Source organism: Euphorbia lathyris, chromosome 6, assembly GCF_963576675.1.
Source record: "Euphorbia lathyris chromosome 6, ddEupLath1.1, whole genome shotgun sequence".
NCBI classification, from domain to species: Eukaryota; Viridiplantae; Streptophyta; class Magnoliopsida; order Malpighiales; family Euphorbiaceae; genus Euphorbia; species Euphorbia lathyris.
In genome coordinates, this window is record NC_088915.1 from 44,189,358 (window position 1) to 44,333,536 (window position 144,179).

At 37.4% G+C, this 144,179-nt stretch overlaps 1 protein-coding gene and 1 long non-coding RNA gene across 2 annotated transcripts; one reads left to right on the plus strand and one right to left on the minus strand.

Annotated features, from left to right (window-relative positions):
* Nucleotides 1-37,850: 37,850 nt before the first annotated feature.
* On the plus strand, nt 37,851-63,777 carry LOC136233923 (uncharacterized). Its single transcript, XR_010690987.1, has 3 exons — nt 37,851-38,061; nt 39,672-40,135; nt 63,362-63,777. It is a non-coding gene; the product is annotated as an uncharacterized lncRNA (long non-coding RNA).
* Nucleotides 63,778-71,894: 8,117 nt separating this feature from the next.
* Nucleotides 71,895-81,901, minus strand: LOC136232840 (polyribonucleotide nucleotidyltransferase 2, mitochondrial). The gene is made up of 16 exons (XM_066022279.1): nt 81,487-81,901; nt 80,508-80,663; nt 80,231-80,401; nt 79,200-79,325; nt 78,954-79,115; nt 78,631-78,750; nt 78,024-78,161; nt 77,747-77,909; nt 77,099-77,224; nt 76,679-76,809; nt 76,159-76,378; nt 75,966-76,049; nt 75,081-75,160; nt 74,076-74,219; nt 73,309-73,917; nt 71,895-73,025 (listed from the first exon to the last, which is right to left on the minus strand). The coding sequence occupies exons 1-16, from the start codon at nt 81,853-81,855 to the stop codon at nt 72,918-72,920; spliced, it is 2,907 nt and encodes a 968-aa protein (XP_065878351.1). The 5' UTR covers nt 81,856-81,901; the 3' UTR covers nt 71,895-72,917.
* Nucleotides 81,902-144,179: the final 62,278 nt, after the last annotated feature.

Genomic DNA, 144,179 nt, shown 5'->3' on the forward strand with positions numbered 1-144,179 from the left:
GTTCCTAACCCCCCCTTGGAACTAATCACACGGGACCAACAAGTGGTATCAGAGCCTAAGCTCACTACTCAAAGATATAACTATCTTGAGCTGATCACAATAAATGGCTGAGAACAACACTCATTTCCTTCCCGGGAACCAAACAACACAGATACTCCCTGAGGGATTATCAATTAGTCGGCCTCCCCTATTCTTTGGATCCAAATATACATTCTTGAAGAATAGGATGAAGAAATTTATTCAAGCCACAAACATGAGTGCATGGCTTGTAATAGTTCAAGGCCCATACGTGCCATACAAAACTGTTAACAATGAGAAAGTTGTTAAGAGTGAAACTGAGTGGTCAGAAGATGACCTTAGAAAACTTCAAAACGATGCTTCGGCTATCAATATGCTTCACTGTGCTTTAGATGCTGCAGAATACAATGAGATTTCAGGTTGTGAGTCAGCACAGGAAATTTGGAAAAAGCTTGAAGTGACCTACGAAGGTACAAGCAAGGTCAAGGAATCAAAAGTAAATCAGCATATGAGATTATACAAGCTGTTCGAGATGAATGATAATGAGGACATCTCGGGAATGAATGCTAGATTTACCAACATTATAAATGAGCTGAAAAGACTTGGAAAGAACTTCATTGAAGAAGAACAGGTGAAGAAGATCTTAAGAAGTCTTCCCAAAAGCTGGCAGGCCAAAAAGACTGCAGTGGAGGAAGCTCAGGACCTGACTACGTATAAGTACGATGAGCTGATCGGATCGTTGCTGCTCATGAGATATCAATGAAAAACTTTGAAGAAAAAGAGAAGTCAGAAGACAAGAAACAAAAATCACTTGTTATGAAAGCTGACTCCACCGAAGCTGACTCATCAGATGATGAGGAAATGGCAATGTTCACCAGGAAAATGAAGAAGCTGTTCAGGAAGAATGATAGGACCAGCAAAAGGTCATTCAGAAGAAATGACAAATACAAAGCTGAGCCCAGTGACAACAAGTATAAGAAGGACAGCTCAAAGCCTGTCACCTGCTTCGAGTGCCACCAAACTGGGCACATCAAGTCAAGCTGTCCCATGCTGAAGAACGACAAGAAGGTCAGCAAAAAGGCTATGGTAGCCACATGGAGTGATAGTGATGAGTCAACCTCATCAGAAGCTGATGCAAATAAAATAGCAAATATATGCTTCATGGCCGATGATGCTGACCACACTTTTTCTGAGCAAGCTGACCTCTCAGCAATGAGGTAACATCCTTACTTTTGCTTAGAAATGAGATGATAAACGCCTTGAGTGATTTATATGCGCTAACTAAAAAGTGCAATAAGAAAGTAAAGGCACTCAGCAGGCGATGTGATGAGATTGAAGAGGTCAAGCTGAGTGACCTCCGATAACTTCTCCAAGACAACTCAACTTTGCATAGCAACATGGAAATTATGCACAAGTTTGTCTCGGAGGTCCAATCAGATTCAAAGAAACTGAAAAAGGATGTCACTACCCTACAGAGCCAAATAAGAGGCTCAAATAAAAATAAATCCCATGCTGAGTACTCAAGTATTAGTCAGCATAAACAGTTAACACAGTGTGACTGTTGCGGGAAAAAGGGGCACTCGAGAGAAGTATGCTGGTACAATAAGCGAACTGTCCAATGTGACTTCTGCGGAAAGAAAGGACATACCACTAAGGTATGTTGGCATGCTCAGCACAATAATGCTGACCGCACTCAACATCACCCTGAAAGGGTAATTCATTGTGACTTCTGTGGTAAAAGTGGCCACACTATCAAAGTATGCCATCACAAATTAAAATATGACTTTGCACCTGTTTATGCTAACAAACGAGGACCCAAAAAGAATTGGGTACCTAAAGATGAATAGTCTAAAATGCAGGTGAGCCTGAGATGCGTGGAGAAATCAAAACTGTTGTATATAGACAGCGCATGCTCAAGGCACATAACTGGTGATGAAACTCAGTTCATCACACTACAGCTTAAACGAGGTGGAAGTGTAAGCTTTGGAGACAATAAGAAGGGTAAGATAGTCGGCTCAGGTACTATCAGAGGTAACCCAACTATTGAGTCAGTCTCCTTAGTTAAAGGTCTCAAATACAATCTGCTAAGTGTAGCTCAGCTTTGCAAGAGCGGCAGAAAGGTTGTATTTGATGATACTCAGTGTCAAATAATCGAGGGAAAAACAAACGAATTGATTTTAACTGCCCCTCATATAGACAATGTATACATGCTGAGTTTAGAAAAACAGTTTTCTAAAAATATATGCTTAGTGTCTAAAGAGGATAACTCCTGGCTGTGGCATAGAAGACTTGGTCATGTAAGCATGGACCTTCTTGCCAAATTAGCTAGAAAGCAACTAGTTGAGGGTTTGCCCAAACTTAAATTTGAAAAAGATCAATTATGTAATGCTTGTCAGCAAGGTAAACAAACTAAGAAGTCATTTCAGAGTAAAAATATTGTCTCAACCAAGAGACCATTGGAATTACTACACTTGAATCTTTTCGGACCTGTCCAGCCACTCAGCTTGGGAGGTAAGAAATTTTCCTTAGTCATTGTAGACGATTTCTCTCGGTACACTTGGATAATTTTGCTGAGTAGAAAGGATGAAACATTTGAGATGTTAACAACATTGATTAAGAAACTTGAAAATGACAAAGACCTAAGAGTAGCTCATATCAGAAGTGACAATGGTGGAGAATTCAAAAACCAACAGTTTGATGAATTCTGTGAAACCAGTGGTATTGACCACAATTTCTTTGCTCCTAGAACACCTCAACAGAATGGAGTTGTTGAAAGGAAGAACATAACAATTGTCGAAATAGCTAGGACAATGCTGAGTGAAAATAGGCTTCCAAAGTATTTCTGGGGTGAAGCTGTCCACACAACATGCTACATTCTCAATAGGGCTTTAGTTAGACCTATTCTTAAGAAAACCCCATATGAACTTTGGAAAGGACGAAAGCCCAACATTGGCTACTTTCGTGCCTTTGGATGTAAATGCTTTACACTCAACACAAAAGACAATCTTGCAAAATTTGATGCCAAAGCTGACGAAGCGATCTTTTTAGGGTACTCAACTAACAGCAAAGCATATATGGTGTATAATAAACGAACTCAGGTTGTAGAAGACTCTGTCCATATTGAGTTCGATGAAGCTGACCCTGCAGGAAAGTCAACTCAGCTCAATGAAGATGAACCAAGCTCAGCTTCCACTGATCAAAATGGAGCCTCTGAGTCATCAATACAAGGGCTGGCCAAAGGTAAGCAAGAAATTGAAATAACCTTTGCTGACCAATCTATTCCTGAAGAGATTGCAGAAACACCTGTTCCAAACAACTCAACATTGCCCAAAGAAATAAAAATTCCAAGAGGACACTCGGAGAAGTCCATTCTTGATGTTGCTGACAACAAGCTAATGACAAGAGATCAGCTTAGGAAGTATCTCAGCAATGTTGCCTTCGTCTCAGTGCATGAGCCAAAGAATTTTGCTGATGCTGAGCACAATGAATATTGGATCAACGCTATGCAAGAAGAGCCTGATCAATTCACAAGAAATGAGGTATGGGATTTAGTACCTAAACCTAGGAATCAAAAGACCATAGAAACTAAGTGGGTCTTTAGAAATAAATTAGATGAGCAAGGCAACGTAGTCAGAAATAAAGCCCAACTTGTAGCCCAAGGCTATAGTCAGCAAGAGGGCATTGACTACGGTGAAACCTTTGCACCCGTCGCTAGGTTAGAAGCTATACGTATACTGTGTGCCTATGCAAGTTTTATGAACTTTAAATTATATCAAATGGATGTTAAGAGTGCATTTCTTAATGGCTTTATAAATGAAGAGGTATATGTTAGTCAGCCTCCTGGGTTTGAAGATCCAAAATTTCCAAACCACGTTTATAAACTCAAAAAGGCCCTATACGGTCTAAAGCAAGCTCCAAGAGCTTGGTATGAGAGGTTGACCAACTTCCTGCTGACCAGGAATTATGTCAGAGGCAAAGCTGACACAACCTTATTTATTAAGAAAAAGGGTAAAAATATCCTACTTGCACAAATTTACGTAGATGACATAATTTTTGGTGCTACTGACGATTCTATGTGCAAAGAGTTTAGCAAACAGATGCAAACTGAGTTCGAAATGTCTATGATGGGCGAACTCAACTTCTTCCTTGGACTTCAAATCAAGCAAGGTAAGAATGGCATCTTCATAAGTCAGTCTAAGTACGCCAAAGAAATGCTAAAGAAGTTTGATATGGAGGAATGTAAACCCATATCAACCCCAATGGGTACTGACACTGTCCTATGTGTTGACGAAAAAGGTAAGTCTATAGACAGCAGGTTATATCGAGGTATGATAGGCTCTCTACTTTATCTTACTGCCAGTAGACCTGACATTCAGTACTCAGTATGTTATTGCGCAAGATATCAAGCTGACCCCAGGGAATCTCACTTAATAGCTGTAAAAAGAATTTTCAGATATTTGCAGAGCTCAGTTAATGCAGGTTTATGGTATCCAAATACAAGTGACTTCACACTGATTGGATATACTGATGCTGACTATGGACGGGATAAGCTAGAACGAAAAAGCACTTCAGGAGGTTGTCAATTCCTAGGAAGCTATCTGGTTTCGTGGTTTAGTAAAAAGCAGTCATCAATGGGCTTATCTACAACTGAAGCTGAGTACATTGCTGCTGGAAGCTGTGTGGCCCAAGTCCTATGGATTAAGCAACAGCTTGAGGATTATGGTGTTAAAACAGAAACAATAGAGGTCAAATGTGACAACAAGAGTGCCATTGACTTATCTAAGAATCCAATCCAACACAGCAGGATGAAGCATGTCAGCATAAGGCATCACTTCATCAGAGATCATGTACTCAAGGGTGAGATCAAGCTGACCTACGTATCAACAAATGAATAGCTTGCGGATATCTTTACGAAGCCCTTGGCTCGTGAGCAATTTAACATACTAATGGAAGCTATCGGTATGTCTAATCCTCTTCAATAAATTCTATGTGCTAAATTGAATGTTGAGTGATTACCATGCTGAGTGATTTGTGATAATTTAGTAACTGTTGCATGCTGAGTTAAGAATGACATGAAATCACCCTATGCTGAGTAGACATACATGCTGAGTGATCTTTCTAAGCTGAGTTACCAAGTCCACAAACAACTATCCTACGTAAAACTGACTACTCAGAATCACAAACGTTTGATATTCTTAATGCTGAGTAAAACCCACTTAAAACATTAAATGCTAGCACACGCTTTAATAGCCACCTAGGATAACGTAAGCAATAATGAGAAAACCCATGCGCCGAACGTGTCATAAATGCCAGGATCTCTGTCGGTTGATAATCTCGAGGTTAAACGACTAGTTCAACGAATAGGATCAATTAGCACCTCTATAAATAGTGGAAGTATCCCCACTTATCTCTTTTTACACTCGAAATCCTTGGCATTCAAATCTTTCTCTATGAATCCCAAAATCCTCTCAAAGAATTCATAATCATGACGAAATCCCAAAATCCTTTCGGTGGTGGTAATAACGACGACCACACCGACGCAAACCCTAAGTCTCCTCCTCAGCAAGGTCAGCATGACCAAACTCCAAATAAGAACCCTAAAACTGACCTTGCAACCTCTTCAAAGAAGAAGAAGAAGGACAAGCAGCCGAATGAGAAATTCTTCGTTAAGGTGTACCCAAGTGTCAAGAATCATGAGGTTCTCAGATGTAGATGGTTCTTTCCAAGCTTCATAACGCATGAGCAACCATTTTGTGAATGGATTGCGAAAAACGAATGGGCTGGATTCTTTTCGCTTGCTGGAAGAACCTATCCTAGGTTAGTACGTGAATTTTACTCCAATCTCTGCGTTGATGGAAGTGATGCTGACCATCTAGTAACTCACGTTAAAGGTAAGAAGCTCACCATTACCCCTTCCTATCTCGCAACCTTGCTAAACCTTCCAAACACTAGAACGGAATTCAAGACCACTAAGGAAAAGCTTGACCACACTGTATCATTCTGTAAACCAGAAAGTCACAAAGGGGAAATATCCAGTACATGTATGGGTCAAAACCAAAAGATGGCTCACTATCTCCTCACTAACTTCATATTTCCAAAAATCAATGCAGCATCATCCGCCTCAAATTTCGAGCAGTGCTTCATTTGGAACATGCTGACCTACAACCCTCTCAACATGCCCGTATTTCTAGTAGGAGCACTCCAACGGAGTACTATCAAGCTCATATCGGGTTCTCTTATTACCAGAATCCTTGAAGATCATCAAATCGACTTGATAAATGAAACAGAAACCGTGGGAACTGAAATTACGGCTGCGTTGTTGTTTGGGTTAGTATACAACCAACCTATCAAGCCCAAGAAGGGAAAAGGGGTCATCGAGGAGGCTCAAGGGGAAGCTCAGGGGGAAGCTCAGGAGGAAGATGATGCTGAGCTACCTCAGGAAGAAAATATCGCTGTAGTCGAAGCTACTGTCCAAACCAAGCGAGAAAAGAAACGCAAGGCAATCCAAACCAGCTCAAAGGATGTTGATGCTGTCCCCCAAGAAAATTTGGGTTGTGTCAAAAGGAAAGAAAGTTGATGATGACCAGGGTAAGTCAGCAGAGAAAAGAAAAAGGCAAGATGAGCCTGATAAACTGGAAAGTGAGGAAACCCCTCTGAAGAAGAAGAAGAGAACTTCTGAGCTGAGTCCAGTTGAAGCTGTTCCTCTGGGCGTTGCTGTTCCTGATGATTCTCACTTCATCAGAAGCCAAGAGATTGACCTTGAGCAAATTCCTGCTGATCAAGAAGCAGAAGAACAAAGCGACAATGAAGGTCAGCAAGATCATGATGCGGATGTTGACCAACATCAAGAAACTTATGCTGAGCAAGAACAAACAGAGAATGTTGAGGAAGTTGGAAGTCCAGCTGAACAGAATGAGATAGTTAATGCTGAGCTCCCAGAACAAGAAATGGTGAATGAAGGACTCAACACTGATCACGGCGTAGAATCATCTCTTGATTCCATTCCTGCTGACTCGTCTCCCCTAAAGACCAAAAAGTTGATAAGGCTTAAGAAGAAGGCCTACAGATCTCCAGTTATTGACCTCCTGGATGATTCACCTCTGAGGGATGAAATCACAGACCTTACGGATACTCAATTCAAGTTCTTCACATCGCATCCTGAGCCCTCTACACAGGAAAAACAAGCCTCTGTTACTCATACCGAGCAACATGCCAAGACTCCAGAAATCCAAACCAAGCCGAGCAAGAGCTCGAAGTCCTAGCTTCTCAAGGAGACAAACAAGCTAAGGAAAATTCTGCTCAACCTGAGGTGCCTCTCCTTGCACCAACTCAAGTCCATGTTGAGCAAGTAACTATCTCTGCAGATCCACCTCCTTCCCATCTTATTTTGCAGAACATTGAGCAGCCAACTCCTGCTGCTCACCAACATCAAAGTCCAGCTGCTGACCATACTGGCACTTCTACTCAAGGACAGCACCAAACACCTCCTCACTAAGGTGCTACTAGAATTCCGGCCACTGAGTTAAATCCTGAGGCACAATTTGCCTATTTTCATGCAACTGAGTCCGGACGTCGCATCATTGACTCGGCTCAACATCTTCTCCAGGATATAAACACTTCTCATGCCGATGCTGCTGGGTCTGCAAATGCTGAATCACAAGAGTTTTCGTCTGTCACTCAGCTTCTCAATGAGATCAAGAATCTCAAAGATTTAGTAAGTGTCATGACCTCAGTCCAAACCCAGCAACCCAAGCAAGAATCCTTTGTCAAGCTGACTGGGCTAATATTGATGATGGTGAATCACATGAATTCACTTTAAGGACAGATCAATGCTTTACCAACAGTCAACACGGGCTACGCTACCTCTTCTGAGTTAGATCATTGTTTTACCAAGCTGTCTTCTGAGCTGACTGGTACTCGTGACCTTCTCTCTTCATCTTCCCAATGTACGATGGATGAAATTAGTGAAGCTGTAACTCTCAAACCAAAACTATTCATGTATCAAACTGAGTAAACATTGAACTCTTCTGAAAATTGACCTAGGTTCATCTGAAGTGGATCTTAGAAAGTCTAGGATTGAACTAAGTCAGTATAAACATGTCTTCTCTAATTACTCAGAAGGTTTAGAGTTGAGTTAAGAATATATGCAACCCTTACGGAGGAGTAATTTCAGAAGAATAAAATGTAATTCAATCATGGGGAATTTCAATACTGAGTTCCATAAATTAAATATTTTGCCAATATCAAAATGTGGGAGTTTGTTGAAACACCTTTCCACAAGATTTTGATTTGACAAAATCATTTAAGTTTAATCCATGATTAAGAGACAATTAAATTTAAGTGCTTTGATTTAATTGTACTAATCCGTTTGTTCAATATTGAGTATAAATATAAATGCAAAAAGAAATAAAGATTAAGACAGGACAAAGTCAGCATGAGATCACAACACAAGCTGAGTGAAGAGCAACTCAGCATAAAAGGAGATAAGTCATCTTCAGAACAACAGCTTCAGAATGAAGCTGATCAAAGAAGCTGAGTGAAACGAAGCTCAGCACAAAAGAAGTCTGCATCAAGAAATAGATCCTACAGAATGAAGCTGACCATGGAAGCTGAGTGGAAAAAGAACTCAGTATGAGAAATGGTGACAATCAAAGACAATGAGTATTGAAGTGAAGCTAAGTGATCTTCAGGACAGCATCAATGATCCGTTAGCTAAAAGACAAATTCGACAACTGTCTGCACCAATAATAGAAGCCTTGAATTACGCAAAAGCCAAATTCCAAGATGCATGTGTCAACTGTTCGATGATATAAGACAAACTGCCACAAGAAGACAAAGTCTGTAGGAAGAAGACAGGCCTGACATCTGAAGAAATCAGAAAACATGATTGGCCTGCACATCTGAAGCTGACCAGAAGCTTGTCCCCTAAAAGAGCCGTTTTGGATTCAACGGACAAATCAAATTCAAATGATTTGATCCTCAGATTACAACTATAAAAGGGACAAAGATATCACTTGGACATTTGCCGATTTACAGAATATACAAGAGAGAAAAATACAAGTTCAAAGTACTCAAAAACAAGAAAGAAATCTTACACCCACTTTCTATTCCTGTGTAAATGCTAGATTGATTGTTTTGTAATCATCTAAGGTGTTCTTTATTTGAAAAAGAGCAAGTTGTATCAATTGTAAATTGAGAGTGTTGTGCTGAAGTATTTGGTTGTAAATACTCAGTGGCAGAGAAATCTAGGTGCTGGGTTGTAGCACTTAGTAGGAGTTGAGTAGACGAATAGAGGAAGGTACTCTTGCATATTCAACTGCCTTGTAACCGGTTTGTGCTCTACCCTTAAAGAGCTCAGTATTGGATTCTAAAAGCTCGGAGGAGTCTGGGGACTAGACGTAGGCAGAGAGGCCGAACCAGGATAAGTGATACTGAGTAACTTCTAACTCTCTCAATATATATGTGCATGTGTTGTTTGACATATTTACTCAGCATATAAACTGTTTAAAGCTGATACTGAGTAAATTAATGTGCTGAGTTGGAAGCTGACCACAAAAGTGTCAATGCCCAACTCACTAGTGAAACAGTCTTGGTCAACATCCGACCAAAGCCGTCTTACACTAAGATCGGCCAAGCTGACCTAAAGCTGAGTCAATAAACTCGTTAAAATCATCAAGTCAGCAAGATTAATTAAGCAACAAGTTACATTAGTTCCTAACCCCCCCCTTGGAACTAATCACACGGGACCAACAGCTTTCTCCCATGCGGCTTTTGTTTGCATTATCTGGCTCTTTCTTTAACAAAGGAGTGGGATAACATTCTAATGGGGAACTGCTATGAATTACAGTAGTCCACTTTCTTTGTTGAGGTTGAATAAGCACCAACAGATGTACATTTTCTTCTAAAACAATTTGGAATTGTTTCAAGCATAAGCTAATGCCATCAACATCATCCAAATGTTTAAAGCAATCTGACATTTTCCTTATAAACTGCTCCTCCTCATATTTCCTTTGTGTCAAACTCATAACATTGTGCGCTATGGCCATGACTGGAGAGATTTTTCCTATGTTAACAAGTGCCTTTTCTGCATCTTGAGACACAACAAAACTTGCTTTCTTCATTAAATTGATGATTGAGTGTTGGCATTGTTATAGGTCCCACCGAGCGTGCCAATTAAATGTTTCGCCTTTTTTGAAATTGTGTGAGCGTGCCAGAAAGTTCGTAGAAAACTTAAAAAAATAGGAAATCTGACTTATAAATCAAAGATTGTGAAAAGCTTAAAGGACGAAAAAGCTTAAAGGTTCGCAGTTACATCTACGGGATTAAGATTAATTGAAGGAAACGATACCGAATTGAAATTGAAGGAAATGCTTGAATAATCAAAATTGAGACTGAAATTGAAAGGTTACAAATACAGGAATTGAAATTTTTTAACTTGGAATTGAAAAGGGAAATCTAGAACTAAGAATTGAAAGCGAAATGTAGAATAAAGGATTAAAAATTGAAAGAAATTGACAATTTGAGGTTGATTATTGTTGAGTTTTTGTTATGAGATTGTCGATAGACTTTTTCTGTTGCCAAAACCTGTATTTATGCTGTAAAAAATAAGTAGGTAACTGCCCAGCAAGTAAGTTCCATGTTTCAGCAAAGAAGTTCCAATAAGTTGTTGAAACACCTTTCCACAAGATTTTGATTTGACAAAATCATTTAAGTTTAAACCATGATTAAGAGACAATTAAATTTAAGTGTTTTGATTTAATTGTACTAATCCGTTTGTTCAATATTGAGTATAAATGCAAAAGGAAATAAAGATTAAGATAGGACAAAGTCAGCATAAGAACACAACACAAGCTGAGTAAAGAGTAACTCAGCACAAGAGAAGATAAGTCATCTTCAAAACAATAGCTCAAGAATGAAGCTGACCAAAGAAGCTGAGTGGAATGGAACTCAGCATAAAAGAAGTCTGCTTCAGAACTAAATCCTACAGAACGAAGCTGACCATGGAAGCTGAGTGAAAAAGAACTCCGTATGAGATCTGGTGACAGTCAAAGACAATGACTATCGAAGTGAAGCTGAGTGATCTTCAGGACAACATGAATGATCCGTTAGCTAAAAGACAAATCCGACAACTGTCTGCACCAATAATAGAAGCCTTGGAATTACGCAAAAGCCATATTCCGAGGTGTATGGGTCAACTATTTTTTTCTATAAGACAAACTGCCGCAAGAAGACAAAGCCTGTAGGAAGAAGACAAGCCTGTCATCTGAAGAAATCAGAAAACATGATTGGCCTGCACATCTGAAGCTGACCAGAAGCTTGTCCCCCAAAAGAGCCATTTTGGATTCAACGGACAAATCAAATTCAAATCATTTGATCTTCAAAGTTCAACTATAAAAGGACAAGCAATCCTCTTGGATCATTGCCGAATTACAAAAAATACAAGAGAGAAAAATACAAGTTCAAAGCACTAAAAAACAAGAAAGAAATCTTACACCAACTTTCTATCCCTGTGTAAATGCTAGATTGATTGTTTTGTAATCATCTAAGGTGTTCTTTATCTGAAAAAGAGCAAGTTGTATCAATCGTAAGTTGAGAGTGTTATGTTGAGTGTTTGGTTGTAAATACTCAGTGGTAGAGAAATCTAGGTGCTGGGTTGTAGCACTTAGTAGGAGTTAAGTAGACGAATAGAGGAAGGTACTCTTGCATATTCAATTGCCTTGAAACACCTTTCCACATGATTTTGATTTGACAAAATTATTTAAGTAATGATAAAAATATTCTAACACATTAAAATTTATAATGCTTTGATTTATTTACACTAATGTGTTTGTTCAATGTTGAGTTTAATTGTGTATAAGACATTAAGATTAAAAAGCCCAAAGGCCCATAAAGTGGAAGTCAAGCCCAAGTCAACACATCAACACCATTCGGCTTAGAAGTTCAAAACGAAGCCGTATCAACCAAAACGACGACTCAGCAAGAGAAGGATCTGGAAGCCTTCATGGAAAAAGCTTCAAGGAGAAGCTGCTGAGTTGGACGACAAAGCAGTCTGGACAGCGGTAGAGAATGTTCAACTTCTAGACAAAGTATTTCTACTTTGGGAAAGGTTCAGAAGGCGCAGAAAGCTGTCTTGTGGACTTTTCCATAAATGGCGAAACATTCTGCCGAAGACTGACGAAGACAGAAGATGCAAGAATTCTATTGGCCAACGACACTGAGCACGCCCAAAGTGACAACGACAGGAAGCCGTTTCCCTCCAATGGTTATTTCGAAATTCGAAATGACCAGGTGCCTCAAGTGTCACTATATAAAGCCATCCATATGCTTCAATCTACACAGAACTTCAAGTTGTCAAAACGCTGACCAATTTCATACTCGAAGATTCTGTGAGAAAAGCAAAGCAAATACCTTACACCAATTTCAATACTTTGTGTAAAAGTCTAGAGTGATTTCCAATCATCTAAAGTGTCTTAGCAATCGTTGTTTGGGACAATCTTATTATCATTTCTAGAAGTATAGAAAGGAGAGGCTGAGTATTCGGTTATAGTACTCAGTGGTAGAATAGGAGTGAGTAGAGGTATAGAGGAAGGTACTCTTGTTATACTCAGCTTCTAGTTGTAAAAGGTTTGGTGCTCTACCTTTAAAGAGCTCAGTAGAGAATTCGAAAGCTCGGAACGTGTTCCGGGGACAGGACGTAGGCATAGAGGCCGAACCTGGATAAATCTGCTGAGTAATATCTTTCTAACCTTTAAACTCCTTTGATATATTTTGCTTGCTCGAAAACTGACTAAGTAAAGAGGTCACGCTGAGTTGTGTGCATTGAGTATCTGAGTTCAGGAATAGACTCAAGTGCTATCTCCTGACTCAAGGAAAGAAGCTGACTTAGTCACAAGTTGACTAAGCTAGTGTCTTAAATTCACTCAGCGCGCTGTGTAATCCTTTTCATTATAAAAGAAGTCAACCTTAACGTACCAAAATTTTAAATAGTTCCTATCCCCCCCCTTGGAACTAACTTGTTACGTTATAAGGGACCAACAAGTGGTATCAGAGCTTAAAAGCTCATTGTACAAGGTTTAACTACCTTGAGCTGATCCCCACTATGGCTTAAAACAGCACTCGGTTTCTCCCAGGAAATCTGACAACTCAGATTTTACCTGAGGGTCTGTCCATTACTCGGCCTCCCCTATTCTTTGGGTCTAACTATACCTTCTGGAAGAATAGGATGAAAAATTTCATTCAGGCAACAAACATGAGCGCATGGCTATCTATAGTCCAAGGCCCATTTGTTCCTGTTGAAACTATTGATGGCCAAACGGTTGTCAAAGCTGAGACTAGATGGACAGAGGATGATCTCAAGAAGCTACAAAACCATGCTTCGGCTATAAACATGCTTCACTGTGCGCTAGATGCTGCAGAATACAACAAGATTTCAGGTTGTGAGTCAACGCAGGAGATTTGGAAGAAGCTGGAGGTCACCTATGAAGGAACCAACAAGGTGAAAGAATCCAAGGTGAACCAGCATATGAGATTGTACGAGCTGTTCGAAATGAACGATGATGAAGGAATCTCAGACATGAATGCAAGATTCACAAACATCATCAACGAGCTCAAGAGACTTGGAAAAATCTTCACTGAGGAAGAGCAAGTCAAGAAGATTCTTAGGAGTCTTCCTAAAAGCTGGCAAGCAAAGAAAACTGCTGTTGAGGAAGCTCAAGAGTTAACCACCTACAAGTATGATGAACTCATTGGCTCACTGCTGACCCATGAGATCTCAATGAAGAATTTCGAGGTGAAGGAAAAGTCTGAAGACAAGAAGCAAAAGTCTCTTGTCATGAAAGCTGACTCTAATGATGGGAGCTCAACAGACGATGAAGAAATGGCTATGTTCACTAGAAAGATGAAGAGGCTGTTCAAAAAGAATGACAAATATTCTAAGAAGCCTTACAAGAAGTTTGATAAGTACAAAGCTGACTCCAGCGACAGCAAGTACAAGAAGGACAACTCAAAGCCCATTACATGCTTTGAATGTCATCAAACTAGCCATATCAAGTCAAGTTGTCCCTCGCTGAGGAAAGAAAGGAAGAACGGCAAGAAGGCAATGGTGGCAACTTGGAGCGATATTGATGATTCATCATCATCTGAAGCTGATGCCACTGAGTCAGCAAAGATTTGTTTCATGGCTGACGAACTTGCTGAGCCATGTGTTTCTGAGCATGCTGACCCCTCCATTGCATCTGACGATGAGGAACACTCAACTGAGGTAACATCCTTACTTTTGCTTAGAAATGAGATGATAAACGTCCTGAGTGATTTATATGCGCTAAGTAAAAAGTGCAATAAGAAAGTAAAGGCACTCAGCAGGCGGTGTGATGAGATTGAAGAGGTCAAGCTGAGTGACCTCCGATATCTTCTCCAAGACAACTCAACTTTGCATAGTAACATAGAACTTATGCATAAGTTTGTCTCGGAGGTCCAATCAGATTCAAAGAATCTGAAAAAGGATGTCTCTACCCTACAGAGCCAAATAAGAGGCTCAAATAAAAATAAATCACATGCTGAGTACTCAAGTACTAGTCAGCATAAACAGTTTACACAGTGTAACTGTTGCAGGAAAAAGGGGCACACAAGAGAAGTGTGTTGGTATAATAAGCGGATTGTCCAATGTGACTTCTGCGGAAAGAAAGGACATACCACTAAGGTATGTTGGCATGCTCAGCACAATAATGCTGACCGCACTCAACATCACCCTCAAAGGGAAATTCACTGTGACTTCTGTGGCAAAAGTGACCACACTATAAAAGTATGTCGTCACAAATTAAAGTATGACTTTGCACCTGTTTATGCTAACAAACGAGGACCCAAAAAGAATTGGGTACCTAAAGATGAATAGTCTAAAATGCAGGTGAGCCTGAGATGCGTGGAGAAATCAAAATTGTGGTATATAGACAGCGCATGCTTGAGGCACATGACTGGTGATGAAACTCAGTTCATCACACTAGAGCTTAAACGAGGTGGAAGTGTAAGCTTTGGAGACAATAAGAAGGGTAAGATAGTCGGCTCAGGTACTATTGGAGGTAACCCAACTATTGAGTCAGTCTCCTTAGTTAAAGGTCTCAAATACAATCTGCTAAGTGTAGCTCATCTTTGCAAGAGCGGCAGAAAGGTTGTATTTGATGATACTCAGTGTCAAATAATCGAGGGAAAAACAAACGAATTGATTTTAACTGCCCCTCGTATAGACAATGTATACATGCTGAGTTTAGAAAAACAGTTTTCTAAAAATATATGCTTAGTGTCTAAAGAGGATAACTCCTGGCTATGGCATAGAAGACTTGGTCATGTAAGCATGGACCTTCTCGCCAAATTAGCTAGAAAGCAACTAGTTGAGGGATTGCCCAAACTTAAATTTGAAAAAGATCAATTGTGTAATGCTTGTCAGCAAGGCAAACAAACTAAGAAGTCATTTCAAAGTAAAAATATTGTCTCAACCAAGAGACCATTGGAATTACTACACTTGGATCTTTTCGGACCTGTCCAGCCACTCAGCTTGGGAGGTAAGAAATTTTCCTTAGTCATTGTAGATGATTTCTCTCGGTACACTTGGATCATCTTGCTGAGTAGGAAGGATGAAACATTTGAGATGTTCACAACATTGATTAAGAAACTTGAAAATGACAAAAACCTAAGAGTAGCTCATATTAAAAGTGACAATGGTGGAGAATTCAAAAACCAACAGTTTGATGAATTCTGTGAAACCAATGGTATTGACCACAATTTCTCTACTCCTAGAACACCTCAACAGAATGGGGTTGTTGAAAGGAAGAACAGAACAATTGTCGAAATAGCTAGGACAATGCTGAGTGAAAATAGGCTTCCAAAGTATTTCTGGGGTGAAGCTGTCCACACAGCATGCTACATTCTCTATAGGGCTTTAGTTAGTCCTATTCTTAAGAAAACCCATATGAACTTTGGAAAGGACGAAAGCCCAACATTGGCTACTTTCGTGCCTTTGGGTGTAAATGTTTTATACTCAACACAAAAGATAATCTTGCAAAATTTGATGCCAAAGCTGACGAAGCTATCTTTTTAGGGTACTCAGCTAACAGCAAAGCATATAGGTTATATAATAAACGAACTCAGGTTGTAGAAGAGTCTATCCATATTGAGTTCGATGAAGCTGACCCTGCAGGAAAGTCAACTCAGCTCAATAAAGATGAACCAAGCTCAGCTTTCGCTGATCAAAATGAAGCCTCTGAGTCATCAATACAAGGGCTGATCAAAGGTAAGCAAGAAATTGAAATAATCTTTGCTGACCAATCTATTCCTGCAGAGATTGTAGAAACACCTGTCCCAAACAACCCAACATTGCCCAAAGAAATAAAAATTCCAAGAGGACATTCGAAGAAGTCCATTCTTGATGCTGCCGACAACAAGCTGATGATAAGAGATCAGCTTAGGAAATATCTCAGCAATGTTGCCTTCGTCTCAATGCATGAGCCAAAGAATTTTGCTGATGCTGAGCACGATGAATATTGGATCAACGCTATGCAAGAAGAGCTTGATCAATTCACAAGAAATGAGGTATGAGATTTAGTACCTAAACCTAGGAATCAAAAGACCATAGGAACTAAGTGGGTCTTTAGAAATAAATTAGATGAGCAAGGCAACGTAGTCAGAAATAAAGCCCGACTTGTAGCCCAAGGCTATAGTCAGCAAGAGGGCATTCACTATGGTGAAACCTTTGCACCCGTTGCTAGGTTAGAAGCTATACGTATACTGTGTGCCTATGCAAGTTTTATGAACTTTAAATTGTATCAAATGGATGTTAAGAGTACATTTCTTAATGGCTTTATAAACGAAGAGGTATATGTTAGTCAACCTCCAGGGTTTGAAGATCCAAAATTTCCAAACCACGTTTATAAACTCAAAAAGGCCCTATACGGCCTAAAGCAAGCTCCAAGAGCTTGGTATGAGAGGTTGACCAACTTCCTGCTGACCAGGAATTATGTCAGAGGCAAAGCCGACACAACCTTGTTCATTAAGAAAAAGGGTAAAAATACCCTACTTGCACAAATTTACGTAGATGACATAATTTTTGGTGCTACTGACGATTCTATGTGCAAAGAGTTTAGCAAACAGATGCAAACTGAGTTCGAAATGTCTATGATGGGCGAACTCAACTTCTTCCTTGGACTTCAAATCAAGCAAGGTAAGAATGGCATCTTCATAAGTCAGTCTAAGTACGCCAAAGAAATGCTAAAGAAGTTTGATATGGAGGAATGTAAACCCATATCAACCCCAATTGGTACTGACACTGTCCTCTGTGCTAACGAAAAAGGTAAGTCTGTAGACAGCAGGTTATATCGAGGTATGATAGGCTCTCTACTTTATCTTACTGCCAGTAGACCTGACATTCAGTACTCAGTATGTTATTGCGCAAGATATCAAGCTGACCCCAGGGAATCTCACTTAATAGCTGTAAAAAGAATTTTCAGATATTTGTAAAGCTCAGTTAATGCAGGTTTATGGTATCCAAATATAAGTGACTTCACACTAATTGGATATACTGATGCTGACTATGGACGAGATAAGTGTTGAGCGATTTCCGCAAGTGCACGGTTTCGCTTGTAGTAATAAAAATATCGATCCCACAGAGAACGCTTTTTAAAGAAAATTTATATTAATTTAGTTTAAATACGACTTAAGGTTTATTAAATAGATAAACGTTATTTGAAATTGGATTTGGTTTTGAAATTGCTAGAAATAGAATTAGATTAGAGTATTTAGATGTTAGAAATTATTTATGATTTAAAAGTTAATTTGCAAGACAGGAACGTTTAGAACTTTTAGAAAAACAAATAAATGTATTCGTTTGCATTAAGCAAAGAAAACAACTTTAAACTTTGTATTAATTATAATGATGAAATAAATGACGGAACCTCTAATTAAGTGGCTTTGAACGCGACAAAACCCTTTCGGGATAGTTGCCCTTACTCAAATTAAAACTCTTTCGAGATGATAATTTGCCTAAGTGTTCAACAAAGTTTCCTTGTAATGATTTTGAATTCAACTGCGTATTAATGAAAACACCAGCCTCACTTATATTGGATTGGTTACCATAAGTGCTGCATAACGATTTGTCGAATAGAACGGACTTTATTAGATGAAATATAAATTGATACAAGTTTACAGAGTGAAATCGCATGGACCCTTCGAGGGCGTGCAAGTGAACGGATTGATCAGTCCCTTCCTTGGGTTTCCTTAGGAGGTTGTCAGGCTCGGGGGCGGATCCTTTTACTAATTCTTCTCGTCGAATCTTTGGAATGAAGAATAATCTCATCTCCCACCAAAATGTAAACTAAACTGGAACAATGTCTAAACGCTTCTAAACTTGTTATTATTGAGTAAACAATGTGTGTACAGCATATTGTTTTGAACAGAAATAAAATCTAAACTCTGACTCTTTTCTGAGTCAGAGTTTCTACATAAACTCTGCACTAATCTAACTCTCTCAATATTACATTACATTACATAACATAACATGTTACATAACATAAAAACAACCACAACAACAACAACAACCTTTCTCACCATATCAACTCTTTATTTATAGATGTTGAAGGGTTGTGACTGAAATGATGTATCCGTTGGTTAAGAGTCGTGTCCGTTGTGAAAGGACGTCTTTATCCACTTGAACGAACGTGTTTCTTGGATTTCAGCATGTGTTAAATGCTCTTTGTAAATTTTCTGCACTTACCAAGGATAGTAATCCGCGGCCGTGAATGACGTAGCACTGAGCTGAGCGACGGACGAAGGGGAGAATTGGTTGTACCGCGCGTGTCGCGGCCGCGGGTCTGGGATCCACTGTCGCGGCCCGGCAAGTTTTCTTACTTCTTGCTTTCGTTCGTGTCCTCGACTTGGCGCTTTCGATTTACGTCGTCTTTGACTCTTTTTGAAGGGTTTTTCTTCTGTTTTAGATCCTTTTTCGTTCCTATTTGGATTTTACCAAATATTTAGGTACCTTGCAATAAAGAAAGATATTTGGAAGTAAAAGTACTCTAAATAGATATAAATAACACGAATTTGTAATAAAAATGATATAAATGTTAATGATATTTTAGGTATATTTTGGGCTTAACAAATCTCCACACTTAATCTTTTGCTAGTCCCGAGCAAAATTTCGCTGAATTTATTCCTTAACTAATCTCTTTATAAAAAATAAAACATATATCTTTGTGTTTACCTTTTAAATTAGTTAAGCCGAAAATACTAACTTCGCATGGCAAATTTATACGCAAAATATCAAACTAACTTAGTATAAATACGATATATCATTCGTCTTGTATTTCAATGTTTAAATTGAAGTATTCGGGACGATGTAAGCACGCATGTTATTGAGTCTTTCATCTCAAGGCATTTCAAAGCACCAAATTTCCTTTCCCAAACTTGAATTATTATATATGAGTATAAAGTTTAATTTATTTGCTTAGTTACGCCCGTGATAAGGGTGGTCTCGATCGTAACTTTATATGCATTTGTTTTGTGTTTGCTTAAGAGGTACCGACCATGCCATGGGTGGATGCAATCGTTACTTTAAACTTTAAACACGCTTAATTTTTCTTATTTAAACGTTCCTTTCATACCTCGATTGTGATAAGGGTGGTCGCAACCGTGGCCAAAAGTACGCTTTACTTAATTTTTCTTCCCTTTCATACCTCGACTGTGATAAGGTTGGTCTCAATCGTGGCCAAAAGTTAAGAATACGATTTATTGATTAATTAATATGAATTGGGAAAAAGAAAAATAGCACATTCATCCTATATTGACTTAAAATTCAACATGTATTATGGCTATAGTTTCCTTAAAAACTTCAATTGGTGTTAATGTAAGACAAAATCAAAACCGAGCTAAAAATTGTTAGTTCAATTTAATGCCTATAAACCTAATTGAAAATTTAAAATAAGATTTATTGTATCATGAATTTCATGATATGAAATAGAGATTGAAAATAAAGAATTTTTTACTTAAATACATTTACTCGAGATAATTTTTTACTTAGAATCGTGTCGAAGATTTGTGAAAAATTTAAAAAATATTACCCGTATAGAAATATATTATTTCTATCGATAATGATAACCTAAAAATAATCATAAAAGAAATTTTAACTTATGATTAATTTGATAAATGTAAAAATGATATTTCATAAAAATTGTTGCAATATAGTTAAAAAGTGTTGCTATATGTGTTGCATTTGTATTGTTGAAAAACAAGTGTTTGTTGCATAAATTCATATTTGCATACTTTCATTCATTCATACGTTTGCATAAAATGATATATGTATATATCTCCTCCCACACTTAAATTGGACCATGTCCTCATTGGTGCAAAAATTGATAAAACACGAAAAATGGTACGAAAAGAAATCATACGAATGAAGAAAGAAAAAGTATGAAATTAAAGTATCCAAATTAAGATATTAAAATTGAAAATTTTACCAAACTGAAAAAGTAAAGCAATATAAGAGATAAATTAATTGAGAAAAGAAAAGAAAAAACCTGATCACGTGAAGGTGAATCCGGTGGAGAAGGTGTGGTCATTTATTTGGTTGAAAATTGATGGCTTATTAACGTGATCATGAACATTATGCTCATTACCAACACGCTCTCATGCTTGTGGTTGGGTATCAACATGCCATTGTGCATCCGCTTCATCGTCATACGTCGTATCGTCATCCTTACCAAAAATGGGTATGCTCATTATCATCCTCTTTAATACCATTACCATGTGAACTTGTAGTACCAAAATTGAACTTCTAAACTAACCAACATTGGCGTAACCACTAAATGAATGTGTAAAAAATATGAGGCATAATCCAACATTGGAAAATAATTAGGAGTAAGTGATTGAAAACAATTCCACGATACCCGTAGCATCCAAAACAATAAATTTGGTAAAAGTAAAGGTGAAATGGTGTGGAATTAATTTGTACTGGGAAGAGTTTGGATTGTGTAATTTGGGTAAAATTAGAATTAAGGTGATGTTAGGTTTGTGTAAGGGATAGGTATATATAGGGTGGAATAGGAAGTTTAATAGGTAAAGTAGGAATAGGAAGAGTAATTAGTATAGTTGGAATAGGAAAAGGTGTAAGTAGAGGTTGAATAGGAAAAAGGTTGAAAAATAGACCAAAAATCCGGACTTGGAGTTGCCTCTAACACGCGTGTCGCGGTCGTGGATGTGTATCCGCGGCCGCGGATCGCGTTTTACAACCAATTTTGTCTCTGAAATTTATCGAAAAAAATATCTGAAGTTACCGAGAATCAATAATTCGCGGCCGCGAATCGCGGTGTGTAGCGAATTTTGTGCTTGAAATTTTGAAGAATTTTTCTGAAGTTACCGAGGAAACGCATCTGCGGTCGCGGATCACCTCGTGGCTACCCAAATTCAGCATATTAACTACATTTTGTGTAATTTCTTGATAAATTCTATTATGAACTCCTTGAAAATTGAATCTGCACTTAAAAACATAAATGTAAATCATTAAATGATAAGGAAAACCAAAGGTTTATCCTTATTAATTGAAAAATAAATGAAAATGCTTTAATTAATGAATGTTAAAATTAGAAATATGAAAGGTTTTGAACTAAAATTAATTGAAGCATTAATGTGCATTTAATTATGTAAAAATGAATCTAAATTTAGTCATTTACATTTAATTTAGTCATGTACTTATTAATGTCTTATTTAATAGATTCATAAGATGTTAAATATAAACTGAGAATTATCGTCATCGATTAATTATCTCTGATAAAATTCAAACAGACATAAAACCGGTACTCAGACGAAATAATAAAAAGAATGGATTTATTATAATTGCATGAACAAATAAAATAAAATATCAAATATGAATTCAATTATAAACAAACAAACCTATTTACATACTGTGTGAAAACAAAAATACTAAACAACACAAAGGCAAATTAAAACGTCATCCCGTTGAATTGTGGCCCAATCTTGAAAACTTTTTTAACCAGGCCCGATAACGATCAATCTTCGTCTGCACGAAGATCTGTCTTTCTTCTGCAGAAAGAAATTATGGGCCAATCCTAAAAACATTTTTAACCAGACCCTCTTTTTCCATGTATTCATAATCCAGAAATGGAAAGGGTTCTGGATCGGTCCACGGAACATCGACTAATCCTTTCGCTCCGAGTATAATGCCACAGATTATATTCCCATATCCCATTGACTCTCTCCCTTTCAACCTAGAAGCGGCAACCAGACCGTCCATCAAAATCTTCGATGAATTCACGGTATTGCCTCGGAAGATGTCTCCTAAGACATACAGGTCTGTGTCTTGGACCATACTACTAGAAGTGCGTCCAAACAAACTGTGACACAATAATTTATGTAAATAAACCATAGAATTGGATTTGATACTCTTATTGTAGGCGAGGCTGGGATTGAAACGCCAAAAACCAGTTAGCATTCGCCAGATTTCTCTAGACGTCATATTTTTGCCATGACGATGTGTGGATGTATTCCGTAGGGGAAAACCAAACCAGGCATGTAACTCTGGGTAGCCAAATGTGTAAGTTTTTCCGTCGTGGCGAAAACTAAGACGCATCCGACGTTTGTTAACAAAACGTACAGAACAGAGAAATTCCAGAATCCAATCTCTAATTATTGGAAATTTCATATGAGCAAACTTAGTCCACCCCAATTTCTCTAAGTAGTGATTCATATCGTCGCTTATTCCGATTTCATCATTCAAGAACTCGTCCATATATAACATCCCGACGGGCATTGTATATCGAAATTGATAATAACGGCGTCCCTCATCATGATTATACACCGGAAAGAAACAACCATAGCGTGCTGAGAAGTCAGGACGTTTATTGTCTGAAACAGAAGTCATGGTGTTTGAAAATAGGTAAGGAAGCAAAGTTCTCTGAACTTAGTTTCTGGTTAATAAAGATATAAGAAAATCAGAGATTTATGACAGAGATGAAAAGAATGTAACAGAACTTTGATCCTCTATAATTTATTTATAAAATCATAGGATGAAAGTAGGTGTTGTTTTGATGTGAAAAGGTATTAATCAAACCTCCTAAAGATGAAGAGACTCAATTTTTCGTTTCTGAAAAGTTGTGTCTGTAGGAAAAGAAGAATACAGGTCTGATTCTGCAGGAATTCACAGTGTCGCAACCGAGGATACTGAGCCGCGGTCGCGGCACGCTAATTTTAATAAAAAAAAAAGAAAAAAAATTCGCTGAAGTTACAGAGAATTCTGATTCTCGGCCGAGGATTTCAATCCTCGGTAAGTTCAGAAATTTTTATTTTCTCTTCATTTCCCTTGAAATTTTGAAATTCTGAATTCTCAATTGAGAATTCAGATTCTCTGTAAGTTCAGAAACATTTAAGGCTTTGAAAATAAAATTCTCAACTGAGAATTCACATTCTCAGTAAGTTCAGAAATATATATTTTTCTTCCTTTTGCTTGGACAAACTTAGAACATGACTTAAATAAATTTTATTGATTTAAAACTTGACATACGCATATTTAAAAACTAAAAATTATAAATTATAAACAAATGTAAATTAAATTTAAAACAAGTAAAGGTGAAAATAAAACAACAAATAAGACTAAAGATAAACAACAAAAGGTTTGAAAACTTACCTGGAAATAGAGTTTTTATATTTTTTTATCTTTTTTTTTAGCATTTTTTTTAAGCGCTTTCTTTTTAGCGTTTTCTCATTTTAAGGATCTAGTGATTTCGGTTGAATGTCCGAACTTCTGGTTCTGGCCTTGAACAAAAACTACGCACATGAACCAAAACTTTCAAAACTATTTTAAAAGTATACAATTCCTTCCTGGAGGATAAGGTAATTTCTTCCTACTTCTGATATATCTGTCTGAGAAGAGTTGATCGGCTGTTTCTTAGAGAGATAAATGTAGGTGTTGAAGGAAATGATAAAAAGGAAATTATTTGGGTTATGTGTAGGAATTGAATAAATTTCTTAACAAAGAGATATGATATTTTGGTGAAGGGTTAAGTGTATAGAAAAGAGATAAAGGTGTTTGGGAAAAGGTAAATTTTCTGGAAAAGTCATATGTCACGTCTGACATCCTGTTTCAAAAATTTGCTTTCCTCTCTGATGTATCTGTATACTGAATTTCTTTTCTGTAGACTCCTTTTGTGTATTTATATTGATAATCAAATCTCCCATCTATTGTTGAAAAAACTTGAATTTTTATATCTGCAAACATCTAATTGCAAACGTTAAATAACAACGAGGATTCAGTCCTAGTGACCATCCTCAAAAACTAAATAAAAACTATAAAAATAAATAAATAGATATGTAAACCAAAGTTCGAAATAAAACACGAATAATATAAATTTTTGTTAAAAATTTGGCGTTCCCCGGCAACGGCGCCAAAAACTTGTTGAGCGATTTCCGCAAGTGCACGGTTTCGCTTGTAGTAATAAAAATATCGATCCCATAGAGAACGCTTTTTAACGAAAATTTATATTAATTTAGTTTAAATACGACTTAAGGTTTATTAAATAGATAAACGTTATTTGAAATTGGATTTGGTTTTGAAATTGCTAGAAATAGAATTAGATTAGAGTATTTAGATGTTAGAAATTATTTATGATTTAAAAGTTAATTTGCAAGACAAGAACATTTAGAACTTTTAGAAAAACAAATAAATGTATTCGTTTGCATTAAGCAAAGAAAACAACTTTAAACTTTGTATTAATTATAATGATGAAATAAATGACGGAACCTCTAATTAAGTGGCTTTGAACGCGACAAACCCCTTTCGGGATAGTTGCCCTTACTCAAATTAAAACTCTTTCGAGATGATAATTTGCCTAAGTGTTCAACAAAGTTTCCTTGTAATGATTTTGAATTCAACTGCGTATTAATGAAAACACCAGCCTCACTTATATTGGATTGGTTACCATAAGTGCTGCATAACGATTTGTCGAATAGAACGGACTTTATTAGATGAAATATAAATTGATACAAGTTTACAGAGTGAAATCGCATGGACCCTTCGAGGGCGTGCAAGTGAACGGATTGATCAGTCCCTTCCTTGGGTTTCCTTAGGAGGTTGTCAGGCTCGGGGGCGGATCCTTTTACTAATTCTTCTCGTCGAATCTTTGGAATGAAGAATAATCTCATCTCCCACCAAAATGTAAACTAAACTGGAACAATGTCTAAACGCTTCTAAACTTGTTATTATTGAGTAAACAATGTGTGTACAGCATATTGTTTTGAACAGAAATAAAATCTAAACTCTGACTCTTTTCTGAGTCAGAGTTTCTACATAAACTCTGCACTAATCTAACTCTCTCAATATTACATTACATTACATAACATAACATGTTACATAACATAAAAACAACCACAACAACAACAACAACCTTTCTCACCATATCAACTCTTTATTTATAGATGTTGAAGGGTTGTGACTGAAATGATGTATCCGTTGGTTAAGAGTCGTGTCCGTTGTGAAAGGACGTCTTTATCCACTTGAACGAACGTGTTTCTTGGATTTCAGCATGTGTTAAATGCTCTTTGTAAATTTTCTGCACTTACCAAGGATAGTAATCCGCGGCCGTGAATGACGTAGCACTGAGCTGAGCGACGGACGAAGGGGAGAATTGGTTGTACCGCGCGTGTCGCGGCCGCGGGTCTGGGATCCACTGTCGCGGCCCGGCAAGTTTTCTTACTTCTTGCTTTCGTTCGTGTCCTCGACTTGGCGCTTTCGATTTACGTCGTCTTTGACTCTTTTTGAAGGGTTTTTCTTCTGTTTTAGATCCTTTTTCGTTCCTATTTGGATTTTACCAAATATTTAGGTACCTTGCAATAAAGAAAGATATTTGGAAGTAAAAGTACTCTAAATAGATATAAATAACACGAATTTGTAATAAAAATGATATAAATGTTAATGATATTTTAGGTATATTTTGGGCTTAACAATAAGCTAGAAGGAAAAAGCACTTCAGGAGGATGTCAATTCCTAGGAAGCTGTCTGGTTTCGTGGTTTAGTAAAAAGCAATCATCAGTGGCCTTATCTACAACTGAAGCTGAGTACGTTGCTGCTGGACTCTGTGTGGCCCAAGTCCTATGGATTAAGCAATAGCTTGAGGATTATGGTGTTAAAACAGAAACAATAGAGGTCAAATGTGACAACAAGAGTGCCATTGACTTATCTAAGAATCCAATCCAACACAACAGGATGAAGCATGTCAGCATAAGGCATCACTTCATCAGAGATCATGTACTCAAGGGTGAGATCAAGCTGACCTACGTATCAACAAATGAACAGATTGCGGATATCTTTACGAAGCCCTTGGCTCGTGAGCAATTTAACATACTAAGGGAAGCTATCAGTATGTCTAATCCTCTTCAATAAATTCTATGTGCTAAATTGAATGTTGAGTGATTACCATGCTGAGTGATTTGTGATAATTTAGTAACTGTTGCATGCTGAGTTAAGAATGACATGAAATCACCCTAAGCTGAGTAGACATACATGCTGAGTGATCTTTCTAAGCTGAGTTACCAAGTCCACAAACAACTATCCTACGTAAAACTGACTACTCAGAATCACAAACGTTTGATATTCTTAATGCTGAGTAAAACCCACTTAAAACATTAAATGCTAGCACACGCATTAATAGCCACCTAGGATAACGTAAGCAATAATGAGAAAACCCATGTGCCGAACGTGTCATAAATGCCAGAATCTCTATCGGTTGATAATCTCGAGGTTAAACGGCTAGTTCAACGAATAGGATCAATTAGCACCTCTCTAAATAGTGGAAGTATCCCCACTTATCACTCTTTACACTCGAAATCCTTGGCATTCAAATCTTTCTCTCTGAATCCCAAAATCCTCTCAAAGAATTCATAATCATGACGAAATCCCAAAATCCTTCCGATGGTGGTAACAACGACGACCACACCGACGCAAACCCTAAGTCTCCTCCTCAACAAGGTCAGCATGACCAAACTCCAAACAAGAACCCTAAAACTGACCTCGCAACCTCTTCAAAGAAGAAGAAGAAGGACAAGCAGCCGAATGAGAAATTCTTCGTTAAGGTGTACCCAAGTGTCAAGAATCATGAGGTTCTCAGATGTCGATGGTTCTCTCCAAGCTTCATAACACATGAGCAACCATTCTGTGAATGGATTGCGAAAAACGAATGGGCTGGACTCTTTTCGCTTGCTGGAAGAACCTATCCTAGGTTAGTACGTGAATTTTACTCCAACCTCTATGTTGATGGAAGTGATGTTGACCATCTAGTAACTCACGTTAAAGGTAAGAAGCTCACCATTACCCCTTCCTATCTCGCAACCTTACTAAACCTTCCAAACACTCGAACAGAATTCAGGACCACTAAGGAAAAGTTTGACCACACTGTATCATTCTGTAAACCGGAAAGTCACAAAGGAGAAATACCCAGTACATGTATGGGTCAAAACCAAAAGATGGCTCACTATCTCCTCACTAACTTCATCTTTCCAAAAATCAACTCAGCATCATTCGCTTCAAATTTCGAGCAGTGCTTCATTTGGCACATACTGACCTACATCCCTCTCAACATTCCCGTATTTCTGGTAGGAGCACTCCAACGGAGTACTATCAAGCTCAGACTGGGTTCTCTTATTACCAGAATCCTTGAAGATCACCAAATCGACTTGATAAATGAAACAGAAACCGTGGGAACTGAAATTACGGCTGCGTTGTTGTTTGGGTTAGTATATGACCAACCTATCAAGCCCAAGAAGGGAAAAGGGTCATCGAGGAAGCTCAGGGGGAAGTTTAGGAGGAAGCTGATAATGAGCAACCTCAGGAAGAGAATATCGCTGTAGCCGAAGCTGCTGTCCAAACCAAGCGGGAAAAGAAACGCAAAGCAATCCAAACCAGCTCAAAGGATGTTGATGCTGTCCCCAAGAAAATTCGGGTTGTGTCAAAGGGGAAGAAAGTTGATATTGATCAGGGTAAGTCAGCAGAGAAAAGAAAGAGGCAAGATGAGCCTGATGAACTGGAAAATGAGGAAACCCCTCTGAAGAAGAAGAAGAGAACTTCTGAGCTGAGTCCAGTTGAAGCTGTCCCTCTTGGCTTTGCTGTTCCTGATGATTCTCACTTCATCAAAAGCCAAGAGATTGACCTTGAGCAAATTCCTGCTGATCAAGAAGCAGAAGAACAAAGCGACCATGAAGGTCAGCATGATCATGATGAGGATGTTGAGCAACATCAAGAAGCTTATGCTGAGCAAGAACAAATAGAGAATGTTGAGGAAGTTGAAAGTCCAGTTGTATAGAATGAGACAGTTGATGCTGAGCTCCCAGAATAAGAAATGATCAATGAAGGACTCAACACTGATCTCGGCGTAGAATCATCTTTTGATTCCATTCGTGCTGACCCGTCTCCCCCAAAGACCAAAAAGTTGAAAAGGCTTAAGAAGAAGGCTTAAAGATCTCCAGTTATTGAACTCCTAGATGATTCGCCTCTGAGGGATGAAATCACAGACCTTACGGATACTCAATTTAAGTTCGTCTCATCGCATCCTGAGCCCTCTACACAGGAAAAACAAGCCTCTGTTACTAATACCGAGCAACATGCCAAGACTCCAGAAAATCCAAACCAAGCCGAGCAAGAGCTCGAAGTCCTAGCTGCTCAAGGAGACAAGCAAGCTAAGGAAAATCCTGCTCAACCTGAGGTGCCTCTCCCTGCACCAACTCAAGTCCATGTTGAGCAGGTAACTATCTCTGCAGATCCACCTCCTTCCTATCCTATTTCGCAGAACATTAAGCAGTCAGCTCCTGCTGCTCATCATCAAAGTCCAGCTGCTGACCATACTGGCACTTCTACTCAAGGACAGCACCAAACACCTCCTCAATCAGGTGCTACTAGAATTCCGGCCACTGAGTTAAATCCTGAGGCACAATTTGCCTATCTTCATGCAACTGAGTCTGGATGTCGCATCATTGACTCGACTCAACATCTTCTCCAGGATTTAAACACTTCTCATGCCGATGCTGCTGGGTCCACAAATGCTGAATCACAAGAGTTTTCGTCTGTCAGTCAGCTTCTCAATGAGATCAAGAATCTCAAAGATTTAGTAAGTGTCATGACCTCGGTCCAAACCCAGCAACCCAAGCAAGAATCCTTTGTCAAGCTGACTGAGCTGATATTGATGATGGTGAATCACATGAATTCACTTCAAGGACATATCAATGCTTTACCTACAGTCAACACGGGCTACGCTACCTCTGCCGAGTTAGATCATTGTTTTACCAAGTTGTCTTCTGAGCTGACTGGTACTCGTGACCTTCTCTCTTCATCTTCCCAATGTACGATGGATGAAATTAGTGAAGCTGTCCGTCTTCTGAATCTGAGTAAAGAGGAGATGGAAACTAATGTGGTCAAAACCAATACTATCCTCCAAACCACTCAAAGCCTATTTCGACATGTGCATCACACAAACGCTCAGCGTGACATTTACGACAAGGCTGTACTTAGAATGTACCATCAATCTTATGCCCAGCTAGCGGAAGCAATATCTTGGCTAGCTAAGTCATAGGAATACATGCTCAGCATGATTAGCGCATCTATTCGCGTCCCTGGTACAGTTATGGATGATGGAGTCCTAGTACTTGATGGGTTATTTGAAAGCACAAAGCGTCTCAAGGCATATTCGGTCAAGCTAACTCGTGCTGCTCTCAATGATACATTCATCCCTCCTCCGCCTGATGGTGGCAAAATGGGGGAGAAAGCACAAGTTGATGGAACTCAGCAAGACACAGGTGAAGCTTCGGGTAGTAAGCAGCGGAAAGAAAAAAGCAAAGGAAAATTGTATCAGGCTGCTCATCAAGCACAAGTTAATAGGAAGCAATAGCTTAGTAAATCTTAGGACTTAGCTTGTTCTGTATTTATGCTTGATGACTCGAATATATATGTTAAGTATCCTTTCATTCAAATTGACTTAACTATATGCGATGCTTATTAATATATGTTATATGCTGATCTATCTAAAATTGAACAAACAAATAAATTCAAAATATACTCAGTACACATTAACTCTGATACATCCACACATAAACCCTAATGTATCAAACTGAGTAAACATTGAACTCTTCTGAAAGTTGACCTAGGTTCATCTGAATTAGATCTTAGAAAGTCTAGGATTGAACTAAGTCAGTATAAACATGTCTTCCCTAATTACTCAATTAAATCTTAGAAGGTTTAGAGTTAAGCTAAGACAATATATGCAACCCTTATGGGGGAGTAATTTCAGAAGAATAAAATGTAATTCAATCATGGGAATTTCAATACTAAGTTCCATAAATTAAATATTTTGCCAACATCAAAATGGGGGAGTTTGTTGAAACACCTTTCCACAAGATTTTGATATGACAAAATCATTTAAGTTTAAACCATGATTAAGAGACAATTAAATTTAAGTGATTTGATTTAATTGTACTAATCCGTTTGTTCAATATTGAGTATAAATGCAAAAGGAAATAAAGATTAAGACAGGACAAAGTCAGCATAAGAACACAACACAAGCTGAGTAAAGAGTAACTCAGTACAAGAGAAGATAAGTCATCTTCAAAACAACAGCTCAAGAATGAAGCTGACCAAAGAAGCTGAGTTGAACGGAACTCAGCATAAAAGAAGTCTGCTTTAGAACTAGATCCTACAGAATGAGGCTGACCATGGAAGCTGAGTGAAAAAGAACTCAGTATGAGATCTGGTGACAATCAAAGACAATGATTGTCGAAGTGAAGCTGAGTGATCTTTAGGACAGCATGAATGATCCGTTAGCTAAAAGACAAATCCGACAACTGTCTGCACCAATAATAGAAGCCTTGGAATTACGCAAAAGCCATATTCCGAGGTGTATGGGTCAACTGTTCTTTACTATAAGACAAACTGCCGCAAGAAGACAAAGCCTGTAGGAAGAAGACAAGCCTGACACCTGAAGAAATCAGAAAACATGATTGGCCTGCACATCTGAAGCTGACCAGAAGCTTGTCCCCCAAAAGATCCATTTTGGATTCAACGGACAAATCAAATTCAAATCATTTGATCTTCAAAGTTCAACTATAAAAGGACAAGCAATCCTCTTGGATCTTTGCCGAATTACAGAAAATACAAGAGAGAAAAATACAAGTTCAAAGCACTCAAAAACAAGAAAGAAATCTTACACCAACTTTCTATCCCTGTGTAAATGCTAGATTGATTGTTTTGTAATCATCTAAGGTGTTCTTTATCTGAAAAAGAGCAAGTTGTATAAATCGTAAGTTGAGAGTGTTATGCTGAGTGTTTGGTTGTAAATACTCAGTGGTAGAGAAATCTAGGTGCTGGGTTGTAGCACTTAGTAGGAGTTGAGTAGACGAATAGAGGAAGGTACTCTTGCATATTCAACTGCCTTGTAACTGGTTTGTGCTCTACCTTTAAAGAGCTCAGTATTGTATTCTAAAATCCCGGACGAGTCTGGGGACTGGACGTAGGCAGAGAGGCCGAACCAGGATAAGTGATACTGAGTAATTTCTAACTCTCTTAAATATATATATATATATATATATATATATATATGTGCATGTGTTGCTTGTTATATTTACTCAGCATATAAACTGTTTAAACCTGACACTGAGTAAATTGGAGTGCTGAGTTGGAAGCTGACCACAAAAGTGTCAATTCCCAACTCTCAAGTGAAACAGTCTTAGTCAGCATCTGACTAAAGCTGTCTTACATTAAGATCGGCCAAACTGACCAAAGCTGAGTTAATTAACTCACCAAAATTATTAAGTCAGCAAGATTAATTAGGGAAAAAGTTACATTAGTTCCTAACCCCCCCTTGGAACTAATCACACGGGACCAACATAAGTTCCATAACTGCTCTCCTCCACAAACTATTGTTTGCTGTTGAATTATATTTTTCTGCTATAGAAAATATGTAGGAAACTTCCGAGCAAGAAAGTTCCACGTTTCAACAAGAAAGATCCATGTTTCAGCAAGGAAGTTCCGTAGCTGCAAACCAAAGTTTCTCCTAACTACTCTCCCCCACTAACCTATGTTCCAACTCCACTAAATCTGCCCCAACTTCCACGCCAAATGTTGCTGATGTTTTTTTTTGATTTAGTTAGTCAATTATACGTTCCAGCTAGAACTTTGGGTAAATTACCACATCAGACCAAAACTTCAAATGTTACACAATTTTTGACGGAAAGAGTAATTAATAAAATAATTACAAATTCAAGTCAGAATAATTAATAAAATTATTCGGCTTGAATCTCATCAATTATATAATTTAGGCCGAATTGAGCAATTAATTATGAAATTGGCACAAATTAAAATATGGGTGAAACAATTGCCCCCCCATGTGTTTAATTAATGAAATTAATAAACACATGATGATCAACTGAAAAATAAAAAACTCAAGGGACCGATTAGCATTTTTCACAAATAGCCTCCTTTTTCGTTTGTGATGCTTAGGCAGTATCATCCTTGACACTAGCAATAATGTAAAGTTTTCACCCTTTGCTATCCAAACATCTACCAATAAATAATTCCAGGCTCTTCCTAGAAATTTCTTTTGTTTACAAGTACAACTATTTCTTCTAAATGGAAATAAATCCATAAAGCATTCAACCTATTAACTCTCATCAAATTCATCTTCATCTTCGTTTCAATTTCTAGCAAGTTCATCCTAATTTTTCTCTCTTCTTTTTAACTCTTTTTTTACAGAAATAAAAATATAAAACTAACATACTAATAGAGGGCTACAATTAACCCTTTATTTTTCTCTTCCCCAACAAAGTTCTAAGTAATTTCCTCAAACAATAATATATCCATTGGTCTTTGCCTAGTCCAAACAGATATAGAATCATAAATATAGTACATTAGAACCAAAGAAATGCATCTCTGTTTAAATGGTTCAAGAATGCCCCAGTCAAATGAATCCTTAGGCTTCTTCCTAGTGGGATCTTTCTGTTTTTTCTTGGGATTTTTTTGTGGGAAATGTTTGTTCATGTTTTTGCACTTGAACCAACCTTCCAAGCATGCTTTCTCCCACACGGCTTATATTTGTATTGTCTGGCTCTTTATTTGACAAAGGAGCGGGATAGCGTTCCAATGAGGAACTACTATGAATCTCAATAGCCCATTCCTTTGTTAAGGTTGATTAAGCACCAACAGAAGTGCATTTTCTTCTAAAATAATTTGGAATTGTTCCAAGCATAAGCTAATACCATGAACATCATCCAAATGTTTAAAGCAATCTGACATTCTGCTTATAAACTGTTCCTCCTCATATTTCCTTTGTGCCAAATTCATAGCTTTGTCTGCCACGACCTTTACTGGAGAGATTTGCCATGTGTAGCAGACACTTTTTCTGCATCCTAAGACACATCAGAATTCAGATTCATCATTGAATCTGTGTTTTTCTGATGGCATTGTTTCTAGTCCCACCGAGTGTGCCATTTTATGTTTCGCCTTTTTTGAATCAGATTGTGAGTGGGGAAGTAATTTTGTGGAAAAATTACAAAAGTGTGAAATATGAAATTTGACTTCTAATCAAAGATTGTGAAAAGATTAAAGGTTCGCAATTAAATCTACGGGATTGAGATTAATTGAAGGAAATGATGCAGAATTGAGAATAAAAATGCTTGAAATGGAATGATTACAAATATAGGAATTGAAAATGTGAAACTAGGAATTGAAAAAGAAAGATTGAAGAACTAAGGGTAGAAAATTGAAAGAAATCGACAAAATTGAGTCTGATTGTTGTAGAATTTTTTTCTGAAATTGTTGAGTCCTTTTTTCTACTGCCCAAACATGTATTTATGCTGTAAAAAATCAATAGGTAACTGCCCAGCAAGTAAGTTCCACATTTCAGCAAGGAAGTTCCAATAAGTTCTGTAAATGCTCTCCTCAAACTTTTTTTTTGTTGCTGAATTATATTTTTCTGCTGTAGAAAATGTTCAGGAAACTTCCTAGCAAGAAAGTTCCACGTTTCAGCAAAGAAGTTCCATAACTGCAAACCAAAGTTGCTCTTAACTACTCTCCCCCACTAACCCATCTTCCAGCTTTACTAAATCTGCACCAACTTCCACACCAAATGCTACTGATGTTTTAATTGGTCAATTGCACATTCCATCCATAACTTTTGGTAAATTGCCAAATCAGCCCAAAACTTTAAATGTTACACAATAGTTGACAGAAAAAGTAATTAATAAAATAATTACAATTTCAAGCTAGAAAATTAGTAAAATTATTCGGCTCGAATCTCATCAATTATATAATTTAGGCCGAATTGAGTATTTAATTACAAAAGTAACCTGAATTAAAATATGGGTGAAACACCCATCATCTACTTTAATAAGGGATGAAGGCAATGTTTCGTATTCCTAAACCCTCATAGGGGCACATTTCCTGTTTCAACTAATGAGCTAGACCTCGAAGAGAGTAAAAGAGAATGTAGCCTTGAAAAGGAAAACATGCACTCTAGCCTTAAAAGACTATAGACTCGGCTTATCGGGGGTGGGGGGCTTCTGATAACATAATTGAGTATTTGATCTATCCTAGAGCAGAATCAAACCTTTCTTCATGCTTACTAGACGTCTTGGAACACGCTTTCAGAATTTTCCTTCTTATAAGATCGGTTATAAGACACCTTCCCTAAACATGAATCCTTAGGCACGTATGTAATGCATTTCTAATAATAAGGAAGACCTATTTTCTCAGTTCATTTTCCTAGTCAAACTGATAGGTCCGTATTTATTCACATTTTTATATCTTAATTCCTTAGGGTTTAGTGTTAGTTTAGTTGTTTAAGTGCAAGTTTACCTTGTTTTCTATTTTGTAGATGTTTTTGAGACTCAATTTTTCAAATTGATGGTTAAAATGGTGATTCTATGGAGCTTAAAGAGAATTTGAAATTTTTTGTCAAGTCCTAAGGCATGCACATGCCTTAAGCCATGTTGAAAAAGAATTTTGTGCTGAAAATGATGATTTGTCCTAACATATGCCTATGGATCAATAATAGTCCGAATTTGAGCATTTAATTGAGAATTGACGACTTATGTTATGGGATTCTTAACATATATAATATTTATGAGATTTGAACTCTATTAGGATTTTCTTAAATAGTCATAATTAGAGTTTAATCGTAAAGAGAAGTTTCTTTTAGAGTTTAATTCTAAAAGGGAGTTTTTTTAGAGTTTAATTCTAAAGAAGCGGTTCTTTTAGTATTATTATGGGGAATTAATGAAAGTTAATTTTTCTCTCTCCTGGAAGCCAATAGGCACAATGTGAAAGCTATAAGAAAAGACAATCAAAATCACATTGGGACACACAGAGAGAACAAGAAAAAATATAAAGGGCTCTTCATGCATCATCATTTTTCCATGGCTTCTTCTTCCTCCAAGATGAACTAATTTCCAATTTCTAGCTAGAGGATTTTAGGTCTTGAAAAATAAATTGTGAGATCATTTTGTACTCAATGTTTTTCAGCTATTTCAAGTAATTGATTTATATTATGTTCTTGTTCGTATTGCATGATTTAACTGAATCCTTGATTTGATTATTTACTTGTAATCATTTTTCTAATTAGATGTTTAAATAGGTAATCATTTAATTCATCTAATGCAAGTAGCAAATAGCATAGTTAATTATGGACAACCTTTTAACCTATGTTGTGAATGTAATTGATATGATTTAAATAATATTGCTTTAGTGATTATTGAATAGAATTGGTATCTCTTTCATACTTTAATGGTTTCAATCAAATTAAATTCTGAAGGTAGCATACCACCGGGTAAGGACACATCTTGGTGGACAGAAGAAGTAAGACAAACAGTAAAGAGTAAGCGAGAATCCTATAAAATATTAGGGAAGTGTTAGAGTGATGAGAACTACGAAAAGTACAAAGAGGCTAAAAGGGAAGTAAAGAAGGTCATACGAAAGGCTAGAGCAAAGGTGAATCAGGATCTGTATACAAGATTGGATACAAAGGAAGGGGAAAGAGACATATATAGAATTGCTCGGATGAGAGATAGGAAGATGCGAGATCTTAGAAAAGTTAAATGTGTGAAGGAGGTGGACCAAAAATTCCTAGTTGGAGATAAAGATATCAAGGAACGATGGAGGTCCTATTTTGATAACTTATTTAATGGAGATCACAGACAAGATGTGGGAGATATAAGTATCCCTCACGATATGGTAAATCGTGAATGAATACGGAGAATTCAAAAGGGTGAAGTTAAAATGGCATTAAATAAGATGAGATTGAAGAAAGCAGTAGGACCTGATGGCATCCCTATTGAGATTTGGAGATGTTTGGGAGAGAGAGGAATTGAATGGTTGACGACATTCTTCAACAAAATTTGGAGAAACAATAAGATGCCATCAGAATGGAGGAAAAGTATCCTAATCCCTTTGTATAAGAACAAAGGCGATGTCCAGGATTGTGCCAACTATCGAGGAATCAAATTAATGAGTCACACTATGAAACTTTGGGAGCGAGTGATCGAACAAAGGCTAAGGAGGACGGTGGAGATCTCGGAAAACCAGTTTGACTTTATGCCGGGAAGATCAACTATGGAAGCCATCCATCTAATGAGACAATTAATGGAGCACTATCGAAATAAGAAGAAAGACTTGCATATGGTTTTCATTGACTTGGAGAAGGCATATGATAAGGTACTAAGGGAAGTACTTTGGTGGGCCTTAATAAGGAAAGGCATTTCGCGGAAATATATTGACATCATAAAGGACATGTATGAGGGAGCATGCACGAGTGTACATACCAGTGTTGGGAAGACTGAAGAGTTCCCTATTACGATTGGAGTGCATCAAGGTTCTGCACTAAGCCATTTTCTTTTTGCCGTCGTTATGGATGAACTAACAAGTTCACTTCAAGATGCTATACCATAGTGCATGTTGTTTGCAGATGATATTGTGTTGCTTGATGAGACGAAAGAAGGCGTGGAGAGGAAGTTGGAACTATGGAGATAAACTTTAGAATCTAGAGGCTTTAAGTTGAGCCGGAGTAAAACAGAATATTTGGAGTGTAAGTTTAGCGGCGATAGGAGATGGGAGAGTTGTTCAGGCATCAGATTGCTTCCGGTATTTATGATCTATTATCCAAATGGATGGAGAAGTAGATGGAGATGTTGCTCATAAGATTACATCTGGGTGGGCGAAGTGGAAGAGTGCTACGGGTTTCCTTTGTGACCCCGATATGCCTAATAGATTGAAGGGAAAATTCTACCGCACGACAATCAGACCAGCATTGTTATATGGTACGGAGTGTTGGGCAGTGAAACACTGTCACATTCATAAAATGTCGGTGGCGGAGATGCGTATGTTGAGATGGATGTGTGGTCATACGAGAAATGATCGAGTGAATAATGAAATAATTAGGACAAAAGTAGGGGTTACATATATTGAGAATAAAATGAGGGAAAACCGACTAAGGTGGTTAGGCCATGTAAGACGAAGAGCGCTTGATGCGCCGGTTAGGAGGACTGAAGAGTGGCAAAGGGATGTAGTGGTGAGTAGACCTCGCCATGGGCCGATGAGCCCGCCCGCCCGGCCCGAGCCCATGCCCATTTAGCCGGGCCTGGACACATAAAATTAGTGTCAAGCCCGACCCAAGACTGAATAAGCTCGCCTAAAAAATGGGCGGGCTTGGGCTATATAGATACCCGTTGGGCCTTATCTATATATAATAATTTATAAATTTAATTATTTAAATATATAAGTCATATATAAACTTAATTATCTAAGTTCTAACCCTACGCCTCCCTCCTTCACAACAATCAGGATCACTCTCTCTCATCTCCTCACATAAATCTCGCCCCTCTCAACTCAATAACCGACCGCCGCCCCTCCTCAACAACCGACCGCCGCCCCTCCTCAACAACCGACCTCCGCCCCTCAAACACCTCTCAACCGACCGGTATATCGCTCCCCTCCCCTCAATCGTCCCTCAACCACTGCGCGAGAAATCAGTGAGTGATTTCTTTCTATTTCGACCTGGACAGTAGTGTTGAAATGATGAATGGTTTAGATTCTGGTGTCACAGATCTGTATCCCTCTCCTTCTGAATCAGTTATTAAACATCTTCTGATATCTGTCTAATTTCTTACTAGTTATTAATGGTTTAATTTCTTACTAGTTATTAATGGTTTAATTTCTAGTATAAAATATTAATTAATTGTTAGAAGCAGTATGGCCACAAACTTCTAGTATAAAATATCTGTCTAATTACTATACTAATGTACTACTAGTTATTAATCATTTTTTTTATTTATTCTATTCCTAACCCACAAACTTAATTAATGCTTTAATTTCTGCTGAGTAAAGAAAATGTTTGACAGATATCAGTAGTATTAAACATCTTCTGATTCTGATGATGAATGGTTTAATTTCTTACTAGTTATTAAACTGGAACAATCACGTTGGTAAGCTAAATATAATGTCTAATTTGTTTCAGTTTCATTAAAAAAAAAAAATATTTTAGGCCCGAGCCCGACTATATTTGTGTGGGCTTGAGCGGGCGGGCTTGGGATTCCTTTTTTAGGCCCGAGCCCGCCCAAACCCGAGCCCGACTATATTTGTGTGGGCTTGGGCTGGGCTTGGGCTTATCAGATTTGGTCACAAGCCCGATAGGCCCGGCCTAGCCCGGCCTATGCCGAGGTCTAGTGGTGAGGGGTAGGGGGAAGACCTAAGCAAACTTGGAGGAGGGTGATCGAGAGTGATATGAGTTTATTGGGGATTGAGAAAAATATGGTAGTGGATAGGACAGAGTGGAGGGAGAGAATTTGTGTCGCTGACACGACTTGATTTCACGGTTTTATATGATGGTTCATGTTAGCCGACCCCGAATCATTTTGGGACTAAGGCTTTGTTGTTGTTGTTGAAATTTTAATTTTCTGTGATCGATGATCAATTGGTTCAATTCAAGACTCGAACCTAATCTTTGGCTATAATCTTTCTCATACATATTTCTCATCTATTTAATTTTTTCTCGTATTTTATTATTACTTGTTCTTTTCTATTTGTTGCATTCTACAAACCAAAACCCTCCTTTTACTTTTAATTCTTAATCTTGAAAAGTCATAATTCTACCAGTCCTATGGATTCGACCCTACTCCATGTTCACTACAGTTTTTGGATTCCAAGACTAGGTATTTTATATTTGGTGAATTCGACACTCATCAAAATTTGGCACCGTTGTCGGGGACTAGTGTCTTAAGAGAATTGTTTTCATTTTGTGCTTAATAGTTTATGTCGCATTCTTCTCGTACAAGTATACCTACATTTGATCTTTAGATAGAGAAAACTGATCACCAATTAAGGAAGCAAGCAAGAGAAAAGAAAGAACCGAAGTCACCTGGTTTAGGCTTGACAATTGATTCGCCAGAATCAAGTCCATCAGCTAGTGATTCAATAAGTTAATTTGAAGAAGAAATATAAATGTTAGAACAGACTCTCAGAAATTTGGACAATCAGGATACAATCCAACAATCGTTTTGCATTGAATATCCTGAACTTGACGTAAATTTTGAATTGAAATCTGGTTCGATACACTTATTGCTTACTTTTCGTGGTCTTTCAGGTGAAGATCCACACAAGTACCTTAAAGATCTACATATGGTGTGTTCTAGTATGAAACCATGAGATGTCATAGTGGAACAAGTCAAAATGTGTGTCGTTCCATTCTCATTAAAGGGTAAAGCCAAAGACTAGTTGTATTATGTCCCACCTTAATCCATCTTCAAAAGTTACTTCAATCCGAAAAGATATATCTGGAATTCGCCAAATCACTAGAGAAAATCTTCATAAGTATTAGGAGAGGTTCAGTCAATTACGTACCAGCTGTCCTAACCACCAGATAAGTGACCAACTTTTAATTCAATATTATTATGACGGCTGCCTGACAGGAATTTGATAGATGTTGCTAATGGTGGAGCCTTAGCGGATAAGACTCTCACCAAAGCGAGGAATCTAATTACAAGAGTTGATGCAAATGCTCAACAGTTTGTCTCTCGCCAAGATGTGTCTGAAAAGAAAGTGAATGAGGTAAGTAGCTCTTCAATTGAAAAACGACTTGATATTCTTACTTCACTTATGCATAAAGTATTATTGGGAAACACTTAATAAGTGAAAACTTATGGAATTTGTTCGAGTCCCGACCATCCAATTGATGTTCATCACACTCTTCAAGAGGAAGAGCAAGTTAAGGCTATAGGGAACTTTCAAAATCAACAAAGGCGATATGACCCATATGAACTGACTTATAATGTCGGGTGGAGAGATCACCCAAACTTCGGTTATGGTCTAAAGAATAGCAATTTCCAGCAACAAGGTTTCCAACATATACCACAAGCTCCTCCTAAGATAGGTATGACTTTGGAACAAATTGTTACTGTTATAGCTACTTATGTGCAACAATTTCAGCAAAACACTTTGACGTTCCGACAAGATACCAAGACGAGCATCCAAAACTTAGAGAACCAAATGAGTCAGATGGTGACTTCAATAAGCAAGTTGGAATCTCAAGCTTATGGACATCTTCCATCTCAACCTGAGGTGAATCCTAGGAAGAATGTTAGTGCTATCATGTTGAGGAGTGGCAAAAAAGTGCAATCACATGATAAAGCAGTCTCAAAGCAATTTGTGGAAAAAGAAGGAGGCCATGAGGGAAAATAGACAAGACTGAGCGCAACAGAAATATAATTTTTTTTTATCTATTTTTGTCTATTTCCCTTTCCTAAGATCCGTTAATCATTATTTCATATAAAGAGGGATTAAACAAAATACCTTTGGTTTGATGAACTATCTGTTGTTACTAACAAAGTGCCCACGTGGATGCCACGTCAATCACGAACATGAACAAGAAATCAAAACCAAAAGTTAGTAATCAACCAAATAGCAACCAAGTGTAGATTGCCTCTAATGGTATCCACACGAATATAGAAAATGGATGAACGGAGTAAATAATTTAATTGAGTGAGAGACGAGAGAAATCCTATTGCTCTAGATGTGTGTTGTTCAAAATTTACAAGCCAAGAGGGTCTATTTACAGTGTTTCAATTAATTGAATCCCAATTTAATTAGGTTTAGTAAATTAGAATCCTAAACAATTTAGGTATTCTATTTAGATAATTATTCTATTTATTAAACATTATCTTATATCTAATAAAATATATTTAATAAATATTATCCTAACCTCATTAGGATAATTTATTAGGTTAGGAAAATAATAAAGATAAATAATCACATTATATTATCTAACTAATATTATCTCTTTGATTGCTTTAACCATAATATAATCTAATTATAATTATCTAAATAAATCAACTAAAAACCCTAATTAATACACTACATATTTCGACCCCTTTAATGTCCGCCTATTAAATTATTATTCTGTCCTCCGATCTTACTTCATATGTGACCCATTAGGTTCTTACCGAAGTCGTATATGTTTATTTAAATTAATTCAACTAGATCAATTTAATCTTAAACATATAACAGAATGAGTGCGCAAACTGTTTTATCAGAAACGTCTCATTCCCCTAGAGCGATAAGAAGTCAGGTTGATTCTGACGTTTACCTTTCAGTAATAGGTCCAGTATAATTCGATCCTTCATCAACTATATCCTTAGATGAATCTCTGACTACGGAATATGTCAAGTTACATATAATGAGACGTCTATTTTACTTGTTTAGGTAGAATTAACTCTGATTAGATATGTTAAGTGAAATCTCCATTTCTACTCTCAACCCTATCACCTTGTAAGGGTTTCAGTTAATTCTTCCACAAGAGGCCCATGGATATATCTCCTATCTATCAAGAGTGACGAATGCTCAATCCAACATTAACTATTCTGCAATTACTTTATATGATACCCAACCATGCTCTCACACACCTCAGAGCTCCCCCTATAATGGATCGTGCTCGCACAGAATCAAAGCATCACATTCCATAATCCATAATCCAAAATCACTAATTAATGTTTATTTGAGTCTGAGGATTACTTATACCTACTAATACCATCTGAGATGAAACAGGTGACACTAGATAAATCCATCCATCATGTTATCTCAAGTCGAGTCCTCAATTCTAATGAACTCCTTCACCGGATTCATCTAACTGCCTAGATATCTCAATATCTAAAGCTTGTGAGATCAACTTTCTATTCACAACAGTAAATATTATTACATGCAAGTCTCAACAGTATTATGTCAATCCCTATAAATATATTACTTGCCTTAAGGTTGTTTTAAGTTTATCAGTTTTATTATAAAGTTCTGTCTCACTTCATGCTTATATGAACACTTTATGATTACTTAAATAAACTTTGGGATTTCTTTTATTTAACTTGATTAGTTTTGATAAAAGATAAATGCCTTTATATAGTTAAACTTACAATATCTTATAAAACAAATGATAATGAACAATTCATTTACAACTGGTTTATATCCTACAACAATTGACTATAGGACACTAAACCCCAACAACTCCCACTTGGACTAAAGCCAATTGTTTCTAAAGCATTCCCATAAGCGTTCACATGACGATCATGAACCTTTTGGGGTAAGGCATTCTTTAAATGGATCTATAAGATTGTCCCTTTATGGGCACTCTTTTAATTCTCACATCTACTCTTGTTGTTATCTCTCAGAAGAAATAGTAATGACTGAGGTAGTGTTTGGACGTATTATGAGATTGTGGGTCCTTAGCAAGAGCAACAACTCTATTGTTAATCTCATTAATAATATCAGGTACCACACCTAGTTCATTAATGAACTTCCATTCCAAACTTCCTTTTAGCTCCTTCCAAAGATGCTATATACTCTGATTTGATCTTTGGCTCGGTTACGATTTCCTGCTTGGAACTATTCCAGCTAACTGTATCTCTTTCAGAATAAACTTGTATTATGTAAGATCATCTTTATCTATTTGATGACTTGTATTTGAAAGTCTCCAACTTTCAAATTTTCATCTCCATATACCTGGAACATATCTTCAATCATGTTAAGTACTTAAGAATTTTCTTGACAACAATCTAGTGACCATCACTCGGATTGTCCTGTAATCAACTTTTCCATGCTTAAAGCAAAAGTGATGTTAGGTCTAGTGCAAAACGCTTTGAGCACTTTGTCAATGTATGTAAACTGGGAGGGGTCAAGCATTCTTCTCAATCTATCTCTATAGATCGTAATCCTTAAGATATAAGCTGATTCTCCTAAGTCTATTATGGAGAATTTTATCCGATAACCAAAATTTTCACCGATTGCAGCATAGCTACTTCGTTTACCATTTGTAGAATATCATCGACATATAATACTAAGTAAACGACTTGAGCTCCCACTAGTTTACATGTAAAGTCTCACACGAGCTCCCACTAGTTTACATGTACATGTTTACAAAAGTATTCTCATAAGTCGTAGGTTCATCGTCTAACACGAGAACCTCTTCGTCGTCTCCCACTAGAAATCTAAATCTCTTTGTGATTTCATCGGCTCCCACTAGAAATCCAAATCTCTTTGGGATTTGATGAACTCGACTAGACCTATGAGTTAGTAGTGTCACATGTGTCTCATTCTGTGAGACAAATTTGAGTTCCACCATCTCCAACTAGAAATCCAAATTCCTTTGGGATTTGATGAACTCGAATAGACCTACGAGTCAACAATGTCACCGATATCTCATCTTGTGTGACAGATTCAGGTTCCACCATCGCTTCTGCTATTTCAGCCAATCCCTCTCCTTAAACTTCATCAAGTTCAATCACGCTTTCTACTTGTGTTTCTAGATGAAACTCTTTCTCTAGAAGTACATCGTCTTTGGATACTATTACTTTTGATCATCTGGATGATAGAAGTAATATCCTACTTTTCTTTCGAATATCTAATGAAGAAGTATTTATCAAATTTAGGATCTAACTCATCTGATGCTATGTGTTTAACATATGCTGAACACCCCTAAATTCTTATGAAAGATAAACTGGGTTTCTTTCCAATGAACAATTCAAATGGAGTAGAACTGGCGGATTTTGTGGATACTCGGTTAAAGGTAAATAAGGCGGTTTCTAGGGCGTAGACTTAGAACATCTTTGGAAGAAAGGTTGTGCTCATTATGGATCTCACCATATCTAATAGAGTACGATTTCTCCTTTTAGATACACCATTGTGCTGTGGTGTATACAGGGGAGTCCATCGTGAGCGAATCCCATATTCATTTAGATAATTCAGAAAAACATTAGAAATATATACTCCACAATGATCTTATCAAAGCACTATAATATTCTTTCTTGTTTGTTTTTCTTACTTCGTTCCTGAAGTAGTTGAACTTTCTCAAAAGCTTTCTGACTTATGCTTCATCAAGCAGATGTATCCATATCCGATATGTCATCTTATGAAGTTAATGAAGTAACTGAACATTTTTACTTGCGTTGACATATGACCACATACATCTGAATGTTTAGTCCTAGAGTGTTTGATACACATTCTCCTTTATTGCTAAAGGGTGTCTGTGTCATCTTTCCTTTAAACAAGACTTACATGTGCCCATTGATTCAAAATCAATTGAGTATATAAGCCCATCTTGATGCAGCTTAGACATGCGTTCATTGCTTATATGGCCTAGGTGACATTATCACAAGTAAGTTGAATTATCTATCCTTTTAATTCAAATGTAAAAGCACCATCCCGAACCTTCTTCTCGAGAGAGTCTAAGTACTTCTTACAGTTCCTCTCCTATTGGTGGCATTCCCTTTCCGTTTTTTTGCTTTTATTGACTTGGTTTAATGCCCTTGTTCTTCTTGGAATCTTTAGAATTGGGAAACTTCCCTTTTCTCTCGTGAGATCCCTCAATAACAAGTGTTGACATCACTTTCTCTTTCTTAAGATTGGGCTCAACGGACTTGAGCATATTCAAAAGCTCTTTTATAGAGGTTTCTGAGTTATTCTTCTGACAGTTCATGATGAACTTATGAATAAATCTCTAGGAGAGATCATAGAACTAAGTTGACACTTAATTCATTATCCATCACAAATCCAATACTAGAAAGTTTTGGTGATGTAGCCAATCGTCTTGACACAAAGTGCCACAACAGAAGAAGCTTCTTGCATCTTGGAGTGAAACAACAACTTTGCTATCCCATAGCTTTCGCATTTGAGTCTGTTTCTCAAAACCTCCTTCAAGTGCATAACCATGGAATACACATCCATCTGCTCATATTGTCTTTGTAGCTCTAGTGCCATAACTACAAGTATGATACATCCTGTTCGTTCGTCATCTAATTGGTGCTTCCGGTAAACATCAATCTTCTTGACAGGAGCATCATCAACAGGGACATTGGGAATCGATGTATCTTAATACATACCTAATCTTTTCGAACTTCAAAACAATTTTAACAGCGGGTATCAATGTATCCTAATACATACTTAATCATTTCGAAACTTCAAAACAGTTTTGAGGATGCCAAAATAGCCGGTGAAATTTGAACTATTCAATTTGTTATCGGTTAAAATGTTTGTGTAGATCCATTTTAGATATGATGATTCAGAGTATTTACTTTAACTTGAGAGTGAGATAGAGTGACGGATGTTATCCATTTGTTTTAATAAACAATTTAGACATAGGACTTTAAGTTGTTTAAATTGCTCTCACTATTTTTACCAAATTAATAACCCTCTACATTAATTTGAAGAATTTCACAAACTCTTTAGTGAGCTAGGATCCTACCTCATGAAGCTTACCTTGAATAACTCAAACAAGTTCACTCCCCTTAATATGTAGATTCATGTAATCGATCACATCAACTATGTGATTCATAGGTTGTTGGGTTACTAACCACATTAGTAACTAATACATTTTAATATTAATCCCCAACCATCTTGCCTAATAGCTTTAAATAATCCAAACGACTCGCCCAACTATTCTCAGCTACTTTAAGTCGTTAACCTTATATATTTGTGAAAACATTGTTCGTTAATCCAGGTGTTATCTGTTGGTCCCGTGTGATTAGTTCCAAGGGGGGGTTAGGAACTAATGTAACTTTTTTTTGTTTAATTATGCTGACTTAATTAATTCTTTGATTTACTCAACTTAGTTTAGGTCAGCACGGCCGAGAGAAGTAAGACAGCTTTAGTCAGATGCTGACTGGAACTGCTTTACTTGTGAATTGGGAAGTAACACTTGAGGTCAGCTTCCAACTCAGCACCAAGATTACTCAGTGTCAGCTTTTACAATTAATATCCTGAGCAATTTAATCAAGCAACACTTATATAGATATATTGAGAGAGAGTTAGAAATTACTCAGCACGACTTATCCTGGTTCGGCCTCTCCTCCTACGTCCAGTCCCTAAAGTCCCTCCGGGCTTTTTCAATCCAATACTGAGCTCTTTAAAGGTAGAGCACAAACCGTTTACAAGGCAGTTGAATATTCAAGAGTACATTCCTCTATTCGTCTACTCAACTCCTACTAAGTGCTATAACCGAACTGAAGGAAAATAGGCTAACGTATAGCAGCGGAAATATAAAAAATTTAACCTATTTCCATTAACCCCAAGATCCGTTAATCGTTATTTCATATAAAGAGGGATAAAAGAAATACCTTTCAGAAGTTCTATCTACCATTGCAAACGAAGTGCCCACAACTCTTACTTCGAGTTCCCGAGCACAAAACAAAACAATGGAAGATCAAGTTAGAATCAACTGTTTATAACAACCAAAGTAGATTGTCTCTAATTAATCAACACAAGATCAAGGATAAAGAGAAAGAGATGAAAATCAATTGAATGGTAGGAAGCGGTAGAAAATCTCGTCCTCGACCAAGGGGGTCGAAATTCTCTCTCTTAATTTGCCTTAGGGGTGTTTCGAAAATAGCATGTAGGGGAGTATTTATAATCTCTTGTATCTAATCCCTAGTTAGATAGAATTAGGTTACTGAATAAGAATTTAATTCGGAATAGAATTCTTAATTATTATCTATTAATATATCTAAATATAAAAGATAATAATAATAACCTTATTGGATAATAATAGGAGTAATTTTAATCTCATTAAAACTCCTAATTTAATTATCCTTTTATTAATTTAATTCATAATTCTAATCTAATTAGGATTGATAAAATAAAATTAATTATTTATGTACTAATACATAAATTTCGCCCCCCCCCCCCCCTTAATAATTGGGCCTTATTGGGCTCAGTTGGGCTTCCATCAATTAATTAACATTTGTCTCTCTTTTGGGTTCCAAGTCTTATGTGTGACCCATTAGGTTCTTATCGCTTCTAGCCGTATGCAACTATTAAATTAATTTTCAAAGAATTATATTTAATCTTTGCATAACGGAATGATGTACAAAGTATGTGATTAGCAAGTCCGTAATCATTCCCCCAGAGCTATAAGAAGACAGGTTGATTCTGTCGTTGACCTTTCCGTATTAGTTACAGTATAATTCGATCCTTTATCAACTACATCCTTGAACTGAATCTTATGACTATGGATAATGTCAAGTCACATATAGCGAGACATTCGTTTTACTTGTACAGGCCGAGTCAACTCCAATTAGATAGGTTAAGAGAAATCTGCATTTCAATCTTAAGCTATCACCTTGCAAGGATTTAGAGTCAAGTCTTCCACAAGCGATCCATGGACATATCTCCCATTTATCGGGAGTGATAAATGCTCAATCCAATGTATAACTATCCTGCAATTACTTCCTGTGATACCCAACGTCTGCTGTTCACACCCCAGAGTCATCTCTGTTAAGGATCGTGTTACAACAGGATCAAAGCGTCACATTCCGTAATCCAGAATTACTAATTAACATTCCTTTGACTCTGAGGATTACTTATACCTATTAATACCAATGAGATGAACATGTGACAAGGATGAATCTACCCATCCTGTTATCTCAAGCCGGGTCCCCAATCCTAATGAACTTCTTTTCATCGGATCCATGTAACTGTCCAGATATCTGTATATATGAAGCTTGTGAGATCAGCTTTCTGTCGGGACAGAAGACATTGTCACATGCAAGTCTCAACAGTGATATGTTAATCCTAAACATATTACTTGACTTGGGGTGGTTTTAAGTTTATTAGTTTATTATAAAGCTTCGTCTCACTTCATGCTTGTATGAACACTTTACAATCACTTTAAACAAACTTACGGATTTCCTTTTATTAGACTTTATTTAGTCTTTAAAGGGATTGCCTTTATATAGTTATGAAAACATATCTCACTAAAACAAACGATATAAAGAACACTTCATTTACATTAAGTTCGTATCCTAGAACAATTGTCTATAGGACACTAAACCCCAACATACTCCCACTTGGACTAAAGCCAATTGTTTCTACAACTTATCCCAGTAGAAGTTAGATGACGATCATGTACTTTCTGGGTTAAGGGCTTTGTCAACGGATCTGCAACGTTGTCCTCAGTAGGTACTCTTTCTATTCTCATATCTCCTCTTGCCACAATCTCTCTTACAATGTGGTATCGCTTCAGGTAATGCTTGGATGCATTATGAGACCGTGGTTCCTTTTCTTGCGCAATGGCTCCGTTGTTATCACAGTACATTGTAATGGGATTTACAATGTCAGGTACCACACCAAGTTCAGTAATGAACTTCCTAATCCAAACCGCTTCCTTTGCTGCTTCCGCAGCAGCGATATACTCTGACTCGGTCGTAGAGAAAGCTACGCTTCCTTACTTGGAACTCTTCCAGCTGACCGCACCCCCATTCAAGATAAACAGGTATCCTGATTGGGATTTAAAATCGTTCTCATCTGTGAGATGACTTGCATATGAAAATCCTTCTATTTTCAGATCCCCTTCTCCATACACTAGGAACATATCTTTAGTTCTTCTCAAGTACTTAAGAATGTTTTTTACGGCAATCCAGTGCTCGTCTCCCGGATTTCCTTGGTAACGACTCGTTATACTTAATGCGAACGCTACGTCAGGTCTAGTGCATAGCATAGCATACATAATCGAACTGATTGCGCTGGTGTACGGGACTACAGCCATGCGCTTCTTATCATCATCGGTTTTAGGACATTGATGATTGTTTAACTTTACTCCATGTATCATGGGTAAGTTACCTCGTTTCGATTCAAGCATGCTAAACCGCTTTAGCACCTTTTCGATGTATGTAGCCTGTGAAAGACCAAGCAGTCTTCTTGATCTATCTCTGTAGATCTTTATACCAAGTATATAAGCTGCTTCACTAAGGTCTTTCATTGAGAAGTTACCAGATAACCATACTTTTACCGACTGTAGTAGAGCTACGTCATTTCCCATTAATAATATATCGTCCACATATAATATCAGAAATGCAACTGAGCTCCCACTTGATTTCTTGTAAATGCAAGCTTCTTTGCAATTTTGTTCGAAACCAAATTGTTTTATGGTTTCGTCAAAACGCTTGTTCCAGCTTCTTGATGCTTGCTTGAGTCCATAAATGGATCTCTAAAGTTTGCAAACCTTGTTTGCATCCTTTGATATGAAACCTTCAGGTTGCATCATATATACATCCTCAAGCAGGTTTCCGTTTAGGAAAGCTGTTTTCACATCCATTTGCCAAATCTCGTAATCGTAGTGAGCGGCAATAGCGAGCATTATTCTGATTGATTTGGACATAGCCACAGGAGAGAAAGTTTCGTCATAATCAATTCCTTGCTTCTGACGATATCCTTTCGCTACTAACCTAGCTTTGTAGGTGCTAACCTTTCCATCCATGTCAGTCTTCTTTTTGAAGATCCATCTGCACCCAATGGGTTTTATCCCTTCGGGTGGATCAACCAAAGTCCACACTTGGTTGGTGTACATAGAATCCATCTCAGAATCCATAGCTTCAAGCCATGCTTTAGAATATGGACTGTTAAGAGCCTCTTCGTAGTTTTTGGGTTCGTCGTCTAACACGGGAACCTCATCATCATCTCCCACTAGAAAACCATATCTAATAGGGAGTTCACGAACTCTTTGTGTTCTACGAAGGGGTGGCACTTGAGTCTCATCTAATGGGACTGCATCGGGTTCTTCAACCGCTTCTGTTGTTTCAGTCGGTGTTTCTTGTTCTTGAACTTCATCAAGTTCAATCATGCTTCCCTTTTCTGTTTCTTCGAGAAACTCTTTCTCTAAGAAGGTTGCATGCTTGGATACTATTACTTTCTGATCATCTGGATGATAGAAGTAATACCCCACAGTTTCCTTAGGGTATCCAATGAAGAAACACTTATCAGCTTTTGAATCTAGTTTGTCTAACGCTATGCGTTTGACAAATGTTGAACAACCCCATACTCTCATGAATGAGAACACGAGTTTCCTACCAACGAACAATTCATATGGTGTGGAACTAGCGGATTTAGTTGGTACTCAATTTAGGGTGAAGAGGGCAGTTTCTAAGGCATAGCCCCAGAATGTCTTTGGAAGTAATGCTATGCTCATCATGGATCGTACCATATCTAGTAGGGTACGGTTCCTCCTCTCGGATACACCATTGTGTTGTGGTGTATAGGGAGGTGTCTATTGTGAGCATATCCCACATTTAGTTAGATAATTCAGAAAATCATCTGATAGATATTCGCCACCTCGATCAGATCGAAGTGTCTTTATTTTCTTTCCTAATTGATTTTCTACTTCATTCTTGAAGCATTTGAATTTCTTAAAAGCTTCGGACTTGTGCTTCATCAAGTAGATATAACCATATCGGGTATGGTCGTCTATGAAGCTTATGAAGTATCTGAATCCTCCTCTTGCTTGGACTGACATAGGACCGCATACATCGGAATGTATTAATCCTAGAGTGTCTAATACACGCTCACCTTTATTGATAAAGGGTGTCTTTGTCATTTTACCTTTTAAACATGCTTCGCATGTTTCCAATGATTCAGGATCAATTGAATTTATAAGCCCATCTTGATGTAGCTTAAGCATGCGTCTTTTGTTTATATGGCCTAAACGACAAAAAAACAAGTAAGTTGAATTATCTAGCTTATGTCTTTTGGTATCAATTGCGAAAACAGAAATTTTGTCATCTAACACATAAATCTCATTTTGTGATATTCGTGAAAAATAGAAAATCATATAGAAATCGCAATGTTTGTCTTTTATTGAAATATGAAAACCGTCGTCAACAAGACGGCTAATAGAAATAATGTTACGAGACATTTCTGGAACATACAAACAGTTCCCTAATTCTATTACAAGCCCAGAGGGAAAATTTAAAGCATAATCTCCAATGGCGAGGGCGGCAACTCTTGCTCCATTTCCTACTCGCAAGTTTATGCTTCCTATCTTCAGTTCCTAAGTCCGTTTTAGTTCCTATATATTTGTACAAATATGAGATCCACATCCGGTATCAAGTACCCAAGATTCAGACTGTGAAACTGTATTTATTTCAATATAAAACATACCAGATGTTGAAGCACCGCCTTTTCCCTTCTTGAGGGAGGCCAGGTACTCCTTGCAGTTCCTTCTCCAATGCCCGTCTTTACCACAGAAGTGGCACTCTCCTTTGGGCTTATTCACTTCCTTTCCCTTAGCTTTAGTGGGCATGGCCCTCTTGCCTTTCTTGGGATATTTAGGATTGGGAAAATTCCCCTTCCTCTTCTTTAATCCCTCTATGACAAGAGCCGATATTGCCTTGTCTTTCTTCATATTGGGCTCAACTGACTTGAGCATATTTGTAAGCTCTTCAAGAGAGGTTTGCAAGTCATTCATCTGGTAGTTCATGATGAACTGTGAATAACTCTCTGGGAGGGATTGAAGAATTAAGTTTATGCTTAGTTCGTTATCCATCGCGAATCCAATACTAGAAAGTTTGGTAATATAGCCAGTCATCTTGACACAATGTGTCATCACAGATGTGCCCTCTTGCATCCTGCAATGATATAGCAACTTGGATATCTCGTAGCGTTCGCACCTAGTCTGTTTCCCAAACAGCTCCTTAAGGTGCATGATGATGGAATAGGCATCCATTTCCTCATGTTGCCTTTGTAATTCCGGTGTCATCGATGCAAGTATGATGCATCCCGCATGATCGTCATCAGCTTTGTGCTTCTGGTAAGCATCAATTTCTTCGATGGGAGCATCATCAGCTGGGATAGGGGGTATCGTTGTATCAAGTACATACCCTATCTTATCGAACTTCAAAACAATTTTGAGGTTACGAAACCAGTCGGTGAAGTTTGAACCGTTCAACTTGTTATCGGTATGAATGTTTTGCAGATTGGTTTTAGTCATGATTTTAAGAGTGTTTAATTAAACCTGAGAGTGAGAAAGAGTAAACATATGTCATTCATTTGCTTTAAAGTATATCCATCTAAAATTATAGGCCTTTTAGTTTATTTTAGATTGCTCCCACTATTTTGCCAAATTAATAGCCCTCCATATTAATTCGAAGAATTTCACAAATCCTTTAGTGAGCTAGGATCCTAACTCCTGAGATTTCGCCTTGAGTTTGCTCAACAAGCTAGTCTCATTCGTTAGGTAGATTCATGTAATCAATCACATCTTTAATGTGATTCCTAGGTTATTGGGTTACTAACCACATTAGTAACTAATATGCTATTCATATTAATCCCAACCATATTGCCCATTAGTTTATGACAACATGAGTTTGCTCATCCAATTATCATAATCTAATTTAAGTATTACCCCATATTCATGAAAAATGATTTTCGATAATTCAGGTGTTACCATAAGACCCCGAGCTTGAGTTTGCTCAACAACCCAAAGGCCCCCAGTACTGCCGGCTGAATTATAATATTAGGGAGGGGCAACCGATTTTAATAACTTGCTTATTTACTTAACTTTTAATGAGGGATTTTATTTTAAGTCTCATAATCTAACTTAGTCTTGATTTGCTTTAGCATACATCAGACACATACATTGGCGTTATGGACATATCATCTAAATTATTCCGTCGAGCCAGAGACGGAATAAAAGGCCAAACCTAGGGAAATACTAACTATTACATATTTCTCTTTAGGTCCTCCGTCTTCTCCATGACGCCTTGAAATTACATATTAATTTCTATACTACTAAAGAAAACTTCAATTAAATTGAAGGGAATTAGATGAGAGGAGAAATTACAATAGATAGTAGAAAGGCAGGACTCACAAGCCCTATTTTAAAAATACCAAAAGACTAAAAGAGGGTCCAAATATGTCCATAACTCCAAACATGCATAAACTCAATTAAATAAATTTAATTGGTTGATTACATAAGTATTTTATGTAATATTTAGGTTAATCACATTAACTCATCAAATTAACTTTCATCCAATTTTACTTCTAACAGTTTCGTATCTTCTATATTAACCTTTTAGATTAATACAACTATACAAAACTTTAATTATGCACGTCCCAATTATTTTGATTTTAATTCATTTAATACTTTTGATTTACAAATAGGTAAAACAAACTTTTAAATAAATTTTCATTCGATAATAAAAACAGAAAACTATTAATTTCTGAAACATATATATATTTAAAACTAATTTTAAACGATTTTAAATTAAGTGGGTCTCGGGCCGGGCCCGAGGTTGGGCTGTTGACGTTTGGCAGCAGCCCTAGGCGTCTGATCCGCCGCTGCCTTGCGGCAACGGCGGCCAGGCGCTGCGAGCGGTTGCTGCCGCGCGGCAGCAACAACGCGACAGCAGTCGGGTCGTGCCGTGAGGCGCGACCCGAGCTGCTGTCATTTTCTTTTTTTTAAATATATAATTATAAATATATATATATATCAGTTTTAAAACGGTTTTAAAATGATTTTCAGAAAATAGGAAAAACTATTATAGATTTTCCGTTTTATCTTTAGAATAAATAAAACTGATTTTATCAATCTAACCATAAAACTAATAGATTTTGTTATAATGATTATCAACCAAAATTATTAGGAACATGTACATAATCTATTTTAATTAACAATTAATTAAAACTTATTTATCTTTAGAACTAATTAATCAAAACAGTTTTGTTAATTAACCTAACTATAAATATTTATTCAACCTGATTGAAAAACTTCTAAATTTTCATATATGAAATAACGGATTTAACGCAGGCTCTGATACCACTGATGGAAAATAGGCTAACATATAGCAGCGGAAATATAAAAATTTTAACCTATTTCCATTAACCCCAAGATCCGTTAATCGTTATTTCATATAAAGAGAGATAAAAGAAATACCTTTCAGAAGTTCTATCTACCGTTGCAAACGAAGTGCCCACAACTCTTACTTCGAGTTCCCGAGCACAAAACAAAACAATGGAAGATCAAGTTAGAATCAACCGTTTATAACAACCAAAGTAGATTGTCTCTAATTAATCAACACAAGATCAAGGATAAAGAGAAAGAGATGAAAATCAATTGAACGGTAGGAAATCTCGTCTTCGAGCAAGGGGGTCGAAATTCTCTCTCTTAATTTGCCTTAGGGGTGTTTCGAAAATAGCATGTAGGGGAGTATTTATAATCTCTTGTATCTAATCCCTAGTTAGGTAGAATTAGGTTACTGAATAAGAATTTAATTCGGAATAGAATTCTTAATTATTATCTATTAATATATCTAAATATAAAAAATAATAATAATAACCTTATTGGATAATAATAATAGGAGTAATTTTAATCTCATTAAAACTCCTAATTTAATTATCATTTTATTAATTTAATTCATAATTCTAATCTAATTAGGATTGATAAAATCAAATTAATTATTTATGTACTAATACATAAATTTCGCCCCCCTTAATAATTGGGCCTTATTGGGCTCAGTTGGGCTTCCATCAATTAATTAACATCTGTCTCTCTTTTGGGTTCCAAGTCTTATGTGTGACCCATTAGGTTCTTATCGCTTCTAGCCGTATGCAACTATTAAATTAATTTTCAAAGAATTATATTTAATCTTTGCATAACGGAACGATGTACAAAGTATGTGATTAGCAAGTCCGTAATCATTCCCCCAGAGCTATAAGAAGACATGTTGATTCTGTCGTTGACCTTTCCGTATTAGTTACAGTATAATTCGATCCTTTATCAACTACATCCTTGTACTGAATCTTATGACTATGGCTAATGTCAAGTCACATATAGCGAGACGTTCGTTTTACTTGTACAGGCCGAGTCAACTCCAATTAGATAGGTTAAGAGAAATCTGCATTTCAATCTTAAGCTATCACCTTGCAAGGATTTAGAGTCAAGTCTTCCACAAGCGATCCATGGACATATCTCCCATTTATCGGGAGTGATAAATGCTCAATCCAATGTATAACTATCCTGCAATTACTTCCTGTGATACCCAACGTCTGCTGTTCAGACCCCAGAGTCATCTCTGTTAAGGATTGTGTTACAACAGGATCAAAGCGTCACATTCCGTAATCTAGAATTACTAATTAACATTCCTTTGAGTCTGTGGATTACTTATACCTATTAATACCAATGAGATGAACAAGTGACAAAGATGAATCTACTCATCCTGTTATCTCAAGTCGGGTCCCCAATCCTAATGAACTTCTTTTCATTGGATCCATGTAACTGTCCAGATATCTGTATATATGAAGCTTGTGAGATCAGCTTTCTGTCGGGACAGAAGACATTGTCACATGCAAGTCTCAACAGTGATATGTTAATCCTAAACACATTACTTGACTTGGGGTGGTTTTAAGTTTATTAGTTTATTATAAAGCTTCGTCTCACTTCATGCTTGTATGAACACTTTACAATCACTTTAAACAAACTTACGGATTTCCTTTTATTAGACTTTATTTAGTCTTTAAAGGGATTGCCGTTATATAGTTATGAAAACATATCTCATTAACTAATGAACTACTTTTCATCGGATCCATGTAACTGTCCAGATATCTGTATATATAAAGCTTGTGAGATCAGCTTTCTGTCGGACAGAAGACATTGTTACATGCAAGTCTCAACAGTGATATATCAATCCTAAACATATCACTTGACTTGGGGTGGTTTTAAGTTTATTAGTTTATTATAAAGTTTTGTCTCACTTCATGCTTGTATGAACACTTTATAATCACTTTAAAACAAACTTACGGATTTCCTTTTATTAGACTTTATTTAGTGCTTTAAAAGGGATTGCCTTTATATAGTTATAAAACTTATATCTCATTAAAACAAATGATATAAAGAACAATTCATTTATATTAAGTTTGTATCGTAGAACAATTGTCTATAGGACACTAAACCCCAACATACTCCCACTTGAACTAAAGCCAATTGTTTCTAAAACTTATCCCAGTAGAAGTTAAATGACGATCATGTACTTTCTGGGTTAAGGGCTTTGTCAACGGATCTGCAACGTTGTCCTCTGTAGGTACTCTTTCTATTCTCACATCTCCTCTAGCCACAATCTCTCTTATGATGTGGTATCACTTAAGGTAATGCTTGGACGCATTATGAGACCGTGGTTCCTTTGCTTGCGCAATGGCTCTATTGTTATCACAATACAGTGTAATGGGATTTACAATGTCAGGCACCACACCAAGTTCTGTAATGAACTTTCTAATCCAAACCGATTCCTTTGCTGCTTCCGCAGCTGCGATATACTCTGACTCGGTCGTAGAGAAAGCTACGCTTCCCTGCTTGGAACTCTTCCAACTGACCGCGCCCCCATTCAAGATAAACAGGTATCCTGATTGGGATTTAAAATCATTCTCATCTGTGAGATGACTTGCGTCTGAAAATCCTTCTATTTTCAGATCACCTTCTCCGTACACTAGGAACATATCTTTAGTTCTTCTCAAGTACTTAAGAATGTTCTTGACGGCAATCCAATGCCCGTCTCCCGGATTCCCTTGGTAACGACTCGTTACAGATAACGCGAACGTTACGTCAGGTCTAGTGCATAGCATAGCATACATAATCGAACCGATTGCGCTGGCGTACGGGACTACAGCCATGCTTCTTTTGTCATCATCGGTTTTAGGACATTGATTATTGTTTAACTTTACTCCATGTAGCATGGGTAAGTTACCTCGTTTCGATTCAAGCATGCTAAACCGATTTAGCACCTTTTCAATGTATGTAGCCTGTGAAAGACCAAGCAGTCTTCTCGATCTATCTCTGTAGATCTTTATACCAAGTATATAAGCTGCTTCACTAAGGTCTTTCATTGAGAAGTTACCAGATAACCATACTTTTACCGACTGTAGTAGAGCAATGTCATTTCCCATTAATAATTTATCGTCCACATATAGTATGAGAAATGCTATAGAGCTCCCACTTGCTTTCTTGTAAATGCAAGCTTCTTCGCAATTTTGTTCGAAACCAAATTGTTTTATGGTCTCGTCAAAACGCTTATTCCAGCTTCTTGATGCTTGCTTGAGTTCATAAATGGATCTCTAAAGTTTGCAAACTTTATTTGCATCCTTCGATATGAAACCTTCAGGCTGCATCATATATACATCCTCAAGCAGGTTTCCATTTAGGAAAGCTATTTTCACATCCATTTGCCAAATCTCATAATCGAAGTGAGCGGAAATTGCAAGCATGATTCTGATTGATTTGGACATAGCCACAGGAGAGAAAGTTTCGTCATAATCAATTCCTTGCTTCTGACGATATCCTTTCGTTACTAACCTAGCTTTGTAGGTGCTAACCTTTCCATCCATGTCTGTCTTCTTTTTAAAGATCCATCTGCACCCAATGGGTATTATCCCTTCGGGTGGATCAACCAAAGTCCACACTTGGTTAGTATACATGGAATCCATTTCAGAATCCATGGCCTCAAGCCATGCTTTAGAATCTGGACTAGTAAGAGCCTCTTCGTAGTTTTCGGGTTCGTCGTCTAACACGGGAACCTCATTATCATCTCCCACTAGAAAACCATATCTAACTGGGAGTTCACAAACTCTTTGTGATCTACTAATAGGTGGCACTGGAGTCTCATCTAATGGGACTTCTTCGGGTACCTGATGCGGCGTAGGATCTAGGTAGAGTTTTCTAATGACTAAATGTGTATTGCGGTGAATGTGCTATGAATATGGATGTGATCTTTTAAATGTTCTAACTCCACTAGACACTACGACTACTTAGGGGCAAGTGTACCCCGTCGTATCAAGTAATAATCCGGTTAAGACCGGGTATCGAATCCACGGGATTTATAATTACAAGTATTAGACGACTCGGTTTCGTATGTTATTTAAGCGGTGATTACTTTGGGGTGAAGTAAGACGCAACTACACACTATTCCTAACTATTGGCGACACAGATTTATGTAGCTAAAACCCTATGAAGTATGATGAATAACGATAAGTTATAACCACGATAAATAACGACTCTAAATGTATACGGATAATAATTTACTCTTGTAAAGATGACTAAGTGTAGTAGGACCGACCCATGAAGCACTTAGACTACGTGATTCCTAGTCAAGGCGTGTCTAATGCGGGGGAATTAGAAACTAGGGCCCGTAAGTTCCGTGGCTTGTCAATTCCTACGGTTTCCAGTTTGTCACTTCCGGTAAGGCAACACCTATATAACTCCCTAAGGATAGCCCGAATGGCAGCGGAAATCGCGTTCTCCTACACAATAATCAATTACGAATATCAAAACAAGTAATAAACATTAACACGTAAAGGGAAATAGAGATTATGAATCATAAATTATAAATATGGAAAGTGAATAGATGAAATACAACCAAGCCTAGTACATAGGAAGAGTACAAGCTAATTAGCAGGTAAAAAGGGAGAATCCGCCCTTGGAACTAGCTAACCGGACTCAAAGCCGTCTCCTAGGTCGTGGAGGTGGAACTCTCGAGCTTGGTGACGAGTGGTGGAACGGAACTTCGATGGAACGCCGGAACAACCGAACAAGCTCTCGAGGGGGAGAGTTTAACTACAAAATCTGAATCTAAATTACAATAATCAAAAGAGTATAGTTTTGCTCTCTAGTGTGTAATTGGTATCAAATGGAGTTCAAGAGCTTCCTATTTATAAACATCAAGCAAGGGCAATGTTGTGACTTCACAAAGCACAAGTATGGAGCAACATTATTTGGTGCAGAAATCCCATGATACGCCCCGCGTAAGGTGGTCTACGCCCCGCGTAAGTGCCCATTCCGTCAGAAATCTCATGCATGTGGACCAATTCCATGTCTTGTTGTCTCAAGCATGCCCTGCGTAGCTGAAGTACGCCCCGCGTGTTTAAGTCTCTGAAGTTTTATTGCTTGAATTGGAGCTTTTACGCCGTGCGTAGCTGAAGCACGCCCCGCGTAAATGAGTCTTTGAGTTTTTATCATTGAGGAATTGCCTGGTACGCCTCGCGTGTATGGTGATACGCCTCGCGTACGAAGAGTTGACTGATGCTCGTAAAATATATAGCATTTAATAGGACAAGTGTATCCTATCGCAACAAGTAATATTGTGCTAAGCACGAGATCGAACCACAAAGACTATTTGTTATAACTAGCAAATCTACCTAGAATGATCTAATTGTTTAAAGGGTTGGATAAATGTTTGGGTTTTTGATAAGTAACTAACTAATTGAAAGCAATAAAGATAACAAAATAAGGTGAACAATTGACAGGGTAGAGTGTGAATTAATGGAAGGTACAATCTAGGATGAGGAATCCTTTGATTAAATCCTATGTATGATTTTAGGGGGTTCAGGTTTATATTTTTGGTATCTATTTGACGGTAATCACCCTAACAATAAATATGAATGTGATCAAGATCCATATAACCTATTTACATGCATTTGGTTAATAGCTTGGTTAGGCAATATAACCTAGGTCATGCAAAGCATTAGGTTCTATGGTGATTAAGACTAAAGTCGTAGCCCATGCACGAAGCCGCACTCCTAGTGTCCTAGCGAGGTCAATTCATACAAATTCAGACTAGATAATCTCATGTCGGTCTCATATCTATCTATAATCCTATCTCCTGTCGGTCTCAAGGCATTAAGCATGCATAAATCAATCAATCAATAGAAATCATATAAACCCTGGATCCCTAATCATACATAATCATACAATCAATCTCATCCCCATCCCAGATTGGATGGGGATCAGTTCATAGACAAACCAATCATAGAGAAAGGACAATAGGAACAATGGAAAAAGAGCTTCAATAGATTATAAAAGTAAAAGATAAAAGGGTAAGAGAGAAGAAATCTAGAACCTGTTTGTCTGATTCAATTACACAATAGAAGATCTAGCGCTTCTCCCATCAATTGTTCTTGAAAGAAATAAATACTGAAAATAAACCTAATCTAGAAAGCAAGGAAATAAAAAGCTAAAATTCTACATTACGACGGCTCCCTATTGAATCCGTCCCCGAATAACTGAGAGTAGCTCCCTATTTATAGAGATAGGTGAAACCCTAGGTCTCCCGGGGGTACAATAGTCATTTCCCACATTTAAAAGGGTTTTTTAGGCAAAAAGATTCGACATTCCAGCAAGGGAGAGACGTTTTTGCGCCTCTCCCGCCTCGTCTCGTCGAGACAGGCAGTGTCTCGTCGAGACGAGGACCTGTCTCGCCGAGACGCTTTTGTGTCTCGTCGAGACAAGTGCCAAAATGGGGCAGAACTCTGGTTTTTATCCTTTTTGGTCCCTGGGCTTCCGAAATATGCTCTAATGGTCCCTGGCGAGTCCCAAAAGTGCTCTGACGGTCTCTGAATAGTCCGGAATTGCTCCAAAAGGCTTGGGTCTGGGCTGCCTTTTAGCGTGTCGCGACCGAGATAATGAGAATCTCGGTCGCGACAGACACTCTGTGTCACTTCCTTATTTTGATTCCAAAATCTCTGGCGCGGCCTCTGAAATCTCGTACGCGTCTTTTACTAAAAACATGATTTCTTACTCGTTTTTTCTCGTTTTAGCTCCTATTTGGATTTTTCCAAATAATTAACACATTGCACATAAGTAACAAATACCAACGTAAAATCTTAACAAAATAATATAATTAATATATATTTTACATGAAATTGAATACATTTATGCATGCTAATTTAGGTATATTTTGGGCTTATATCACCTCGCTAGGACACTAGGAGTGCGGCTTTGTATCTAGGCTACGGCTTTAGACTTAATCACCAAAGAAACCAATGCTTTGCATGACCTAGGTTATATTGCCTAACCAAGCCATTAATCGAATGCATGTAAATAGATTATATAGGTCTTGATCACATTCATATTACTTATTAGGGTGATTACCGTCAATAGATAGCAAGAATATAAGCCTAAATCCCTTAAATCACACATAGGAATTAATCAAGGGATCTCACATTCTAGATTGTACCTATCATTATTTCACCAAACTTTACCATGTTAATTGTTTACTTTATAATTTCAATCCATTTAGTTAATTACTCAACCCAATTTTATTCAACCCTCTTAATAATTAGTTCAACTTAATTAGATTTATCAATTTGTAACGAATAGTCCTTGTGTTCGATCTCATGCTTAGCACAGTATTACTTGTTGCGATAGGATACACTTGTCCTGTTAACTACTATATATTTTACAAGCATCACCAATCTCTTGGAGTGAGTATCATTACTGCTACAAATTCTGGATCGAATGCTAGTTTAGTTTTTACTTCAAAGGGACATTCAAGATCCGCCTATTGGTCTTTGCTAGAAGCCAATTTAGCCAGATGATCTGCTTATGTATTAGACCCCCTAAGTACATGGATCATCTCCCACTTCACTTCCTTGCTCTCTAAGTGATTTAGGATCCGCTAAGCTTCTTCTACGTAGTTAACCAAAGTTTCATCTTTGACACTAAAGTTTTTGATCATCTGATTGACCATCAGCTTAGAATCACTATAGATCACGACTCGTTCTTGTGTAATTTTCTTCAACAGGCGAAGCCCAAGAATCAAAGCTTCATATTCAGCGCCATTGTTTGTCGCCGGGAAATCTAGTTTGGCCGCATAATGTATTTTCATATATTCCGGGGCCTTGATCACAACTCCAATCCCAGCACCTTCGGCCGATGATGCGCCATCAGTGTGCATGGTCCATTCTTCCTGTTTCTCCTTCAGAGGGTTAATATTTTCCTCAGTGAATTCGTTTATGAAATCCGCCAACACTTGGCTTTTAAGAGCGGATCTGCCCTCATAGCGAACATCGAATTCACCGAGACGGATAGACCACTCCATCAACCTGCCGGAAGTCTTTGGTTTCTGCAATACCTTTCTCATTGGTATGTTAGTCCTAACAATGATTGTGTGCGCCTGAAAGTAGGGCCTGAGGTGAATGGAAGTTATGACGACCGCCAACGCCATCTTATCCAATCTTGAGTACCAGGTTTCAGCATCTTTCAAAACTTTGCTGACATAGTAAATTGGATATTGCTGACCCTCTTCTTCTCTTATCATCACCATACATATTGTTTTATCCGTAACGGAAACGTATATATACAGGTCCTCCCCTTTAAGGGGTCTGCTCATTAGAGGCGGTTCCGCAAGGAAACGTTTGATGCCTTCAAAGGCCTGCTTATAGTCTTCAGTCCATTCAAACGCCTTCTGCTTTTTTATCACTTCGTAGAATGGAAGGCATCTTCGGGTGCAACATGAAATGAATCTCCTAAGGGCTATGATCCGCCCATTGAGGCGTTGTACTTCTCTAACGTTCTAGGGAGCTTTCATGTCCAGTACGGCTTTGACCTTATCAGGATTGGCGCCTACTCCTTTCTGACTGATCATATTGTAAATACTCATTTTTGTCCGGATCAATTTTTAAGTTTTTAATAAATTTCACTCAAAATTTGAACAATTCATGAATTATCCAGAATATATGGTATTATCTCGAAAATAATTTATTGGGGAAAAATTGTGCTATTAAGGCTAATTTGTCATATTTCGGTATAAATCGGTAAAAATATCAATTATATTCAAAATGCGACTTAATAGAATTAAGGTATAATTTTAACTTATTATGAATTTTATTCGAGATATGTTCCTCGTATTTTGAATAAAATTGAATTTGCTTGAATTCGAGTTATAATTTATTAATTAAGATTCATATGTCAATCAATCGAATTAACATTTCAATACTTATTTATTTGTTCTAAACTATATTTAGAAATGCCTATAGTCTGAATTGTGAATTATGATGTAACATAGTATATTAAAGTTAAAGTTAATATTGACTTTGGTTACGATTTATATTATAATTAAACGTTTAGAATATAGTCTATTTCTAAATAACGAATTATGACAATCAATAAATTAACGGCAATTGAACGCTTAAAATGGAATTTTTGGTAATAAATAAATATTGCATTATTAATATAAATATTTCTCTTATTATTTTTATTTTTTACAGTAATTTTGACGGATCCAAAGACCCGCTCGTCAATGTCTAAGATACCAGGAAATTCTCGCTTTAAAATTGAAGGCAATTTTATGTCCTGAAAAGAAAGATCAAAATGCACACTCGACTCAAGAATATTCTAAAAATTGATCAAATCTTATTCAAGTGACTGAGTTATCTCATTGCGGTACAAGCAACAAATCGGAAGTTCGGAGAATTATTCGTATGAGTCCAACAAAATCCAAAGCACAGGTAATTGCCAGTCCAAGTCTGATTCCAAAGCACGGGTAATTGTTAGTTCAAGACCGATATATTCCCAAAGCACGAGTAACTATCAGTTCAAGTCTAATAAATTTCAAAGCTCGAGATTTTGTCCGTACAAGTCCAACAGAGTCTGCTCGGGTCAGAAATAATTCAAATTCAATCCGGGTTCACGTCAAATTCAGGTCAGAATTCAGTCCAACAGCGTGAGTCCGCGAAAAATCACAATTACAGGGACCAAATGGCATTTTTGCCAAAAAGCTCAATAATTCAGCTGATTTGCCGGAGGCTTCTCGACAGTGAACAGATGCATAGGCAAATAGACATAAGGTTACAGTAGGAAATGGGAAAAATGATGGAACTCAATAATTCACAAAATAGGAGAGGTTCATCACTATAAGAAAAAAAACGAAAAAACACTGTAAAAAGAAAAGGGATTTTGTAAAAAACTTCATCACTGTAATAGGAAAAGCTTCACTGTAACAGGAGTGAAGGAGCAAGAACAACATTGTAATAAGCATTCAATCAATCAAAGAGCAAGGGTAATATATTTCTAATCCATTCCCACATATATACATATCATAATTGTATCACTGCTTTTTTTTTTATAATCTCATTTTATCACGTAAATCAACCAAGTAGTAACTGTAACTCACACCCGTTCCCGAGCACGCTAAACGGAGAACCGAAACACCCTCCAGAGCCGATAACGGCTCTGGTTGCGTTCTCGGAATCCGTTTGGAGGTCACAGGAAACCATCTCCACACAAAACTAAACTCAGGCAAGTAAGAATGGACTATAACAGTAGGAATAGCCAAAATCGAACCCACACAGCCAAGCATCCCAAAAAATATCTCAAGCCAAATTATTCCCAGTAAATAATCCATTCCCAACAAGAAAAAATACCAAAAGCATGCCAAATCAAATTGTCCCAACAAATAATCCATCAACAAAGACAATACCACAAGAATTTCAAATCGAATAAACAACACGTCTCTAACGAGATCAACATAGCAAACATCTACCTCAAATCAAAGACATAGCATTACTCCTCCAAGAGTTCTTAGAACTCGCAAAGGGACCCGAAGAGAAACTGAGGTCGGAAAAAGGGGAGAGAGAGCAAAGAAACCCACAAACCTCAAAACTTACCTTTGCATGTAGATTGTATATCAACTGAACCTCCTCAGGAACTCAGAGTTCCTCATCGGAGGCTAGAAACGCGTTGTTCCTGGAATTTTTTTCGGTAAGACCCAAGCGGGTCGATAATTAGGTGAAACCCATAGGAAACGGAAGATAGAACCAGAGAGGAGGAGGGAGAAGGCGAGAAAGTTGAGTGATGCGGTCGGAGCTTGCGGTGCCGAGGAAGAGATCGACCATGGGAGATGAGGGTGCTGTTTTTAGTTTTGGGGAAATGAAGGAAGGAAAAGAAATAAGGGGCGGATGAAATGGGTTCTACCCAAATGATGAATATGTAAATGGGTTAATCACCCTTGTAACCCTCCAATGTTAATCAATCTTGTTTAATCCCTGTTAATCCAAATTCATTTCAATTAGATCCCTTTGAATTTACCAGTTAACCCCATTTGTTTCATGTCTTTCGATTAAATCCCTCCATATTTCAGTTGAGCCACAATTGCCTAGATTTGAGTTCGGTTAACTCCTTACAAATCACAATCACTCCGCCTCTAGTTCGTTTAAGTCTCAATTTAAATCCAAACTAATTTTTAGATGTTCTAATTAAATCATTTTCCCTTTATTTTACTCTGTTATCAATTATCCTACTAACTGAATCCATTCATTTCAATTTCATACAATTGCGCGAATAAAGTTAATTATTTCTATTGTATGGGTTCACACATATAATTACGAATTTCGAGATAACGTCATTCAAATCGATGTGAATACGTTCTTCGAATCCGTAAACCAAATTAATTCGAATCGATGTGAAAACGTTATTCGAATTCGTAAACCAAATTAATTCGGATCGATGTGAAAACGGCATTCGAATTCATAACCAAATGAATTCGGATCGACGTGAAAACGTCATCTAAATTCATAACTAAACTAATTCGGATTGATGTGAAAACGTCATCCGAATTCATAACTAAACTAATTCGGATTGATGTGAAAACGTCATCCGAATTCATAACTAAATTAATTCGGATTGATGTGAAAACGTCATTCGGATTCATAACCAAATTAATTCTAATCGATGTGAAAACGTCATTAGAATTCAAACCTAAACCCAATAACCCCAAAACACGCGCGAGTGCCTGATTTATATCGACAATTCAAAGCAAAGCAAATAGCAAACATGTAATATCACAATAGTACCGATACGTCGGGCGGGGTAAGGTGAGGTCATATCTCTTCCCTACACGTAACCGGAAAAACGAACCTTAAATCTCTCCGAAGATCGTCCTTATCAAAATCAAACCACACAGAGTCAATCCAAACAGATAGGGCTACCAATCACACCCGCACACGTATTTACAAGTGATGATTGGTGGTGACTCGAAACCTTAAACACGAGAAAGGCGGATCGAGTCGGCCACGCACCCCGACCTGCGTAAAAACCGGAAGCCAGGGTGCGACACATATAACCAAGAAATTTTCCATAAGTTGCTCTGGAGGTACACTTCTCTAGATTGAGCTTGATGTCGTGCTTGCGGAGGACTTCTAGGACTTCCTTGATGTCATCCGCATGTTTCTCCATGGTGGTGCTTTTAATGATCATGTCATCAACATAAACAGAGAAGTTGCTCCCATCCTTTCCTTCAAAAAATTTGTTCATCATACGCTGGTAAGTGGCTCTCGCGTTCTTGAGCCCAAAGGGCATGACTTTAAAGCAGTACGTAGCTTGATGCGTCACGAAAGAAGTTTTAATTCGGTCTGAGGGTTCCATCGGGATCTGGTGATAGCTCGATTTGACATCCGTAAATGAGTATACTCCATACCCGGCGGTTCCATCCACAAGAATGTCAATGCAAGGCAGTGGATAATTATCTTTGGGACACGCCTTATTAAGATCAGTGAAATCAATGCACATTCTATAGGATCCGCCAGCTTTCTTGACTAACACCACATTCGCCAACCACTGTGTATGGATAACTTCTTCAATCGCATCATCCTTTTTTAATTTTGTTATTTCCTCCTCAATAGCTTTTTGCCTCTCTAGACCATGGTTTCGGCGTTTCTGAGCCACTGGAACAGCATCTTCAGCTATGTTCAACTTGTGAGTAATCACGTCTGGGCTTACTCCTGTCAGGATCTCATTTTCCCATGCAAACACGCTTTCACATTCAATGAGGACTTTTGTAACATCCTCTTTGATCTCAGGTTTTAATCCTTTGGCGATCTGCACCCGCTTTCCATCAGCAATAAGGAACATCTCTGTGTCACCCAAAGCTATAGTGACGAGTTCATCTTCCTCGCCTTCATCATCTTTAGACTGTGAGCGGATGGATAAAGACGCCGAGTAGGTTTCTTAAGCCACCTTTTGGTTTCCACTAATCATTACTCCTCCTTTGCTGGTGGGAATGTACATTGTCAGATGGCGAATGGAGATTAGGGCTGCTACTTCTAAGATGAACGGTCGTCGGAGGATAATGTTATAAGCAAGTTGTCCATCCATGATAGAGAACTCAAAATCACCAATCCAAGCTTGATCATCATCCTCCAGCTCGCACTCCAAAGTTGCATGGCCTTTGGTCTGAATAGTGTGGCCCGTCACTCCTAGGATATCAACTATAGTTGTTTCTACCTTGATTGGATCAACCTTCAGTTTTGCAAATGCTCCTCTGGTAATGACATTGCATGAACTGCCAGTATCTACCATTACTCGCTTCATCTCCCAACCTTCAACCACCATAGTAATGACTAAGGCGTCTGCATGTGGGGGGATCACTGGGCTATTTCTGCAAATGGATGATTAAACGATGATCGATCTTAGGCGGATGTTTTTTACTTTTTGGCGGGTGGTTGATAGCCCGGTCCGCCAACGATAATGTTTATAACGCCCTTCACCTTCTTCTTTGGATCAATTTTCTGTATATGATCATTTTGCTTTTTATCATCTTGGATGAACCTATCCAACTTGTCCTTCTTGATTAACCTTTCGATTTCTTTAGCTAACTCCCAACATGCATCAGTATCATGACCATTCCTTCTATGGTATCTGCAATAATTCTTGGGGTTCTTTCTAACATTGATATACTCCCCCCTTTTGGTTCAGGATATGTAATGTGTCGTTTGTGTTGGCTATTCTCCAGCCACATCAATACCTCACTTTTGGGGGCGTTCAACAGAGTGTACGCTTGCCTATTCCTTGAACTCCTGCGTCTGCCTCTGGCAGATGATTCAGAAGCTTTTTCCTGCTCCTTTTCTTTATCCTCTCTTCTTGATTCGCCCTTTCCATGTTTTGGGGAAGATGTGGATTCCCTCCAAATATCATCAATCTCCATAAACCCCTTACACTTTTCCATAAGTTCAGTAATGCTTTTGGGTTTATATCTTACCATCTTTTCCTGTAAGCACATTTGGTGTTTTTTTATCACTGCTTCAACTGTCGTAGGAACGTCTACATCAATTACTTGGATGCACAATTTGTTGAACTTGTTGATGTAATCTCTGAGGGGTTCGCCCTCTTTCTGCTTAAGCTCGAAAAGCTTACGAGATGATACGACTGGGGGAATGCTACCTGCGAATTTAGCACAGAATTCTCTGCTCAATTGCTCCCAGCTGTCTATGGATCCTGGTGGGAGGGATTGAAATCATTCGTATGCTGGTCCCTTCAACGTAGTCAAGAACATTCGGAACAGGATACCTTCACTAGCATCGTTGATTTCCAGCAACTCTCTATATTTCCTAGCATGGGCTTCTGGATTTTGCTCTCCCATATAGTTGGGAACGTTAAGGATTTTGAACCATCTGTCTGGTGCAAATTCCAAGATATGCCTTGAGAATGGTGATTCTCTGTTGGCGTGCAGATTGTGCCTCGCATTCTCCTCGTTCTGCCTTTGGAAGGCGGTTTGAATACCCCTAGCAATTTCAGCGTTTATGTAATCATGGTCTATCCTTGGGCGATCTCTACTACTTGATCTACTGCGTCGAGATCTAGAAGAACTTGATAACAGATCCGATGGGGAATGCCTGCCACCCCTACCATGCCTCCGGGGTGGAGGGGGTGCTCTTCTATTATGAGAACGGGATCGCTTCCTGTTATGGGAATGGGATCGCCTTCTGCGTTTAGGGCTAGCAACTCCACCTCCTCGGTGACCTTGAACCGTCGCTGCTCCAGGTGGCTGCTCCTACCCTGCTACCACTGCGGGAGGTGGTTGTTGCCCTCCAATTACGATTCTGGGGTTCTGCATGTTTCTTGAAGGTACCATATTGTTCCTTCGGCTCCCTTTAGGCGGTTCTTCAAACAATCTTCTATTCAAGGGCAGGTCATGTCCTAGCTCTGCATTTGTGTTGACTGCATCTACAGGATCTTGGAATAGGAACGGCGATTCGTGCCTGGCTCGTGGTCTCACAGTAGCACTTTCCCAATCTGATATTCTGGGCCTCGGCGGAGGGCGGCGAAGAGGCGGTACAATTCCTGTTGTTGGTCCACCTACAACTAGGTTAGCAAAATATGGTCTCAATCAGTCCGCAGTTGTCGTGCCGTAATTGTTCGCCACCAGTTCCATGACAAGATCAGTGTAGGTTTCTAGCGACATTTCCCGTGCGTCATAAACAAGAGGAGGTAGATCATTTCCTTGATTATCGGGGATTGCTGGGGCATTACTTAGTGATGCCGGAGCAGTAAGTGGGGATGTTGTAATTCCAGATGAAGGATTCAGTCCTTCATTAGCCATCTTATGTTCGTGGTGTAAGCTCTTTTATGATTAGAGCCTCCACGTTCACCGCACCAATTGATATCTCCCGGTTGAATTCACGTTGGAGCTCCACATGTGGGGGGCGCCGTTGGGTTTGGCCGGAGGGGACTCCGATGCTAAAGTCAGAAAAGTGTATAAAATGATAAAACTAAAGCACGAAGAATAGCATAGGAAAGCGTACCTCAATAGTTTGGGATGCAAGACTATTTATTTATACTAGGATAGTAGTAACCCTCAATCTCGTAGCTAGAAAGTCTCCATTAATGACAGTTACTGAGTTCATTTAAGTATGGTCGTTAGTTCATTTATGGAGCTATTACTTGCCATTAATGGTTTCGGTTCCCATATGGGAAGACGACACCTACATCCTTTGGGCGTATCGATGCCATATGGCGAATCTTCCGAAACATGGCGATTGTGAGCCTCTTTAAGATGTATGATCATCCCAAGGCGTATTGTTGGATCCAAGGATCCACCGTGGCATATAACTTGCCTCGTACGCCATCCTGTTGGCGTATATCTGGCTGTAGCCACTGGCTAAATGCTCCTTTAGTCCTTTAGTTTTGTGAAGCTTTATGAATTGGCCATTTGATAATATCTAGATGCTATCACCCGTATAAAAGGGTATGAGATGGGTACGGAATCAAAACTATTACCCGTTAGGGTAATGGAATGGGTCAATATCCATATAGTACCTGAGACCCGTTACCTATTATAACTCTTTTATATATTTAAAAAATATTATTTTGCAGATTTAAGATGTGAGATTTGAAACCCCAGCCTTTTGTTCTTCAACCATTGAGTGATATCGCTAAAATACTTTATTCTTATTGATTAATGTTCAATTTGTTCAATTTTTAGATTAATGAATTATTAAATTTATACTTTGTTAAATTTGTAATATTTTTTGTTTTATTTATTAATTTTTAACGGGTAAGAGTACCTGCGCGTACCCATAAATTAAATTGGACGAGTATGGGATGCAAAACGTATACCCGTTGGGATTAACACTACCTACAGATACCCTACCTGTCATCCCTACTTTTGAGGAATCTCCCTCCTCCCCAAGATTGCATTACAGGTCAACTGCCTGTCGATAATGGCAAATTCACAACCTGTCCTCCAATTCTTTTTCCCTCCTCACATTTAACACTTCATCATTGTCTTCCCCTCCACATGGATAAAAAAAATCTACCTACTCCTAAAATAGGCCCATGGATCAGATCCACCCTTTGCTTTCCTTATCTTTCCTACAACATTTGCCATATTTCATATTTTGGTGTACAACTTTCAATTTGTCTCACTAATATGTACAAACTTATAGCTGACCTCGCTGTTTCCAGCAAATTTTGAACAGCTCCATCAATTTAATAAGGATTTAACTAAAATGATGGAGTGAAATACGAAGTGAAATTCGCATTAGCTGCGAGGACTGCTTTTTTGTCGAGTGATGTACCGTCGAGTTTTGCAATATGGTCGACGAGGACTAAATCGGAGTCTAGATAAAGGACTCGCCTGACACATGAAGGGAGAATATCGGCTAAGTAGCTCCGAAAGTAGTTCAAAGGGTAATCGAGAGCAGAACGGATTGAAGTAGAAATGAGTCTGGAAACGAAGTCATCGTCCAAAGTGTAGACGTTGAATTTGAGATAGGGGAAGAAAGGCTAAAAACGGAAAAGGCTGAGAAAAGAGACAGGCTTACTTTCCTGGCTTGCTTTAGTCAGTGAATCTATGCCCTCTGCTTCAAAAAGAGACTTCATCAGATGAAGCCACCATTTTTGCCTATGAGTCAGGTGTTGTAGTATTTGATGTAGTGGAACCAGATGAAGCCTCCATTCATTGAAGAAGTGTCCATCCTTTTATATTCAATTATCCTTATTTTTAAAAAATTCATAAAGGATGATTACATTCGATTAATTCCTTACTTTTGAAAAGTTGATAAAGGATGATTGAGATGAGATAATCACCTCATCAACGGGTGAAAATTATCAAAACTAATGAGAGGAATGATTAAATGAAAAGAAATAAGAGAGAGAAGTTAGGGAGAGAAAGAAAAAGAGAAAGGAGGAGGAAGAAGAGGGTATCAAGTTAAGTTAATATTAGATGGTCAAATTTTGACTCTTTAACCGGTCAAATTGCTGACATGGCACGTTGATTTCGCGTTGACCGGTCATTTTGACCCGATATACAAATTGAAGATTGTATACCAAAGTGTGAAATAAGGCAAAGGTTGTACACCATTGATGAAATTTATCCATCTTTCCTATCTACAACCTCTTGAATACCTTTTTGGTGATTATATTGGCGAAGCTTCTGGTATTAACTAGTACCATTTCGACAATATAGCCCTCGATCTCATCTTCTATCACCAAGACATCAGTGTGCAAAACGGATATGGATTTTCGAAGTCAGATCCTCCTACAATTATGTGGATGACCCCTTTAGATCCAACTCAAAGCAACTGTTACGTGATGAAACGGACAATAGGCATTCAAGTCCTTACCATATTCTTCTTTTTTTCTTCTCAGGGTAACGTAATTCCTTTTGATCGAGCTTTTCTCATTCCACATGAACCTCATTCCACATGAACATGTTTCTCTTAGGGCATTGAGAGTAGTGAAATTAGTACTCAATTCTTTTTCTTTCTTTGCTCGCTTAGCTTTCTCGGCCCAAGCTACAATCTTATCCAAAACCTCTGGTTGCCAGACTCATTATTCCCTCATTTACTTCATCTAACTCGATGAACCAGGGTTCAAGCTTTTAGGCTAAACTTTCTTTTAGGGGTTCGAATTGAGTGTTGAAGATCATGGCATGTACCGCTATCTGCAATCCAGTTTAGGAATGGCCAGGCATGCCTTGTCAACGTTATGGCCAGACAAGAGCGAGAGAATTGGCTCACAACTAGTTGAAGAGCCAATTACATAATAACCAGTATCTTATATGTAATTAATGGAAACAAAATGGAATTAACGGAAAATCGAGCTGCTGATAGCGTAAGGCGAGACTATATATTACTTTTCATTAAAATGATCTTAACTCTCATCTTTCCAGTAGAAACATCGATATCCTCCATTCCTTACGAAAAAACAACTGCGACAATTGGAAAATTTCAACATGTACAAAACGATGAAAGCCAACCAACCACATAGCAATGGAGCATGCACATAGTTAGTTTCAAGAACTTGGTCGTCCTTCTCCTGAAATGAGCAAATTGCTCACTGATTACTTAGTTTTTGCCATATCAGAGAGACTAGTGCAAACTAAATCCACATCTGCAATTCAGTTAGTCAACCATGTTGGTGCAAAATTTCTGTTAATAATTTAATATCCAGCTACTGCCTACTGCTGCAAGAATTTCTACGACTCAACTTCTGTTGATTATCTTTTGTGCGGCTATTAACTCAAAAAACATTGCCAACAACATGCTGCTACTCATCATCATCCACCAAAGACATAATTGGAATACCTTTGCTGGAAAAGCTTGTACACTCGACTCGAAGCTCACTGCCCACTTCGAACTCCCTCTTGCTATTTGTCTGCAGCAACAAAAAAGCCAAGTAAAAGGTATGATAAATGGAGTGAACTGAACACTTGTAAAGATCGTTGTATATAGAAGCATGCTGATTTCCATCATCATTGCAATTATAGTGTAAATGAATTACTTGAATTTATGCAATGAGTAAATGTTCACCAATAAAGTGAGCATGAGATGCAGATAATTTGTATTTTTTTCATCAAAAACAAGTCCTATATCATGAAAGTGCGCTACTCTGATAAGACAGGCTTTTGTAAAATCACAACTACCGAGATAATACATACCTGAAACCGAAACATTCCATGAAGTCCACCACCCAAATCAAGAACCAAGCCATGAGCGCGAATCTGATAAACCTTGGCAGTAACCTTTGTTCCAATTTTCAAATTTTCCGCACTCACAAGAGCCTCGGCTGCAGTTTTCTTATTATTCAAGGTATTTTCAGTATCTGCACTGATACCAGAACTAGAGAATGGTAAACTAGATTCATCAGTTTTTGTACGTATGCCTTTTGGAGCCCTCGCGAGTTTTTTTGCAGCTGGAGGACCCTGATTCAGGCTAGTAGATTTTTCCTCCTCCTCACACTCTGCAACACTTCGAATTACAATTGGTGTTGATGAAGAAGTTGAAGAATTAACTACACTTCTACTGGATAGCAACTCGGAGATAGGTTGCAGCTCATTTTGTCCATCAGATGCACTTTTAACTGATGCCCAAACCTTAGACACTTCTTTTGTGGCAGGAACTGATTCATTATCTGCATAACCGGTCTTTGACCTTGATTGTGATAGAGTTGCTTTGAGGGATAATTTAATATTACCACGAACATCCTGCCCTATGCACATCAAATTAAGCTGCTGGCCAACAGACACAATGTCTGAAACCTTGGAGACCTGATAAAAGGGAAGGTTAAATCCATCACATGTGAAAAAGTAAAATGCAAGTGACAAGGAAAAATCCAGTAAACGGAAAGACTATTATACACATGTATAACAAGACCAACCATAAGCAATTTAGTTTACTCAACTGGCAAAGACAAACTGTTACATACCGGTTCATGTGATAACTCAGAAATGTGTAGCAGACCTTCCTGACCCCCATTAAATTCAACGAAGGCACCATATTCTTTTATAGAAGTTACAATGCCTTTGTAAAGCCCGCCGATTTCAATTTCACGACCAAGTATGAAATCAATCTGAGAAACAGAATAAAGAAGCAAAAGGAATAAAGGTGCCAAGGCAAATAGAGACAGTCCTGATTAGAATAAAAACCTACTCATTAATAGCTAATAAGGATATCTAAGGAATGCATGATATACAGAAAGCCGCTGCACAAGAATTTGAGAAAGTTTCAAATTAATAGATGAAACATTTTATGATTGTATTTCCAGCACAAAAGCAATCCACTATAGCATCCTTCAATCACCAAAAAGAATTATGTGCTAATATTCTTGCTTCATAGAGCCAGGGATAGACAATGAGTTGTTTGAGGTTTCAAAGAACAGAGGATTAACACAATAAATTGCAGAAATGCACCATGTTTATCAACAATGACATATATTGTTCAACCTTACAATTATATCCCACAATCAGGGCAATAATAAAACTACTCTTGAATTTTGCAGCCTTCCTAATAAATGATGCTCTGTCCCTCTACCCTCCCAACAATACAGTAAGTACCTTTGTTTGATGAACCTGACTACCTCAATACATCCAAGGTATAATTATAAAACTAAATTAATCAGGTTCTGGTGCTTCTCAGCATTGACTGAAAAAGGAACCATCCAAGACAGACAATGCATCAACTTCAATGAGCTTAGCTGAATTTTCATATCAAAAGTTCTCAACCAATGTAAACCATGTTAACTTGACAAAACCTTCTGGAGCTTCTATTTTTTATTTGCTTTTATAGGTTCCTAATTATCAAGACCTGGTGAAAGCGGTCCTGAAGATCTGAAGCACATGCAAAAGTTAACAACAAATGCACCTCCTATAAAATATCAAACGATATAACCATATTTGCTTCTAACTGAGAGAGCGTGGAGCATGAGAAATACCTTTTCTTTTGCTTTTTCCATTACAGCCTGATTTTTAGCAGCTACCGTAAGTGTCCCATCACTGATGGAGAACCTTGCACCTAGATAGTGTAAAGATTTGAATATTGTGAGCATCCTTATAATATACAACTGAAGTATTTGAAATTTTTTTTGTTTACACAGCATGTATGCAAAAACCTTAAAGTCATTGGTGAATGATCCAGAAACTGGAATTAATTCAGAACACATCATCAATAGTGTGATTGATAAGTTCCCCATATCATAGCATGCACACATAGAGAAACTTCCTCTGACATTTGTCATTCCCTTTACTTGATACTGTAGTGAACTTAAAAAATCTTGTTAAATTCATCTAAAGAGAGGTCAAATCATCTTTGGAGAAAACAATAGATCTTGTTAAATTCATCTGAAGATAGACCAAATCATCTTTCGTGAAAACAATACAATATTACAAGATTAACAAATGACCGACAATAAAAAGATGGGAAGGGAGCAAGATAATGAATAATAGAAATTAATTTCTTCTTATATCCTATGACCAATAGTACACTAGCGGTGAGATAACTGAACAATCTTACAGAGGACTACTTGCTACCCTCATAAATGACTCCTTACATCTTAAAGTTTGGATTTGTTTCCATTCAAGTACAATATACCAAACCTAATGGGGAAGATCAAGTGAAATATTAAGCACTTAGACTACCATAGTGAGATTGCATCGTCATTGATCAACAAGGATATCAAAAAACAAAATAACGCCATTAACTATTGAATCTGCATAAATTTTTAATTAGGTAACGCTTTTAAAGTGAATACATTCTAAGACAAATGAAACTATAAATATGAGCAAGTAGAGAGATAACACATATGGCTGATCCTTCATACCTGTTTCATCTTCAATTTTTCTCCTAACAGCACCAAGTGGACCAAGTAGCTGGCGAAGAGCATCATTGCTGAACTTAAATGTAGCTGCATCATGGAACAAAAAATTTGAGTTGAAGAAGAAAAGAAAAATATCCAGTTCAATACTATCAGGTGTTTAGGGACAACAATGCACACAAAAGATTTAAGATTTAACCTAGTTGAGGTCGATTTATGTCATCTTGAGTATGTGGTGCACTAATCTCTCGTTCCATGTGGTCAAGAATCTGAAGACGACCTTTAAGTGCATGCTCCAAACACTCACATATAATATCTAAAGGAATTCCAGCAGGTTTTATATCCAACTGAATTGCAGTAACTCCATTACGTGTTCCAGCAATTTTGAAATCCATGTCTCCCAAATGATCTTCCAGGCCCTAGAGAAATAAAACATCCAACAAAACCATAAAAACAGCTTAGAAAGTTTTGGGAGGGTTAAAAAGCTGTAAGTGGATATCTTAAATTTAGCAAATAAGAGTAGAGGTCTGAAAATAAAATTCACAAGATTTTAAAACTAAGAGACATATATATATGGAGACTGGAACGAAGAGCATAGCAATCAACAGTTTCAAACACTTTCCAACAAATATTTGCACCAGCAAAAATTGGTAAAGAGATGAGTACAGCATGAAGCTTCCATATTCTATGACTTGAGTGATTCCAAACAAGAACCTTACCAGAATGTCAGTCAGTATACGATAGTCCTTAATCTCACCAGTTGATGGGTCAACTTCACTAACAAGACCCACAGAAACACCAGCTACATGCTCACGTAAAGGAATCCCAGCATCCATCAAAGCCATACTACCTATTGAAAAAGACAAGGCATTGTATGTTACGCTAGTTATTCAACATTTAAAACAAGTATTCCAGCATTCAGACTGACAAAACACAGATTCATGTTTCTGTGGAGTCAAGTGTTGCAGCACTGTACTGAAATATCAATCTTTGAGAGCAGAGCAGACCAAATAAATTTATTGAGACTACCAGTTAAAGGCTAGCAATGAAACTCCAGATTTGCATTCTTATAACAAAGTTTTGGAGGTGCATAGATGATGAAAGTTCCAAAATATTCTAGCACTAGTTTGAAATGATACCTCCACAAACAGTTGCCATTGATGTTGAACCATCAGATGCCATGACTTCTGAATTGACACGAACAGTATATGGGAATTCATCTTCAGGAGGCAAAACAGCCAGTAGAGCCTTCTCTGCAAGAGTTCCTAGTAACAAGAAGATACCACATATATAAGGGCACTTTATTGAACATCAATTGCATAGACAAGTTACATGAGACCTAAATTCACACCCACGAGAATGATAACAGTCACATATACCCTAAATATAGCATCTCCAATTATTGTTCACCAAAATGAATTCCATTAAAAAAGTAATACGAAGGAAGATAATTATGCAATGTCTCACATATGGCAGATCCAATGGTCTAATAGAAACTATACCCTAAATATAGTATCTCCAATCATTGTTCATGAATTCCGTTAATAAAGTAAAACGAAGGAATACAATTATGCAAAGTAAGATTACTGTTATTAAGTACTAAATTTTCTTACAAGGTATGGTAAGAGAATGATGCAAGGATTGATTTCCGAAAGAAAAACTGACGGCTACTCAGTTTAATAAGGGGTTATTAAACTTGAAAAAACAAAAATGACAACTGAATGAATGAGACTTGATTTAATTCAATATAAGATGGCATAGCAATAATGAACTGTTATTTCGCATACCATGGCCAACTTCACGTCTATTGAGACCAACTCGTTTACCAACTTCATTAATTGAAAATGGTGGAAAACTATAGTGAAGCATGAAGCGCTTTGTTGGGGGTCCTACCAAGGATACCAAGCGTTGAGCATCTCCTGGTGCTCCAAGTGTCACCGTACAAAGTACCTATGGGTAGCAGTAAATTTAATCCTTTAATTGAACTTAAAAGACACAACATCAATAAACACCCTCAAATTCAGTCATTACAAGTAAATGAGTAACAGAAAAACGTACACTTACCTGGGTATCTCCACGATTAAAAAGTGAAGACCCATGCAATATAGGTAAATAACCAGCCTCACAATACAGTGGCCTGACTTCATCAAGACGTCTCCCATCAACTCTAAATCCTTCAGAAATAATCCTCCTGCGAACGACCTGTTATTTCTTGTAGATTTCAGAAATCCAAAACGTGTGATAATCACAATAAGAATAAACATAGAAAAAAACTTCCAAGAAAATGAAGTCTGCACTCCCTCAATGGAAATAATAAAGAAGAATATTCTTTGAAGCATATATGACACAATAGCTTATCCATGAGCCAGCCTTAATTATCATATCATAGGAAGTGGAGCACAATGACTCAAAACAAAGCTCACGTTTAATGGAGATGATTTTTAAACTCTGATATTCACAAGTGAAACAACTCATCTCAGCTCAACTGAACATCAATATCAACCTTGTGAATTTAAATAGCTGTATCTTATTATAACAGTTCATTGTAGAATATTCTCAGTAAAAAAAAAAAAAAGATAAATATGTATCATCCATGTGAAGAATTCCTTGTGACAGCTATATGCTTAAAAATAAATTACAAACTACATTCCAATGTTTTTTTGTAGCTTACCTGTTTCCTTACTGTGTCAACTGCCTTTGGAAGCACTTTCAGGCTTTCTTCGTCACATTCTTCCTCCAATATTTTTCTTACACCCTGTGTAATGTTATCTAAAGCCTCCCCACGTTCAAACTGTAAGAGTGCAGTAAGGATTATTATAAAACCATAAGAATAATGTAAAAGAAACATATAATCAAATTTTCTACACTTCTTCCCTTGCATGTACACATATGCATATGCATATACATACAAATTCACATGCTTGCAAAGAACACAGCCATCAGACAAGAATTCTTTAACCAAAATGCCTGTTAACAAATACAGATAATAAGCACCTTGCCATATGAGGAATCAGTGAAAACAGCTTCAATTTTTGATTCTGCTAGGTTTCTAACTTTTTCTATTGTTCTTTCAGTCATCATAGATAGCGTATAGTCCTTCTTATTCTTCCCAGCTTTGGCAGCAAGTCTAATTTGGGGCTCGATAAATTTAACTGCCTGAAAGATCGATCATACAAGCATCTTAATACCTCTCCATTAACATGATCTCCATGAGAAATGCAAACACTTTAAATGACTAACCTCTGGATGAGCTAATCGCAACCCTGCTTCTAAATCTCTCTCTGATATCTCCCGAGCTTGTACATCTATCATTAGAGTTTTGTCCCTTGTACATGCATATACTAAGTTCAGATCACTCAAGGCAAGCTGCATCACAACAAAGAAATCCAAATAAGAAAAGAATGATTCATTATGAAGTTATGAAACTATGGTTTTTCAGGTTGTACTACTTGAAAGCAGTTCCTTTCTTCCTCGTGCATGACTTAAAACCCAAAAATGTAACTTTACAAAGCAAGTACTTCACCTTTAACCATTCAGCTTTCAAGAATATTTTACATAACGAACAGCTTGCAGTACCTTATTTAAGAACCAAGAATAACAACAATAATAATGCATGTTGCATGGAAGTAAAAACATGGAAAAATAATAGTCCATCATTTTCAAAATCAAAGATAAGATTTATGACTAAAATAAAATTCTATCCACAGAAAAATCAAAGAAAAAGATCAAGAAGAAATTTGGCAAGATTTTGCAAAACATAAGTTTAGTAACTTAACTTAAAGGTAATGAAGTCCTCACATTCCCTCAAGAAGACCCGTAAATTACATATCCAGGTTCAATAAAAAAAATCCAAGTATCCATGTCATACACTCAATAGTACATCTTCAAAAATAGATGAACCTTGATTGTGTTTTCACATTCTTATAAAGCATTCATGTATGAATCCAATAACGAATTGTTCAGAATATTAAATACAGAAACTGTGATGTAGGAAACAGATTTTCAGAAAAGCAAAGTTTATAATCCAACAAAATCATTAAGAGGACCCAAGCTAGGAATTAGTGAATCAGATTGCCACATCACTCCTCTGCTTCCTATTTTAATTTAACAAAATGTATCTACTACCGTGATGATCCCATTCTGCCTCCATGGTTTCTATATTGATAGATAACCATTGAAATACATGCATGAATCAAAATCATTCATTTCATACTCTATTGACAAAATGGTGATTTTGAATCAGAGTAACAGGAAACTCTGTTGACCATCACCTCATCCATGGATGGATTAACAATAAGTTGGCCACAAATCCTTCCAATGCGAATCACTCCAATAGGTCCACCCCAAGGAATATCAGATAACATAAGAGCAGCTGATGTCGCATTAGCTGCCATTACATCTGGATCTTGTTTCCCATCTGAAGAAAGAACACTCGCCATTACCTATGAATTGATATTGCATGTCAAGAGACAGTATGCGTAAAATAGGACCAAAGGGAGCTTGCCCTGAAAAATGATAAATACAAAGTCCTATAAGTTAACTGTCTACCTGAACTTCATGGTAAAACCCAGCTGGAAAAAGTGGCCGTAATGGTCGGTCAATTATACGACCACATAAAAGTTCACGTTCTTTCGGAGCACCTTCCCTTCGCATGAATGTGTTAGGAATGAGACCTTGTGCAAATTGCTTCTCTTGGTAATCAACCTTTCAAAACCACATTTGTTAAGATCCACTTAATGGTCAGCATAAAAGCACAAAGGTATTATTTCAGTTAGGAACTGAACCTAGTAGCATACTAGACAGTAGACAGATTTGCAACTAGTATGCCACATCCTCACGGAAAAAGGTAACCTAGCATCGCCATGCAAAAAAGGTTTTATTACAGCTTATCCATATTCAGTTTCTTCACAGTTTCTAAGAGGACATCACTTTCTACCCATTCATTCTGACAAATAGCAAAATCGCCTTCTAAATTTCTTCTTTGTTGTTGCTGATTTAACAGTAAAAATGAATATTTTAAGTAATCCTAATACCTTGGAAATCTCATCAGTTTAGGATCAAGAAATGTTGCAAATTTTCCCTAAGCAAGGCTTCTTGAGGGGTGTAATCCACCCGCTGGAGTTCTCATGTGAAAATATTTTATTTCATACAATTTTATTCAGCATATCACTAGAAGAGGGCATGGATTAATTGAATTCTCATTATCAGTAACAAAATATCATCGCAAAGCGAATAGAACGAAACTATTATAACTTCAGACGCTGATGACCAATCGAACCCCACTTGCACATTTTGGATATCGGATAATATGCAACGTGAACTCAAAAACAAGAATACGGCTCCTTAGCCAATTATGGGAAACAAATATATTCAAACCCCGATAATTTTAGTAAGTCCATTACATTGCACTAAGCCAGAATACTTCATAATGTAATAATGTATATAAGTTATGCTCGATTTGAAAAGTACACAAATGCAATGTTATAAACAAATTAACACAGTAAATGAAAACGAAAATGAATCATACAGTGAGGGGTAAAAAATCTCGAACAGAGTCGCCTTTAGAGGCAGTGACTGTGGATAGCACTTTCGTTTCTTCCATGCCTAAAACGACCGCTCCATTAGCGAATCGAGCAATTTTTCCGGTTTCAAGCGTAATAAGTCGTGATCCGATGTCGAATTCTTCTCTGAAAGTCTCGAGCACCTTGGTGCCGGCAACAAGGGGGTCTGCATCGGAGGGCGCGAAGCCAAGGCGACCACTGCAGATGGTGCGAAAGCCAAGAGCTCGCCATGTGAGGAAATGAGGAAGATAATGGAGAAGAGGATTCGCTCTACTTGCTATTGAAGACATTTGGCTAGTTAAGAGGGAGAGAGAGAGGGAGGGAAAGAAGAACATGAAAGCAAGGGTTTAGGGTTTAAGGTTTTAAGGTTTCAGCGCGCGAGCGATCAGACGACAGCGTTTGGTTATGCATTCTACGCCAGAGAAATATTGAAATGCAAAAGAAATGGGTTAAATACACAGTTGGTCACTAAATTTATATGGTTATCTCAAAATGGTCACACAACTTCAATTTGTCTCAATAAAATCACTCAACTTTGAGTTATGTCCTAATTAAGTCACTCCGATAATTTTAGTGGTTAAAAGGCATTAGAATGTTTCCACGGCTAACAAGACAACATGAGTCAACTCAGATTTCTGACCAAAACGACACGGGGCAGCCACGTGTCAATTATTTTTATGAAAAAAAATTAAGTTTTCTTATTTTCCATAAAATTAATAGATATGTGGTTGTCATATGGCACATGTGTGGACTCCATGTATCGTTTTAATCAAAGATTTGAGTTGACTTATACTGATATATCACTCATGTCATCATTCTGATCCCTCTTAATCACTGAAATCGCCGAAGTGAGCTAATTGAAACAAAACTCAAAGCTAAATGATTTTATTAAAACAAATTGAAATTGAGTGACGATTTCAAAATAATCCAATTATACATTTAACCTCAAAAGAAATTGTTTCATTTTTTTACATGTAACTTAATTTCAAAAAGTTTATTATTTTGTAATTATTGGTTATGCCAATGAGATTTCTTAATTTCAAATTTTCTCATAATGTTTAAATATATATATATAGATATACTAGTTTTTAGTCCGTGCGAGGTAAGAATTCATCTTGATATATAAATATTAAAATTAATGACATAAAGGTTTTATCTAAATTAAATTTTATTATTTTATTTTTGTATTCACTTTAAATAATCTTTTAACTATAATAGTATAATTAAAATTAATATATTATATTATATTTTTATCAATAAAAAATGAGGAAGTGACACCACAGCTCCATCATTACTGTTTTATATTATATATATAGATATGCAGAAAATTCAGGGATTAATCTAAATTTTGTAAAACTCTTAGATATAATACTAATAAATAATATTTTTATAGATAAATATAATAATATAATTAAAATTAATATATTATATACTATATTATATTTTTTTATCAGTAAAAAAAGGAAGTGACATCTCAACTCCATCATTACTGTTTTACATTATATATAGATGCTTGTATTGTCTGAATAAAGCGAATGTTGTACATTATAATACATCGGTGAATCATCTAAAATATATTTTTATAAGGATTGCCTAATGTTTTCCATAAAGTACATATTTACTTTTAATGTGTAAAATGGTATAGATTTAATCATAATATTTCCAAATAAGATTAATTTTAGTTATGCATTATCGAAAATTTGAAAATATTGATTTTACTGCTATTTAACTGTCACGTTGTATTTTCTAAACATCAATTATATCTAAGATATTTAGTGTGTTACTAATACAGTTATAAAAAATATATATTAAAATGTTAACAACTAAACCTGACATATATAAGTTGATAAAGCATTTAGAACGGACTCGGACTCATTAGGCCCTCACTCTAGATGGATTTAAGACCAATTTAGAACCGGTTGGCACGGTCAACCCAACAAAGCCTCATACGCCAAACACATAAGGACCTCGCTGCCACCAAGAAGCATACCATACGATTTCACCCCTCTATCCGAAGGACGGGCATTACGTGCATTTTGCCTACTCCAAATACTCATAAATACTCTATAACATCATTCAAGTAAAGGTTTATTCTTATCTCTTTGCATACTTTCTCTCTACTTCATATATTCTCTCACTAACTTGATCGTCGAAGTGTTCTCAAGGACCATTCCCGATGCAAATCAACTGAATCCAATGCGTTTGTTATTGTTCAGTTCACACTTTATCATTTGGTGTGGTGACCGTGGAGCGATTTGTTGGTCCCGTGTAACGTGACAATATTAGTTCCAAGGGGGGGTTAGGAACTATTAAAAAATTTCACGTTAGGCTGACTGTCAATTTCGAACTTAGACTTTCTCGAAGTCTTTTAGCACGACGATACTGAGTAAGTTTTATATACAAGCTTAGTCAACAGGTGACTAAGTCTGAATCTGTCCTTGAGTCAAGAGATAGCACTTGAGTCTATTCCTGAACTCAGCTTCTCAGTTCACTCAACTCAGCTTATGTTCTTTTTAGCGTTTTAACTAAGCAGTATTATAGCAAGCAATATGTTAAGGAGATAAGGGTTAGAAAGATATTATCAGTAGACGTATCCTGGTTCGGCCTCTCCGCCTACGTCCAGTCCCCGGAATTCCTTCCGAGCTTTTCAGAATCCTCTATTGAGCTCTTTAAAGGTAGAGCGCAAACCTTTTACAATAGAAAGCTGAGTATATAAGAGTACCTTCCTCTATTCCTCTACTCACTCCTATTTCTACCGCTGAGTACTATGACCGAGTACTCAGCTTCTCCTTTTTATATTTCTAGAAATGATAAGTGTTTGTTTGTCCTAAACAACAATTGCTAAGACACTTTAGATGAATAAGATCACTCTAGACTTTTACACAAGATTGGAATTGGTGTAAGATTTGTTTTGCTTTTCTCACAGAACTTTGAGTATTAATTTGGTCAGCGTTTTGACTTGATTGAAGATCTGCATCGAGTGAAGCGTTTGAGTGGCCTATTTATAGTGACACTTGATGCACCGGTAATTTCGAATTTCGAAATAACCGTTGGAGACAAACGGCTTCCTGTCGCTTTCACTCAGTACGTGCTCAGCGTCCTTGGCCAATCAAATTCTTATATCTCCTATCTTCGACAGTGCTCAGTAGCTTTTCGTCAGACTAGACAGAATGTTTCCATATTTATGGCAAAGTCTTCCAGACAGCTTCCTGTGTCTTTTGAACTTTTCCCAAAGTAGAAATACTTTGTCTTCAAGTTTATTCAGGTCAGCTGCTGACATGAATTCATTGTCGCACAACTCAGCGGCTTCGTCTTGAAGCTTTTAGACGAAGGCTTCTCGATCCTTCTTCTTGCTGGGCCTGTGTTTCATTCAACTTGAGCTGCGTTTTGATCTGCTTGGGCCGTGTGGCTTTCATTCGTTGACTTGAGCTTGACTTTCTCTTATGGGCCTTACAACTTAATGTCTTATAAAATAACTCAACATTGAACAAACACATTAGTGTAAATAAATCAAAGCATTTAAATTTAATGTGTTAGAATATTTTTATCATGGAGATTTAATTCTGGTTAAATAATTTTGTCAAATCAAAATCATGTGGAAAGGTGTTTCAACAAACTCCCCCATTTTGATGTTGGCAAAAATATTTAATAAGGAACTCAGTGTTGAGCTCCCCCGTGATAGTTGACCTTTTCTTAATTTCTTAAGATTCTCCCCCGTAAGGGTCGAACCACTGACTTAGTTTTACTTTAAACATTTTAAGGTTTAATCAAGTAAGTCTAAGGTCAGTTTTTAAAGTAAGGTCAGCACTTGGAACATTTTAACTTTACTCAGTTTCAATACTTGGTTAAGCGGAAGATTAAGTTCAATTATTAGAGTGGAAGTAGACTGAGTAAATTAGTTGGGGCTGAGTAGTTTTACTCAGTGGCCTAGTACTTGTTTGATTTTTATGTTCACACGTTTCAGATTACATTGTTCAATGAGTTTTAAGTGAGGAGACATATGAGAGAGGTTATGCATTAGATCAACACAGCAGATAAGCATAAAGCAAAGTAAAAAAATTGTTTGTAAGAAGATACGATAATATATTAACTCAGTGAAGCAATGGCAGCAGCAAACACTAAGATTACACAAGTTAAAACATCTATTTTCTAATGTTAAACTCAAGTGACGTGCCCATCCAGGTAATGGAGTCCGTCATTTTGGCGTAGGACTGATGGTACATCCTGAGCAATGCAACATTATAGTGGTGGCGCTGATTGGATTGATGTTTGACATGCTGATAAGTAGACTTGGCGAGTTGGAAGATTTCAGTTGACTTCGCCTGGTCGGTTTGCATCTCTTCTCTAGTTAAGCTGAGCATACGAACAGCTTCAGCTATCTGTTCTATTATGCATTGAGAGGAAGAGGAAACCAAGTCTCTAGTAGCAGTCAGCTCAAAATTGAGTTGAGTGAAGACCTGAGCAACTTGAGCCGACTGAGCTACACTTGAGTTTACGGCAGATAAAGCATTTATCTTTCCTTCAATAGTGTCCATGTGTTGCACCATATGTAAATAAAGGTTAATCATTCTTGTAGCAAACTCCTGTTTTGGCTGCTGAGCAACCATATTGGTTAGCACACACATAAGCTCCTTAAGACCTTTGAGTTCAGTCAGAAGTTGCGTTATGGTGCTCAGTTGAGTAGGCTCAGCAGAATGACACTTAGCATCAGAGGCATGAGTGCGTTGGATGTCAGCAATCAGTTCTTGAGCAACTTGCAGAATTCTTTTCCCAGAATGAGAAGTAGTAAGAAAGCTTAAAGGGTCAGCTAATGGAGTCTCAGGAACTGAATTCTGGTTATCATCTGGTATTTGGATATTTGGTTGCTGACCAGAAATGGAGGTGCCCTCGTGATTAAGTGAAGTTTGAACAATGGGAGTGGCATCCTAGGAGGTTGAGTCGTCAATTGTAGCTGACTTGTTGACTAGCTGCTCAGTTTGGGTTGGAGTGGTTTGCGCAGCAGCAGTGCCTACCCGCTCAGTTTCATTCTGGAGCTGAGTATTAACTTGTGGAGGAGTCAGCTCGAGATTGTCCTGAGCATGAGTGTCTTCAGATGCTTGTTCATTCAGCTGAACAATAGGTTCTTCGATTACTTGCTCAGCTGAGGTGTGAGCAGCGGTATCGGCAGAGTTCTGACCTTTAGAAGCATCAGCTTTGGCATGTTCCTGACTACGAGAAACAGAGTCTTGTTTTTCCTGGACTGGTGAAGGTTGTGCAATTGGTTTGGAGAAGAAGTTGAATTCCAACGTAGTCAGGTCAACAATAGGATCACGCAGTGGAGAGTCATCCAGTACATCAAACACGAGTGGTTTGCGTGACTTCCTTTTGAACCGTTTGTCATTGCCTTCCTTTGATAGTTTTGGAGATGGAGTTTGGTCAGCAGTGATGGTGTTTGTTGACTTAGGAGAGACATCTAGACGGACGTCCTTAGCAGGTTCTTCAACAGGAGACTCAGTTGCTGGCTCACTAGCCTGTTCTTCAGTAGCTGAGTTGCTGGGTGCATTCTTCTTTGTCTTCTCAATAGAGACAAACTTATCATGTTGACTACTAGGAGTTGTTGCAATTCCATCAGTTTCCTGAGCTCGCAGGAAGAAGGAGTCCTTTGGAACAGCAAAGTTCAGAGGAGTTGCGTTCAAGGGTGTAACTCCAGAAACCTTCTTCCTCTTTAGGGGTTGCTCAGTTTCCTCCTGTTCCTCCTCAATTTCTTGGACAGCAGCGGGTCGTTTTTGGGAAGCCTTAGCAGGTTCAGCTTTCTTCTTAGCTGACTCAGCTGGAGAAGGTTTGTTCAATACCACTTTAATTCTCTTTGCAGTCTGAATCGCCGGTTTAGCTTTCTGTTCAGCTGATGTGTCTACTTTTCTCTTTTTCCCTTTACCGGGCAGCTTGATTTGCTCTTCATAACTGTTTCCTTTCCTTTCTTTGATTTGGATTTAAAAGGAAGGTTGTGTGCGAGTCCAGTAAGGATCTCAACAGTGATTTTCATCCCTACTACACTGTCTTCACCCTTGAAGCTGATCTTATGGTCCTTGAGGATCTCGGTGATGAGTGAGCCCATCTGAAGAGCGCTAGTGCTTCATTGAATTGCCCAGATCAAAAAGATTGGCATATTCAGGGGCTTGTAATTCAGCATGTGCCAGAGGAAGCACTGCTCGAAGTTGGATGCGGAGGATGTGGAATTGACCTTGGGGAAGAGGTAGTTAGTCAGAATATAGTGAGCTTGTCTTTGCTGCTGACCAAGTGAGGTGCATGAAACTTCACCTACATGCCCTTCTGGTTTACAGAACTCGGCAACGTACTTGACTCGTTTATAGTCATTGGTTTTCCTTAACTCAGCTCCTTCCTCCTTCAAGTCTAAAAGTATGGCCAGGTATGATGGGTTGATGATGATTTGTTTGTCATTTATGTATGTTACCATGTAATCAACATCGTCTTTTACAACCAGCAAGTTTGAGTAGAACTCAGTCACTAGCCTTGGGTAAGTCAGGCCGTTGAGGGAGAAGAGCTTTGTCCATTCGTTTCGAGAAATCCATTCACAGTAGGGTTTCTCAGCTTCGACGAAGCTCTTAGAGAACCAGCATGATGGGATGATGTCAAGGTCCTGAACGTCTGGAAATGCAGACATGAAGGTTCTTTCCTTGGGCTTTTTGTCCTTGTTCTTCTTCTTCTTCTTTGAAGGAGTTGAGTGTTCAGTGTTTGGGTCGACACTAAGGATGCTGACTTCATCCATGGGTTGGTCATGCTGACCATGACCATGTTGAGTTCCTTCTTCTGAGGTTTCATCGTACTCCTGCTCAGGTGGAGAAGCAGGATTGATATCTGAACGGTTGTCCTCGTATTGGTCATCGGAGAGGTTTTGGGAATCAGACATGGTGTTCTTGAAGGTTTCTTAAGAAATGCAGAGGGATTTGGGATTTGAGAGAGAGAGAGTTTGAGTGCGAAAATCAAGCGTAGAAGGTAAATAGTGAGAAATCTTTCAATATTGATAGCCGGTAAGTGTTGATTTGATAGGTCGAGGAAACGGTGGGAATTCAAACCATCGATAGTCAGTTATTACTGACATTAATTGGGAGAAACAATGCATGGTTTTACTAATGATGACGCTTACGTCATCCTAGAGACTACTTAAATACGCGTGCAAACCCTAATTGTGCAAGTTGCTTTACTCAGCAACGTAGTTACTCAGCAGTTCAAGTGCTGAGTGTATAAGTCAGTTTTATAACTTTGCATGGTAAAAGCACTCAGCATGCATAACAACTCAGCATGTAAAACTCACTCGCCATGAATAATACTTAGAATTTATTGGGGAGGATTAAACATACCGATAACTTCTCTTAGTATGCAAAACTGCTCACGAGCTAGCGGCTTCGTGAAGATATCAGCAAGCTGCTCATCCGTTGGGACATAGGTCAGCTTTATCTCACTTTTGAGTACATGGTCTCCGATGAAGTGATGTCTGATGCTGACATGCTTCATCCTGCTGTGCTGGATTGGATTCTTTGATAGGTCAATGGAGCTTTTGTTGTCACATTTGACTTCAATCATTTTAGTTTGAACGCCATAATCCTCCAGCTGCTGTTTGATCCAAAGGACTTGGGCAACACAGCTTCTAGCAGCAATGTACTCAGCTTCAGTGGTTGACAAGGCTACTGATGACTGCTTCTTACTGAACCAAGACACAAGACAGCTTCTAAGGAAATGACATCCTCCTGAAGTGCTTTTCCGCTCAATCTTGTCTCGTCCATAGTCAGTGTATCCGAGAAGTGTAAAATCATGAGTGTTAGGATACTATAAACCTGCATTCACTGAACCTTGCAAATAACTAAGGATTCTTTTTACAGCTATGTAATGAGATTCCTTAGGGTTAGATTGATATCTAGCACAGTAGCATACAGAGAACTGAATGCTCGGTCTACTAGCTGTTAAGTAAAGTAGGGAACCAATCTTACCTCGATATAATTTGCTATCCACTGACTTACCATTTTCATCAGCATAGAGGATAATGCCAGTGCCTATTGGAGTCGATATTGACTTACAATTGTCCATTTCATATTTCTTTAATATCTCCTTAGCATACTTTGTCTGACTGATGAAGATGCCATTTTTGCCTTGTTTGATTTGAAGTCCAAGGAAGAAGTTGAGTTCTCCCATCATTGACATTTCAAACTCAGTTTGCATCTGCTTACTAAATTCCTTGCATATAAACTCATTAGTAGCACAAAAAATGATGTCATCAACATATATTTGAGCCAGCAGGGTATCTTTACCCTTTTTCTTAATGAATAAGGTTGTATCAGCTTTACCTCTGACATAATTTCTAGTCAGCGGGAAACTGGTCAGCCTCTCATACCAAGCACGTGGTGCTTGCTTGAGACCGTACAGAGCCTTTTTGAGTTTATAAACATGGTTTGGGAACTTAGGATCCTCAAACCCTAGAGGCTGATTAACATTGACTTCCTCATTTATAACTCCATTAAGAAATGCACTTTTGACATCCATTTGAAACAATTTAAAATTCATAAAACTGACATATGCACATAATATTCTAATTGCTTCAAGCCTTACCACTGGGGCGAAGGTCTCACCGTAGTCAATACCTTCTTGCTGACTGTAACCCTAGGCTACAAGTCTTGCTTTGTTTCTAACCACATTCCCTTGTTCATCTGGCTTGTTGCGGAAGACCCATCTTGTTTCTATGGTCTTATGGCTTCTTGGATTTGGCACTAAGTCCCATACTTCATTCCTTTTGAACTAATCAAGCTCTTCTTGCATTGCACCCATCCAGAACTCGTTGTTCTCAGCTTCTGAAAAGTTCTTTGGTTCTAGAACTGAGACGAATTCTACATTGTTGAGGTATCTCCTGAGTTGATTTCTTGTCATCGGTGTTGGGGTTTAGTGTCCTATAGACAATTGTTCTAGGATATAAACTTAATGTAAATGAAGTGTTCTTTGCATCATTCGTTTTAATAAGATATGGTTTCATAACTATATAAAGGCAACCTCTTTTAAGAACTAAAAAAGTCTAATAAAAAGAGGGATATAAGGAAATACCTTTTGATGTTCTATCTACCGTTGATTAATTAGAGGCAATCTATTCTTGATTGCTTTCATACGGTTGAATTCTAACTTGGTTTTGAATTGTGTTTTTGTCTTGTGCTCGGGAACTCGAAGTAAGAGTTGTGGGCACTTCGATTGCAACGGTAGATAGAACATCAAAATGTAATTCCTTCTATCCCTCTTTATATGAAATAACGATTAATGGATCTTGGGTTAATGGAAAAAGGTTAAAAATTTTATATTTCCGCTGCCAAACGTTTGCCTATTTTCCTTCAGTGGTATCAGAGACTGCGTTAAATCCTTTATTTCATATATGAAAATTAAGAAGTTTTTCAATCAGATTGAATGAATATTTATAGTTAGGTTAATTAACGAAACTGTTTTGATTAATTGATTCTAAAGATAAATAAGTTTTAATTAATTGTTAATTAAAATAGATTATGCATATGTTCCTAATTATTACGGTTGATAATCAGTATGACAAAACTATTAGTTTTATAGTTAGATTGATAAAAGTTAGTTTTATTAAATCTAAAGATAAAACGGAAAATCTTTAATAAGTTTTCTTATTTTCTGAAAATCGTTTTAAAACCATTTTAAAACCTATATATATATATATATATATATATATATATATATATATATATATATATATATATATATATATATATTGCGCCTCACGGCGCGACCCGACTACCGTCGTGCGATTGCTGCCTCGCGGTAGCAATCGCATGACGTCTGGCCGCTGCTGCAGCGAGGCAGCGGCGGACCAGACGCGTGGCTGCTGCCAAACGGTAGCAGCCACGTGTTCGGGGCCCGGCCTGGAACATATATATTTTAAAACTATTTTAAAATATGGTTTTTAAATATAGTTATATATATATGTTTCAGAAATTAATAGTTTTCTGTTTTGATTATCGAATAAAAGAATTTATTTAAAAGTTTGTTTTACCTATTTGTAAATCAAAAGTATTAAATGAATTGAAATCAAAATAATTGGGACATGCATAAATAAAGTTTTGTATAGTTGTATTAATCTAAAAGGTTAATATAGAAGATACGAAACTATTAGAATTAAAATTGGATGAAAGTTAATTTGATGAGTTAATGTGATTAACCTAAATATTACATAAGTATTTTATGTAATCAACCAATTAAATTTATTTAATTGAGTCTACGTATGTTTGGAGTTATGGACATATTTGGACCCTCTATTTAGTCTTTTGGTATTTTTGAAATAGGGCCTGTGAGTCATGCCTTTCTACTATCTATTGTAATTTCTCCTCTCATCTAATTCCCTTCAAGTTAATTGAAGTTTTCTTTAGTAGTATAGAAATTAATATGTAATTTCAAGGCGCCATGGAGAAGACAGAGGACCTAAAGAGAAATATGTAATAGTTAGTATTTCCCTAGGTTTGGCCTTTTATTCCGTCTCTGGCTCGATGGAATAATTTAGATAATATGTCCATAACACCAATGTATGTGTCTGATGTATGCTAATGCAAATCAAGACTAAGTTAGATTATGAGACTTAAAATAAAAATCCCTCACTAATTAAAAGTTAAGTAAATAAGCAAGTTATTAAAATCGGTTGCCCCTCCCTAATATTATAATTCAGTCGGCAGTACTGGGGGCCTTTGGGTTGTTGAGCAAACTCAAGCTCGGGGTCTTATGGTAACACCTGAATTATCGAAAATCGTTCTTTCATGGATATGGGGTAATAGTTAAATTAGATTATGGTAATTGGATGAGCAAACTCATGTTATCATAAACTAATGGGCAATATGGTTGGGATTAATATGAATAGCATATTAGTTACTAATGTGGTTAGTAACCCAATAACCTAGGAATCACATTAAAGATGTGATTGATTATATGAATCTACCTAACAAATGAGACTAGCTTGTTGAGCAAACTCAAGGTGAAATCTTAGGAGTTAGGATCCTAGCTCACTAAAGGATTTGTGAAATTCTTCGAATTAATATGGAGGGCTATTAATTTGGCAAAATAGTGGGAGCAATTTAAAATGAACTAAAAGACCTATAATTTTAGATTGATGTACTTTAAAGCAAATGAATAACATACGTTTACTCTTTCTCACTCTCAGGTTAAATTAAAACACTCCTAAAATCATGACTAAAACCAATCTGCAAAATATACTTACCGATAACAAGTTGAACGGTTCAAACTTCACCGACTGGTATCGCAACCTCAAAATCGTTTTGAAGTTCGATAAGATAGGGTATGTACTTGATACATCGATACCCCCTATCCCAGCTGATGATGCTCCCATCGAAGAGATCGATGCTTACCAGAAGCATAAGGCTGATGACGATCATGCGGGATGCATCATACTTGCATCAATGACACCGGAATTACAGAGGCAACATGAGGAAATGGATGCATATTCCATTATCGTGCACCTAAAAGAGTTGTTTGGGAAACAAATTCGGTGCGAGCGATACGAGATATCAAAATAGCTATATCGTTGCAGGATGCAAGAGGGCACATCTGTAATGACACATTGTGTCAAGATGATTGGCTATATTACCAAGCTTTCTAGTATTGGATTTGCGATGGATAACGAACTAAGCATAGACTTAATTCTTCAATCGCTCCCAGAGAGTTATTCACAGTTCATCATGAACTACCAGATGAATGACTTGCAAACCTCTCTTGAAGAGCTTGTAAACATGCTCAAGACAGTTGAGCCCAATATGAAGAAAGACAAGGCAATACCGGCTCTTGTCATAGAGGGATCAAAGAAGAGGAAAGGGAATTTTCCCAATCCTAAACATCCCAAGAAAGGCAAGAGGGCCATGCCCACTAGAGCAAAGGGAAAGGAAGTGAAGAAGCCCAAAGGAGAGTGCCACTTCTGTGGTAAAGACGGGCATTGGAGAAGGAACTGCAAGGAGTACCTAGCCTCCCTCAAGAAGGGAAAAGACGGTGCTTCAACGTCTGGTATGTTTTATATTGAAATAAATACAATTTCACAGTCTGAATCTTGGGTACTTGATACCGGATGTGGATCTCATATTTTGTACAAATATGCAGGAACTAAATCGGACTAAGGAATTGAAGAAAGGAAGCATAAACTTGCGAGTAGGAAATGGAGCAAGAGTTGCTGCCCTCGCTGTTGGAGATTATGCTTTAAGTTTGCCCTCTGGGCTTGTAATAGAATTAGGGAACTGTTTGTATGTTCCAGAAATGTCCAGAAACATTATTTCTATTAGCCGTCTTATTGACGACGGTTTTCATATTTCAATAAAAGACAAACGTTGCGAGTTTTATAGAGATGAGATTTTCTATTTTCAGGAATATCACAAAATGGGATTTATGTGCTAGATGACAAAATTTCTGTATTCGCAATTGATACCAAAAGACATAAGCTAGATAATTCGACTTACTTGTGGCATTGTCGTTTAGGCCATATAAACAAAAGACGCATGCTTAAGCTACATCAAGATGGGCTTATAGATTCAATTGATTCTGAATCATTGGAAACATGCGAAGCATGTTTAAAAGGTAAAATGACAAAGACACCCTTTAGCAATAAAGGTGAGCGTGTATCAGACACTCTAGGATTAATACATTCAGATGTATGCGGTCCTATGTCGGTCCAAGCAAGAGGAGGATTCAGATACTTTATAAGCTTCATAGACGACCATACCAGATATGGTTATGTTTACTTGATGAAGCACAAGTGTGAAGCTTTTGAGAAATTCAAATGCTTCAAGAATGAAGTAGAAAATCAATTAGGAAAGAAAATAAAGATACTTCGATCCGATCGAGTTGGCGAATATCTTTCATATGATTTTCTAAATTATCTAACTGAATGTGGGATATGCTCACAATGGACACCTCCCTATACACCACAACACAATGGTGTATCCTTAAGGAGGAACCGTACCTTACTAGATATGGTACGATCTATGATGAGCATAGCATTACTTCCAAAGACATTCTGGGGCTATGCCTTAGAAACTGCCCTCTTCACCCTAAATCAAGTACCAACTAAATCTGCTAGTTCCAAACCATATGAATTGTTCGTTGGTAGAAGACCCACATTCTCATTCATGAGAGTATGGGGTTGTTCAACATTTGTCAAACGCGTAGCGTCAGACAAACTAGATTCTAAATTTGATAAATGTTTCTTCATTGGATATCCTAAGGAAACTGTAGGGTATTACTTCTATCATCCAGATGATCAGAAAGTAATAGTATCCAAGCACGCAACCTTCTTGGAGAAAGAGTTTCCCGAAGAAACAGAAAAGGGAAGCATGATTGAACTTGATGAAGTTCAAGAAGAAGAAACACCGACTGAAACAACAGAGGCGGTTGAGGAACCCGAAGCAGTCCCATTGGATGAGACTCAAGTGCCACCCATTCGTAGATCACAAAGAGTTCGTGAACTCCCAATTAGATATGGTTTTCTAGTGGGAGATGATGATGAGGTTCCCATGTTAGACGACGAACCCGAGAACTACGAAGAGGCTCTTACCAGTCCAGATTCTAAAGCATGGCTCGAGGCCATGGATTTTGAAATGGATTCCATGTACATCAACCAAGTGTGGACTTTGGTTGATCCACCCGAAGGGATAAAACCCATTGGGTGCAGGTGGATCTTCAAAAAGAAGACTGACAGGGATGGAAAGGTTAGCACTTGCAAAGCTAGGTTAGTAGCGAAAGGATATCGTCAGAAACAAGGAATTGATTATGACGAAACTTTCTCTCCAGTGGCTATGTCCAAATCAATCAGAATAATGCTCGCTATTGCCGCTCACTACGATTATGAGATTTGGCAAATGGATGTGAAAACAGCTTTCCTAAATGGAAACCTGCTTGAGGATGTATATATGATGCAACCTGAAAGTTTCATATCAAAGGATGCAAACAAGGTTTGCAAACTACAGAGATCCATTTATGGACTCAAGCAAGCATCTAGAAGCTGGAACAAGCGTTTTGATGAAACCATAAAACAATTTGGTTTCGAACAAAATTGCGAAGAAGCTTGCATTTACAAGAAAGCAAGTGGGAGCTCAGTTGCATTTCTAATATTATATGTGGACGATATATTATTAATGGGAAATGATATAGCTCTGCTACATTCGGTGAAAGTATGGTTATCAGGTAACTTCTCCATGAAAGACCTTGGTGAAGCAGCTTATATACTTGGTATAAAGATCTACAGAGATAGATCAAGAAGACTGCTTGGTCTTTCACAGGCTACATACATTGAAAAGGTGCTAAAGCGGTTTAGCATGCTTGAATCGAAATGAGGTAACTTACCCATGGTACATGGAGTAAAGTTAAGCAATCATCAATGTCCTAAAACCGAAGATGATAAGAAACGCATGGCTGTAATCCCATACGCCAGCGCAATCGGTTCGATTATGTAATGCTATGCTATGCACTAGACCTGACGTAGCATTCGCATTAAGTATAACGAGTCGTTATCAAGGTAATCCGGGAGTCAAGCATTGGAATGCCGTCAAGAACATTCTTAAGTACTTTAGAAGGACTAAAGACATGTTTCTAGTGTACGGAGAAGGGGATCTGAAAATAGAAGGATTTTCAGACGCCAGTCATCGCACAGATGAGAACGATTTTAGATCCCAATCAGGATACCTGTTTATCTTGAATGGGTGCGCGGTCAGTTGGAAGAGTTCCAAGCAGGGAAGCGTAGCTTTCTCTACGACCGAGTTAGAGTACATCGCTGCTGCGGAAGCAACAAAGGAAGCGGTTTGGACTAAGAAGTTCATTACTGAACTTGGTGTGGTGCCTGACATTGTAAATCCCATTACACTGTACTATGATAACAATGGAGCCATTGCACAAGCAAATGAATCACGGTCTCATAATGCATCCAAGCATTACCTGAAGCGATACCACATTGTAAGAGAGATTGTGGCAAGAGGAGATGTGAGAATGGAAAGAGTACCTACTGAGGACAACGTTGTAGATCCGTTGACAAAGCCCTTAGCCTAGAAAGTACATGATCGCCATCTAGTTCTACTGGGATAAGTTGTAGAAACAATTGGCTTTAGTCCAAGTGGGAGTATGTTGGGGTTTAGTGTCCTATAGACAATTGTTCTAGGATATAAACTTAATGTAAATGAAGTGTTCTTTACATCATTCGTTTTAATAAGATATGGTTTCATGAATATATAAAGGCAACCTCTTTTAAGAACTAAATAAGTCTAATAAAAGGAAATCCCTAAGTTTGTTTAAAGTGATTATAAAGTGTTCATACAAGCATGAAGTGAGACGAAACTTTATAATAAACTAATAAACTTAAAACTACCCCAAGTTAAGTAATATGTTTAGAAATAGGATTGACATATCACTGTTGAGACTTGCATGTAACAATGTCTTCTGTCGAGACAGAAAGCTGATCTCAAAAGCTTCAGATATGCAGATATCTGGACAGTAATACCTAGATCCAATGAAAGGGAGTTCATTAGGATTGGGGACCCGACTTGAGATAACAGGATGGGTAGATTTATCCTTGTCACCTGTTCATCTCATTGGTATTAATAGGTATAAGTAATCCTCAGACTCAAAGGAATGTTAATTAGTGATTCTGGATTATGGAATATGATGCTTTGATCCTGTTGTAACATGATCCATAACAGAGATGACTCTGGGGTGTGAACGGCAAACGTTGGGTATCATAGGAAGTAATTGCAGGATAGTTATACATTGGATTGTGCATTTGTCACTCTCGATAAATGGGAGATACGTCCAAGGATCACTTGTGGAAGACTTGACTCTAAATCCTTGCAAGGTGATAGCTTAAGACTTGAAATACAGATTTCACTTAACCTATCTAATTGGAGTTAACTCGGCCTGTACAAGTAAAATGAACTTCTCGCTATATGTGACTTGACATCATCCATAGTCATAAGATTCAGTTCAAGGATGTAGTTGATAAAGGATCGAATTATACTGTAACTAATACGGAAAGGTCAACGACAGAATCAACCTGTCTTCTTATAGCTATGGGGGAATGTTTCGGATTTGCTAATCACATTTCGCGTACTCATTCCGTTATGCAAAGATTAAATATAATTATGAGAAAATTAATTTAATAGTTGCATACGGCTAGAAGCAATAAGAACCTAATGGGTCACACATAAGATTTGGAGCCCAAAAGAGAAACAGATGTTAATTAATTGATGGAAGCCCAACTGAGTCCACTAAGGCCCAGTAAATAGGGGGGCGATTTTTATGTATAAATTACATAAAGAAATTAATTTGATTTTTAAGCAATCCTAATTAGATTATGATTGTGAATTAAATTAGTTAAAGGATAAATAAGTTAGGAGGTTTAATGAGATTAAATTGCTCCTATTATTATCCTAAAAGGTTATTATTATTATCTTTATATTTAGATATAATTATAAATAATAAATAAGAATTATATTCCGAATTAAATTCTTATTCAGTAACTTATTTCTATCTAACTAGGGTTTAGATACAAGAGAGTATATATACCCCCCTATATGTAAATTTCGACCAACACAGTGTCCACCGAAGAGAAGAATTTCGACCCCTTTGTTGAGGACGAGATTATTCACCAAATCCTTCTGTTTCAATTGATTATCAATCTCTTTCTCTATTCCTTGATCTTGTGTTGATTAATTAGAGGCAGTCTATTCCTGATTGCTTTCATACGGTTGAATTCTAACTTGGTTTTGAATTGTGTTTTTGTCCTGTGCTCGGGAACTCGAAGTAAGAGTTGTGGGCACTTCGATTGCAACGGTAGATAAAACATCAAAATGTATTTCCTTCTATCTCTCTTTATATGAAATAACGATTAACGGGTCTTAGGTTAATGGAAAAAGGTTAAAATTTTTATATTTCCGCTGCCAAATGTTTGCCTGTTTCCTTCAATCAGGGTATTCTCAACAACATCGAGAATGGCGCTTTCAGAGTGTCCTCTTGGGATTCTGATTTCTTTCGGTAGTGTAATGTCTTGAGCTGGTTGTGTTTCATCAATCTCTGCAGGTACAGATTGGTCAGTGAAAACAATTTGAGTTTCGTTTCTACCTTTGGTCAGCCCTTGAAGTGGCAACTCAGCGACTGTACTTTGGTCAGCAGGTGCTGAGTACGGATCTTCCTCAGTGGGTTGATTGACCTTCCCTGCAGGGTTAGTTTCATCGAACTCAATATGTACTGACTCTTCTAAGACCTGAGTTCGTTTATTGAAAACTCTATATGCTTTGTTGTTTGTTGAGTAGCCTAAAAAGATAGTTTCATCAGCTTTTGAATCAAACTTAGCAAGGTTGTCTTTTGTATTTAGAATAAAACATTTACAACCGAAGGCATGAAAGTATCCAATGTTGGGTTTTCGTCCTTTCCAAAGTTCATATGGGTTTTCTTCAATATGGGTCTCACTAGAGCCCTATTGAGTATGTAGCACGATGTGTTAACAGCTTCTCCCCAGAAGTACTTTGGAAGCCTATTCTCACTCAACATTGTCTTGGCTATTTCAACCAAGGTTCTGTTCTTCCTCTCAACCACCCCATTCTGTTGAGGAGTTCTAGGAGTAGAAAAATTATGGTCAATGCCGCTGGCTTCACAGAACTCAACAAACTATTGGTTTTTGAATTCTCCACCATTATCACTTCGGATGTGAGCTAATGTTAGGTCTATATCATTTTCAAGTTTTCTAACTAATGTTGAAAACATCTCAAAAGTTTCATCCTTACTACTCAACAGGATGATCCAAGTGTACCTTGAAAAGTCATCTACAATGACCAAGGAAAATCTCCTACCACCCAAGCTCAGCGGCTGGACTGGTCCGAAGAGATCCAAGTGTAGTAACTCTAGTGGACGCTTGGTTGAGAAAATATTTTTACTTTGAAAAGATTTTTTGGTTTGTTTTCCTTGCTGACAAGCATTGCATAATTGATCCTTTTCGAACTTGAGTTCGGGCAATCCTTCAACTAGTTGTTTTCTTGCTAATTTGTCCAGGAGGTCCATGCTTACATGACCAAGTCTCCTGTGCCATAGCCAAAAAATTTCTTCCTTTGAGACTAAGCATATATTTTTTGAAAATTTCTTTTCCAGATTCAGCATAAAGACATTATCAACTCAAGGGGCAGTTAAAATTAATTCATTTGTTTTACCCTCGAGTATTTTACATCCAGTGGCATCGAATACAACCTTCCTACCACCGTCACACAACTGAGCTATGCTCAGTAAGTTGTATTCAAGTCCTCTGACTAGGGAGACTGACTCAATAATAGGATTACCACCAACGGTTCCTGAACCTACTATCTTACCCTTTTTATTGTCTGCAAAACTTACGCTTCCTCCTCGTTTAAGCTCAAGTGTGATGAACTGAGTTTCATCACCCGTCATATGCCTCGAGCATGCGCTGTCAATGTACCACAACTTTGAATTTTCAGCACACCTCAGGCCGACCTGCAATATAACTAGTTATCTTTAGGTACCCAAGTCTTTTTGGGTCCTCGTTTGTTACGCACAGCAGGTGATACATCATATTTAATCTTGTGACGGCACACATTGGTGGTGTGGCCGGTCTTCCCACAGAAGTCACAATGGACCTTCCTTTAGGGACGCCTTATTGGCGGGTCAGCACTATTGTGCTGAGCATGCCAACACACCTTGGTAGTGTGGCCTTTCTTCCCACAAAAGTCACATTGGACATTTTGCTGGGGAGTCCATTTCCGCTGACTAGTACCTGAGTACTCAACGTACTGATGGAAACTTTTCTTATTCGGAACCTTTGGCTGGTTCTGAATAGATGTGATGTCCTTCCTCAGTTTCTTAGAATCTGATTAGACCTCAGTAACATACCTATGCAAGATTTTCAGATTTTCATCTTGCCTAGTATTGTCCTGGAGAAGATGACGAAGGTCGCTGAGTTTGACCTCCTTAATCTCATCACATCGCCTGTTGAGTGCTCGTACTTTCTTGTTACACTTTTTGACAAGTGTCTAGAGATCACTTAGGGCGTTAATCATTTCATTCCTGAGCAAAGGTAGAGTTGTTACCTCAGTTGGTTGTTCCTCATTGTTAGATGCACATAAGGAGTCAGCTTGCTCAGAAAGACAAGGGTCAGCAGACTCATCCGCCATGAAGCAGATGTTTGCTGACTCAGCGGCTTCAGCTCCTGATGAGGATGATTCATCGCTATCGCTCTAGGTAGCCACCATTGCCTTTCTACTACTCTTCTTGTCCTTTCTCGGGGTAGGACAGCTTGACTTGATATGGCCAGTTTGATGACATTCAAAGCATGTGATAGGCTTTGAGCTTTCCTTCTTGTATTTGTTGTCGCTTGACTCAGCTTTGTATTTGTCATTTCTCTTGAATTGCTTCCTGCTATACTAGTCATTCTTGCGAAACAGCTTCTTCATCTTTCTTGTGAACATGGCCATTTCTTCATCATCAGATGAGTCACCATTAGTGGAGTCAGCTTTCATGATAAGAGACTTTTGCTTCTTGTCCTCAGCTTTCGCTTTCACCTCAAAGTTCTTCATTGAGATCTCGTGGGTTAGCAGAGATCCGATGAGCTCATCATATTTGTAGGTGGTCAGGTCTTGGGCTTCCTCAACGGCTGTCTTCTTTGCTTGCCAGCTTTGGGGAAGACTCCTTAGTATTTTCTTCATTTGATCTTCCTCAGTGAAGTTCTTGCGGAGCCTATTGAGTTCGTTGATAATGTTGGTGAACCTTGAGTTCATGTCAGAAATTCCTTCACTATTATTCATCTCGAACAGCTCGTACAGCCTCATGTGTTGGTTCACCTTGGATTCCTTGACCTTACTGGTTCCTTCATAGGTGATCTCCAGCTTCTTCCAAATCTCCTGTGCTGACTCGCAACCTGAGATTTTATTGTACTCTGCAGCATCTAACGCACAGTGAAGCATGTTTATAGCAGCGGCATGATTTTTTAGTTTCTTGAGGTCGTCCTCTGACCACTTAGCCTCAGCTTTGACAGATGTTTGTCCGTCAACAGTTTCAACATGAACAAACGGGCCTTGAACTATAAAAAGCCATGCACTCATGTTTGTTGCCTGAATGAAGTTTTTCATTCTATTCTTCCAAAAGGTATAGTTACAGCCGAAGAACAGGGGAGGCCTAGTAATGGACAATCCCTCAGGAAGAATCTGAGTTGTCTGATTTCCTGGGAGGAAACGAGTGCTGTTCTCAGCCATTGTGGGGATCGGCTCAAGATAGTTATATCTTGTTCAGTGAGCTGTTAGGCTCAGATACCACTTGTTGGTCCCGTGTAACATGACAATATTAGTTCCAAGGGGGGTTATGAACTATTAAAATTTTTCACGTTAGGTTGACTGTCAATTTCGAACTTAGACTTTCTCGAAGTCTTTTAGCACGATGATACTGAGTAAGTTTTAGATACAAGCTTAGTCAATATGTGACTAAGTCTGAATCTGTCCTTGAGTCAGGAGATAGCACTTGAGTCTATTCCTGAACTCAGCTTCTCAGTTCACTCAACTCAGCTTATGTTCTTTTTAGCGTTTTAACTAGACAGTATTATAGCAAGCAATATGTTAAGGAGATAAGGGTTAGAAAGATATTACTCAGCAGACGTATCCTGGTTCGGTCTCTCCGCCTACATCCAGTCCCCGGAATTCCTTCCGAGCTTTTCAGAATCCTCTACTGAGCTCTTTAAAGGTAGAGCGCAAACCTTTTACAATAGAAAGTTGAGTATACAAGAGTACCTTCCTCTATTCCTCTACTCACTCCTATTTCTACCGCTGAGTACTATGACCGAGTACTCATCTTCTCCTTTCTATATTTATAGAAATGATAAGTGTTTGTTTGTCCTAAACAACAATTGCTAAGACACTTTAGATGAATAAGATCACTCTAGACTTTTACACAAGATTGGAATTGGTGTAAGATTTGCTTTGCTTTTGTCACAAAACTTCGAGTATTAATTTGGTCAGCGTTTTGACTTGATTGAAGATCTGCATCGAATGAAGCGTTTGAGTGGCCTATTTATAGTGACACTTGATGCACCGGTAATTTCAAATTTCGAAATAACCGTTGGAGACAAATGGCTTCCTATCGCTTTCACTCAGTACGTGCTTAGAGTCCTTGGCCAATCAAATTCTTATATCTCCTATCTTCGGCAGTGCTCAGAAGCTTTTCGTCAGACTAGACAGAATGTTTCCACATTTATGGCAAAGTCTTCCAGACAGCTTCTTGTGTCTTCTGAACTTTTCCCAAAGTAGAAATACTTTGTCTTCAAGTTTATTCATGTCAGCTGCTGACCTGACTTCTTTGTCGCACAACTCAGCGGCTTCGTCTTGAAGCTTTTAGACGAAGGCTTCTTGATCCTTCTTCTTGCTGGGCCTGCGTTTCATTCAACTTGAGCTGCGTTTTGATCTGCTTGGGCCGTGTGGCTTTCATTCGTTGACTTGAGCTTGACTTTCTCTTGTGGGCCTTTGGGCCTTACAACTTAATGTCTTATAAAATAACTCAACATTGAACAAACACATTAGTGTAAATAAATCAAAGCATTTAAATTTAATGTGTTAGAATATTTTTATCATGAAGATTTAATTCTGGTTAAATAATTTGGTCAAATCAAAATCATGTGGAAAGGTGTTTCAACACGATTGACACAACAAGCCATTTAATTCATTTAAAGTAAAATTAAAACAATAAACAAAATGGTAGAAACCCATTCACCGTTACGGTAGTTACAGACTTCAAGGATGAACGTTACAGTAGATACGGACTTCGAGGATGAACGTAGAGATCCCATTATCAAGATGATGAAAACCCTCAAGGATTTCCAGGCCGCACAAACTCAACATGCCGAAACATAACGACAGATGATAGAAACTCAAAAGGCAATATAGGAAAACAACAGAAAGCCTGCATAGGAAGTCGCACCAGCAAAACAGAGTAGGGCATCGGAAGGTAGAGGCATCCACCCTTCGGGAGGACAGCTCTTAAACAAGCACGCTACCGTTGACACTAATCGAGTGCCCAAAATTGCAAAGAAGGACCCATTCGAGCATGGGGGTGGTTGGGAAGGCAAATTCTAGAGATTTTGGACAAGAAACATTAAACGGGGCTATCAGAGGGAAGGTGATACACCCCCGAGCTGTCGCTCGAAAGCTCACTAAGGGATAAATGTACCCCATTATTATCAAGTACTGTAATAAAATCTGGACAACTCTAGGCATCGAATCCACAAGATTTATACTGTAAGTACCAAACTACTAGGCTTCCAATATTATCTAGGTTATGGGGCATTTAGATTGAGTTTTATCTAAATTAAACCTACTCCTAAGTGATCTTAAGCAAGGTAATGTAACCCGAAAGTGGATGGAATGTTACGATAAGCCTATTTTCAACCTAATTTAACACTTAATTGCTAATCTAACCTGAGTTGCTTAGGCCTAAGGCGATTAAACCTACTTATCCTTCTAGGGTTCCTAGTTCATTATTCCCTTCTCAGGCCGAAACTAACTCTTTAGTTCAGCAATTTGGGTCTTACCAACTATAAGGTTGTCAATCTTATATGTTATTTTATTAGGGTTAATCAAATTCGACTCGTAATATGAACCTAGATGATATTTGGATTATTGAATGATTTAAACCAATTAGGTAAAGCATAAACAGAAAGGAAATAATAATCAGTGGAGAAATTAATACTGAAAATTAGATTAAAGATGAAAAGGAAGTTGTTGTCATAAGTTTACAATCAACCTAGGGTTCATAGGAAAGATCTTAAGCAAACAGGAAATAAAAGAGAATAAAATCCATTTCAGGGAACCTGTCGACCAAGCAATCGTCTTCCTAAGACTAAAGGATGAACAACCTTGACGAATCATTGGAGCTCGGAGGAGTTCTTCAATGGCGAAGGGAGGAAGGAGGTAGGATTCTTCAAGGTAGGGATAGGTTATTTTACACAAGCCAAAGATAATAAATTACATGATGGAAGGTCTTATTTATAGATACATATGACCTAAACCTAATTCTGAATGTTTGTCTAATGTAGGTAGGAAAACCGGGGGCCAGAAGATGTGTTGTGGGGCCAGGAATCAGCTTAAAAGCTGATTCCCGCAGGCCAGCTTACTATTGCATAAGTATAAATATTAATAAAACGTTACATGAACCACTCGCTTATAACTATAAATATTAATAAAACGAGTGTGACAACTAAACAACATATACAAATGCATAAAAGTACGAGAAACACTCGCTTATTTATCAAAAACTAATCAAAACTACCCTAAAAATCGTACCTAAAGATAGGGGGTTTTGACCCCTATTAGAAGGTGACGTCCAATAAAAACCCCTTAGTCTAGTGAATCATTGAAGACAGTTTTTTCAAGAACTAGAAGACATCATGGCTCCCTGTATACACATGTATCGAAGATCCTAACAATTAGTGTGCCACTTTCATGAGCATGGTCAACTTGTACTCCAAGGAAGATCACTTCATATGCAAAGTTTTCCCTAAAATGATGGTCAGGGTGGCCTAAGAGTGGTACTAGGGGTGAAAGCCAAATTTGTTGATTCTTTCGACTTATTTGAAGAACATGTTTGTCGCCTGGTTCGTGGGGGCGATAAAGGCCAAAAGAATAAGCTCAAATTTCAACAACGTCTCATAGCGGGTAACTGAGCCTATACGATGATATTTGGCCTGTTTCCACCATATGTCGTGTTAGTTAAATTCAATGAACTTTAAGGTGCCCACAGACGCCCTTGCTAAGGAGCAACCTACGAACCATTTAGACAAAATGTTACATGAACCCTCCATAACCCTTCTAATAATCGGTTCCCATTGGTCAGAGCTTTATCCACTATGATGATAACATGAGACTGTCAAACTATAAAGAGATGAAAAAGATAAGAGCAGAAAAAAGCACGACAAGGAATACAAGGAAAAGTAGATTGCTAACAAAAAACTCCCACAGTCAGATAGATGGGGGTCATATCCATTATCTCCCCCGAAGAGAAGAACCCAAAACAGATACACAAGATAAGATGGGGGCATATCATAGATTAATAAGGGAAGTCCACTACTCGGATGACTTTTGCTTACAACAAAGATAAAAGTCACATGCGAAATTGATGGTGATAAAACGTATCTACTACTAAGAGCAAGTGAACTTTATCGTCATAAAGTAGTAAACATTCCTAAGAACGGTATCGATCCCACAGAGACTAGTTTCCTATTCCTCACTCGACTAAAATCCTATGTTAACTAATGAATTGATTAAGAATTCTGTTTGTTTTAATTAATCTAATTAAATAGAAAAGCAATGATTTAATAATTGGTAGTTCTATGAATGAGTGAGAGGCCAAGATATCAGGATTCCTATGTTTATCTTCTATAGTATCAAATCGTGTAGTGATGTGACAAAGATCTAAACCTAAAAGACAGTGACTTTCCTTATGAAGTAAAGAACCTCAGCCTAAGATTATCAACTCTATTCCTAATTCCTTAGACCGATGCTTGATTAGGCAAAATCTCTAAGTTACTATGAAGCATGAATATTAATGAAAGCTAAAGCTAAGTCGTGACTTAGACTACAAAATCGCACTATCCGGTTAGGGTATAGGTAGAGTTAGGGTTTGCTTGGTTGAATTGATTACTTGATTAGGTTTCACAGTCCAACTCCTATGCTAATCACTTGGTTAGGTTCTTTAGTATAGATAATAATTCCTAACTGAATCTTTTTGGTTAATTTCTTTTCACAACACAATTTAAACATTAACTTGATTTAAAACATATTCGCTAAACATAGTTTACCTTTAATCTCAGCCAAATGGTGGTTTAGTTTATGATGAAACTAAAACACAGATTGAGGATAAGATGAAGGAAAGGTGAGCCTATGTTTATCAAATACTTGTAAGATTCAATATGAGAGAGAATACGAGATGAAGAGAATTTGCACGTTAATAAGTGAGGATATGTTTGTGGCTGAATATGAGCTTAGGTTTAATACCTTAGCCAAATACACACCTACAAATGTGGCTACAAAAGAAGCAAAATGCCATAGGTTCGAACATGGTCTACGCCTAGATATTAGAATGGGGATTCATGCACATCCAACTAGCTTTAGATTGTTAGTAGAATATGCACTCAAAGCTGAATAAATTGTGAAAGATAGAAAACAACTTTTTGCAACCAAAAGGGCTAGATTTGATACAGAGGGCCAATCTAGCTGGCCATCAAAGAAAGGTGGATTTTCAGTTTATTTTAGAGGTTATTCTCAACAATTAGAGGTAGTAGTATCCATCATGGTGGGACTAGATCACGAGGCGGATTTGGAGATGTTTTGAGTAGTGCTCCATCTGTTGGTAGTAACATATTTTTATGTGGTCCATTTAGCACTGGGTATAGAGGAGGAGCGAGGACAACATCTTTTCCGGCTTGTCAGACATGTGTATGGGTACATAAATGTGAGTGTTGGGGACCTTCCCCGGTTTGTGGAAGATGTGGCCGATCTCACACAAGAGAGTGTTATGGTTCATTTAATAAGGGTACATGTTTTGAGTGTGGAGAAATAGGTCATTATCATAATGATTGTCCCTTGTTAGTTGATACAAGAGAGATAGTTCAACCCCAGTCTATAAGACAGGATAATATAGTAGGTGGTGCAGCTGGGGTGGATAGAGACAGAGGCAGAGGTCGAGGCAGAGGTAGAGGGTGTAGCAATAATGCTCTTATGGGTGGACAGACACAACATCTACCACGAAATAGAGCCTTTAATATGACAAGGGGTGAGGCTCAAACAGCACCGAAGGTTATATCCGGTATAATTTCTATCCTTAATACCTTAGCTTTTGTTTTGATTGACCCTGAATCCACTCATTCATACATAACACATGAGTTTATATTGAAAATAAATGGAAAGGTAGAACCATTAGGATATGATTTGAGAGTTATCCTACTAATTGGGAATAATGTTATTGTAAATCAGGTTCTGAGAGATTGTCCTATAAAAGTGAGGGGAAGTGAGTTCCCTATAGATTTAGTAGTTATGGGGTTTAGAGAATTTGATATTATTTTAGGGATGGATTGGCCGTGTAAATATGAATCTAAAGTTGATTGTTGTTCAAAGGAAGTTATGTTACATTTTAATTCAGATCAATAGTGTTATTTGTTGGGGAGAGAAATGTTGTGTCGTCTTGTTTAATATCTGCAATTCAAGCAATCAGATGGATTAGAAATGGGTGTGAGGCATATTTAGCTCATGTTGTGGACACTGGGGAGGATGGAGCCAAATTGGAGAATATTTCGGTGGTGAGAGATTTTGCAAATGTATTCTTAGATGAACTACCAGGATTACCACCTCATATGGAGATTGATTGATTTTTTTTGGATAAAATACTTATCCTTTAAGGACAATAGCATTTCGGCGCAGTGCTCAATTTATTAGCCATGTGGGAATTATTGAAAGCAACTATTGATGGATGATGGTGAGTGGGGTGTTTGAATTATGGGTGAGTGTATGGAGAACATATGTTTAGTGATGGAAAAGGTGGTTAGTTCGAAATCTTTGTCATTTCATGCCATTAACCTATATACCTATTGTAAGGGCAACCATAGCAAAATCAACCTAAACTAAAACATGCAAAGCCCACTTATAAAAAAATTTGATTTGCATAAACATGCATAGTTAGGCTCAATTCTCACCAGGTAAGTTTGCAACACAACATATGATACCAATCATAGGAAAAAGACAGACATACCTACTCAACTGTAGATTCATTAACAGATTTTGTCCAAAAGTCAAACAGTTAAATTGCATGGCATATCCTAACTAGAAGTGATCATTTAAACAGCCTATATAAAGGATGGGTGATGCGCACAGGATGTATGGTGATGTTGTGCTTTGATTTTGTGGAATTGATGGGTTATACAGTGAAGCAAAAGTTCAAACAATGCAAGAAGGGTGACAAGATTGTTTGAACCAGGTAATCAAATACTAAGATGTTGAGTCCCCTACCCCCAACTTATACGAGGCATTGTCCCCAATGACAAGCAAGAGGAATCAGGGAAAACAACATCAGCAGAACATGCATTCAATAGAAACATGCAAACAGGGTCAAACAAGAGAGAGAACCTTTGGTCATTAGACAGTAGGGGACTGGCAGGATTCAGCTTTCTCCCTGGCTTTAGTAGCATCCTTAAGAACATGTGTTTCTTCATCTTCATTTTTGATAGGGTCGTTTCGTCCCTATCTTTTAGCGTGGTTTACGGCTTAATTTAGGACCAATTAAATAAGTTTAATTACAAAAATAACGAGTTTTTAATAAAATAACAAAATAAAAATAAAATCCGTGTTTTCGGTTAATCGTCTTTATTTTTTATTAAATTTAAAAAATAAAACGTCAAGCTAACTCGGCTCTCGAGAATTGTATTTCATGTATGAGTAAGGAGAAAATTCCCACCGACATACGCGGGGCGTATCCACCTCCACGCGGGGTGTGTTATCCAGTCAAAACTGATTGAGCAATCCACAGGCACCACGTGGGACTTACCCACTGATACGCGGGGCGTATCAACCACCACGCGGGGCGTAGATGCAATAATAGTCTCAATCATGAATGTCAGACTGCATGATCTTCTAAGTCAACTGCTCCTACGCGGGGCGTCCCACCTTACACGCGAGGCGTATATAGGAATTCTTCAACCTAACAGATCCAGGGACTCATAAATGTGGGGCATTCTTCAGGCTACGCGTGGCGTAAAAGCCTCAATTCAAGCTACTAAATCTCAGGAGCTCAACCACGCGGGGCGTACCCCAGTCTACACGGGGCGTGGTTGAGACAATAAGATCTGAATTTGGTCCACATGCAGGAATTACTGACGAAATGGGCCAATACGCGGGGCGTCCCCTACCATACGCGGGGCGTGTCATGGGAATTCTGCAGAAATAATGTATCTCCATGCTTGTATCTTGTGAATTTAAAATTTTACCCCTAGCTTGATGTGTATAAATAAGAGTGATTAGCACTCATTTAGGCATTCAGATTTTACATAGCAAAAACTCTATCACCTTAAGAGCTTGTTCATTTATTCCGGCATTCCATCAAAGTTCCGTTCCATCTCCGTTCACCAAGCTCGAGAGTTCCACCTCCAAGTCCTAAGAGATGGCCTTGAGTCCGGTTAGCTAGTTCCGAGGGTGGATTCTTCCCTTTTTACTTGCTAATTAGCTTGTACTCTTCCTATGTACTAGGCTTGGTTGTATTCCATATTTACGCTTTCCATATTTATAACATATGATTTACGATTTCTTTTGCTATATACGTGTTGATGTTTGTTACTTGTTTTGATATCTGTAATTGATTATTGTGTAGGGGAACACGATTTCCGATGCCATTCGGGCTATCTTTAGGGATTCATATAGGTGTTGCCTTACCGGAAGTGACGCACCGGAAACCGTAGGAATTGACAAGCCACGGAACTTACGGGCCCTAATTTCTAATCCCAAGCATTAGACACGCCTTGACTAGGAACCACGTAGTCTAAGTACTTCACGGGTCGGTCACACTACACGTAGTCATCATTGCAAGAGTAAATCATTAACCGTATATATTGGGAGTCATTGTTTATCGTATTTATAAGTTATCATCATCCACATCATTTCGTAGAGTTTCCGTTATATAAATCTGTCTCACCTATAGTTAGGAGTAGTTTGTAGTTGTTTCCCAAATCAACTCAAAGTATTCACCGCTTAGATAACGTATAAAACTGAGTCGTTTAATACTTGTAGTTATAAATCCCGTGGATTCGATACCCGGTCTTAACCGGATTATTACTTGATACGACGGGGTACACTTGCCCCTAAGTAGTAGCGTCTAGTAGAGATAGAGCATTTAGAAAGATCACATCCATAGTCATAACGCATTTATCATAATATATATTCATAAGCTCTGCCTAGGCGCCACGCCCCATCAATTTTCATCTTGTTTCTTTGTAGGGGTGGGTTGAGAATCGTCAGAAACTGACTATTTGGTTCCCACAGTGCGTGTTCCCATTTCGAGCACAACAATACGTGCCTTTAAGAGTATGATCTCCTGCTCATAAGCTTCCATTCGGTGTTCCATCACCCTAAGGTTGATCAGTATGGTTTCCATGCGCATCCTCGTAGCTTGCTAAAAGAATTTCTCATCTTGAATGTCATTGTGTGCTCTTCATAAAATGTCTTCAATGGGGAGATGTGAATAGGCTGCGCCATTCCATCGTTGCTCTTCCTCTTCTTGGAACATTCAGCTTGTTCCTTCTCTTTCTACTTCAACATCTCAACCTCCTTCCATAGATACCATGCGCCCTGAACTTCACAATAAATATCCAATCGCTTCATGGCATTGAGATTGATTGGCTCCATGTATGGTCCCAATATGAGCGTAGTAAATTTAAGGTCGAAGAAACCCACGTTCTTCGCAATGGTGGTCACGTATGGGCCACAAAACAATCCACTACATTCTTCTTCAATTGGAGGGCAGAAACATACTCAATAAAGAAATACCCTACATTCATTGGTTTTTGTCGGTGCATATATGAGAGTGCGAACAGGTCAGTGGAAGGAACCGTTGCTTGATGGATTCTGCCAAATATGGATCCAACCAATACCCGATGCAAATACTTCAATGAATAGTTGCCAATGCCAGATGCCTTGGAGGTACTTGGGTTATACTCGTTCTGACCGGTGATGGTCTTCCAAAATGCGGCATCATCGAAGTCTACCGGGATCTCCCAAGCAGCAAAGGCGTAAGGATCGTCTTCAAGTCTGTCCTGGTAATCCAGACCTAGCAAAATATTCATGTTGTTGATAGAACAGTTGAGGTGATTCCCCCTGAGGTGAAACTAATATCTTTTGTGGTGTGAAGGGTCAGTTATGACTGGATCCTTTTGGAAGGTAGAAATGAACTCCAGTGTGAGCTCTCGATATGATTCTTCATCAATGGTAAGGAATTTGGTAAGATTTGCACCATCGATGAAGGTTTTCACCTCTTTAGTCAGGCCCACTGTCTCAAGACTATCCCAACATATCTGGCGAGTGGAGTGAAGATTAGTGTTTTGAAAGTTCTCATAGTTCCTTTGTTCGATTTCATCGGAAAACGTAAGCAACTATCCTGAGAGTGCACTGGAGCTTATGGTGCTACTGCTTACACCCGGGCTTCTTCTCCTTACCCTTTTTGCAGTGGAAGATCTAGTGTTCTTTCTAAGGCAAGGTTTTGAGAGGGAATGAGAGAGATGAGGAGTTTGAGCACTATGGATATCAGTTTTACGGTGTGTTAAGTTCCAAAAAGTAGGCATTCATAAAGGTGAGGGCGAAAGTGGAACGTGGTTGGCGATTTGAATTTGAATAGCCAATGAGACGTCTAACCGCGCTAAGAATGAGTTTATCCACATTCCATGTTTGGTAGTGAAGTTAGCCTCTTCCTCTTTTTTACCGTTTGAAATCAACAATCGGCAGGTTACATAACCCAAGGATGTGACATGACGGCTGCCGTCAAGTACGATCAACATAATTTGCGGTCCCAATCCCCTATGGATATGACGTGGAACACCTCTTATCTGCCTATGTTCTGAGTAAAAAGACCACTTAAAGAAAAGATTAAAAGCTTAATAAAAATAATTAGGTGAAAATGATAATTGCTAGGAATTAATTAAGTTAATCCATAAATAGGGGGTTACTTTGGGCTTTAGGAGTTCAAAGGGTAAATAATTAAACTCAAAATTTATTAACTCTAAGTTTTGAAAAGCTACCCCAAGTCAGGATTGTGCCTATCCACTTCAAAAAGCCTATTGAACACCATTATTTATGGAATAAATCAATAATAGCTATAAATGACTAAAACTCACCACTAATCACTATGCTAAAATTAAAATCATATGTGCAAGGACTCTTCAGTGAATAAGATTTTTTTTTTTAAAAAAACTGGATGTTTTCCAAGTTTTATTCGTTGCACTACTTATTTGCAGCCTACATATGATGTTCAACATGGCTGGTCCAGGCAATGGGAACCTATCGCCCTGTTGGTGTGTCCTAGTTCTTAGGCATTATTTCATATATATTATATTATGCTTTTGATTATTCTTGCATAGATACACTATTTGTGTTACATTAATAAAGGCATCAATCTAGTTTATTTATATCTTGTGCTATAATATGAATAGAGAATCCATTGATTGATAATCGTAAAACCATATCCCAAGTCTATTTTATCATGGGAATGATTAGGACCACATACTTATATATTCAACGATTGTATGGTAGTAGTTAATACTAGCCATAACACTTGATAAGTTGGTTGTGAATATGGGTACATGTTGTATACATGTGACTAGATCGATTCGCTCGAGAAAACTACATGGTGGTTGTGTCATTAGTTTTCTTAAATAGATCTTTAACTGTCTTCAGACCAGATTTCATTATAATATCAATGTGGGATCCGGTTCACTTTGACATACGTCTAACAGGTCTATAACAGGATGCCAAATACGAGTATGATTGGGTGAACAGGTGGACACGTTGGTATTGATAGTGAAGTGATGGAATTACCACTTACATAACAGTGAGATGATATCACAGGCCACTTGATAAGTGGGATTGATAAGTGTGTGGCCACACCCTGATAAGTAGTTTACTTATCTGATTCATTAATCTACTTAAGATCAAGAAATATCATAACCATCAGAGAGGATGATAATCGTCATGCCTTTAGTTTATAATATTGATATCAAATGGTAAAAGACGTTAAGAGATAACTATAGAGTCTCTGCATCTTTAGACTGCTGAAACTCTGTCTTAGTTAGGGGCAGTAATGGTTTGCTAGAACCCACTTACTGTTTGTGAGCCATAAGCCCACTGCTAGCTAAGGACATTCCCATAGGATCGTGCACATCGAACATCTGAGTTAGAACTTATAGAACGGTAGATTGGAGAGATAGAATTAATTAATTTGTTGATAGTAAAATGTCAAGGTAATTAATTGGTGGTTAATTAATTGATTAATTGATACTTGTTACCAAGGTAATTGATTAATGGTCTTAAGTTTTGAGTATTTAATTGATTAATTTGTTTGCGGGATGTAATTAATTAATTTGTAAATTAATGAAATTGCATTCGGTGAATAATTAATTAGATTAATACGTCAATTCATTAATTAGTGTTATTCATTTAATTGAGGTAATTAAATTTAATCTAATCATAATTAATTGCATAGAATAAATATTATTGGTATCTATTTATGTAATTAACCATTTACCCTAAACTAATTAGGTTTAAAAATACACTATATATATATAAATTAAAACACTCTAAACCTAATTTCAACTACATACATATTCGGCCACCACCAAATTGAGATAGAAAATCAATTGATTTTCGGCAGAACCACTTACATTCATATAGTGGGTTTTTTTGGTAAAATTTCATTATCTCTCTAGTTCTTCTTCGTTCTTCGGCTAGCACCGGTTATAGCTTAATAGCTGTGCACCTAACTACGAGATCTTACTACCTTGTGGATTCTTTAGCCGTCTCTAAAAGAGACAGTCCGGATATGTTTATATCCTTAAACGGATCAAAAGATTTTATTCAATCAATGGTTAACGGACAAAGATCAAGCTATAAGGGATTAGAAATAAATTTTAAAACGCAATTTTGTTGCGATACAGTTGATTAAGTGGCTATAATCCCTAACAGTGGTATCAGAGCGAGGTTTAGTCCGTTTTGATTGATTGAAAATTAATAAGATTTGGTTTTTATTATTTTTCCAAATCAGTTTTGAGAATTCCTATTAATTTCTATGTTTAGTAATTAGTTTAGGAAGTTTTGATATATATATATTCTGTTTATTTTGTGTTTAGTTGTGGTGAAATTTAATTTTAAAACAGTAAATAAAATTACAAATTATATATATGAAAAAAATACTTAACGGACACGGAACAACAGTAGCGGAACTGATGTCTGTGAACAGCATCCCCGTGGCTGCTGTTGGGCAGACATCAGTGCTGATGTTGTCCGCTAGGAAGCAGTCATGGGGTTGCTGTCTGCGGACAGCAGTCCCATCGCTGCCCCGGGTCCGTTGAAAATTCAAAATTATGTTTTAATTTTGGATTAGACGGGACTGATTTTTGTTTTAATTTTTTCTTGGGTAATTTTAATAAAATCAGGGTCCTAATACCGTTTAATCTATTAAACGTGTTTTTTTAATAAAAACTAATTGGTATTAAAACATTTTTTTATTGGCATGCATATTTAATTTTTAATCGAATTCAGATTTTGTATAAAATTAAATATGGTTAATTTGTGAAATTGGCCCAATAGACAATGATACCGGTTTAAATTGGGAGGGCTAAATTTTAGTTATGTGACGACCTTACAAATTCAGTGGGAGCAAAATTGTAATTTTACATTTAAATGGATGTTAACCGTTTGGGCCTTTATGGGCCTTATAGTCACATATGGTAAAATTGGCGATTTCACCCTAAGTAACTCGACTTAACTTTATTAGATGATTTTGGAATGTCGTGATCGTGCATTATATTTGTATGTCTTACCGTGCGGCAACGTGTTATAGAGTTCTATGGGCCCTAAATTAAAGTCGGTTTGTAATTTAATTTAATTTTGGGAAATATGGCCTGCGTGCCATTCTTTTATTATTGTAATTTTAGAATAGCTTTTATTTATAAAATTGTAATTGATCGTGAAGAAGCCTAGATGGTCCAAGCCTATGGTGGGAGCCTAATGAGACTTGAAGCAAGCCCGTGAAGATTAGATAGTTTATCTAGGATGTATTATAAGGCCCATAGAGTCTCTATATTTATTTTGTTTTATAATTGCTTAGTATAACATGAAATATAAGTAGCAACGATCACCAGATCATCACCCGCAATAATTATATGTTAAAGTCGTATCACTTAATTAATCCGGATAATGAAATATTGAGTCGTTTAAAAGTGCTTTCCAGATTCACACCTCTTCCTCCCAGGTAGTCCTACAGTGTATGACGTGCCCTAGCAGGTATGTTGTAGTAATTAGTGTGCCGTCGAGGGTTAGGATACTTTGGTATGGCTAGCACGTGTATGGTGGTTGGACTCAACGTGGGTAGCATTAGCTTAGAGCGGGCCCTAAGCACATATGGGTTAAGTGTCACAAAGCCCATCAAACCAAGAGTCCTCACAGAGGATTGGATAGTATATCCTACCAAATCGTCAATGGTCGACGGCGGAGCCCTAGCTCGATCTATTGTTGATGGATTGTGGATCTTGGTCATGACAGCCAAATAAATATCACCAATAACAAATTAAAATGGATTATTAAATTGATCTTTGGCTTAAGCCCTTTATTATAACTCTAATGTAATTTTTCCACGTAGATAAAAAATCACCAAGTTACATAAAATAAATAATGACTGCAACAAGCAATAACTCACTCAGACCACTCCTGGAAAAGGAAAAACTTTCAGGGACTGATTTCCTTGACTGTTCTATGAACTTGTAAAAGGTTTGTAGACACGAGTGGAAGGAATCTGTACTGACTGCTACCTTACTAGCCAACAAAGGGTTGCCTAAGGGAAAGGCCAAGTCCAAGTCCAAGGCGAACGCCCAAAAGGCCAAGTCAAAGACAAGGAAGGCAGTAGCTTCTAAGGGTAGGTTGGCCTCAATAAATGATATCTGTCATGAGTGTAATGAGAAGGGACACTGGAAGAACATGTGTCCAAAGCTAAGGGAGAAACATAAGGCTAAAGCTTCTGGTTCTGGCATTTATGTTGTTGAGATAAATCTGGATATTTCTACATCTTGGGTTTTAGACACTGGATGTGGTACTCACATTTGTTCAAATGTGCAGGGACTGAGAAATAGGAGGTTGTTAGAATCTGGTGAAGTGGATCTTCGAGTCGGCAATGGTGCTCGTGTAGAGGTCTCGGAGATCGGAGATTACACTTTAGAGATGCCTGTTAGTTTAGTTTTAGAACTTAGAGATTGTTGTTTTGTACTTGCAATGCGTATGAATATTATCTCAGTATCTATGTTGGATATTTCCAGTTTTAATTTTAATATTAGACGTGGTAGGATTTCTATACATCGTGTCAATATAGTTTATGGAACCATATTTCTAGAAAATGGTTTGTATATCCTTGATCTAAAACGTAGTGAATCAATCTATAACATACACGCTAAAAGGATTAAGAGTAATGAACTAAATCCTACATATATCTGGCACTGTCGTCTTGGTCACATAAATGAGAAATGCATAACTAGGCTTTACTCTAGTGGAGAGATAGGGTCATTTGACATGTAGTCTTATGACACGTGTGAATCTTGTTTAAGAGGGAAGATGACAAAGGCGTCTTTCACCCAAAACTGGTGTAAGGGCCACAAAGCTATTGGAGCTGATACACTCAGATGTATACGGTCCAATGAGCACCAATGCTAGATCTAGTTTTCTGTACTTTGTTACCTTCATAGATGACTATAGCCGATACAGGTATGTGTATCTGATGAAACATAAATATGAAACTCTTCTGAGATTCAAAGATTTTAAAAATGAAGTAGAAAATCAACTTGGCAAGAAAGTAAAAGCACTCCGGTCTGATAGAGGGGGAAAATACTTGAGCCAAGAGTTTGTCTCATTTTTAAGAGAGTGTGGGATTGTATCCCAACTCACTCCTCCTGGTACACCCCAATGGAATGGAGTGTCAGAAAGGAGGAATAGGACCCTGCTCGACATGGTTCGCTCAATGATGAGTCAAGCTTCTCTCCCTATCTCCTTTTGGGGATTTGCTTTGGAAACTGCTGCTCATATAGTTAACAATACACCAAGCAAGGCAGTTGAAGGAACACCATATGAATTACGAACGGGTCGAAAGCCCAACGTTTCCTTTATGAAGATTTAGGGATGTGATGCACATGTCAAGAAATTGATAAGCGACAAACTAGAATCCAGATCTGTTAAATGCCAGTTCGTGGGTTACCCTAATGAAATTAAGGGTTATTACTTCTACAACCCAGCGGAGAATAAAACATTTATGGCTAGGTTAGTCTTTTTAGAAAAGGAATTTATTTCCAAAGTAGACAGTGGGAGCAATATTGATCTCGCTGAGATTCAAGACTCGCCGACTCCTGCAGCAGATGCTGAGGATGCTCAGGTAACTGATTTAGGTCCTCAAGAAACTAAGGAGGCTGAACCAATTACAAAGGAACCTAGAAGGTCTGATAGAACACGTCATCAGACCGAGAGGTACTGCTTTATCGTGACTAATGATGGGGACATAATGGTCGATGACCAAGATGAGCCCAAGACTTATCAAGAGGCTATTGAAAGCCCACAATCAGATCAATGGAATAAAGTTATGGAGGCTGAAATGCAGTCTATGCGTGATAACCAAGTGTTGAACTTGGCGGATCCACCTTCGGGTGTTAAAACGTTTGGCTGCAAGTGGTGTTTCAAATTAAAAGCCGATAACACCTTCAAGGGGCGACTGGTGGCAAAAGGTTATAGACAAATCCAAGGAATTGACTATGATGAAACCTTTTCACCAGTTGTTATGTTCAAATCCATTAGGATAGTACTGGCCATAACTGCATGGTATAACTATGAGATATGGCAGATGGATGTTAAAACCGCTTTCGTGAATGAGAAGTTACTCGAGGATGTCTACATGACACAACTAGAGGGTTTTATCGATCCGAAGTATCCTAACCGAGTATGTAAGATTCAAAGATCCATTTATAGATTGAAGCAAAGATCCAGGTCTTGGAATCAGAGATTCAATAAAGCTATAACTGAATATGGTTTCATGCAGAATCCTGATGAACCATGTGTGTATATGAAATTCAATGGGAGCATATCCACTTTCCTAATATTGTATGTCGATGACATACTACTCACTGGAGGCGATATACCAACACTACAAGGCGTGGAGTAGTGGTTGAGTAAATGCTTCACAATGAAAGACTTAGGAGAAGCCGAAATGATCTTAGGGATCAAGATCTACAGAGATAGATCCAATAGACTTCTAGGCTTGAGTCAGGCAACGTACATAAACAAAGTTCTTAGAAGATCCAACATGGACCAGGCTAAGAAAGGATTCATGCCTATGCGCCATGGGTTGAAACTTAGTAAGAAAGATTATCCTCAGACAAAGTAGGACAGAGAGAACATGGAAAAGGTCCCATATACGTCATCTATAGGATCTATCATGTATTATGATGCTCGTAAAGTATATAGCAATAAATAGGACAAGTGTATCCTATCGCAACAAGTAATACAATGCTTAAGCACGAGATCGAACCACAAGGACTACTATCCTAATTAGTATATTCAACTGGTAATTTATCTATTTAGCAGGGTTAAAAAGCAAGTTGTTTAATAATCTAATAAAATAAATAACTAATCTAAAAAATCAGTAAACAGAACTAGCTGCAGCGTGGATTGTGATTAATGATAGATACAACCTAGAAAGAGGAATCCATTGGTTAATTCCTATGAATGGGTTTATAGGGGTTCAGGTTTAAGTTCAACTAATGATTGAAGGTAATTGCCCTAAGTGAAAGACTAATGTGATCAGTATTGTCCTTCCTATTCACATGCATTCGGGTGATGGCTTGATTAGGCATATACCTTAGGTTATGCAAAACATTAAGTTCTTTGGCAACTAAGGCTAAAGCCGTAGCCCAGCCACAAAGCCTCATTCCTAGTGGTCTCTAGTGAAGTCAGGATCATGCAAATTCGGTATAGACGATTCCGTGGTCAAGATTTCATCTATCTATGATCTATTTAATGTCGGGGTTACAGGCATTAGGCACATTATATACATAAACAGGCTAGTTGATCATTATCAATGCTCATTCTAGCATAAATCTTGTTCCTAACATTATCTAGGCATAAAGCATGCATAAACTGATCGAATCAAAAGCGAATTACTTAAACCCTAAACCCTAAAATTCATAACAATTCAACCAATTTCATCCCCATCCTAGATTGGATGGGGATTAGTTCATAGACAAACCAATCATAATAAACATGGGTAAATTACATACGTGGTGTACAACCTTTACCCCAAATCACACTTTGGTGTACAACCAAAATTTTGTCACACTAAACCGTATGAGCTTTAGGTGACCTCCCACTAAAGTGTACAGTTGGTTTTTATGACCGGTCAACGCTGGTCAACTATGCCACGTCAGCATTTTTAATTGTAGAATTAAAAAAGTGGGACCCACTCTTTATGAAATGACTAAAATACCCTCATCTTCAACCCCTCTCTCCAATTCTCTAAGTCTTCTCTCACTCCTCCTGGTTCGTTTTTTCATTCTTACTCTAACCTAGAGAACATCACACCACCAAAGAATTGCCACGCAACTTCACCGCCAACCACCATCTCCGACTCCATATCATTTCAACTCACCCACTCACATTACAACAATGATATTTTTTTTAATATATAAGTTTTCAAAGCGATAAATGCTTCAACCATCATCTCCACCTCCATATCATTTCATTTTCAAACGGATCCGTACAAAACCGCGTCAACCACCATTTCCGCTCTTTGCGCAGCCTATCCATAGCCTCTATGTTTCTTTTCTCTCTTGAATGATTTCTCCTTTAGCTAAAACTCCTCTTGAACGATTTCTCCTTTTGAACAATTTCTTATATCGAGGATCGATTTGTGAATGCCTTTTTTTTGTTATTTTTGAACATAAATTTTCAGGTGTGGAGGAGAAAGGAGATTTTGGCGTTAAGCTTGTTAGATGATCAATTTTTATTTATTTTATTTTTTGAGTTATCAGATATCTGCTATTTAGGTTTGTAGAGAGAGGAGTGAGAGAGAAAAAGTAGAGAGAGAAATGGAAGATAGAGATGGAATAAAGAAGATGAGGGTATTTTAGTAATTTTATAAAGAATAGGGTTATATATTAGTGATTCCATAAAGAGTGGGTCCCACTTTTTTAATTCTACAATTAAAAATGCTAACGTGGCATAGTTGGCTAGCGTTGACCGGTCATAAAAACCGGATGTACACTTTAGTAGGAGGTCACCTGAAGCTCGTACGATTTAGTGTGACAAAATTTTGGTTGTACACCAAAGTGTGATTTGGGGTAAAGGTTGTACACCACGTATGTAATTTACCCTAATAAACATGCAATTGAGGATAAACGAGAGCATTCTTGAATAAATGTAATAAAGATTTAGGGAAGGAGAAAGAGATTCTAAAACCTGTTCGTCTGATTACAATTAAACAAGGTAGATCCTCCACCATTTGAGCTGTTCTTCAAAGAAATAAATCTAAAACTACCAAGTGTTTGGAATTAAAAGATGAAAATAGAATGTAAAAGTGTCTGATTAAATAAAACTGTCTAATCTCCCGAAGAACTGAGTTAAGCTGCCTATTTATAGTCGTAGGCAGATAACCTAGGTCTCCCGGGGGTAAATACGTCTTTTCCTGCATGAAATAAGTGTTACAAAGGCTTAATATTTGAGTTTCTAGCTGGGGAGAGGCATTTTCATGCCTCTCCCGCCTCGTCTCGTTGAGACAGAGGCTGTCTCGTCGAGACAGGCATGTGTCTCGACGAGACAGGCAACCAGATGGGCAAAAGGCCCGGTTTTTCCATGTTTTGGTCCCTGGGCTTCCGAATTCCTCTCTAATGGTCTCTGATGAATCCCAAAAGTGCTCCGATGGTCCCTGAATTGTCCGGAATTGCTCCAAAAGGCACGGGTCTGGTTCGGGAATGCTCAAATAGGCCTAAAAACACCTGAAAACACAGAAAATGCCATAAATACTCAAAATTACTTATTTTAACTAAAAGCTAACAAAATGATAACAAAACTGAAAGGAAATAAAGCAAAAACGAACTAAAAGAGGTCTAAAAACCCTATACAAATGGGAACTATCAACCTCCCCATACTTGAATCTTGCTTGTCCTCAGGCAAGAAAGAATCAAAAACAGTGAAATATCAACAAATAGCTCCCGTACACAGACAAGGATCCATTGCACCTTTATTATCCATACGGTTTCAGACTAATCAAGTTGCAATTAAAAACAAAGTGAACCTCAAAATAATCTCCAAAACTGATCAAGTAATTTTATCAGCCAACACTTTGCGAAAATGAAAGGCGAGGACTAAGATTTCTAGCTCACAGGTTATCGCTCTTGCACTCAAGTGTCTAGGTAAAATATGAATTTGGTAAAACTCTCTACAGTTTATTGCACAAAATGGTCACGTTGGAATTGCATCATCCATCCGGTCGAAATTAAGCATCACAATTAAACGAGATTATAGGTCTTTAAAGGGTTGTAACGTAGGCTAAAGGTTTGGGGGTAGGAAAAAGGGAATTTAGGCTTAAAGTTAATGACTCAACTAGCTAGAATCTATTTGCAAAAATTGGTACTTTTTCCGCTATGTGCGAGATAAAAGCTCAAGGTTGTTTAAATTTTCAATTTGGGAAGCAACTAAAGAGTATCTTCTACCCCTTCCTCAACAATTTGTTTTGAACCATTTATTATTTTTTTTCTTTTTCTTTCTTTTGGGGTAGAGGGGACAAAGGGTCAATTTAATTGGGTTACTTCTTCTATATAGAATTACAACCTTTCTATTGTTGTTAACGGGAACTTTAAGGGTGTGTGCCCAAGGATTTTTCTAACCGAAATTGAGTCATTTAACTAGGGTGAGAAAGGGTATTTAGGAAGGCCGAGGGCTTGTAACTAGGTTGATCAAAGAAAAGGGGTAAATAAGGCTCAAAGAGGCTTATCTAGTGGAATTGGTAAGAGATTTTGGCTAATCAAAGAAAAGGCTAAGTTCACAAGGGGTTATACCTAGATTGCCTAATCATTTCAAGTTCAATTATAAGACAACATTCAACCAGTATTGCATGCAATTCCTATGAGAATAATGACAATATCTGTAATCTCACACCTAAGAGATCAATTGTTCCTAAAAATGAGAATAAAATATTGACCTTTAGGCTCTAACTCACAATTTAGGGGTTATTTGTAACAATCCTAGCCTCACCTAACGAATCGTTCCATGTCAATCTTAGTCAAATGACACTCTTTGGAGACTCAAATGTTGTTCACAAGTTTTGGCATGCAACATTTTCAATTGAGCTTTCAGACTTTTAGAGCACAATTTCAACTGTAATGTCAGGATTACTAGATGCATCAAAATCAACTGCCTATGATTCTTTTTTTTATTCCTAAAAGCTAATAGCACAAACAGGAAAAAACACAAAACTAAGAAATCCTAAAAGCTAACAAGCAAAACAAAATGTCAAAAATCCTAAAACATGTAAACATTCTAAATGCAAACGCACACAAACGCACACACAAAGTACAATAAAAGTAAGAACATGCATAAAATGGAAGAAATCCAAAGTTTTCTATCCTATTGCATCCTCCCCACACTTACAATACGCATTTATTCCGGAAATGCAAAAGCAAAGCATAAAGTAAAGTGCTAAAAAGAAAATAGGATAGAAATACTCCCTAGGGGTGGCGATCCATCCAACCCCGAATGTCACTCGCCAAGCTGTTGAAATCTAGGCGGAAATCCTGGAATTCATAATTGAGTGCCTGGATACTCGCCCTATTCTGTTCGCCCACAGCAATGGCTTGCTCTAACCGTTCCTCGAGTTCAACAGTGTAACCCGGTTGGTAATCCTCATCCTCCTCCTCCTGAGAACTCGTTGCCATCACATCTGCTGCACCTGCTCCAGATGAACTGGCTCCAGCTGTACCTGCCTTATAATCTTTAGTCCACACACCAGAGTTATGAATAATGCCTGCTCTATTAAGGTAAAATTGCTCAAGCAACAAGAATGGAGTGGAGGGTCTGGCGTCTAATTCCACGTGAAGCTTGTTAAGCCCAAAATATACCCAAAATATCATTAGTATTTACATCAGTTTTGCTACGTATTCGTACTGTTTATATCTGTTTAGCGTACTTTTACGTCCGAATATGTTTCTTTCATGCAAGTGAAAGAAAATAGGCTAACGAATAGCAGCGGAAATATAAAATTTTTAACCTATTTCCATTAACCCAAGATCCGTTAATCGTTATTTCATATAAAGAGGGATAAAAGAAATACCTTTCAGAAGTTCTATCTACTGTTGCAAACGAAGTGCCCGTAACTCTTACTTCGAGTTCCCGAGCACAAAAAACAAGACAATGGAAGATCAAGTTAGAATCAACCGTTTATAACAACCAAAGTAGATTGTCTCTAATTAATCAACACAAGATCAAGGATAAAGAGAAAGAGATGAAAATCAATTGAATGGAAGGAAGCGGTAGATAATCTCGTCCTTGAACAGGGGGTCAAAATTCTCTCTCTTGGTTTTCTTGGGGGGTATCTCGAAAATCACACTAGGGGGGTATTTATAATCTCTTGTATCTAATCCCTAGTTAGATAGAATTAGGTTACTGAATAAGAATTTAATTCGGAATAGAATTCTTAATTATTATCTATTAATATATCTAAATATAAAGATAATAATAATAACCTTATTGGATAATAATAGGAGTAATTTTAATCTCATTAAAACTCCTAATTTAATTATCCTTTTATTAATTTAATTCATAATCCTAATCTAATTAGGATTGATAAAATCAAATTAATTATTTATGTAGTAATACATAAATTTCGCCCCCCCTTTAGTTACTAGGCCCTATTGGGCTCAGTTGGGCTCCATCAATTAATTAACATCTGTTTCTCTTTTGGGTTCCAAGTCTTATGTGTGACCCATTATGTTCTTATTGCTTCTAGCCGTATGCAACTATTAAATTAATTTTCAAAGAATTATATTTAATCTTTGCATAACGGAATGATGTACGCAAAATGTGATTGGCAAGTCTGTAATCATTCCCCCAGAGCTATAAGAAGACAGGTTGATTCTGTCGTTGACCTTTCCGTATTAGTTACAGTATAATTCGATCCTTTATCAACTACATCCTTGAACTGGATCTTATGACTATGGATAATGTCAAGTCACATATAGCGAGACATTCGTTTTACTTGTACAGGCCGAGTCAACTCCAATTAGATAGGTTAAGAGAAATCTGCATTTCAATCTTAAGCTATCACCTTACAAGGATTTAGAGTCAAATCTTCCACAAGCGATCCATGGACATATCTCCCATTTATCAGGAGTGATAAATGCTCAATCCAATGTATAACTATCCTGCAATTACTTCCTGTGATACCCAACGTCTGCTGTTCACACCCCAGAGTCATCTCTGTTAAGGATCGTGTTACAACAGGATCAAAGCGTCACATTCCGTAATCCAGAATTACTAATTAACATTCCTTTGAGTCTGAGGATTACTTATACCTATTAATACCAATGAGATGAACAGGTGACAAGGATGAATCTACCCATCCTGTTATCTCAAGTCGGGTCCCCAATCCTAATGAACTTCTTTTCATTGGATCCATGTAACTGTCCAGATATCTGTATATATGAAGCTTGTGAGATCAGCTTTCTGTCGGGACAGAAGACATTATTACATGCAAGTCTCAACAGTGATATGTCAATCCTGAACATATTACTTGACTTGGGGTGGTTTTAAGTTTATTAGTTTATTATAAAGTTTCGTCTCACTTCATGCTTGTATGAACACTTTATAATCACTTTAAACAAACTTACGGATTTCCTTTTATTAGACTTTATTTAGTTCTTAAAAGGGATTGCCTTTATATAGTTATGAAAACATATCTCATTAAAACAAACGATATAAAGAACACTTCATTTACATTAAGTTCGTATCCTAGAACAATTGTCTAGAGGACACAAAACCCCAACATACTCCCACTTGGACTAAAGCCAATTGTTTCTACAACTTATCCCAATAGAAGTTAGATGACGATCATGTACTTTCTAGGTTAAGGGCATTGTCAACGGATCTGCAACGTTGTCCTCAGTAGGTACTCTCTCTATTCTCACATCTCCTCTTGCCACAATTTCTCTTATAATGTGGTATCGCTTTAGGTAATGCTTGGATGCATTATGAGACCGTGGTTCCTTTGCTTGCGCAATGGCTCCATTGTTATCACAGTACAGTGTAATGGGATTTACAATGTCAGGCACGACACCAAGTTCAGTAATGCACTTCCTAATCCAAACCGCTTCCTTTGCTGCTTCCGTAGCAGCGATATACTCTGACTCGGTCGTAGAGAAAGCTACGCTTCCTTTCTTGGAACTCTTCCAGCTGACCGCGCCCCCATTCAAGATAAACAGGTATCCTGATTGCGATTTAAAATCGTTCTCATCTGTGAGATGACTTGCATCTGAAAATCCTTCTATTTTCAGATCCTCTTCTCCGTACACTAGGAACATATCTTTAGTTCTTCTCAAGTACTTAAGAATGTTTTTGACGGCAATCCAGTGCTCGTCTCCCGGATTTCCTTGGTAACGACTCATTATACTTAACGCGAACGCTACGTCAGGTCTAGTGCATAGTATAGCATACATAATCGAACCGATTGCGCTGGCGTACGGGACTACAGCCATGCGCTTCTTATCATCATGGGTTTTAGGACATTGATGATTGTTTAACTTTACTCCATGTATCATGGGTAAGTTACCTCGTTTCGATTCAAGCATGCTAAACCACTTTAGCACCTTTTCGATGTATGTAGCCTGTGAAAGACCAAGCAGTCTTTTTGATCTATCTCTGTAGATCTTTATACCAAGTATATAAGCTGCTTCACCAAGGTCTTTCATTAAGAAGATACCAGATATACATACTTTTACCGACTGTAGTAGAGCTACGTCATTTCCAATTAATAATATATCGTCCACATATAATATCAGAAATGCAACTGAGCTCCCAATTGGTTTCTTGTAAATGCAAGCTTCTTCGCAATTTTGTTCGAAACCAAATTGTTTTATGGTTTCGTCAAAACGCTTGTTCCAGCTTCTTGATGCTTGTTTGAGTCTATAAATGTATCTCTGAAGTTTGCAAACCTTGTTTGCATCCTTTGATATGAAACCTTTAGGTTGCATCATATATACATCCTCAAGCAAGTTTCCGTTTAGGAAAGCTGTTTTCACATCCATTTGCCAAATCTCGTAATCGTAGTGAGCGGCAATAGCGAGCATTATTCTGATTGATTTGGACATAGCCACAGGAGAGAAAGTTTCCTCATAATCAATTCCTTGTTTCTGACAATATCATTTCGTTACTAACCTAGCTTTGTAGGTGCTAAACTTTCCATCCATGTCAGTCTTCTTTTTGAAGATCCACCTGCACCCAATGGGTTTTATCCCTTCGGGTGGATCAACCAAAGTCCACACTTGGTTGGTGTACATGGAATCCATCTCAGAATCCATGGTTTCAAGCCATGCTTTAGAATCTGGACTGTTAAGAGCCTCTTCGTAGTTTTCGGGTTCGTCGTCTAACACGGGAACCTCATCATCATCTCCCACTAGAAAACCATATCTAATAGGGAGTTCACGAACTCTTTGTGATCTACGAAGGGGTGGCACTTGTGTCTCATCTAATGGGACTGCATCGGGTTCCTCAACCGCTTCTGTTGTTTCAGTCGGTGTTTCTTGTTCTTGAACTTCATCAAGTTCAATCATGCTTCCCTTTTCTGTTTCTTCAAGAAACTCTTTCTCTAAGAAGGTTGCATGATTGGATACTATTACTTTCTGATCATCTGGATGATAGAAGTAATACCCCATAGTTTCCTTAGGGTATCCAATGAAGAAACACTTATCAGATTTAGAATCTAGTTTGTCTGACGCTATGCGTTTGACAAATGCTGAACATCCCCATATTCTCATGAATGAGAACACGGGTTTCCTACCAACGAACAATTCATATAGTGTGGAACTAGTGGATTTAGTTGGTACTCGATTTAGGGTGAAGAGGGCGGTTTCTAAGGCATAGCCCCAGAATGTCTTTGGAAGTAATGCTATGCTCATCATGGATCGTACCATATCTAGTAGGGTACGGTTCCTCCTCTCGGATACACCGTTGTGTTGTGGTGTATAAGGAGGTGTCCATTGTGAGCATATCCCACATTCAGTTAGATAATTCAGAAAATCATCTGAAAGATATTCGCCACCTCGATCGGATTGAAATGTCTTTATTTTCTTTCCTAATTGATTTTCTACTTCATTCTTGAAGCATTTGAATTTCTCAAAAGCTTCGGACTTGTGCTTCATCAAGTAGATATAACCATATCGGGTATGGTCGTCTATGAAGCTTATGAAGTATCTGAATCCTCCTCTTGCTTGGACTGACATAGGACCGCATACATCGGAATGTATTAATCCTAGAGTGTCTGATACACACTCACCTTTATTGCTAAAGGGTGTCTTTGTCATTTTACCTTTTAAACATGCTTCGCATGTTTCCAATGATTCAGGATCAATTGAATTTATAAGCCCATCTTGATGTAGCTTAAGCATGCGTCTTTTGTTTATATGGCCTAAACGACAATGCCACAAGTAAGTTGAATTATCTAGCTTATGTCTTTTGGTATCAATCGCGAACACAGAAATTTTGTCATCTAGCACATAAATCCCATTTTGTGATATTCCTGAAAAATAGAAAATCCCATCTCTATAAAAGTCGCAATGTTTGTCTTTTATTGAAATATGAAAACAGTCATCAACAAGACGGCTAATAGAAATAATGTTACGAGACATTTTTGGAACATACAAACAGTTCCCTAATTCTATTACAAGCCTAGAGGGCAAATTTAAAGCATAATCTCCAATGGCGAGGGCGGCAACTCTTGCTCCATTTCCTACTCGCAAATTTATGCTTCCTTTCTTCAGTTCCCTAGTCCGATTTAGTTCCTGCATATTTGTACAAATATGAGATCCACATCCGGTATCAAGTACCCAAGATTCAGACTGTGAAACTGTATTTATTTCAATATAAAACATACCAGATGTTGAAGCACCGCCTTTTCCCTTCTTGGGGGAGGCTAGGTACTCCTTGCAGTTCCTTCTCCAATGCCCGTCTTTGCCACAAAAGTGGCACTCTCCTTTGGGCTTCTTCACTTCCTTTCCCTTAGCTCTAGTGGGTATGGCTCCCTTGCCTTTCTTGGGATATTTAGGATTGGGAAAATTCCCTTTCCTCTTCTTTGATCCCTCTATGATAAGAGCCGGTATTGCCTTGTCTTTCTTCATATTGGGCTCAACTGACTTGAGCATATTTGCAAGCTCTTCAAGAGAGGTTTGCAAGTCATTCATCTGGTAGTTCATGATGAACTGTGAATAACTCTCTGGGAGGGATTGAAGAATTAAGTTTATGCTTAGTTCGTTATCCATCGCGAATCCAATACTAGAAAGTTTGGTAATATAGCCAATCATCTTGACACAATGTGTCATCATAGATGTGCCCTCTTGCATCCTGCAATGATATAGCAACTTGGATATCTCGTAGCGTTTGCACCTAGTCTGTTTCCCAAACAGCTCCTTAAGGTGCATGATGATGGAATAGGCATCCATTTTCTCATGTTGCCTTTGTAATTCCGGTGTCATCGATGCAAGTATGATGCATCCCGCATGATCGTTATCAGCTTTGTGCTTCTAGTAAGCATCAATTTCTTCGATGGGAGCATCATCAGCTGGGATAGGGGGTATCGTTGTATCAAGTACATACCCTATCTTATCGAACTTCAAAACAATTTTGAGGTTACGAAACCAGTCGGTGAAGTTTGAACCGTTCGACTTGTTATCGGTAAGAATGTTTTGCAGATTGGTTTTAGTCATGATTTTAAGAGTGTTTAATTAAACCTGAGAGTGAGAAAGAGTAAACGTATGTTATTCATTTGCTTTAAAGTATATCAATCTAAAATTATAGGCCTTTTAGTTTATTTTAGATTGCTCCCACTATTTTGCCAAATTAATAGCCCTCCATATTAATTCGAAGAATTTCACAAATCCTTTAGTGAGCTAGGATCCTAACTCCTGAGATTTCGCCTTGAGTTTACTCAACAAGCTAGTCTCATTTGTTAGGTAGATTCATGTAATCAATCACATCTTTAATATGATTCCTAGGTTATTGGGTTACTAACCACATTAGTAACTAATATGCTATTCATATTAATCCCAACCATATTGTCCATTAGTTTATGAAAACATGAGTTTACTCATCCAATTGTCATAATCTAATTTAAGTATTACCCCATATTCATGAAAAGATTATTTTCAATAATTCAGGTGTTACCATAAGACCCCGAGCTTGAGTTTACTCAACAACCCAAAGGCCCCCAGTACTGCCGGCTGAATTATAATATTAGGGAGGGGCAACCGATTTTAATAACTTGCTTATTTACTTAACTTTTAATGAGGGATTTTATTTTAAGTCTTATAATCTAACTTAGTCTTGATTTGCTTTAGCATACATCAGACACATACATTGGCGTTATGGACATATCATCTAAATTATTCCGTCGAGCTAGAGACGGAATAAAAGGCCAAACCTAGGGAAATACTAACTATTACATATTTCTCTTTAGGTCCTCCGTCTTTTCCATGGCGCCTTAAAATTACATATTAATTTCTATCCTACTAAAGAAAACTTCAATTAACTTGAAGGGAATTAGATGAGAGGAGAAATTACAATAGATAGTAGAGAGGCAGGACTCGCAGGCCCTATTTCAAAAATACCAAAAGACTAAAAGAGGGTCCAAATATGCCCATAACTCCAAACACGCATTGACTCAATTAAATAAATTTAATTGGTTGATTACATAATTACTTTATGTAATATTTAGGTTAATCACATTAACACATCAAATTAACTTTCATCCAATTTTACTTCTAATAGTTTCGTATCTTCTATATTAACCTTTTAGATTAATATAACTATACGAAACTTTAATTTATGCACGTCTCAATTATTTTGATTTCAATTCATTTAATACTTTTGATTTACAAATAAGTAAAACAAACTTTTAAATAAATTTTCATTCGATAATCAAAACAGAAAACTATTAATTTCTGAAACATATATATATATATATATATATAGGAGAGGGCTCTTGTGAGAACCCTTTCCTAGGTGAGAACCACCCAAAACTACGTAGTTTTGAGTAGAAAAATTTAAAAAAAACGTTGCTACTTGGGGGGGTCGAACTTGAGACTCTATGTTTACACTCCACACAATTTACCACTGAGCCAATTGCTTTCTTGTAATTTATGTCGCGCGCTGATTAATATACAATTTCCCTTTTAGCTTCTATTGTTTAATTTTGATGCATGCACTTATTAATATCGATTAAATATGCATAATAATAAATTATTAATAGAAAAAAAGAAATATGCATAATAATGAATTATTAGTAGAAAAAAAATCTAAGAACATGCTCTAATTTCTTATTTATTTAATTCATTTATATTCTTGTAATTTATATTTTAAAATGTTAAGGGTGATGTTCTAAATATTGTTACATATGTTCTAAATTTTATAATTTGGGTTCTATATAATGTTTAAAAAAAAGACATATGGACCATTTTTACATTTGTTCTATAATATAATTTATAACTCATGCTAAAAAACATAACGTATGTTCTAAAAAATATGTCGTACGTTCTAAACTTCATAGTTCGTGTTTTAAAAGTTAAAATATATGTTCTAACATTTGTTTTAAAAAATATATAGTTTGTGTTCCAAAAATTTAGTATAATGTTCTAAAAAAATCAGTAGATATCTGGATCGTTTTTTCATTTGTTCTATAATATAATTTATAATTCATGTTCGAAAAAACATAACACGTGTTCTAAAAAACAAAACGTATGTTCTAAAAAATATGTCGTACGTTCTAAACTTCATAGTTCGTGTTTTAAAAGTTAAAATATATGTTATAACGTATGTTTAAAAAAATATATTTTCTTATATAACATAAATTACAAAAATATAAAGGAATTAAATAAATAAGAAATTAGAGCATATTCTTGGATTTTTTTTCTATTAATAATTCATTATCATGCACATTTTTTTTTCTATTAATAATTCATTATTATGCACTTTTATTTCTATTCATAATTCATTATTATGCATATTTAATCGATATTAATAAGTGCATGTGTCAAATACTAAACAATGGAAGCTAAAAGGACCGTGGTATATTAAGCAGCGCGCGATATTATAAACAAAAAAAGCAATTGACTTAGTGGTAAGTAATATGGAGTGTGGATGAAGAGACCCAGGTTCGAATCCCTTAGGTAGTAGTGTTTTTTATTTTAGGGTAATTAATTTATTAGTCCCTATATTTTGACAAAACACACTGTTTAGTCCCTATATTTTCAAAAACACATGATAAAGTCCCCAACCTTTTTCTCGATGAACTGTTTAGTCCCTAACGTTTTTTTTGGTGAACTGTTTAGTCCCTGCCGTTAGTCTCTCATTAAGATTTTGTTAGTCAATTTGGATTTGCGTTCTTCTTTTCCTTTATTTTCCTTTTCTTTAAACTCTAATGCATCTGAAATCAACTTTGAGTGTTCTTCTTCTTGATTTTCTTCTTAATTGTTCAAATTCGTAAGCATTGGGTATGTTCTTTTTCTTGTTCTCCATACAAATAGCGTCGTCTTCTAAATTGGATTTCCTCTTCTAAAGTTTGAAGGTAAATAATAAAGGGTAATTTAGTCATTTCCGAAGTCATAAACGGTAAAAAAGACTAACAAACAAACGTAAGGACTAAACAGTTTACTAAGAAAAAGGTTAAGGACCTTACCATGTGTTTTTGAAAATATAGGGACTAAACAGTGTGTTTTGTCAAAATATAGGGACTAATAAATTAATTACCCTTTATTTTATTTTCTTACTCAAAACTACGTAGTTTTGGGTGGTTCTCACCTAAGGTGAGTTCTCACCTAGAGGAGGGTTCTCACTTGATCCCTATATATATATATTTAAAACTAATTTTAAAACAGTTTTAAAATAAGTGGGTCTCGGGTCGGGCCCGAGGGTGGGCTGCTGCCGTTTGGCAGCAGCCCTAAAACGTCTAGCCCGCCGCTGCCTTGCGGCAGCGGTGGCCAGCAGCCGGGTTGCGCCGTGAGGTGCGACCCGAGCTGCTGTCAATTTTTTTTAAATATATATATATATATATATATATATATCAGTTCTAAAACGGTTTTAAAACGATTTTCAGAAAATAAGAAAACCTATTATAGATTTTCCGTTTTATCTTTAGAATCAATAAAACTAACTTTTATCAATCTAACTATAAAACTAATAGATTTTGTTATAATGATTATCAACCGAAATAATTAGGAACATATGCATAAACTATTTTAATTAACAATTAATTAAAACTTATTTATCTTTAAAACTAATTAATCAAAACAGTTTTGTTAATTAACCTAACTATAAATATTTATTCAACCTGATTGAAAAACTTCTAAATTTTCATATATGAAATAACGGATTTAACGCAGGCTCTGATACCAATGAAGAAAAATAGGCTAACGTATAGCAGCGGAAATATAAATTTTTTAACCTATTTCCATTAACCCAAGATCCGTTAATCGTTATTTCATATAAAGAGGGATAAAAGAAATACATTTCAGAAGTTCTATCTACCGTTACAAACGAAGTGCCCACAACTCTTACTTCGAGTTCCCGAGCACAAAAAACAAGACAATGGAAGATCAAGTTAGAATCAACCGTTTATAACAACCAAAGTAGATTGTCTCTAATTAATCAACACAAGATCAAAGATAAAGAGAAAGAGATGAAAATCAATTGAACGGAAGGAAGCGGTAGATAATCTCGTCCTCGAACAGGGGGCGAAATTCTCTCTCTTGGTTTGCTTGGGGGTATCTCGAAAATCACACTAGGGGGGTATTTATAATCTCTTGTATCTAATCCCTAGTTAGATAGAATTAGGTTACTGAATAAGAATTTAATTCGGAATAGAATTCTTAATTATTATCTATTAATATATCTAAATATAAAGATAATAATAATAACCTTATTGGATAATAATAGGAGTAATTTTAATCTCATTAAAACTCCTAATTTAATTATCCTTTTATTAATTTAATTCATAATCCTAATCTAATTAGGATTGATAAAATCAAATTAATTATTTATGTATTAATACATAAATTTCGCCCCCCCCTTTAGTTATTGGGCCCTATTGGACTCAGTTGGGCTTCCATCAATTAATTAACATCTGTTTCTCTTTTGGGTTCCAAGTGTTGGGGTTTAGTGTCCTATAGACAATTGTTCTAGGATACAACTTAATGTAAATGAATTGTTCTTTATATTATTTGTTTAATGAGATATATGTTTTATAACTATATAAAGGCAATCCCTTTTAAGCACTAAATAAAGTCTAATAAAAGGAAATCCGTAAGTTTATTTAAAGTGATTATAAAGTGTTCATACAAGCATGAAGTGAGACAAAACTTTATAATAAACTAATAAACTTAAAACCACCCCAAGTCAAGTGATATGTTTAGGATTGATATATCACTGTTGAGACTTGTATGTAACAATGTCTTCTGTCCGACAGAAAGCTGATCTCACAAGCTTCATATATGCAGATATCTGGACAGTTACATAGATCCGATGAAAAGTTGTTCATTAGGATTGGGGATCCGATTTGAGATAACAGGATGGGTAGATTCGTCCTTGTCACCTGTTCATCTCATTGGTATTAATAGGTATAACTAATCCTCAGACTCAAAGGAATATTAATTGGTATTCTGGATTACGGAATGTGACGCTTTGACTCTAGTGTAACACGATCCTTAACAGAGATGACTTTGGGGGTGTGAACAGTAGACGTTGGGTATCACAGGAAGTAATTGCGGAGTCGTTATATATTGGATTGAGCATTTATCACTCCCGATAAATGGAAGATACATCCATGGATCGCTTGTGGAAGACTCGACTCTAAATCCTTACAAGGTGATAGCTTAAGAGTAAGAAATACAGATTTCACTTAACCTATCTTTTTGAGTTGACTCGGCCTGTATAAGTAAAACGAACGTCTCGCTATATGTGACTTGACATCACCCATAGTCATAAGATTCAGTTCAAGGATGTAGTTGATAAAGGATCGAATTATACTGTAACTAATACGGAAAGGTTAACGACAGAATCAACCTGTCTTCTTATAGCTCTGGGGGAATGATTACGGACTTGCTAATCACATACTCTGTACATCATTCCGTTATGCAAAGATTAAATATAATTCTTTGAAAATTAATTTAATAACGTTGCATACGGCTAGAAGCAATAAGAACCTAATGGATCACACATAAGACTTGGAACCTAAAAGAGAGATAAATGTTAATTAATTGATAGAAGCCCAATTGAGCCCAATAAGGCCCATGGACATAAGGGGGTCGAAATTCATGTAATAGAATACATGAATAATTAATTTGATTTTGTTATTCCTAATTAGATTAGGATTATGAATTAAATTAATTAAGAGATAAATAAGTTAGGAGTTTTAATTAGATTAAAATACTCCTGTTATTATCCAATAAGGTTATTATTATTATCCTTAATATATTAGATATATAATGAGATAATACAGTTGCGTTCACATAGACTCTGATGACCACGTAAATTTGGTCATTCACCGTTAGATCTAGACGGATTAAATATAAGACTTAGGATGTTTTGAATCTCCACTTTAGGATTTTAATCCGCCTAGATCTAACGGTGAATGACCAAATTTACGTGGTCATCAGGGTCCATGTGAACGCAACTGTGAGATAATAATTAGGAATTCTATTCCGAATTGAATTCCTATTCAGTAACCTAATTCTATCTAACTAGGATTAGATACAAGAGATTATAAATACCCCTTCCCTTGAGATTTTCGAAATCCAAGCAAGCCATACCCTACTTGTGGTTTTTCGAAATTCACCTAGTCCAAGAGAGAGAAAATTCGACACCCCTAGTTCGAGGACGAGATTTCTCTACGGCTTCGTTTGATCAATTAATTTTCATCTATTTCTTTTAACATTGATCTTGTGTTGATTAGTTAGAGGCAATCTACTTTGGTTGCTATTCAACGGTTGATTCCAAATTAATCCTCCCGTGTTTTATTTCGTGTTGGGGAACTCAGAGAAGAGTTGTGGGCACTTCATTAACAACGGTAGATTGATCATCAAGAGGTAATTCTTCTTATCCCTCTTTATATGAAATAACGGTTAACAGATCTTGTGGTTTATGGAAATAGGTTAAAAAATTTATATTTCCGCTGCTATACCTTAGCCTAATTTCCAACAGTGGTATCAGAGCCAGGTTAAATCCGTTATTTCATATATGAAAATTTAGAAGTTTTCAATATGATTGAATAAATATTTATAGTTAGGATTAATTAACAAATTGTTTTGATTAATTAATTCTAAAGATAAATAAGTTTTAATTAATTATTAATTAAAACAGATTATGCGTATGTTCCTAATTATTTTGGTTGATAATCATTATAACAAAATCTATTAGTTTTATAGTTAGATTGATAAAATCAGTTTTATTAATTCTAAAGATAAAACGGAAATCTATAGTAGTTTTTCCTATTTTCTGAAAATCGTTTTAAAACAGTTTTAGAACTGATATATATATGTTTAAAATAGTTATAAAAAAATATATGACAGCCCGAGTCGCGCCTCGCAGCGCGACTGGCCGCTGTCGCGCGGCTGCTGCCTCGCGGCAGCAGCCGCGTGCGGCGCCTGGCCGCCGCTGCCGCAAGGCAGCGGCGGTTCAACCGCGCTAGGGCTGCTGCCTATTGGCAGTAGTCCACTCTCGGGCCCGGCCCGAGGCCCACTTGATTTTAAATTGTTTAAAATTGTTTTATATATTTTAAATACATATGTTTCAGAAATTGATAGTTTTCTGTTTTGATTATCGAATGAAAAATTCGTTTAAAAGTTTGTTTTACCAATTTGTAAATCAAAATGTTAAATGAATTAAAATCAAAATAATTGGGACGTGCATAATTAAAGTTTTGTATAGTTATATTAATCTAAAGATTAATATAAAAGATACGAAACTATTAGAAGTAAAATTGGATGAAAGTTAATTTGATATGTTAATGTGATTAACATAAATATTACATAAGATAGTTATGTAATCAACCAATTAAATTTATTTAATTGAGTCTATGCATGTTTGGAGTTATGGACATATTTGGACCCTATTTAGTCTTTTGGTATTTTTGAAATAGGGCCTGCAAGTCCTGCCTTTCTACTATCTATTGTAATTTCTCCTCTCATCTGATTCCCTTCAATTCAATTGAAGTTTTCTTTAGTAGTGTAGAAATTAATATGTAATTTCAAGGCGCCATGGAGAAGACGGAGGACCTAAAGAGAAATATGTAATAGTTAGTATTTCCTTAGGTTTGCCCTTTTATTCCATCTCTGGCTCGACGGAATAATTTAGATGATATGTCCATAACGCCAATGTATGTGAATGTATGTGTCTGATGTATGCTAAAGCAAATCAAGACTAAGTTAGTTCATGAGACCTAAAATAAAATCCCTCATTAAAAAAATTAAGTAAATAAACAAGTTATTAAAATCGGTTGCCCCTCCCTAATATTATAATTCAGCCGGCAGTGCTGAGGGCCTTTGGGTTGTTGAGTAAACTCAAGCTCGGGGTCCTTTTGGTAACATCTGAATTATCGAAAATCATTTTTCATGAATATGGGGTAATACTTAAATTAGATTATGATAATTGGATGAGTAAACTCATGTTGTCATAAACTAATGGGCAAGACGGTTGGGATTAATATGAATAGCATATTAGTTACTAATGTGGTTAGTAACCCAATAACCTAGGAATCACATTAAAGATGTGATTGATTACATGAATCTACCTAACAAATGAGACTAGCTTGTTGAGTAAACTCAAGGCGAAATCTCAGGAGTTAGGATCCCAGCTCACTAAAGGATTTGTGAAATTCATCGAATTAATATGGAGGGCTATTAATTTGGCAAAATAGTGGGAGCAATCTAAAATAAACTAAAAGGCCTATAATTTTAGATTGATATACTTTAAGCAAATGAATGACATACGTTTACTCTTTCTCACTCCCAGGTTTAATTAAACCCACTCTTATAATCATGACTAAAACCAATCTGCAAAACATTCTTACCGATAACAAATTGAATGGTTCAAACTTCACCGACTGGTTTCGTAACCTCAAAATTGTTTTGAAGTTCGATAAAATAGGGTATGTACTTGATACATCGATACCCCCTCTCCCTGCTGATGATGCTCCCATTGAGGAAATTGATGCTTACCAGAAGCATAAGGCTGATGATGATCATGCCGGATGCATCATACTTGCATCGATGACACCGGAATTACAAAGGCAATATGAGGAAATGGATGCCTATTCCATCATCATGCACCTAAAGGAATTGTTTGGGAAACAAACCAGGTGCGAACGCTACGAGATATCCAAGTTGTTATATCGTAGTAGGATGCAAGAGGGCACATCTATCATGACACATTGTGTCAAGATGATTGGCTACATTACCAAACTTTCTAGTATTGGATTTGCGATGGATAACGAATTAAGTATAGACTTAATTCTTCAATCCCTCCCAGAAAGTTATTCACAGTTCATTATGAACTATCAGATGAATGACTTGCAAACCTCTCTTAAAGAGCTTGCAAATATGCTCAAGTTAGTTGAGCCCAATATGAAGAAAGAGAAAGCCATACCGGCTCTTGTCATTGAGGGATCAAAGAAAAGGAAAAGGAGCTATCCCAATCCTAATTATCCCAAGAAAGGTAAGAAAGTCATGCCCTACAAAGCTAAGGGAAAGGAAGTGAAGAAGCCCAAAGGAGAGTGCCACTTCTGTGGTAAAGACAGGCATTGGAAGAGGAACTGCAAGGAGTACCTAGCCTCCCTCAAGAAGGGAAATGGCGGTGCTTCAACATCTGGTATGTTTTATATTGAAATAAATACAGTTTCACTGTCTGAATCTTGGGTATTAGATACCGGATGTGGATCTCATATTTGTACAAATATGCAGGAGCTAAATCAGACTAGGAAACTAAAGAAAGAAAGCATAAGCTTTCGAGTAGGAAATGGAGCAAGAGTTGTCGCCCTCGCAATTGGAGATTATGTTTTAAATTTGCCCTCTGGGCTTGTAATAAAATTAAGGAATTGTTTATACGTTCCTCAAATGTCTCGCAACATTATTTCTATTAGCCGTCTTGTTGACGACGGTTTTCATATTTCAATAAAAGACAAGAGTTGCAATTTTTATAAAGATTCGATCTTTTATTTTTCAGGAATTTCACAAAATGGGATTTATGTGTTAGATAACAAAATTCCTGCTTTTGCAATTGATACCAAAAGACATAAGCTAGATAATTCAACTTACTTGTGGCATTGTCGTTTAGGCCATATAAACAAGAGACGCATGCTAAAGCTACATTCAGATGGGCTTATAGATCCATTCGATCCCGAATCATTGGAAACATGCGAATTATGTTTAAAAGGTAAAATGACAAAGACACCCTTTAGCAATAAAGGTGAGCGTGTATCAGACACTCTAGGACTCATTCATTCAGATGTATGTGGTCCTATGTCAGTCCAAGCAAGAGGAGGATTCAGATTCTTCATAAGCTTCATAGATGACCATACCCGATATGGTTACATCTACTTGATGAAGCACAAGTCAGAAGCTTTTGAGAAATTCAAATGCTTCAAGAATGAAGTAGAAAATCAATTAGGAAAGAAAATAAAGACGCTTCGATCTGATCGAGGTGGCGAATATCTTTCAGGTGATTTTCTGAATTATCTAACTGAATGTGGGATATGCTCACAATGGACACCTCCCTATACACCACAACACAATGGTGTGTCCGAGAGGAGAAACTGTACCCTATTAGATATGGTACGATCCATGATGAGCATGGCCTTACTTCCAAAGACGTTCTGGGGCTATGCCTTAGAAACTGCCCTCTTCACCCTAAATCGAGTACCAACTAAATCCGCTAGTTCCACACCATATGAATTGTTCGTTGGTAGGAAACCCGTGTTTTCATTTATGAGAGTATGGGGTTGTTCAGCCTTTGTCAAACGCATTGCGTCCGACAAACTAGATTCAAAATCTGATAAATGTTTCTTCATTGGATACCCTAAGGAAACTATGGGATATTACTTCTATCATCCAGATGATCAGAAAGTAATCGTATCCAAGCACGCAACCTTCTTAGAGAAAGAGTTTCTCGAAGAAACACAAAAGGGAAGCATGATTGAACTTGACGAAGTTCAAAAAGAAGAAACACCGACTGAAACAACAGAGGCGGTTGAGGTACCCGAATGAGTCCCATTAGATGAGACTCCAGTGCCACCTATTCGTAGATCACAAAGAGTTCGTGAACTCCCAGTTAGATATGGTTTTCTAGTGGGAGATGATAATGAGGTTCCCGTGTTAGACGACGAACCCGAAAACTACGAAGAGGCTCTTACTAGTCCAGATTCTAAAGCATGGCTTGAGGCCATGGATTCTGAAATGGATTCCATGTATACTAACCAAGTGTGGACTTTGGTTGATCCACCCGAAGGGATAATACCCATTGGGTGCAGGTGGATCTTCAAAAGAAGACAGACATGGATGGAAAGGTTAGCACCTACAAAGCTAGGTTAGTAGCGAAAGGATATCGTCAAAAGCAAGGAATTGATTATGATGAAACTTTCTCTCCTGTGGCTATGTCTAAATCAATCAGAATCATGCTTGCAATTGTCGCTCACTACGATTATGAGATTTGGCAAATGGATGTGAAAACAGCTTTCCTAAACGGAAACCTGCTTGAGGATGTATATATGATGCAGCCTGAAGGTTTCATATCGAAGGATGCAAATAAAGTTTGCAAACTTCAGAGATCCATTTATGGACTCAAGCAAGCATCTAGAAGCTGGAATAAGCATTTTGACGAAACCATAAAACAATTTGGTTTTGAACAAAATTGCGAAGAAGCTTGCATTTACAAGAAAGCAAGTGGGAGCTCTATAGCATTTCTCATACTATATGTGGACGATATATTATTAATGGGAAATGACGTTGCTCTCTTACAGTCAGTGAAAGTATGGTTATCTGGTAACTTCTCAATGAAAGACATTGGTGAAGCAGCTTATATACTTGGTATAAAGATCTATAGAGATAGATCGAGAAGAATGCTTGGTCTTTCACATGCTACATACATTGGAAAGGTGCTAAATCGGTTTAGCATGCTTGAATCGAAACGAGGTAACTTACCCATGTTATATGGAGTAAAGTTAAACAATCATCAATGTCCTAAAACCGATGATGATAAACGACGCATGGCTGTAGTCCCGTACGCTAGCGCAATCAGTTCGATTATGTATGCTATGCTATGCACTAGACCTGACGTAGCGTTCGCGTTATCTATAACGAGTCGTTACCAAGGGAATCCGGGAGACGAGCATTGGATTGCCGTCAAGAACATTCTTAAGTACTTGAGAAGAACTAAAGATATGTTCCTAGTGTACGGAGAAGGTGATCTGAAAATAGAAGGATTTTCAGACGCAAGTCATCTCACAGATGAGAATGATTATAAATCCCAATCAGGATACCTGTTTATCTTGAATGGGGACGCGGTCAGTTGGAAGAGTTCCAAGTAGGGAAGCGTAGCTGTCTTTACGACCGAGTCAGAGTATATCGCAGCTGCGAAAGCAGCAAAGGAAGCTGTTTGGATTAGAAAGTTCATTACAGAACTAGGTATGGTGCCTGACATTGTCAATCCCATTACACTGTACTGTGATAACAATGGAGCCATTGCGCAAGCAAAGGAACCACGGTCTCATAATGCATCCAAGCATTACCTTAAGCGATACCACATCATTAGAGAGATTGTGGCTAGAGGAGATGTGAGAATAGAAAGAGTACCTACAGAGGACAACGTTGCAGATCCATTGACAAAGCCTTTAACCCAGAGAATACATGATCGTCATTTAACTTCTACTGGGATAAGTTTTAGAAACAATTGGCTTTAGTCCAAGTGGGAGTATGTTGGGGTTTAGTGTCCTATAGACAATTGTTCTACGTTACAAACTTAATGTAAATGAATTGTTCTTTATATCATTTGTTTAATGAGATATATGTTTTATAACTATATAAAGGCAATCCCTTTTAAGCACTAAATAAAGTCTAATAAAAGGAAATCTGTAAGTTTATTTAAAGTGATTATAAAGTGTTCATACAAGCATGAAGTGAGACAAAACTTTATAATAAACTAATAAACTTAAAACCACCCCAAGTCAAGTGATATGTTTAGGATTGATATATCACTATTGAGACTTATATGTAACAATGTCTTCTGTCTGACAGAAAGCTGACCTCACAAGCTTCGTATATGCAGATATCTGGACAGTTACATAGATCCGATGAAAAGTTGTTCATTAGGATTGGGGATCCGATTTGAGATAACAGGATGGGTAGATTCATCCTTGTCACCTGTTCATCTCATTGGTATTAATAGGTATAACTAATCCTCAGACTCAAAGGAATATTAATTGGTATTCTGGATTACGGAATGTGACGCTTTGACTCTGGTGTAACACGATCCTTAACAGAGATGACTCTGGGGGTGTGAACAGTAGACGTTGGGTATCACAGGAAGTAATTACGGAGTCGTTATATATTGGATTGAGCATTTATCACTCCCGATAAATGGGAGATACATCCATGGATCGCTTGTGGAAGACTCGACTCTAAATCCTTGCAAGGTGATAGCTTAAGAGTAAGAAATACAGATTTCACTTAACCTATCTTTTTGAGTTGACTCGGTCTGTACAAGTAAAATGAACGTCTCTCTATATGTGACTTGACATCACCCATAGTCATAAGATTCAGTTCAAGGATGTAGTTGATAAAGGATCGAATTATACTGTAACTAATACGGAAAGGTTAACGACAGAATCAACATGTCTTCTTATAGCTCTGGGGGAATGATTACGGACTTGCTAATCACATACTCTGTATATCATTCCGTTATGCAAAGATTGAATATAATTCTTTGAAAATTAATTTAATAACGTTGCATACGGCTAGAAGCAATAAGAACCTAATGGATCACACATAAGACTTGGAACCTAAAAGAGAGATAGATGTTAGTTAATTGATAGAAGCCCAATTGAGTCCAATAAGGCCCATGTACATAAGGGGGTCGAAATTCATGTAATAGAATACATGAATAATTAATTTGATTTTGTTATTCCTAATTAGATTGGGATTATGAATTAAATTAATTAAGAGATAAATAAGTTAGGAGTTTTAATTAGATTAAAATACTCCTGTTATTATCCAATAAGGTTATTATTATTATCCTTAATATATTAGATATATAATGAGATAATAATTAGGAATTCTAACCGAATTGAATTCCTATTCAGTAACCTAATTCTATCTTACTAGGGATTAGATACAAGAGATTATAAATACCCCCTTCCCTTGAGATTTTCGAAATCCAAGCAAGCCATACCCTACTTGTGGTTTTTCGAAATTCACCTAGTCCAAGAGAGAGAAAATTCGACACCCCTAGTTCGAGGACGAGATTTCTCTACGGCTTCGTTTGATCAATTAATTTTCATCTATTTCTTTTATCCTTGATCTTGTGTTGATTAGTTAGAGGCAATCTACTTTGGTTGCTATTCAATGGTTGATTCCAAATTAATCCTCCCGTGTTTTATTTCGTGTTGGGGAACTCGGAGAAGAGTTGTGGGCACTTCATTAACAACGGTAGATTGATCATCAAGAGGTAATTCTTCTTATCCCTCTTTATATGAAATAACGGTTAACGGATCTTGTGGTTTATGGAAATAGGTTAATAATTTTATATTTCTGCTGCTATACCTTAGCCTAATTTCCAACACCAAGTCTTATGTGTGACCCATTAGGTTCTTATTGCTTCTAGCCGTATGCAACTATTAAATTAATTTTCAAAGAATTATATTTAATCTTTGCATAACAGAATGTTTACGCAAAATATGATTGGCAAGTCTGTAATCATTCCCCCATAGCTATAAGAAGACAGGTTGATTCTGTCGTTGACCTTTCCGTATTAGTTACAGTATAATTCGATCCTTTATCAACTACATCCTTGAACTGAATCTTATGACTATGGATAATGTCAAGTCACATATATCGAGACGTTCGTTTTACTTGTACAGGCCAAGTCAACTCCAATTAGATAGGTTAAGAGAAATCTGCATTTCAATCTTAAGCTATCACCTTGCAAGGATTTAGAGTCAAGTCTTCCACAAGCGGTCCATGGACATATCTCCCATTTATCGGGAGTGATAAATGCTCAATCCAATGTATAACTATCCTGCAATTACTTCCTGTGATACCCAACGTCTGCTGTTCACACCCCAGAGTCATCTCTGTTAAGGATCGTGTTACAACAGGATCAAAGCGTCACATTCTGTAATCCAGAATTACTAATTAACACTCCTTTGAGTCTGAGGATTACTTATACCTATTAATACCAATGAGATGAACAGGTGACAAGGATGAATCTACCCATCCTGTTATCTCAAGTCGGGTCCCCAATCCTAATGAACTTCTTTTCATTGGATCCATGTAACTGTCCAGATATCTGTATATATGAAGCTT

Excerpts from the sequence above, each read along its gene's own strand:
- LOC136232840 (XM_066022279.1), bottom strand. The coding sequence starts at position 81,855 with ATGTTCTTCTTTCCCTCCCTCTCTCTCTCCCTCTTAACTAGCCAAATG. Across the intron at positions 77,910-78,023 it reads TTAATCGTGGAGATACCCAG|GTACTTTGTACGGTGACACT; the intron begins GTAAGTGTACGT and ends TGCTACCCATAG. Across the intron at positions 74,220-75,080 it reads TGGAAAAAGCAAAAGAAAAG|ATTGATTTCATACTTGGTCG; the intron begins GTATTTCTCATG and ends TCTGTTTCTCAG.